At 36.6% G+C, this 144,179-nt stretch overlaps 3 protein-coding genes across 5 annotated transcripts; 2 read left to right on the top strand and 1 right to left on the bottom strand.

Annotated features, from left to right (window-relative positions):
* Window positions 1–46,335: 46,335 nt before the first annotated feature.
* Window positions 46,336–47,465, top strand: LOC126702245 (uncharacterized). Its single transcript, XM_050400917.1, has one exon. It carries the CDS (start codon window positions 46,711–46,713, stop codon window positions 47,182–47,184), a length of 474 nt encoding a protein of 157 aa, XP_050256874.1. The 5' UTR covers window positions 46,336–46,710; the 3' UTR covers window positions 47,185–47,465.
* A 13,173-nt stretch (window positions 47,466–60,638) lies between these two features.
* LOC126702678 (uncharacterized) lies at window positions 60,639–62,975 on the top strand. Its single transcript, XM_050401495.1, has 3 exons — window positions 60,639–60,948; window positions 61,296–61,439; window positions 62,640–62,975. The coding sequence occupies exons 1-3, from the start codon at window positions 60,763–60,765 to the stop codon at window positions 62,781–62,783; spliced, it is 474 nt and encodes a 157-aa protein (XP_050257452.1). The 5' UTR covers window positions 60,639–60,762; the 3' UTR covers window positions 62,784–62,975.
* A 16,958-nt stretch (window positions 62,976–79,933) lies between these two features.
* LOC126701454 (putative 3,4-dihydroxy-2-butanone kinase) lies at window positions 79,934–107,123 on the bottom strand. Of its 3 annotated transcripts, XM_050399566.1 has the most exons (20): window positions 106,947–107,123; window positions 104,804–104,877; window positions 104,637–104,700; window positions 102,472–102,584; window positions 102,314–102,361; window positions 101,913–101,984; window positions 101,689–101,778; window positions 100,909–101,082; window positions 100,216–100,299; window positions 98,600–98,655; window positions 97,024–97,154; window positions 96,856–96,948; window positions 96,192–96,256; window positions 89,416–89,559; window positions 89,289–89,329; window positions 82,278–82,361; window positions 82,097–82,170; window positions 81,916–82,028; window positions 81,739–81,834; window positions 79,934–80,407 (listed from the first exon to the last, which is right to left on the bottom strand). In XM_050399566.1, exons 1-20 carry the CDS (start codon window positions 106,984–106,986, stop codon window positions 80,279–80,281), a joined length of 1,785 nt encoding a protein of 594 aa, XP_050255523.1. In that variant the 5' UTR covers window positions 106,987–107,123; the 3' UTR covers window positions 79,934–80,278. The 3 variants fall into 3 exon arrangements, with proteins under 3 accessions (XP_050255523.1, XP_050255524.1, XP_050255525.1); XM_050399567.1 differs by lacking the exons at window positions 104,637–104,700; window positions 106,947–107,123 and having other exon boundaries at window positions 104,804–104,874; XM_050399568.1 differs by lacking the exons at window positions 102,314–102,361; window positions 102,472–102,584; window positions 104,637–104,700; window positions 104,804–104,877; window positions 106,947–107,123 and adding an exon at window positions 102,104–102,272.
* Between the last annotated feature and the right edge of the window lie 37,056 nt (window positions 107,124–144,179).

Below are 144,179 nucleotides of genomic sequence, written 5' to 3' on the forward strand. Positions count from 1 at the left end.
ATTCTGCCAAGTACATCCATTATCAGTACCTAAATGTTGTATGAGTACTAATATGTCACACACAATTGACTAGGATATGAGAAACAACCATTAATATAGCTAACGCTGACTTCGCCATGTTTAGGGTATAAAAATGCAATGTCTTAATCCCATGAGCTGAAATCTTCTTGCACATTTCAGTTCCAAGACGAATTCCATAGGCTTTGTGATGAGAATCAACATGCATTCAAGGATCCATTGCATGTTCCAGTTGGGCCTATTACTAAAGCAAGATCCAAGAAAATCAAAGAAGCACTTAATGGGTTGATTCAAGAGATTTGGGCTGATTCAAACGCAGGACATTCCAAGCTGGGCCCAAAGGAAGATGAATGCGTAATAAATTTAATTCAAGCTATTGAGGGCGGATTTGGCTTAATTGGGCTTGATTTATGGCGTGGATTAATGGCTGATTGATTTTCCAGCTCCATATCAGTTAATAGATATTTTTCCTATTTTGGAGCTTCTAATTTCGGACTAGGTCTACCTTAATTTTAGGCTTTTATTATTTAGAACGTTTTTTTAGCTATTTTTCTATTTTGGATTTGCTAATTTCAGACCAAATCAACTTTTATTTAGGGTTTTATTAATTAGTACGTTTTTAGATTTTCTATTTTTAGTCATGTCTTATAAATAGCATGCACTCATTGTAATAGAGGAATTTATTGAATAAAAATCAGAAAATGTGAGGTTTTGCTCTTCTTTTGGTTCTTCAAGAACTGTGAACTTATCAGGGATTCTTCCTTGTGGCGTTCAAACTTTATACCTTTGGTTCGTGATTCAATTATAATCATTGGGTCAAGGTGTTATACTTATACCTTTGGTTCGCGTTTCGATTATAAACGTTGGGTCAGGGTTTCTAACAAAAATCTGAATTTTAGCTTTCTTGGGTAAGTATTCCAATATTTTTGTTGGGTCTCAAAGCGTGTCGATTTAGGTTCGCATCACTTTGACAACTTCTTCATTGTCCTTGATAGGCTCCAAGGCAGCCATAAGTAGGTATATGCATTGCCATTTGCCAATATTTAATTGCTTCTAAACTTCTTTTTTCCTTTGAATAATACTACAAAATTTATTATAAACTAGTTATAGGCCTGTGCGTAGCACGGTTTTATGAAAAAACTTATAAAACATATGTATAAATAATTATTATAAAAAAATAAGTACTAATTTGTTAGTGACTTAAAGTATTGTTAAAAATAATATCAATGATTAAAAAATGTTAGAAATGTTTTTTTCATTTGGAACATCTTTGAATACTTATTTGTACAATATGTTTTTAGAGTATCCTTATTCTTTTTTGTCATTGTTCTTTATTAAAATCTTTAGATATAGTATTAAAAAAATTGGCAACTTTTAAGAGATAGAACTATTTTTTATGATGCCCGTGCGATGCATGGCTTAATAAAAAATATTTTGATAATATAATTAAATTTAATAACAAATAAAATGAAAAAAATAATTAATCCAAAATTTAAGATTAAAAAATAAATTGTACTTGTACACTTAAAAGAAATTTAATTTTTATTTCTTATTTTGATATTTAAATCATTTGTTTTAGTGTTAATTTCATTCAAATAGTTATAAGTTATATCAACCCTAAACCAGCATATGTATCCATATGTAACATTCTAAATTAATAATAAATAAAAATATAATACTCTAACTTAATGTAACACCCTAACTTAAAGTAATGCTTGTAATTGTATTGTGTTTTAACCTTTAAGAACACATTTTTTTTAATCATTAAAAAAAAAAAAAACACAGATATTAATATTACACATGAAAAAATAATGAATTCAATAATTGAAACGGTTAAAAAAAAAATTAAGCTAAAACCTCAATTCAGTAATGAAAAAATATCCAATTTTTTTAGCTTAAAAAAAAAAAAAAAAGAAAAAGAAAATGGAGTTAAGTAAAGATAGACTTACATAGAAATTCGGACAAATGGATTCTCTCGTATCCAATTTCATGTTTGACAGCAAATTTTGCTTTTAATTAAAGAATATAGATTACATGGAACAAAGCACCAAACAAAAGCCATAAAAAATTAAATCCATTATAAAATATTGATGTCAACAACAAATAATCATGTAATAAGAAATTAAAAAATACAAATATATTGCTTGCTATATTAACTTCTAAAAAAAACACTAAAAGGTGTGATCAAACATATAATTTCAACCTATCTATAAAACTTGTTGATAAAAATCATATCATATTATATATAATAAAAAGGCAACAAATACACAAAATCTATTCAATTTGAAAAAAAAAAAAAAAAAAAAAAAAAAAAAAAAAAAAAAAAAAAGAAAACCTAAAAGTTATATATACAAAAGTAAGACCTCAAAAGGAAGATCTACATCTATAATTTGAATACTTCATTACTTATGGTATCATAGTAAAATATTAACACTCACAAACGTAGTAGGAATCCCCTTGCAGATTTGATAGCCTCTGGATCTGTAAGATGCAACCGCTAAACCATGAACATGTCGATTGAGTTTTTTTGTACGACAGGCTTCAAAAATTTTATTAGTAAAATAATAACATTATCACAAAAAAAGGACAAGATAAAGGTGGTGCACATATGGGACTGCAACACCCAACCTGTTTGAAGAGTAGTGTGCACAAATAGAGGTCCTAAGAAGCTGCCACCAATACCAATGGGAACAACATCCTTCAGTACTTTTCCTATGGCTCCAACCTACCAAAATTTTCCAATTACCAAAACTTCACATATTTCATGCCCAAATTAGATACTAATATCAGTTTTATATTACCCAAGAACCACTACGGACTCTCTCAGAGAAGTCCTTGATCTTGTCCAGAACACTCCAGACCTCGGGGACCATATTCTTTCCATCACTCTATATAATTGCATCCCTTGAAGCACAAAGAGCTACATGAAGCACTGACCTATTCTCTGTGCTATTTATCTGAAGGCACCAACAAAATGATGAAAAACAAATCATATCAATTTTCTTGAGAAAGGAAGAATATAACAAATAATTGTAAAGTACATAGTAGAAATAATGAAACACCAAAAAATTATATGTATATATTGTGGGAATTTTAGGTTGTGAAGAAGATGATATGAACAAAAAGTAGTAGTTTAGGTGAAACTCAAATACTTTTTTTTTTTTTTAACTTTATTATTAGGAAAAAGATGACATAAAATGCAAATTTATCCACCAAAAAAAAAGAATGCAAGAAAAAAAAGAATGCAAGTTCTATCTTTCTTTCCTTTTACGTTTTTTAAAGAAATGTAGGGGAAAAAAAAAAAACAAATTTGATCTCTTTTTTCTTTTATGTTTTTCTATCTCTCTTTTTTATTTAAATTCTATCCTTAGGTAATTCTATTTTATTGATTTTAGGCTTTGTTGATAACATTTTAGATAGAGACAATTGTTATAGTTGTAAATGAAATACTACTTTCTTTCATATTTATCCAAAAAATATGTATATATCTATTCTTAAAATCTAAAAATTTATTAAAATTTCTGCAATTTGGTAAAGCCACATGGCGCAACCACGGCGTCTAAGCCCAACTTTTATTATATATAATATGATATAATATGATATGATATAAAGGTGAACAAATAGAATTGATTTATTTAAACAATATAATAGATAAATATTCAATTGTTTTATATATAAAATTTTAAATGACACATTAATTTGTAAGACTTATATATTTAATTTTGTAATATCTTTTATGTCACTTTTTTGTTTAATATTATAAAAAAAAAAAATTCCATTCTTCATATAAAAAGAGTTTATACGCAAAGAAATATATGTAATTTATTTATAAGAGATTGTTTTCACCCTTTACAGATTGTTTTTATAAGAGAAGATTTAGTGATCAGGAGAATATATATTTTTTTTAGAAAAAAAAAAAGAGTAGGAGAATATTTAGTGTAAGGTTGAATTTTATCAACCATCTTGTTGGCTTTATTCCGTGCCAAATTTGCTTGTATTTTAGCAATTAGTAACCCTGTATTTAGGTGGGAATCATGTAAGGGTAGTGTGTGAGAGAGTGTGAAGAAATGTTTAAGATTGTGCGAAGAAGCAGGGACTCGCTACTGGATCTCGTGGGTAGCTCATGACTTGCAAGCTGCCAGAAGTTGCACATGTGCCAAACATGCAGAGAAGCCGAACCGTCATGCCAGCTGTAGCACTACAGGACAAAAAGTCTAGTCTAGCCATTCAGTTACCTCGCGGCTGGAACTCATGGCTCATTCAAGTCGCGAGGCCAAGCCGCCAGCCAACTCTGTTTTGAAAAAACTGACTCTTCGCATTCCACTCTCACCCTAGTATATATATACCCCTTATTCCCATGAAATGAGTAGAGCTTCTAGAGAGAATTTTGAGAGAAAAAACCTAGAGAAAAACAAGATTGACTCGTCCCCAATCTTCACATAATGACTCTTCAAATTCCTCTACTTTCACCATCTCCATTGTTACATCCTTGAGAGGTACATTACCAAAATATTTTCTCACCATACCCACATCTGTGAGAAGGTCATTTGGTTTTTGGGAAGCAGTTAGGAAGGGACCAATTTCATATTGGTTGCTGCTATGGGCTATAGCAGAATCTGGTAAGCTAAAGAAAAAATAGGTTTGGCGTAACCTCATTGGAGTAGTAGCTTGGAGGGCTTAGGTACACTGGGTAGATTAGGCTTGGAGGGTCTTCTGCTATTCATGTATCCCAACTATATTCTTTAGTGGATTATTTACCGCTTGGAGGGCGGCGGAGAGGTTTTACGTCGAGGGCTTCGGTTTCCTCTTCGATAACACATCGTTGTGTTGTCCTTGTGTTTGCATCTATCTTCCCTTAATCTTTTCCATTTAATTTCTGTTGTGGATGTGATTTTATTTGGTTGAGATTGTTTATCAATTCTATTATATGCTTATGTTCATATTCCGCACATTAATTGTTTGATAATAAGCTTGAATTGATAATTTGGAAATTGGGGGGTCTAAACGTTCATAGTGTTTTATACACTTATTGAACATTCAATTGGTATCAGAGCAGGTTCACTTGCTGTGGTTTAATTACCTAAGTGCGATCCTAGACCTCTTAGCTATGGATGAAGCTATGGAAAACGCTATGCTGAATTGTGATTTAAATGTTTGTGATAATGACTCTATGAGTATGTTTGAAGGGTGCCCTAACAAAGAACTCCTAGAGTTATTAAAAAAAAAAATAATAATAATAATAATAAAAAATAAAAAAAACATGCTAGAATGTTTGTTCACATGCTGAAATTTTTTGAAAATGAGAATCACATCTTACACAATAGTCTATGTGAATCTAATTCGTTAGTTAAGAAGTATAAAAGAAGAAATGGAATATTGTGTGATAAGGTTGATAATTTGAAAAAGAAAATTCAATCTCGCAAGAGCATGGAAAATGAAGATAAGTTTTTGTTTGAAGGTCAAGAGTGCTTGTCCCATGCTTGCCTATTTGTGCACACCTCATTGAAGGTATTTAATTTATGTTTATGGTATCTTGATAGCGGCTGTTCTCTTCATATGACAGGTGATAAATCACTATTTAAGTCACTCAAAGAAAAGGTTGGTGACTATGTAACATTTAGTGATGGGAGTCATGCTCAAGTTCTTGGCAAAGGGACTGTTAAGTTACCTGGATTACCTCTATTGAAGGATGTCTTATACATCAAAGGGTTGAAGGCAAATCTTTTAAGCATTACTCAAATATGTGATGAGGATTTCCTTGTTCAATTCTCAAAGAATGGGTGCATAATCATTGATGAAGAAAGGATTCAAGTCTTGGAAGGAAAGAGGACTAGCAACAATTGCTATGAAGTGTAAGGTTGAATTTATTCAACCATCTAATTGGCTTTATTCCGTGCCAAATTTGCTTGTAATTCAGCATTTAGTAACCCTGTATTTAGGTGGGTTTGTTGTATGGGTAGTGAGTGAGATAGAGTGAAGTTTGCTCAAGAGTGTGCAAGAAAACAGAGACTCGCGGCTGGGACTCGCGGGTGGACTCGCGGCTGCAAGCCGCCAGAAGCTGCACACATGCCAAGCATGCTGGAAGATGAACAGTCATGCTAGCTGGAGCACTACAGGACAAAACAGGACAACTGGCCATACGGTTAACTCGCGACTGGATCTCGCGACTTGGTCAAGCCGCGAGGTCAAGCCGCGAGCCACCCCTGTTTTGTAAAACCTGACGTTTCACATTCCTCTCCCACTCCAGTATAAATACCCCTTTAACCCACGATTGAAAGAGAGCTTCCAGAGAGAATTTTGAGAGAGAAACCCTAAAGAAAAACCAGATTGCTTCACCCACAATCTATACCTTAGAGTCTCTTCAAATTCCCTTACTCTCTTCCTCTCCATTGTCAAATCCTTGAGAGGCATTATACCAAACCTGGTTCTCACCATTATCATCTCTGTGAGACAGTTGTTTGGAGTTTTGGGAAGCAGTTAGGAAGGAGCCAATCTTCATTGGTTGATGCTACGGTCTAGTAGCGGAATCCGGGAAGCTAGAAAAGAAAAAGGTTCGGCGCAACCTCGTTGGAGCAAGAAGCTTGAAGGGCTTAGGTGCACTGGGTAGATTAGGCTTGGAGGGTCTATTGCTGTCCTTGTATCCCAACTGTATTTTCTAGTGGATTGATTACCGCTTGGAGGGCGGCGGAGAGGTTTTTCGCCGAGGACTTCGGTTTCCTCTTCGATAACACATCGCGTGTTGTCTTTGTGTTTGCATCTTCCTTCCTCTCTATCTTTGCCTTTATTTTATCTGCTGTGGTTTTATTTTGTTATGGCTTAGATAGTTGTTTAACCAATTTCATATTATAGCATGTGTTAAGTTTCCGCACACTAGTTGTTTGACATATTGCTTGAGTTGGTTAAGTTGTATTTTGGGGGTCTAAACGTTCAAAGGTGTTTTGTACACATTTTTGAACTTTCAATTGGTATCAGAGCGGGTACACTTGTTGTGGTGTTATTACCTAAGTGTGATCCTAGACTCCTGAGTTGTGATTGTTGTTTTGGATTATACCATGCTGAATTGTAGCTTAAGTGTTTGTGAAAATGACTCTATGCATATGTTTGAAAGGTGTCTTACTGATGATCTTGTAAAGTTATTAAAAACTAAGAAACATGCTAGAGTTATTGTTCACATGCTGGAACTTCTTGAAAATCAGAATCTTGTCTTACACAGTAGCATATCTGAATCTAAATCATTGATTAAGAAATATAAAAGAAAGAATAGAATGTTGTGTGAGATGATTGAGAATCTGAAAATGAAAAATCAATCTAAAAGAAGCATGAAAATTGATGATGAGTTTGTGTTTGAAGGTCAAGAATGTCTGTCACATGTGAACCTATTTGTGCATACCTCATTGAAGGTGTTTAATGCATGTTTGTGGTATCTTGACAGTGGGTGTTCTCGCCATATGACAGGGGATAAGTCACTGTTTAAGTCACTCAAAGAAAAAGTTGGTGACTATGTGACCTTTGGTGATGGAAGCCATGCTCAAGTCCTAGGAAAAGGAACTATTGAGATACCTGGTTTGCCTCTGTTGAAAGATGTGCTGTTCATAAAAGGGCTGAAGGCGAATTTGCTGAGCATCACTCAAATTTGTGATGACGATTTCCTGGTACAATTCTCTAAGAAAGGATGTTTGATCATCAATGAAGAGGGGATTCAGGTTTTGGAAGGAAATCGGACTACAAATAATTGTTATGGAATAGTTCCCACGGCACCAATATCGTGTAGAAGTGCTCGGGTGGATATGTTGGAGCTGTGGCATCACAGATTTGGGCATGCCAACTTCAAACAAGTAGCAAAAGTCTCCAAACTTGAAGCAGTCGAGGGACTTCCTAAGTTTGAAAAAGTGAAGAAGACCGTTTGTGGTGCATGTCAAATGGGGAAGCAAACTAAGGCAAGTCATCACAAGGTAAATGTGATAGCCACCTTTTGGTGCTTGAAGTTACTTCATGTTGATCTAATGGGGCCCACCAGAACTGAAAGCCTAGGGGGGAAGAGATACATTATGGTCATTGTGGACGACTACTCAAGATACACTTGGGTTGAATTCCTTAGAGAAAAATCAGAAGCTTGTGAGAAGTTGGAGATTCTGTGCAAGAAACTACAAAATGAAAAGGGGATTCCGATAGCCAAAGTTAGAAGTGATCATGGGAGAGAATTTGAGAATGCAAGATTCGAGTCCTTCTGTGAGAAGAATGATATTAAAAGAGAGTTTTCAGCTCCCAAAACTCCACAACAAAATGGAGTGGTAGAGAGAAAAAATCGTGTGATTCAAGAGATGGCAAAAGTCATGTTGCTTAACAAGCAAATACCTCAAAAATTTTGGGGAGAAGCTGTCAACACTTCGTGTCACATTGGCAATAGGATTTTCTTTCGAGTTGGTACAAAGAAGACTGCATATGAGATATGGAATGGGAAGAAGCCTAAAGTGAAGTATTTCCGGGCATTTGGAAGTAAATGCTATATCTTAAATGATCGAGAGAATCTTGGGAAGTTTGATGCAAGAAGTGATGAGGGTATTTTTCTTGGATACTCTACTACAAGTCGAGCGTATAGAGTGTTTAACAAGAGAACAAAGGCTGTGATGGAATCCATAAATGTCAAGATTGATGATGCCTTACCTAAGGTGGAAATGATTGATGATGTAGAAGGACCGAGCACCGAAGAGCCTGATGTTGAGGTAGAAGCTCTGGATATAGAAGGTGAAGAACCTATACCAGAAGTAGAATCGACTCCCATCAACCCAAGAATGGAAACGAGATCGATGTCTAGAACTTCAAGTCCTCTTACTCCACCAGAAGTTCATCCTCCTATCTCTCGTAGTGATGAAGTTTCCACTTCAAAAAGGCCATCTTCAAGAGTTATCAAGAATCATCTGGAAAGTAATATCATAGGATCACTTGACGACGGTCTTCGCCTCAGGAAAGGAAATATTCTGCTAGCCAATCATGTAACATATCACTGTTATCTTGCACAGTTTGAACCAAAAAGGGTTGAAGAGGCTCTTCAAGATGAGAATTGGGTTGAGTCAATGCATGAAGAGCTGAATCAGTTTGTGAGGAATGATGTGTGGGAACTTGCTCCACGACCTGAGAACGTTCATGTTATAGGCACAAAGTGGATTTTTAAAAACAAAACTGATGAAGATGGAGAGATAATTCGAAACAAGTCTCGGTTAGTGGCTCAAGGATACACACAAGTAGAAGGAGTGGATTTTGATGAATCATTTGCTCCGGTGGCAAGACTCGAATCCATTCGAATCCTCATGTCCATTGCGTGCACTTTGAATTTCAAACTTTATCAAATGGATGTTAAGTGCGCTTTTCTGAATGGATATCTAAATGAAGAAGTTTTTGTTGAGCAACCAAAAGGATTTGAGGATCCTCATTTTCCAGATCATGTATTAAGATTGAAGAAAGCACTTTATGGTTTAAAACAAGCGCCTAGAGCCTGGTACGATCGTCTTACACATTATCTTCTAGATAGAGGTTTCAAGAGAGGGTACGCCGATCGAACTCTGTTTGTCAAAAATGATGAAGATTATCTCCTTGTGGCACAAGTCTATGTTGATGACATAGTGTTTGGGGCAACTATCGAAGATCGTGCTACTGAATTTTCTGAGGAGATGAAGAAGGAGTTTGAGATGAGCATGGTGGGGGAGCTCACATTCTTCTTGGGTCTTCAAGTCAAACAACAGAAGGAGGGTATATTTGTATCTCAAGAGAAGTATGCCAGAAACATTGTCAAGAAGTTTGGACTAGACTCCAAAAAACATGCCTCCACTCCTATGAGCTCTTCCACTAAACTGAATGTGGATTCATCGAGAGTTGAAGTAAGTCCTACATTGTATAGGAGCATCATAGGAAGTTTGCTCTACCTTACAGCCAGTAGACCGGACATTGCTTTCAGTGTGGGCTTTTGTGCCAGGTACCAAGCTAATCCGAAGGAATCTCATCTGACTGCTGCTAAGCGAATCATTCGATATGTGAATGGTACTGCAAACTATGGTCTGTGGTATTCAAAAGACTCAAACGCTTGTCTTGCTGGGTATTCAGATGCTGACTGGGCTGGCAGTGTAGACGATCGGAAAAGCACTTCAGGCGGCTGTTTTTATCTTGGTAACAATCTTGTTTCGTGGATGAGCAAGAAGCAGAATTCAGTGTCTCTATCTACTGCAGAAGCAGAATACATCGCTGCTGGAAGTTGCTGCACTCAGCTTCTTTGGATGAAGAAATTACTTCATGATTATGGAATTCCTCAAGAAACGATGTATGTCTTCTGTGACAACACCAGTGCCATCAATCTTTCCAAGAATCCTGTTCAGCATTCAAAATCCAAAAACATAGAGATACGTTACCATTTCATTCGGGATTTCGTAGAGGAAAGAGTTGTGTGTCTTGAGTTCATACACACCGACAATCAAAAGGCGGATATCTTCACCAAGCCTCTTGATGGTCCACGGTTTGAATCACTCCGTAAGACCATTGGTGTTGGTACAATTCCTTGACTCTCTTGTGTGTTGTGTGCTTCACATATTTATAATATGATAAATCTATATGTGGTGGGGCACACACCTTTTTTATTAGCTTTTTGTGCAACATGTTTCTTGTTTGTTTGTCCATTTGTGTATACTGTTGCTTCTTTTTATGTTTGTTCAAATCATTTTTGTTTCTTGTGTCAAAAATCCAAAAATCACATAAAAATTAGAAAATCAAAAAGCTTGATTGACTTTGTTGAGTTTTGTCTCAAAACTTGTTTTGCCTTGTACCTTTGTGCTAATGGCTTTGTGCATTTTCGAGCATTGCTTATTTTCATGCACTTTTATCACTGTGGGAAAAATCTTGAAATCTATGTGATTGTTGTAAATAGATCTTCGAACTTGTCATGAATGATTAGTGAATGGTTATGTTGATCTTGAGACATGCATAGACTTGTGTCTATATATCTTCCCACTTTTTATTTTTGTTTTGCTAAAAAGAGCTCACTAAATGTAAATCTCCAAATGAAAAGAGATATTGAGCTGCAAAAGCCTGTCGCACATTCTAGTATTTGACTAGGAAAAAGGGTAAGCGACCTTATATTAAAAGTGAATGTTCATTCAAAAAGGCCAAAGGCCTGTTCTTCAAAGAGAAATGTTATATATCTCTCTCACAATGAGAGATGATTGCCTCAAAAGATCAAAAAGATCAAATGTTATGATTGAAAGTGGAGTCAAATGAAAAGCTCCAAGTTATGTTATCAAGTTATGTGGGAGGTCATATATACATATTTCTATAATTGAGATTGGTCACATGATCTAGTGCTAATTGTGTATGCCTTGGTTGAATTGATCATTGAAGCTTCACATTAGACGAAGGACTATCTCATTGTTGATATCCACACACAACACACAAGTTTATGTTCAATAAATGCCATATTCATTTGTGTGATTGTACTTGATGAAATGTATTTTCACATGCTCAATCTTTGTTAATTCAAGCACAAAAAGATTTTTGAGTGTTTTAGGTGTTTTTGGAAAGTATTTTATTTGAAAAATCTGAAAATTTCAAAAAATCCAGTTTTGCCCTGTTTTGGCGGCTCAGTCGCGGGTATGTCAAGTCGCTAGCCTCAGTCGCATCTTCGCTGGTCATTTTTGGCGACTTGTTCGCGAGTAGAAGGTCCAGTCGCGAGGTTCACTCAGAGATTTTCGCGGCTCAGCTCGCGACTTACTCGCGGGTAGACCTTCCAGTCGCGAAAAACACTTAGAAAATTTTTTTCAACTTCTTGTCCTTGAGTGTTTTGGCGGCTTGATCTGGCGACTTTTTGGCGACTCGATTCAGTCGCGAAAATCGCGTGTTTTGGATAAACAGGGGCAGTTTTTAAATTTTTTATTTTTCCCTCGATCTTTTTGTGACTGTTCATTGTCTTTCTCATCTGCTCTTACACTTTGTCACCGTGCCTCCATTTTCGATCTCCAATACTTGTCTCTTTTCAGCTCAAAATCGTTGACTAACAGGTAAGGGTTTCTGTCCTGCACTCTATTTTACTTGTTGTTATGGTTTTTCCCTCTGGTTTATTCACATTTGATTGTGATTTTGTGATGGGTGTTTAGCTCATCTATTATTCTTTATTCATGCTTTGCTTGGATGCTTGTGTTTCTGTTTTTGAGCTAGTTTATGTTGGTGGTTGTGTTCTTCATTATGTGCTTAGCTAGGGTTAGCTATTTTTGTCTGATCTGCTGTTGAAATCGTGTTTCACTATGATCCTGTGTGGTATCATGTTGATGTGTTGTTGAATTTGGTCCTTTTCCAGCTGATTATGTGTTTCTATTTGGTCTCCCTATGCTGTGTAGTTCAAATTTGGGACATTGGTGTCCCTCATTGCTATTTTCTGACCATTCTCATCCAGCTATTAGGGTTTCTTCATTGTCCCTAAAATTTCACTAACCCACTGCTAATTTAGTTTGTTGGATTGTGTTCTGTCATTTCCTTTGTTCATAATGCAGACTAGTCATGTCGCCTTTCAAGAAAGCTACTGTGAAAGGAGGTAGTTCCAAAGGGAAGGAACCAGTAATTGATGTTGATGATTATCCACCTCAGCCAAAAGGGACTCGTTCTTCCTCAAGGAGATTCGATCCCTACAAGTTCAGATCTTATGCAGCCTATCAGTCATATGAGAATTTCTTTCTACATGCCACACCATTACTAGAAAGAGCTTTGGATCAGTCCTCACTTCATGACACTGACATTCCGAAATGGTTTGCTCACAAGGATTGGAATTACCTTCTATCTGATCCGGATGACGTGTATGAAGAGTTAGTAAAAGAATTTTATGCTAACGCAATTGTGGAAGGAGATGAACTTAAGTGCTGGGTTCGGAACAAGAGCTTTTCTGTCTCTCCTACATATCTGGCAGAAATTCTTCACATCAACAGACCCATTTTCCGACATTCCCCAGTCTATGATGATCTCTGTCCTGATGAGGAGCTTCTCAAAGAAAGTCTTGGTCAAGACTTGGAGTTCTCACCCAATGGCAAATCCATCAGTGTTTCCTCCCTTTCTCCAAAGCTAAGAGTGCTTACAATTGTGATGTTTCACAATTTGTACCCTCTATCAAGCACTGGGTATATGAACCTCGGACGTGCTTTGTTTCTTCATGATCTAATCTCTGACGTGGAAATAGACATCTGTGCTCATATCTTTCATGTTCTGCACAAAACGGTTCTTCAAAATGAATCTCGGATATGTGTTCCTTTCTGCAGTCTCATTTCACGGATCTTGAAGCTAAAGGGAATTTATCCAACGGCTGATGAAACTCCTCTCTCCAAACCAAGTCCAATCAACATGCGTACATTCAATGCAAGCGTTGGACATAGTCGGAAGAGAGCCAAACCAGAATCTTCTGCATCTCACAGTGACTCTCAGTTTAGCACTCTCTCCCTAGATGAGAAACTTGGTCGAATTGTTTCCTCTGTCCACGAGTTGAACACAAAGGTGTCTGGACTCACAGCTTCTCTACACCATCACAGCACTCGATGGGATATGAAGCTTACTTCTCTTCAAGCTCAATTGGATCAAATTCAGAGAAAGCTGGAAGAGGATGTCTAGCCTATTCCATGACAAAAAGGGGGAGTGAATGGGCATGATCAAAGGGGGAGAATATTACTTAAGGGGGAGTGTCTTTACATTCTTTTTCATTTAGTTGATATATTGTGTTGTGTAAACTGTTATTCAGGATGTTCTTGTTTTGTACCCATGTGCTTTTGTAAGCTTTTAGGGTTAATGTTTTATGCATAGTTTGTAGGCTTTATGGTATGTACCTTGCTTAGTGCAGCCTTTATGCTTTGTTGAAATCAGTACTTTAATCTAAATGTTCTGCATTTTGGTTTATGTACTGTCACTCTTGTGCCCTTGTAGGATTGTTCCTAGATGCATATGTCTTGTGTGTTATGCATTGGTTGAGTGTTGAGCATACAAGTGTCTTGCCTTGTACTTGTTAACTTGTATGTCCTTGTGTTCATTCCAAGTGTGAATGAGCACTGTGATCACTACCTTGTGGTGTTCACTTGGCTGATCAAGTCATGGTTTGTTTATTAACTCCATCTTTGCTTGATCACATATTGCCTGTTTCATATGCATTTATAATTTTCTGCTTACAATGATCATGGTGTATTGTTGTGTTTCAGGAATATTATGTTCATATGATTCAAGTGCTTCACAGCTTCTAGAGTTAGGTGTGAGTGAGTTTTGTTCAACTGTTCCCAACTCACATGTTAAGTCTAGAGTCTGTTTTAGGGTTTTGTCACGGAATAGTCAAAGGGGGAGATTGTAAGGTTGAATTTATTCAACCATCTAATTGGCTTTATTTCATGCCAAATTTGCTTGTAATTCAGCATTTAGTAAACCTGTATTTAGGTGGGTTTGTTGTAAGGGTAGTGAGTGAGATAAAGTGAAGTTTGCTCAAGAGTGTGCAAGAAAACAGAGACTCGTTGCTGGGACTCGTGGGTGGACTCGCGGCTGCAAGCCGCCAGAAGCTGCACACGTGCCAAGCATGCTGGAAGATGAACAGTCATGCTAGCTGGAGCACTACAGGACAAAACAGGACAACTGGCCATACGGTTAACTCGCGACTGGATCTCGCGACTTGGTCAAGCCGCGAGGTCAAGCCGCGAGCCACCCTTGTTTTGTAAAACCTGACGTTTCACATTCCTCTCCCACTCCAGTATAAATACCCCTTTAACCCACAATTGAAAGAGAGCTTCCAGAGAGAATTTTGAGAGAGAAACCCTAAAGAAAAACCAGATTGCTTCACCCACAATCTATACCTTAGAGTCTCTTCAAATTCCCTTACTCTCTTCCTCTCCATTGTCAAATCCTTGAGAGGCATTATACCAAACCTGGTTCTCACCATTATCATCTCTGTGAGACAGTTGTTTGGAGTTTTGGAAAGCAGTTAGGAAGGAGCCAATCTTCATTGGTTGATGCTACGGTCTAGTAGCGGAATCCGGGAAGCTAGAAAAGAAAAAGGTTCGACGCAACCTCGTTGGAGCAAGAAGCTTGGAGGGCTTAGGTGCACTGGGTAGATTAGGCTTGGAGGGTCTATTGCTGTCCTTGTATCCCAACTGTATTTTCTAGTGGATTGATTACCGCTTGGAGGGCGGCGGAGAGGTTTTTCGCCGAGGATTTCGGTTTCCTCTTCGATAACACATCGCGTGTTGTCTTTGTGTTTGCATCTTCCTTCCTCTCTATCTTTGCCTTTATTTTATCTGCTGTGGTTTTATTTTGTTATGGCTTAGATAGTTGTTTAACCAATTTCATATTATAGCATGTGTTAAGTTTCCGCACACTAGTTGTTTGACATATTGCTTGAGTTGGTTAAGTTGTATTTTGGGGGTCTAAACGTTCAAAGGTGTTTTGTACACGTTTTTGAACTTTCACGAAGTGGTTCCTATGGCATCAATTTCCTGCAGAATTGCTCGTGTTGACATGTTGGAACTTTGGCATCAAAGATTCGGACATGCAAACTTCAAAACGTGGCTAAAGTCTCCAAATTTGAAGCTGTGAGGGACTTCCAAAATATAAAAAGGTGGAGAAGACTTTGTGTGATGCATGCCAAATGGGGAAGCAAACAAAGGCAAGTCACCATAAGGTGAATGTGGTCGCCACTTCACGATGCTTAGAGCTTCTTCATGTTGATCTAATAGGGCCCACAAGAACTAAAAGTCTAGGAGGAAAAAGGTACATTATGGTCATTGTTGATGATTTCTCAAGATACACGGGTTGAATTTCTTAGAGAAAAATCGGAAGCATGTGAGAAATTGAAAATTCTTTGCAAGAGACTACAAAACGAGAAAGGAGTTCCTATTGTCGAGATAAGGAGTGATCATGGCAAGGAGTTTGAGAATGCAAGATTTGAGTCGTTTTGTGAGAAGAATGGAATCAAAAAGGAATTTTCAGCTTCCAAAACTCCTCAACAAAATGGGGTGGTTGAGAGGAAGAATCGGGTGATTCAAGAAATGGCGAGATTTATGCTACTTAACAAGCAAATTCCTCAAAAGTTTTGGTGAGAAGCTGTGAACACCTCATGTCACATTGGTAATAGAATATATTTCCGAGCGGGAACAAAGAAGACCGTATATGAAATTTGGAATGAAAAGAAGCCAAAAGTGAAGTACTTCTGAGTATTCAGAAGCAAGTGTTACATTCTCAATGATCGTGAGAACCTTGGGAAGTTTGATGCGAAAAGTGATAAAGGCATCTTCCTTGGGCATTCTACTAATAGCTGGGCATATAGAGTATTCAACAAGAGAACAAAGATGGTAATGGAGTCCATCAATGTGGAAGTTGATGATGCTATAACAAAGGTAGAGATGGTTGATGATGGAGAAAGGCCAGGCTCCAAAGAACTCGCAACTGAGGGCGAAGTCCAAGATATTGAAGTTAAAGAACCTACACCGGAAAAGGAATCAACTCCTGTGAACTCAAAAATGGAAACGAGATTAATGTCTAGGACATCAAGTCCTCTCACTCCTTCGGAAGTTCATCCTCCTATCTCCCGGAATGATGAAGTGTACACCTCAAAGAAGCCGTCATCAAGAGTGATAAAAAACCATCCAGGTAGCAACATCATTGGATCTTTAGGTGAAGATCTTCACCTTAGAAAGAGAAACTACTCTGCATACATGACCATTGCACCTGTACAATCTTCAGATGATTTGAATGTGTTGGTGGAAGAGCTTGGTGAGCACACTGAATTGGAATCAATGGGGATAGTAGAAGAATCTGAGATAAGGAAGATGAAGGTACAGTGGGACTGCAAGAGACCTACAATTCCCTCCTTGAGAAGACCGGTGAATATGCAAAAGTGGCTAAGGCAGCCATTGAAAAGATGAAGAGGGCAGAGGAAGACTATAGGAGTCTTCTAGTGCGATACAAGGAGACCAAATGTGAAATGGAGACGCTGAATGGAGAGTTGACCAAAGCCTACTCAAAGATAAAATTCCTTGAGCTTGAGGTGGTTCAAGCCAATGCTAAAGTAGAGCGAGTCTCCTCCAAGAAGCTTGATGAAGTGCTTGCTCATCAAAAACCATTCTCCGACAGAAGTGAATTGGGATACATCGGAGAAAGCAGTTCGGTAGTTAATATATCCAAGGAAATGAAGTTTGTGAAAGCTAAGGAACCAGTGGTAGAAAATTCAGTTGTTGAGAAAGTAAAGCTGGAAAAGAAGCGAAATGTGACTGACCAATGGTTTTTAACTAAGCCTCTCAACCAATCAGTGGTCAAACCTAAGGGTAAAGGGAAATCTCTCCCAAAGTCACGAAGAGGTTCTAGAACTCAACACTTCTGCCATCATTGTGGAATTCCAGGACACATCAGACCAAATTGTCATAAGCTTCAAGCATTGAAGAATTCAAATGCTTAAAGGTCGAGAGGACCAAGACATGGCAAAGGGAATTGGACTGTTGAGCAATCAAAAGGTCAAGAAGGCGATCCCAGAGTAAGGGATGTGCTGAAAATGATTTATGTCTTCACTACCTGTTTGGCAAGCTTCACCAGAAGGTTTGAAAGTCACAAAGATCGTACCCAATCCTCTAGGGATATCACCCCAAACGCAAGTGTTGTGTGGGTGAAGAACGGTACACATGCATATGCATTATAACATATCCATGCATTAATACTTCCTATGCTTTGTGACTTTGATTGGTTGTGTACCTTTCGTTATCATTCTAGCATGTGTTGATTATTATGTGTGTTTGCTATTTGCTTTGAATGCTTTTACTTTCTTTCTAGGTCAATTTGTTCTTACTTTTATGTCAAAAATCCAAAAACACATAAAAAGTAGAAAATCCAAAAAGTTTGACCGACATTATTGTGTATTGTCACAAGCATGTTTTGCCTTGTACCTTTGTACTAATGGCCTTGTGCATTTATGAGCGTAGCTTGTTCCCTGTGCACTTATATCATTATGGAAGAAATCTTGACATCGATGTAATTGTTGTAAATAGATCTTCAAACTTGTCATAACTGATTAGTAAATGGTTTTGTTGATCTTGAGACATGCATAGACTTGTGCCTATATATCTTCCCACATATTTATTTTATTGTTTTTGCTTAAAAGAGCTCACCAAATGAAAAGAGATATTGAGCTGCAAAAGCCTATCACACATACTACTATTTAACTAGGAAAAAGGGAAAGCGATGTTTATGAAAATTATATGATGCCCAAAGAGCTAAAGGCTAACTCATCAAATTGAAATATCAAAAATTTCAAGCATCAATCTCACAATGAGATGTATTGATTCAAAAAGATCAAATGATATGATGTATATGGAGCCAAATGAAAAGCTTCAAAGTTATGTTATCAAGTTGTGTGGGAGGTCATATATGCATATTTCTATAATTGAGATGGGTCACATTATCTAGTGTTATTTGTGTATGTCTTGGTTGAATTGATCATTGAAACTTCACATTAGACTAAAGACTATCTCATTGATGATATCCACACACATCACACAAGTCTATGTTCAATGAATGCTATATTCATTTGTGTGATTATACTTGATTAAATGTGTTTTCACATGCTCAATCTTTGTTGATCAAACACAAAAAGATTTTTGTGTGTTTTAGTTATTTTTGGAAAGTATTTTGTTTTTGCAAAAATTGTCAAAATATTCAAAAACAGTGTTGCCCTATTCTGGCGACTTATAGGTTGGTCCAATCGCATGCCCCAGTCGTGAGTCCACACAGAGATTTTTCGCAACTCACTGGCGGGTCAATGTCCCAGTCGCGAAAAATTCTTAAAATATTTTTCAAAAAAATTGGGTTTTTATGTTTCTCATGGCTTAGTATGGCGACTTGTTCACGGGTGGAAGGTCCAGTCGCGAGGGTACACAGAGATTTTTGCGACTCACCTCGCAACTCTCTCGCGAGTAGAATTTCCAATCACGAAAAACACTTAGAAAAATTTTCAAATTTTTGGTTTCTAGGTTTCTCGCAGCTTGTTTTGGCGACTTGCACGTGACTTAGTTCAGTCGCGAAAATCGCATGTTTTGCATATTGAGGGTTATTTTCAAGGTCGTTTTCAAAAACTTTTCATTTTTCCCTCATGCATCATTATCACTATTCATACCTTCCTCTCTTGCCCTCTTTTCTCATTGACCCATTTGTCTATTCGTGTTAAAAAGGGGGAGAGTATACTATTTCTTGTGCACATTTGTAGGGGGAGAAATTTATTATACTTGTCCTTTTATTACTTGCTATACCTTAAGGGTCTAATGTGTTTTGTGCAAGTGTTTTAGGTTATAGGTATAAATGTTCCAAGTTCATCACAGCTCTTATGATTCATGATAGGGGGAGTGATATAATAGGGGGAGAAAGAGCGAAAGAGCTTTGTGTTATATTAACTATGTTTTTGTTTTGTTCATAGTTCATGATTATGCTTAGCTATTTAAAATGTTTTTAGTTTGTACCCATGTTGCTTTTGTAAGCTTTTAGGGTTTGTTTCCATGTGGTTTGTAGACTTTTATGGTTTGTACCATGCTTATGCAGCTTTTATGCTTTGTAGCCTATTACTTCTAGCTAAATGTTATGCATTTTCTTTAAGTACTCTCACTCTTGTGCCCTAATAGGATCTTGTTCCTAGATGCATATACTTCATGTATTGTACATTGGTTGTGTGTTGGACATGCAAGTGATTTGCATTGAGCTTATTAGATTGTATGTCCGGATTTTCATTCCAAGTGTGAATGAACATTGTGGTCACTATTTTATAGTGATTGCTTGTATAGTCAAGCCATGATTTATTACTTTATTCCATTTTGCCTGATCGCATTGTGCTTGCCTCATATACAATACAAGTTTTTCTACATACAATGATCATATTGTGTTGTTATGTTTTAGGAGATACTTGGTATTATGATTCAAGAGCTACACAGATTCTAGAGTTAGGTGTGAGTGGGTTTTGTTCAACTGTTCCCAACTCACATGTTAAGTTTAGAGTTTGTTTTAGGGTTTTGTCACGGAATAGCCAAAGGAGGAGAATGTAAGGTTGAATGTTATCAACCATCTTGTTGGCTTTATTCCGTGCCAAATTTGCTTATATTTTAGCAATTAGTAATCCTATATTTAGATGAGAACCATGTAAGGGTAGAGTGTGAAGAAATGCTCAAGATTGTGCAAAGAAGCAGGGACTCACGACTGGATCTCGCGGGTAGCTCGCGGCTTGCAAGCCGCCAGAAGTTGCACACGTGCCAAGCATGCAGAGAAGCTGAACCATCATGCCAGCTGTAGCACTACAGGACAAAAAGTCCAGTCTGGCCATTCAGTTAACTCGCAGCTAGAACTCACAGCTCAATCAAGTCGCGAGGCCAAGCCGCTAGCTAGCTCTGTTTTTAAAAAACTGACTCTTTGCATTCCACTCTCACCCTAGTATATATACCCCTTATACCCACGAAATGAGTAGAGCTTCTAGAGAGAATTTTGAGAGAAAAACCCTAGAGAAAAATAAGATTGACTCATCCCCAATCTTCACATAGTGACTCTTCAAATTCCTCTTCTCTCACCTTTTCCATTGTTACATCCTTGAGAGATACATTACCAAAACATTTTCTCACCATACCCACACCTGTGAGAAGGCCATTTGGTGTTTGGGAACTAGTTAGGAAGGGACCAATTTCATATTGGTTGATGCTATGGGCTATAGTGGAATCTAGTAAGCTAAAGAAGAAATACGTTCAGTGTAACCTCGTTAGAGTAGTAGCTTGGAGGGCTTAGATACATTGGATCGCTTGGAGAGTCTTTTGTTGTTCATATATCCCAACTACATTCTTTAGTGGATTATTTACCGCTTGGAGGGCGGTGGAGAGGTTTTACGCCGAGGGTTTCGGTTTCCTCTTCGATAACACATCATTGTGTTGTCCTTGTGTTTGCATCTCTCTTCCCTTAATCTTTGTCATTTAATTTCTGTTGTAGATGTGATTTTATTTGGTTGAGATTATTTATCAATTCTGTTATATGCTTATGTTCATATTCTGCACATTAATTGTTTGATAATAAGCTTGAATCGATAATTTAAAAATTGGGGGTCTAAACGTTCATAGTGTTTTATACACTTATTAAACATTTATTTAGCAATCAAATAATATACTTATGCAACGAAATTAATATATGTAACATTCTTTTAAGATATACGTAGGAGTTGGGACTCACACAGTGAACCCCACATACACCTGAAAGTAACCTTCTTTTTATTTTTTTTATTTTTTTTCGATGCATAGAAATGATTTGCATATACCTAGTAGTATACAAAAAATTTAATCTCAACAACAACTAAATAAAAAATGAAAAAAGAATCTGCCTAGAAGAATTTGCCAGCAAGCTCTCCTCACTTAAAATAAACAAAAACTAATTTAATTTTGCGTTAAAGAAACAAGAAGTTGCCAGACTGAGGCATCACACAAGAGTGTCCATTGGGAACTGAGAAGGTTTGTTTGAATAAACAAACACTAACTAATATTTATGAATCTCCAAGGTTTGTTTTTGTTTTTTGTTTTTGATTTTTTTTTTTTTTTGGGATAAAGAATCTCCAAGATTAAAGAGGAAAATTGTAGGCTTGGAGGAGCGGAGGCCCACTATAACTATAAGCCGTGGGTTTGGGGTTCAATGTCAGAAAAATTAGCTCTCCCATCATCTATCTTTCATAATCAATCCTAATCTCATCCAAAAAGTCACCAAGAAGATCTAATTTTGTACTAAACCAAACAATCAACATTAGTCAAGAAATTTGTACATTTGTTGTCATGTGTTGGACTAAAGTAATCAGAAACAACAATTAGAGAGAGTTTATAGGGTGAGTGTGAAGCTGTGGAGAGAGAAAGGAAATCTCAGTCATGTGGGGCAACAATTATATACAACCACTTCATAAGAAAATGTATGTTTTGTGACCCTAGAATCATGGAATTGCAAAAAGCACTTCTAGTGGGATACTCCTATAGAAGAACCAGCTCAATCCCAAGAAAGAATACTTTTAGCAACCAAGACCAATCCACGAAAGTTGACAAAGAAGGTTTTGATAGTAAGTCTGTAGAAGATCTTATGTGTATAAGTGGTAGGGTAATAATAGTTAAAATATTGTATACCTTTAGTGTACCCAAAACTAAAGACGAATGAAATAAATTCAATTGTGTTAAATGTAATTGACAATTGGTGGAATGCAATAAATGTCGATTGGGGGGGATTTATTGACATGTGGTGAGCTTTTCTTTCAAGGAGGATCAAATTGACCAACAACTCAAGTGGAAGATGCCCTTGAAGGTGCAATTATGTTATACTAAGGCCTAAGCCAATTAACAATTAAGGTCCTTTTGGGTCAATGATTGAGAAAGATTTAATAGTCAAGCATTTGTTGTGAGAACTTGGGATCTTTTATGGAGCTTGGATTGAAGCTCACTTCAAGTTGAGATATTCTATCATACTGACTTAATGGGTGGTTTGATGTGCTCCTGTAGGTCTACCAGGCCCATGCTCCTTCAAGTAATTTTTCGAAATTGTTAGTTTTAAGATGATTGAAAACTAACTTAATTTAGATGGAGAAGTAATCTGTTTAAGAGAGATAGAGTTGGTAATATTTTTGCATCATTTACACGTTATCAATAAAAAAGGGTAAAAATTCTTATTAATAGACGTATAAAATAAATAACTGAGAGTAGGGGTGTGCAGAAAACCCACCGACCCGCAAACTCGACCCACCGGGTTGGGTCGGTTTTTAAGGCTTGGTGGGTTGGGTTGGGTTACCAAAAAAATTATTATAGTGGGTCGGGTTGGGTTTGGGTCATAAAATTACAAACCTGCCAAACCTGACCCGACCCACCCATATTTAATATATATTTAAAATATATTTTATATTTAATAATTTAAAAAAAAAATCAATTGTAGGGCACTTTTATATATATAAATATATATATATATACGTATATATTTAAATATATATTATATATTTAATAATCTGCATTTCCTCAATTCCTTCTACTAATACTAATTTAATATATATATATATATATAATATATTATATAATTAATAAATTTTTTTAAATAACCAATTTTTCCTATCCTATATAAAAGCCAATTAGTTCACACAAATTCTAATAAATTACTATTGTTGTTTAGTCATTAGTGTTGAGCTTTTAAGGAGTTACATTGATACTAATCTTTAGGTTTTTTTAATATATTAATATTTATATTTTTTTTCTACTCAATTTAATAATAAATAAAAAATCGTCAAACCCATAGATTCAACCTGACCCAACCCGACCCACGTGGGTTGGGTTGGGTTGGGTTGAATTTATATGATGGGTTGGGTTGGGTTGAATTTTTTTTGACCCACCATGGTGGGTTGGGTCAAAAAATTCCCTCAACCCGACCCATGCACACCCCTAACTGAGAGTGATGTCCATATGTAGCCCCCATAAATTTCAAAGCAGACCTCATTAAAATTCTATTATATTTATATATAATAATAAAAAAAGAATCTTGATTGTAATTAACATTAATCCGAAGATTCATGCATAAGCCTAGAGTAGACTATCTGTGATTCTAGATGTGATATTTTTAAACTAGATGGTTAGTAAGTTATTTAATTGAATAATAAAGGGAAGGTTTGAAATTAAAACTTAAAAAACTAAACATTAAGTGGAAGCAAGTTGGAAGGACAACCCAATCTTTGAAAGTGAAAGAACTATATTTAGCAGATTACACATGTGGAAGCAAGTTGGTACCTTCTATTGTCCTACACGGCTATACCTATATGTGGTTTAAACTTTCTTCCACTCTCAGAGTTTCTCTCTAATGCGTGGACAAAAAGACTAATCCAGTGAGAAACAAATGAATATTTCAAATAGTAATACCTATAGATAGCATAGGCAGGTCACCGCCAAACCTCACATCATTTGTATTTATGTTACCGCGCACGCAGAGTTTCTGATTTTCCTCTCCTGTGTCGTAACTGATACCCCCTTGGAAGGTGTATCTGCATGAATGGAAATCAAAACCAAAGATGATAGTTATCTGATGACAAAATCATTAAAATATTAGGAAACTATTTCACAAATTATTAAGCTGATTGACCAAAAGGTTTCTTTGGCTCCATTCAGATTTGAGGGACTAAGATGAACTAAAGAAAAATGCTAATATAATTTCCATGATCCATACCATGCTTCAAATCCAAGGTCACATAAAAAAGTAAAACAAATTCTAACCATGGTAGCCTTCAACTAAGAATAAACAATTAGAAATGTTCAACAAAGAAATAATAGCAAAATTATATAGAAACAAAACAAGGAAGATCACACAGATGAGACTTCCACAATTTTTAGAATTTAAACCAAAAGGAGCTTAACACCTTAACCACGCATGTTCTTAGAAAAAATAAGCACTGGTAAATGGTAAAACATTCCAGTAATAGTAAAGATGACAGCAAATATGCAAACTTTTAGTTAAACATTAAGAGATAATGAGAAAGCAGTTTCATCCTAATAAATTTGCAAAAACATTTCAATCACGTTCATAACAATGGTCTCAGCTCATTTTATTTCGTTCCTTACAATGTCACAGAAATGCATGTTTTATACATCTGTCTCTCTTTCTCTCTCTCACCCAGACACACACAATCCATTATACTCATTTTATTTTGTTCCTTACAATCTCCAGGAAGAAGAAATTAACCAAAAAATAAATAAAAATAATAAAACCATTTTAAGAGCATCTCCATCCGGAAATCCTATCCCATCCCATTTTACCATCTCAAAAAGCCATTTTATCAATTATACAATACCATTTTACATTATATCCACCATCCCAACTTTTATTTTCCTATTCTACTCATTAAAATAATATATCTCAAAAAGCCACTTTATCAATTATACAATACTATTTTACATTACATCCACCATCCTAACTTTTATTTTCCTATTCTACTCATTAAAATAATATATCTACACAATAAATTATATTTTTCCTTTTTTGTTTTTTCCCAATTTTCTCCTCCATCTTCCCTCAACCTCTATCACTGCACCTCCACTGCGCCTCCACCATGCCCACCACGCCACCACTGCCCACTACCCACCAAAATCCCACCATAACAAAAACCGATATTAAAAAAAAAAAAAAAAAAAAACCCATCGGAAAGGCAGAGCCCAAAAGAACCAAAGTCCAACCATGCGGTGACCCACTCCGATCTCCACCAAACCCATCACCGTGACCCACGCCGATCTTGCCATGACCTCGCCGGACCCAAACACTAGCGATCTCCGATGACCAACAACCCACTTCAGCCATGACCCAAACACCGGACCTAACCACGACCCACAACCCACTTCAGCCATGCCCACCTCTTCCTTTAAGCACCGATCACAGCAAAAAAAAAAAAAAAAAAAAAAACCGCTGGATCGCAACCCACCAGAAAAAATGAACCACCGTGATGTGTGATGTTGATGTTGGGAGGAGGATGGTGTTTGGGTCTGAAGAGAGCAGAGAGCAAATGAGAAAGAGAGAAGGAAGAGAGAGAAAAGAAGAGAAATAATGAGAGAAGAGAGAGAAATTTCTGGGTTAAAAAGTATTAAAAAATAATTTTTTTTTATATCATTCAACTACAGTACCATCTTACATTTAAGATGGTACTGTAGCTATATGTCAAAAAAAATTTAGCATTTTAGCATATGGCCTTCCCGTTGTTGGCGTTTTTTGGGCTTGTATGCCAAATGTGCCTTACATTTGGCATATAGCAAGCCCAATGCGGATGCTCTAAGGGTGGTAAACATGGTCTTTTATAGGTCCCAAAAAAAAAAAAAAAAATTCAAAAAGGTGTGAACCCCATATGGGTTTTTCATCAAACAACTGGTGGGCAAGATCAAACATTTCAAAACACATACCAATCAAGAAATTCCACAAAGCAACCATTTTTGGGGTGGTAAACATGGTCTTCTGTAGGTCCCAAAATATATATATATATATATATATCAATGAGGCGTGAACCCCATATAAGTTTTTCATCAAACAACTGGTGGGAAAAATAAAATATTTCAAAACATATACCAATCAAGCAATTCCACAAAGCAACCAAACAAGAATATGAACCCACATCATCAAAAAAAAAAAAAAAAAAAAAAAAAAAAAATCAAAGATAGACACAACAACTGTACTAACGCACAAACCCCAACATAGTCCTGTGATGTACAAAACACAAGAACTGATATAGGCATCGCTTCATATGTTATTGTTTAATATAAGGCATATAATAACAATCAATATATATATATATAGATCTACATAGAACATGAAAGCAAAAGAGGGAGAGGGAGAGAAAAGCTGACCATTGAAAAGCGCAACAACTTCTTGTATTATGTGTTAAGTTGGGTCTTAAAAGGAGGAGAAGAAGAAGAGCTGAAAGGGCTTTTATCTATGACTAATGTAGATCAACGCTTGGCAATGAAGGAGATAGCAGATTGACGCTTGGCGATGGAGAGAGTGAGGTAATGGAGGCTTGGGCTTCGTTGGCAGTGGCACGGTGAGGAGGATCGGTGGCAGGGAGGCATGGATTGGCAGTGAGGGTTTGGGAGTCAAAGGCAGATTTCGTTAGGGTGTTCAAATAGTGAGGCTAGAGTGGAACTGGGGGTTTTGCCTTGCTCTGTTTATACCAAAGCTATAGCTGCATTTTGTTTAATCAAATGCAGCTTTATAAATGTTTAAGTCGCGTTAATAAATGCAGCTATAGACATGTTTAAGCCGCGTTGAATAAAACGCAGCTCTATACATGTTGAAGCCGCATTTATTAAACACAGCTTTGGGATATATTGAAAAAAAAAAATCCCCAGATGGGTCTATTGCCATGTTTTCAAAAACACGGCTATAGCCCTACCTAGCTAAACGTAGCCTCAACATCACAAAACGTGGCTTCAGAGCTGGTCTATAGCCGCGTTTAGTAAACGCGACTATACGTCCAGTGGTGGAGCTGCGTTTTTGTAAAACGCAACTCAAACAGTACCATGAAGCTGCATTTTTGAAAAACGCAGCTCCAAAGCACGTTTTTTGTAGTAACGAGGCGGAATCAGCCAAGAGTTTTCCCCATAGAAATGAGAAATGAGGAGTGAAAGTCAAGTATTGGAGTGCCCCAACCATACTTCTATACTCAAATGGATCAAATAAGGAAGAACCGGTATAAGGAGTGAGGCGAGCGGAGGGGCAGCAATGTGTTTTGGTTAGCTTAGCATTCTCCATGTGAAATCTATGGAGAATGATAATTTTTAGACCCCTTAAAAACACAATTGGATTAACCTAGGTAATTAGCCAAGTTGTTACTTAGTCCAATTTAACAAATTTAGGTTATCATAATCACAACAACCATATCATGCATAACAGCGGAAAGATAAATAACACAAAGATATGATCACCCAAGAAACCAAACCGGTAAAAACCTGGGGAGAATTTAACCTAACTATCCTCAAGGTAAACCTAAATCCACTATCTTGAAAGAATCAAAGTTCATACATTAAGACTTACAAGCCCCCACGCTCGACTTCTTATTGCTACCCACCAGTAGAACTTACTGACACGACCACGTGCAAGCTCTGAATCCACGGACTCCTTCTTTCTTGGATTCACTACCGGATACAAGCACACCCGCTTGTGTTTCTTTAAGCTTCAATGGTAGCAACTGAATTGATCATCAAGGTGTAGATAATATCTCATCCTTGAAAACCCTAAGTTTGTGTAAAGGAAAGCTCCTCTAGATCTCACAAGAGATTTACACAAACAGCAATATGAGCAACACTAAAACGTGGCTAGGGTTTGCCTTTTATACTTATGACAAATTAGAAAACCCTAAACATTTTAAATAAACTAGGGCCGAGTTGGAATTCTGCAGAAAAAATGCTTCTGACCCGATTTTCGATTGATTGAGCCTAAGCCTCAATCGATCGAACCAGGCTGAGACGCATAAAAGCCTTTTGCATCAACTTATTCCAACTTTACATAAATGAGACAACTTTGAGCAAGTCTAAACACGACTAAACATATTGTTTTGATCATGGTTTGCCAACAATACACATTAGAGTTCTAAATACATAAAAACCTAAGTCTTTAGAACCTAACAGAGAATATCATAGGCATATTTAAGGGGGATCATCGCCCGTGATGATGATATCATCAACATAGAGCAGGTAGATGGTAGTGTGAAAATTATGGTAAATGAACAGTGAGGAGTCTACCAAGGAAGCAATGAACCCAAGGTGAAGAAGCTGAGATGTAAAACGATTAAACCAAGCTCTAGGGGCCTGTTTGAGGCCATATAGAGATTTATGTAATTTGCAGACATGATTAGGAAATTTAGAGTCAACATAGCTAGGAGGCTGCTGCATATATACTTCATCTAGAAAACCATGAAGGAAAGCATTAGACACATCTAGTTGTTTGAGAGGCCACATGAAGCCTACTACCAAAGCCAAAATCAGTCTAACTATTGCTAGATTAGCAACTGGACTAAAAGTCTTAGTGTAATCAATGCCAGCCTGCTAATGAAATCCCTTGGCAATCAACCTTGCTTTATATCTAGCAATGGTGCCATCATTGTTCAATTTCAGATTATAGACCCACTTGCAACCAACTAAATTGACATCTAGTGAAGGAGGAACCAAAGACCAAGTCTGTTGCTTCTGTAATGTAGAGAACTCATCATCCATAGCCTTAGTCCACTGAGGATACTGAGAAGCAATTTTGTAGGATGGAGGTTCAGTGTATATATAGTCAAGGACAGCCTTGAAACAAAGTTTAGGTTTGGTAATGCCATTCTTGGATCTTGTGGTCATGGGTTATGTATTAGTGACAAGAGGTAAGACAGGATCAGTATCAACAAGTGATATAGGACTGTGTGGGATTGATGTGGTAGATGGCAGTGGAGGATTAGGAGAAACAGATGGTGTAGAGGAAATATTATGAGAAATGGATGTGGATGGTTGACAAGAGGAGTGAGAGGTAGAAATAAGATTGGGATTAGTGGAATTGGGATTGGGTGTATAAGGAGGATTGAGTGTAGTGAGATTGGAACTGGAAGGCACATATGAATCTAAAATGGATGGTTGATTTGAAGAGTGCAAATAGAGTAGATTTGATAACCAAATATCGAGAGTTGGTTTAGGAGTAAAAGGAATAGTACTAAACTGTTGGAAATAAGAAAAGGAAATTTGGGTTCATTAAACAACACATGCCTAGAAGTGTACAAGTGCTTAGTTTACAAGTCAAGACACAAATACCTTTTAGAAATAGTGAAATAACCAAGGAAGATACATTCTTTAGTCCTATGCCCAAGTTTGTGCTTAGTGTAAGTTTTGATGTAAGGATAGCAGACAGAACCAAACACTTTGAGATGTGTTATATTTGGATGATGTCCATAGAGTTTAAACTAGGGTAATAGGAAGCTAAGAGTAGCAGTGGGAAGAAGATTAACGAGACTCATGGCAATTTGGACAACAAAGGACCAGTATTAAGATGGTAAAGAAGCTTGGGAAAGAAGTGTGATAGTGGTTTCAATTAAGTGTCTATGTTTTCATTCCACTAATCCATTTTGTTGAGGAGTATAGGGACAAGAAATTCAATGTACAATACCATGAGAGGCAAGATATGACTCAAAGGTTTTAGAAGTGTACTCACCTCCACCATCAAACCTTAGTGTTTTAATAGTTGTTGAGAATTGATTCTCAACCATAGCCTTGAATGTGACAAATTTTGAGTAAACTTCAGATTTATTGACAAGTTGATGAGAATCAACAAGCATTCAAGGATCCATTGCATGTTCTAGTTGGGCCTATTACTAAAGCAAGATCCAAGAAGATCAAAGAAGCACTTAATGGGCTGATTCAAGAGATTTGGGCTAATTCAAACACAGGACATTCCAAGCTGGGCCCAAAGAAAGTTGAAGGCGTAATAAATTTAATTCAAGCTATTGAGGGCTGATTTGGCTTAATTGGGCTTGATTTATGGCGTGGATTAATGGCTGATTGATTTTCCAGCTCCATATCAGTCAATAGATATTTTTCCTATTCTGGAGCTTCTAATTTCGGACCAGATCTACCTTAATTTTAGGCTTTTATTATTTAGAACGTTTTTTTAGCTATTTTCCTATTTTGGATTTGCTAATTTCAGACCAAATCAACTTTTATTTAGGGTTTTATTATTTAGTACGTTTTTAGATTTTCTATTTTCAGTCATGTCTTATGAATAGCATGCACTCATTGTAATAGATAAATCATTGAATAAAAAAAATCAGAAAAAAGGTGAGGCTTTGCTCTTCTTTTGGTTCTTCAAGAACTGTGAACTTATCAGGGATTCTTCCTTGTGGCGTTCAAACTTTATACCTTTGGTTCATGATTCAATTATAATCATTGGGTCAAGGTATTACACTTATACCTTTGGTTCGCGTTTTGATTATAAACGTTGGGTCAGGGTTTCTATCAAAAATCTGAATTTTAGCTTTCTTGGGCAAGTATTCCAATATTTTTGTTAGGTCTCAAAGCGTGTCGATTGAGGTTCGCATCACAAGTAGATACAACCAAGTGAAATAATACTTGAAGCCATTTATAGAATCAAGAGGTGCAGGACCCCACAGATCAGTGTGTACAAGTTCAAAGGGTGAATGTACAACAAAATTAGAACTAGGAAAGGGAAGTTTATGCATCTTTTCATGAAGACAATGTATGCAAGAAATAGCAAAGTTTGAACACTTATAAAAGACAATTTTTTATCTTGAAAAAGAAAATTAAGAAATTCGTAATTAGGATGCCTAAGTTTGCTATGCCACAAAAGCCAGCTAGGAGGTGAGGTGAAGACAAAATTGCAAATTTTGTGAGGTAGAAGAAGCTTAGGTTCCTTGTGAGGGTATATTGGATACACCCACCTTCACTCTTGCCCTTGTAGAGCATTGTCCCCATGGCCAAAGCCTGGATTGATATGGTGTGTTCATCAAAATAACACCAATAGTTATTGTCATGACAAATTTTGTGAACATATGCAAGATTAGATGCTATAGAAGGAAATCTTAACACATTTTTGAGTTGAATTAGATGAAAGAATGAGAGTACTACCTATGTGTGTAATAGGCAGGTTTTGTCCATTACCAACTGTGAGATGATCCTATCCAGTGTAAGGTTTAGGAAAGCTGAGAATTTAAGATGACTTAGGCTATAGGTGACATGGTCAGTAGCTACACTGTTAGATAGCCAAGGCTACTCTTGTGCAATCATTGAGTTCGATGAAGTGGCCATTGCTGCCAATTTTGTAGGTGAATGTTTACCTTGATAGGCATAATCCATACTATGGTAGTAGTCTATAGCTAGATGGCCAACTTTGCCACATATTTGACAGGTAGGTCTTTTTGATCTTGTTCCAGAACCTTGATTGAATACTGTGAAAATTGATTTGGTGTAGAGCCTCTTCCTCGACCTCTATTGTTATTGCCCCTACCTCTGCCTCGATTAGAAGACTGATTATAGGTGTTGCTGTAACCACCATTGTTGTTTGGCCTAGGTGTTGTGTTGACAACCATAGCAAAGGTAGGGTCTTTAATCTCCATACCTTCACTCAGTGATTATTCTTCTGCATTTAGCATGGTTGCTAATTTATCAAATCCCAATTTTGTGCTCCTAGTCCTAATGGCAGACCCGAAAGCATTGAATTCCTTTGGAAGTCCTTTGATTGCAACATGAACGAACTCTTCATCATCTAGTAAAACTCCAACTACCATTAACTTGTCCCTAATGACCTTGATTTTTTGCAAATAGAATCTGAGCCTTTTTAGATATTATGCAATTCTCCCTTGAGATTTATCACATGTGATCTTGAGATAGAGGAGAATCTATTTTCCAAAACTCTCCATACTTCAAAGGCTGAAGAACACCTAACAATATAGGCTAATTGATGAGATTGATTGGTACAACTGTGAAACAAGCAAACTATGAAGAACTCTAGAGAGAGAGAGAGAGGGAGAGAGAGTCCAAGAACTACAACATTTTATACTCTTCATTAATAGACACGTGCCTCATTTTATACTCGACGTGGTGGTTGACTCTAATATCAAATGTTAGAAATCCATATGTAGAACTCATCCTTGGCTTGCAAGGGAAGGGTGCCAAAGAGCTTATAAACACATGATTAAGTTTATACTTAATCCATGTGGGACACTAGGATTATAACATATGGATGAGCATCCGTAGCAGATGTTCCAAAAATTATGCCATTTTACCACATTAAATGCCTACTTTATTATTTTACCACATCATTTTACAACATCTCATTTATCAGATGTTTTATAATTCAATTCTACACATTAAAATAATATTTACTACACATTAAAATAATATTTACTACTCATCAACACAATAAACAAACAACAAATAATATACCACATATCTTCCGTACCGTGGCAAATTTGCCACGGTACTGTTCAATGTTGCAAAAAAAAAAAAAAAAACAATATCCCACATCTACTAAATGGGCTAAAATTGGGTTTGGTGTGGGATATGTGCCAAATATTTAGCATTTGGCACATATCCCACATCTAGTGTGGGTGCTCTAACCATACTACCATCCTTCACCATCATCAAAATTGTTCTGAGAACAATGAAGTTTCTTTTGATAAATTTCACTAACAATGTACAATTTTTTATTTCCCTTTTCTCCAAGAAAATGCTGTTACTGCTGCCTTGTCATGCAGAAACCTTGACACAAATATTTGTGATATTTTCTTATTTCAGTCAGATGATGGTTTTATCAATTGAACTAATTTTATCAATTGAACTAGTTTTATAATGCTCTAACCAAGATTCATGGAGACACAATGAGCGGGAGCCCAGACTCCAAGAAATTAAATTTAAAGATGAATCCATTAGACAAAACATACGACCTCTTCATCTACTATACTAAGATCAAATGCACCTCTGTAAAAATCCAACACAAATAACAAAGAGAAACAATAAAAGAAAAATCTACAAGTAGAAAATTTTATATATGCAATGCAAAATAAAAGGCTTAAAAAGAAGTTAAGCCAGATAAGAAAGACAGGTTGAAATGAAATGCCCTCTACTCCAATATTTGTGTTTAGAGTTTCCAATGCTCAAAACTCAAGCAAAGCCCACAACGATAGCTCCATCAAGATCCTAGTAGTACATGTAATAAATTATTACACTTACTATTCCATGGCGTAGGGTCAATAAGTCCACACCAAAAATCCCCTTTTTTCATTTGGAAATAACAAAAATAAATAAATTCAAACAAAACCTAGTTTTAAATTCCATTCCGGATTGGTTAAAAGAAAATATTTTGGTACCAGTATATATCGGTATACCATTTGAGATCATATATATATACATACATACATACATATATATATACACACACATACACACACTAGACTTATCACACGTGTCCAATAAGACTCTTTTTTATTTTTTATTTTGAGTCTAGTGAAATGTTTAAAAGTGAGACAGAGATAGTGTCCTCAGTTTTAGAATTTTGATAAAAATTTGAAAGCCTAAAACTTAAAAACTTTTTTACAAAGTAATAAATTACACTTTTAACCAGTTTGTATTTTTAAATTTAAAATTATTTAACTAAAAGATAGAGATATTTTAGTGAGTTTAAGAGGATATATTAGTTTGCAAAATGATGAAACTTAAACAAAGAATCCTGTTATTAATAGTGTATACACACACACACACACATATATATATTATAAGGTTGAATTTTATCAACCATCTTGTTGGCTTTATTCCGTGCCAAATTTGCTTGTATTTTAGCAATTAGTAACCCTGTATTTAGGTAGGAATCATGTAAGGGTAGTGAGTGAGAGGGTGTGAAGAAATGCTCAAGATTGTGCAAGGATGCACAAACTCGCGACTGGATTCGCGGGTGACTCGCGACTGGCAAACCGCCAAAGTTGGCACACGTGTGGAGTATGCAGGGGAGTTGAAGAGTCATGACAGCTGTTGCACTACAGGACAAAAGTCCCAGGCTGGCCAGGCCGTTAGCTTGCAGCTTGAACTCGCGACTTAACCTAGTCGCAAGGTCAAGTCACCAAACCACCCTATTTGGGAAAAACTAACTTTTCACATTCCTTCTCACCCTACTATATATATACCCTTATACCCACAATATTCTGAGAGCTTTCAGAGAGAATTTTGAGAGAGAAACCTTAGAGAAAAACAAGATTGATTCATCCACAATCTTCACATAAAGACTTTTCAAATTCCTTTACTCTCTCTTCCTCTCCATTGTCAAATCCTTGAGAGGTACATTACCAAAACCTTTTCTCACCATACCCATATCTGTGAGAAGGCCATTTGGTGTTTGGGAAGCAGTTAAGAAGGGACCAATTTTATATTGGGTGATGCTATGGTCAAGTGGTAGAATCTGGTAAGCTAAAGAAGAAATAGGTTCGGCATAACCTTGTTGGAGTAGGAGCTTGGAGGGATTAGGTACATTGGGTAGATTAGGCTTGGAGGGTCTTCTACTGTTCATGTATCCCAACTACATTCTTTAGTGGATTGTTTACTGCTTGGAGGGCGGCAGAAAGGTTTTACGCCGAGGGCTTCGGTTTCCTCTTCGATAACACATCGTGTGTTGTCCTTGTGTTTGCATCTCTCTTCCCTTAATCTTTTCCATTTAATTTCTACTATGGATGTGATTTTATTTGGTTTAGATTATTTATCAATTCTTTTTTAAGCTTATGTTCATATTCCGCACATTAATTATTTGATATTAAGCTTGAATTGGTAATTTGTTGATTGGGGGTCTAAACGTTCATAGTATTTTATACACTAATTGAACTTTCAATTGGTATCAAAGCGGGTACACTTTTATTGGTTTCATTACCATAGTGTGATCCTTGACCCCATATTGAGATGGATCGGTCTAAATCTTTAAATGCTCCACCATATTTTGATGGTAGCAACCATGCCTTTTGGAAGGTAAGGATGAGAGCATTTCTGTGTTCTATAGATGAGGCTATTTAGGATGCTGTTGAAATAGGTTGGACAAAGCTAGAGGCAGCCAAATCCACTTGGGATAAGGCAGCCCTCGCGGCGTCAAATGCTAATAGTAAAGAACTTAACACAATTTTTGGTGGTGTGTCCCCAAATGAATTCCATTGGATTTCTCATATCACCATTGGCCAGGAAGCATGGCAGATTTTGGAGACCACTTATGAGGGTACAAAGAAAGTTAAGGACACAAAGCTATAGATGCTGACTACCCAGTTTGAGGAGCTCAGGATGAGCGAGGATGAGTCCTTTGACTCTTTCTATAGTAAGCTAAATGAAGTGGTCATCGGCAAGTTTAACTTGGGAGAGAAAACGAAGTACTCAAAATTTGTAAGAAAAATTCTTCATTCGTTGCCAAAGAGCTTCCGTGCAAAGGTAACTGCAATTGAGGAGAGCAAAGACCTTGATGAAATCAAAGTCCAAAAGCTGATTGGTTCTCTCCAAACGTATGAACTTTCATTACCAAATCAAAGAAAGAGCAAATCACTAGCTCTTAAGACAATAAATCAAAGGGTAGAAGGTCATGGTTCATCGGATGAGGATGCAGTAGAAAAGGATGTTGCCTACCTTGCAAAGAATTTCTGAAAATTTCTAAAGTTCAAGAACAATGAGAAATTTGGTGATAAAGGGAAATTCATGAGTTCCGAAAAGGAGAAGAAAGACTTCAAAAAGAGAGAAGGGAAGGAGTCCCAATCCACACAAAGAGTCACTTATTTTGAGTGTAATGGACAGGGCCATTTCAAAAAGGAATGTCCTAATTATCTGAGATCAAAAGGCAAGGTGTATGCCACCACTTTCAGTGACTTAGATTCCTTGATGAGAATCAACAAGCATTCAAGGATCCATTGCATGTTCCAGTTAGGCCTATTACTAAAGCAAGATCCAAGAAGATCAAAGAAGCACTTAATGGGCTGATTCAAGAGATTTGGGCTAATTCAAATGCAAGACATTCCAAGCTGGGCCCAAAGAAAGATGAAGGCGTAATAAATTTAATTCAAGCTATTGAGGGCTGATTTGGCTTAATTAGGCTTGATTTATGGCGTGAATTAATGGCTGATTGATTTTCCAACTCCATATCAGTCAATAGATATTTTTCCTATTCTGGAGCTTCTAATTTCGGACCAAATCTACCTTAATTTTAGGCTTTTATTATTTAGAACGTTTTTTAGATTTTCTATTTTCAGTCATGTCTTATAAATAGCATGCACTCATTGTAATAAAAGAGAATTATTGAATAAAAATCAGAAAAAGGTGAGGCTTTGCTCTTTTTTTGGTTCTTCAAGAACTGTGAACTTATCAAGAATTCTTCCTTGTGGCGTTCAAACTTTATACCTTTGGTTCGTGATTTAATTATAATCATTGGGTCAAGGTGTTATACTTATACCTTCGGTTCGTGTTTCGATTATAAATGTTGGGTCAGGGTTTCTATCAAAAATTTGAATTTTAGCTTTCTTGGGCCAATATTCCAATATTTTTGTTGGGTCTCAAAGCATCCAATTGAGGTTCGCATCATTCCTCCACCTCTGATTCAGAGGATAGTTGTGATGAAGAAGGGAATTTCTTAGCATTCATGACTGTTGCCCATGTTGAGTCTTCAGAGGACTTGAATTTGCTTGTGGAAGAGCTTGGGGAGCAGAGTGATGAGGAATTCATGGGAATTGTAGAAGAATCAGATGCTGAAGAAGATGAAGATACAGCTGGTCTTAAAGAGAACTACAATTCTCTACTTGAGAAGTTAGGATAATATGCAACGGTGGCCAAAGCAGCTGTGAAAAAGATGAAGGCTGGGGAGGACTATAAAAGTCTTCTAGTGAGATATAAGGAGGCCAAGTGTGAGATAGAGACACTAAATGGCGAGCTAACTGAAGCTTACATCAAGGTAAATTTCCTTGAGCTTGAGGTGGTTCAAGCAAATGCCAAGGTAGAGCGAGTCTCTACAAAAAAGCTTGATGATATCCTTTCTTCTCAAAAGACCTTCTCCAACAAAACCGGATTAGGATACACCGGAGAAAGTAGTTCAGCTGTGAACATCTCCAAAGAAGTGAAGTTTGTGAAGGCCAAAGAGTCGGTTGTAGTTGCCCCTACTGTTGAAAAGGCAAATATTGAGAAGAAGAAGAATGTAACTGACTAGCGGGTGTTGAACAAGCCCCGTAATCAATCTGTGGTCAGGTTTGAAGGCAGAGCAAAATCTCTTCCACGATCGCAAAGAGGTCCTAGAACGAATCATGTGTGTCATCACTATGGACTTCAAGGGCAGACTCGACCCAATTGTCATAAGTTGAGAGCATTGAGGAATGCTAATGATCAAAGGTCAAAAAGGCCAAGAAATGACAAGAGGACTTGGGCTGTTGAGCCATCAAGAGATCGAAATGTTGATCCCGAAATGATGGACGTGATGAAGATGATTGGTGCATTCACCAACTGCTTAGAAAGCTTCACTAGAAGGTTTGAAAGTCCTAACTCTCGTACCCAATCCTATAAGAATATCACCACAAATGCAGGTGACGTGTGGGTGATGAAGGGTACTCATGCACAAGCATTACCACATGTCCATGCATTAATACTTCCTATGTTGTGTGACTGTTGGTTTGTTTATTGATTATGAGAATTGAAAATTGTTTGTTTGTTTCATTTTTTCTGTTTTTACATTGTTGCTTCTAATTAATCTTTTCCTTCTTGTGTGTCAAAAATCCAAAAACCACTTAAAAAGTAGAAAATCCAAAAAGATTTATCGACATTGTTGAGTTTTGTCTCAAAATATGTTTTACCTTGTACCTTTATGCAAATGGCTTTATGCATCTACGAGCATAGCTTGTTCCCTATGCACTCATATCATTGTGGGAGAAATATTGAAATCTATGTGACTGTTGTAAATAGATCTTCAACCTTGTCATGAATGATTAGTGAATGGTTTTGTTAATCTTGAGACATGCATAGACTTGTGTCTATATATCTTCCCACTCTTTATTTTATTGTTTTTGCTAATAGAGCTCTCCAAATGAAAAGAGATATTGAGCTGCAAAAGCTTGTCGTACATACTAGTATTTGACTAAAAAAAAGGAAAAGCGACCAAAAATTAAAAATTGTATGATGCCTAAAAAGCCAAAGGCTAACTCATCAAAGTGAAAATATCAAAAATTTCAGGCATCAATCTCACAATGAGATGTGTTGATTCAAAAAGATCAAATGTTATGTCAAACATGGAGCCAAATGAAAAGTTTCAAAGATATTGTACTCAAACCTTTGTGGGAGGTCATATATGCATATTTCTATAATTGAGATGGATCACATTATCTAGTGCTAGTTGTGTATGCCTTGATTGAATTGATCATTGAAGCTTCACATTAGACTAAGGACTATCTCATTTTTTATATTCACACACAACACACGTCTATTTTCAATGAATGCCATATTCATTCGTGTGATTATACTTGATTAAATGTGTTTTCACATGCTCAATCTTTGTTGATAAATCAAAAAAAGATTTTTAAGTGTTTTAGTTGTTTTTGGAAAGTACTTTGTCTTTGCAAAAATTGTCAAAAATTATATTGCCCTGTTCTGGCGACTCAGTCGCAAGTAGAACCAATCGCATGCCCTAATTGCGAGTCCATCACAAAGATTTTTCGTGACTCACTGGCGACTCATTGGCGGGTAAATGCTTCAGTCACGAAAAAGACAGAATATTTTTCAAAAATTTGGAATTTCATGCTTTTCGTGGCTCAGGTTGGTGACTTGTTTGCGGGTGGAAGGTCCAGTCGCAAGGGGTACACAGAGATTTTCGCGGCTCAGTTTGCGACTCTCTCGCGAGTGGAACTTCCAGTCACGAAAAACACTTAAAATTTTTTTTCAAAAGTCTTCTTTCAAGTGTTCTGGCAGCTAGCCCTGGCAACTTGCACGCGACTTGACTCAGTCGCGAAAATCGCATGTTTTGCACAAAATGAGTTAGTTTTTAAACTTTTTCAGTTTTCCCTCGAACATTTCTGACTATTCATCTCCTTCCTTACTTGAACACTCTCAAACTCACCATATCACTCTCAAACAAACTTCCATTTTGAATCATTTCATTCTCAAATCTTCAAGGAAAAAGGTATAGGTTTCTATTTTCTCACTCTATTTTACATATTTATCCGTGCATTTCCTCATTTTGTGAAATTTTGTTTGAGTTTGTGTGTTTTGCAATGTTCGTACATGGGTTTACTCTATTGGGTTGGCTAAAGGGGTTTTGTTGATTCTAGTGATTTGATGCTTGCTTCACTTGTATTCTTGACTGTTTCTTAGATGTGTATCTTGACTGTGTTGCTCTGTGCATATCATTCTCATGGTAGAATGTCACAATGACAGATATTTGTGACTTTGTGATTGACCATAGTTTATAGTGAACTGAAATGTGACTATTTATTCATCATTGTTGAACATCTGTTACATGTTTTAGTATACATTGCTTCAGTGTTGCTCATTCTCACATATTGCTGACTGGGTTCATGTACTATGTTTAAGTGATATCTCGGTCTGAATTTCAATGAGTCTCCAATTTTTGACTATCTTGAATCTAATCAAGTTGTTGTTCGTGTCATGTGTCTGTGCACTTGGATCTTTGCTGTGTGTTTGTTCTTTTGCAGATGTCTCGCCAATCATCCAAAGAAAAAGAAATTGTAACTGATGTTTCATCATCCCCTATTGCTAAACAAACTCGTCTCTCATCTCAGTCGTCTAAAGACTCAAACTGTGAGAGGTTCATAACTCCTCTCGATTCACAGACTCACTCAAGCATTTTTGAAGATGCTACTCCCATAGCGGAACGAGTGGTAAAGTTTGACACTTTGGGGACAACTTTTATCCCTAGAATCTTTGAAGCTAAAGATTGGGCCAATCTGTTCGGAAATTTCAAAGACCCGATGGAAGAGTTGGTTAGGGAATTCTTCTCAAATGTGAGATACATTGGAGTTGAGTTAAAATGCTGGGTAAGAGGAAAAGAGTTTTCCATCAATCCGAACTACATAGCCAAGGTCCTTCGCATCACTAGACCTGAGAATGTAGACCTCACCCCTTTTGATGATCGAACTCCTAAGGTTCAAGACATTCTGCAAGTTCTTGGGTCTGATCATGAAGTCTCTAGTAAAGGCACATCTATAAACACTGCAAAGTTTGCTCCTAAGTTGACCATACTGAAGCTGATCATGTTTTCCAATCTCTACCCGTTGTCCAACACTACTTTCATCAATCTTGGAAGAGCTCAATTCCTATGTGATCTTATTACAGGAGCCTGAATTGATATCTGTGCCCATATCTTCTAGACCATTGGGAAGACAGCGGCTCGATCAGCAACACGAGCATGTATTCCATTTTGTAGTCTCATCATGAAGATCATACTTCTTGAAGGTGTCAATCCCCCATCAGATGGAAAAATGATCAACCGTCCTCGACCAATATCCATGATAACTCTCCAAGCTAGCAAGAGTCACTCCTCTCAAAAACCAAAGAGTGAACACATGTCTCCTGCTACAACATCTGCTCATGGGTCAGATACACATGTGCATACCGCGACTATCTTTCCTGTCACCCTTGAGTTACAGCCGACTAGCAATTAGCCAGAACATTCTGGTCCTCAAGCTAATAGGTTGGTATTTTGTTTGAAAATCTTCATATGCACATTGTCAGAATTGAAAGACTTATCTACTCCACCAACAATCAAGTTCAATTGCGACTCACAACCATGGAGAATCAGTTAGATGCTATTCAGCAAAAGTTAGAGGACAACCTTTAGCTATTTGTGCCAAAAAGGGGGAGAGCTTATTGAAAGGGGGAGAGCAACACTAAAGGAAGTGTGCATAGTAAAAGGGGGAGATGATGTTCATAGGGGGAGAACAATGAAAGGGGGAGAAATAACTTGATCAAAGGGGGAGAAGACTATCAAAGGGGGAGATTTTAGCAAGCAGACCTATGTTCAATATTTCTGTTTAACATTTTGGTTCTTATTAGCTTATGCTATTTTAGTATTTTATGGAACTTGTTTATGGTAGTTTGTGCTCATGTTGCTTTTGTAAGCTTTTAGGGTTTGTTTCCATATGCTATTTTGTAGGCTTTTATGGTTTGTACCATGCTATGCAGCCTTTATGTTCTGTTGCCAATACTTCTAGCTAAATGTTATGCATTTTCTTCAAGTATTTTCACTCTTGTGCCCTTGTAGGATTTTGTTCCTAAATGCATATACTTTATGTATTATGCATTAGTTGAGTGTTGGGTATGCAAGCGATTTGCATTGAGCTTATTAGCTTGTATGTCCGGATGTTCATTCCAAGTATGAATGAGCATTGTGGTCACTATTTTATAGTAATTGCTTGTTTGGTCAAGCCATGGTTTATTTCTCATTCCATTTTGCTTGATTGCATTGTGCTTGTCTCATATGTAATTACTAGTTTTTCTGCATACAATGATGATACCGTGTTGTTATGTTTTAGGAGATTTTTTTTCATATGATTCAAGAGCTTATCAGATTCTAGAGTTAGGTGTGAGTGAGTTTTGTTCAACTATTCCCAACTCACATGTTAAGTCTAGAGTTTGTTTTAGGGTTTTGTCACGGAATAGCCAAAAGAGGAGATTGTCAGGTTGAATTTTATCAACCATCTTGTTAACATTATTCCATGCCAAATTTGCTTGTATTTTATCAATTAGTAACCTCGTATTTAGGTGGGAATCATGTAAGGGTAGTAAGTGAGAAAGTGTGAAGAAATGCTCAAGATTGTGCAAGGATGCAGAGACTCACGGCTGGACTTGTGGGTGACTCGCGACTGGCAAGTCGCCAAAGTTAGCACATGTGTGGAGCATGTAGGGGAGCTGAAGAGTCATGCTAGCTGTTGCACTACAGGACAAAAGTCCTAGACTGGCCAAGCCGTTAGCTCGCGGCTTGAACTCGCAACTCAACCCAGTCACGAGGTCAAGTCGCCAGACCACCCTGTTTAGGAGAAACTGACTTTTCACATTCCTTCTCACCCTACTATATATATATTCTTATACCCATGATATTCTGAGAACTTCCAGAGAGAATTTTGAGAGCGAAACCCTAGAGAAAAACAAGATTGATTCATCCATAATCTTCACATAGAGACTCTTCAAATTCCTCTACTCTCTCTTCCTCTCTATTGTCAAATCCTTGAGAGGTACATTACCAAAACTTTTTCTCACCATACCCATATCTGTTAGAAGGCCATTTGGTGTTTGGGAAGCAGTTAAGAAGGGACCAATTTCATATTGGTTGATGCTATGGTCAAGTAGCGGAATCCGGTAAGCTAAAGAAGAAATAGGTTCGGCGTAACCTCGTTGGAGTAGGAGCTTGGAGGGCTTAGGTACATTGGGTAGATTAGACTTGGAGGGTCTTCTGCTGTTCATGTATCCCAACTACTTTCTTTAGTGAATTGTTTACCGCTTGGAGGGCGGCGGAGAGGTTTTACGCCTAGGGCTTCAGTTTCCTCTTCAATAACACATCATTTGTTGTCCTTGTATTTGCATCTCTCTTCCCTTAATCTTTTCCATTTAATTTATGCTATGGATGTTCTTTTATTTGGTTTAGATTGTTTATCAATTCTGTTTTAAGTTTATGTTCATATTCCGCACATTAATTGTTTGATATTAAGTTTGAATTGGTAATTTGTTAATTGGGGGTCTAAACGTTCATAGTGTTTTATACACTAATTGAACTTTCATATATATATATATATATATATATATATATATATATATGCGTGTGTGTTTTTGTTAATTAATCCTAAATAATACTCCCGTCGTCTCAATTTGTTTGTCCTCTATTACATTTTGGGATGTCCCAAAATATTGTCTTATTTCTAAAAATAAAAGTCATTAATTTACCAATGTTCCAATTATACCACTACTTTATTTTCAAAACTATTTGAAAAGAAAACTAACAAATATTTTAAAAAATCAATCTAATTGGGGTATCTCTTTAGTTGCCTCATTAAAAATAACTCTTTAAAAAAAAACTGACAAATTTATTTAAAGGTAGTTTTATAAACTTATAGATTTTTATAAGGCAGACAAGACAATAAATGATGTTCCCTTAAAAAGTTTGACTTTTCAAACATGACAAATAAATTGGGATGGAGGAAGTAGTATGAATTGATAAATTTAATATGACAATTTTTCTATATTTAAAAAAAAAATCAAATAAAGTGATCAAATTGTTAGTTATAGGGTGTTGTTAACGGTCCTTAGTGGGTGTTGTTAACGGGTGCTGCACAGCATCCGTTAATGTGATAAAATTTAAAATAAATTATTCACGCTATTTTAGGGATGTGAAAAAAACTGAATATGTATTGAATGTGTGTCAGTTTAGATGGAGAAAGTCAAATCATTTTGTGATAAAACACAGCTGAAAAATAAAACTTTGCCGATTTCCTATGCATGTGGGATTTGTGATAGATCATAAATTAATCACAACTGGTTCATTAACAGGTGCTAGCCGGCACCTGTTAACAAAGTCCTTAGTTATATATTTATTAAAAAAGCAATTGGTTATGGTTTGGTAAATAAACAAACAAGTTTGGTTATTTGTGAGCAATGAACCTTCCAAGAAGGTTCCTATTAACCAACTTTTCCATTTCCCACTACTGCACGTGATTTACTTTCTTATCTCACTTCTATGTGTTGTTCCTTGTAGGACTTTTCAGTCACGGCATTTTTTCTTCTTATGTATTGTTGTTCTACTTCTAACTTTTCACTCTCTCTCTCTCTCTCTCTCTCTCTCAAAAAAAAAAAAAAACAAAAAAACAAAACAAAAATTTCACTCAATCTTTTTCTTCTTCATAATGGTGTCTTTTATTCTTATAATTAGATGGTTTTATAAGAAATCTCTCTTATAACATTTGTGAGTCTCATATGTTGTGAGAGAGATATCTCATAAGATCTGTGTTATTAAACTTGACTCGACTGATTGGATCGGTTTCTCAGCACATAGATTAGTCTGAGTCATTAATTGGATCGAACAAATCAAATGGCTGATGTGGATTTGGGTGAGTATTCTTCATCAAAGATGCAAAGTTCAAGAGAGAGAGAGAGAGAGAGAGAGAGAGAGAGAGAGAGAGAGAGAGAGAGAGAGAGAGAGAGAGAGAGAGAGAGAGAGAGAGAGAGGATGTGATGTGATAGGGACAATTTTTGTTAATTGGGATTTTTCAAAAAATATTTTATGACATTCTAATAAAAGTTTGCTTTGAATTTTTAAAGATCTAGTTTAACTATATTAATAGTTGAAGCAATGTCACATCAGTAATTTATAAAAAAAATCACAAAAATTATTTTGTAGCTATAGCATTACTTTAACAAAGCTATCATTTCCAAAACTATAGTCTCATTTAATAAAAAACCATGGCTAATCATGGACATGCTCTTCTCATTTAGAAGCATACCCGTGTTGGCTAGTGCACCCGCTTCAAATTCAAGGCTACGAAGGCAACAACGGTCATTTGATTGGGCACAAAGTGTTAGGATTAGTGTCTTTAAATCCTATTGTATGATGATATGTATGATATTAAGTATGACATTATATATGACTTAATATTATGATTAATAAATTTGTTTTATTATTATCTGAAATAATGGTAACATGAATATTCGGACATTATCGTATAGTCCATGAGATGCATAGTATGTGATTTATGTGATTTAGTCACAGAATATATAAGTCACAAGTTCTTTGTAAACTCAAAATTTTAGTTCGTAGTCAGTGATGAAATTGGGCATTTCATCTGCGAAGACTATAACATATCAACTACGATGATTTGTCTTGATCATGGAAGTGAAGACTTCTAGTTGATATGTTGATATGTTTTAAGAGTTAAGACATATCGAACTGAACCGCTGTGAGATTTATTATTCTCCTAACGACTATCAAATGAATAATAAATCTCATGACTTATATTTACATGAACTCTTAATCCTGAAAGAATAATGGACTTGATCATAAAGTGTAGGTTGCTTTGATATATCAGGAGTGAGATCTAAAGTAACAGTCAAAACCTCAGTATGTTGAGCAGCCACCTTTAGTGTTGATGGAACATGTATTCTCAAGATGGAATTCATAGTCTCTTAATGGAGATACAAAATATTCCCTTGAGATAAGTTTAATGGGTTTGTTATTCAGAGAGTTAGGCCTAACCACTTTGGTAAGAAATTACTAAAGTATATATTTATGAAATTAGATTTCATAAATATATGATGAATAACTTAAAAGGATTAAATCAGGTACTTAAGGATTAAGATGTAGTAATCTACAAAGTGGTAGTCTATATTTAAGACTTTGTATTACTACGAATATTTTATGAAGGAGTTGCATGTACAATAAAATCTTGAGATATAATTTATAGATAAGACCTAGAGTACAACTATATTTATATAGTGACATTAAATATAGTTAATGGTAACTTTGGACTTGTCAAGAATTGACAGAAAAGCTCAAGGCCCATTGGAGCTAGTGTCTTATTAGTCCCTTTTGGTCCCGCTCCAAGCCACATACTAGAGCCCAATTGGAAAGGCCCAAAAGACTAGCCCAATTAGATAATCAGTTATAAAGAGAGAAACATACAAAATTTTGGAATGAACAACTTACATGAATGGTGTATGTGAGTGTTGGACACTCTCTAATTCTCTCTTGAACAAATTCATATAACTGATTGAGAGATCACAAATCTTGGGCGTTAGTGGAATTGGAGTGAAGATTAAAAGTATTCCCAAGAGTTTACAATCTTTGTTTTGAAATTCACCACACCAAGGTACACTTTCTTGTTCTTGTATTCTGAAATTTACATAGTGCATATTATCAATTTCGAATGAAGTAGATCCATTAATTTTCCGCTGCATACATGCATTTTTCCATCACAAAGATCTTGATTTTTTTTCCTTTTTGTGGTGCAGAGGATTTGCTCTCACCAGAGAGATGAAAAATCTTTTTATTTTTTATTTAATGGTGTGATTGACCTTGTAACTTAGCATCTTACCTTTTTTTTTTTGTTGTTGTCTTTTTTTGATGTGTCAATATTTTATTGAGTGAGAGAATGACTAGACATTGTTGATGTGGTCCTTTTAGACATATTGAATAATTTCTCCACCACAAGGGAGCTACATATGCAGAGTGGAAACAATGAAAGAGTTAGTACTTGGTAGTTAGTAGAAGTAAAACACAAGCAACTATATGTCAAGCAAAATGAGGATGCTAACCTTGGTATGGATGAGGAGGTGTTAATGGGGGCTCTACACCAACCACTAAATTTTCTTTTATGCCAACCAGAGGCTCTGGGGGTTATCAATCTGTAACTTTCAACATTCAATTCCAATTGACCTAAAGACATCACTCATTATCGTATAGTCCTCCGAACAATCCGGCGCTGGCCAAGATGACCAAATTTTCATTATGATGCTTCGCTTGTGCCCCTTCTTCTACGTATATAAATACAAGGACAATCAAACACAATAAGGTACTCACAAGGTGTTCCTCAAAAAAAAAAAAAAAAAAGGTACTCACTAGGCCTTCATTTAGCAAAACACTTTTTCTCTCTACAAAAAGCTTATCCAACAACCAACAATTAAAACTATGCTTACAGTCACAGAAGATTTCAGTTTCCCAAAAGTCAGTGCCAACCCCATTCCTCACTTTATAATTTCCCCATCGTTGTGGCGTGTTACTTCTCTAGTTTATCCAGATTATAATCTTGATGTAGATTATGGTAGAGGGGAAGGTTTTTCTAGGAATAACTTTTCCCATGTAGAAAGCAAGACAAAGTCTGAGAATGATGCTCCAAACTTAGAGTCACCAGAGGAGAAAATGGACATGTTGTGGGAGGACTTCAATGAGGAGCTACAAAGGGAGTCTTCCATAGGCAAGAAGAAAGAAGCTGAGAGATTTTCAAGGGGGGGTGGATTGGATTACAAGTCTGAAGTTGGTGCAACCAAAGAGTTTGTAGAGTTTTTCTGTCTTCAGGCCTTGAAGATGTCTAAAACAAGTAAAAGAACCAACATGGTTGTAGTTTTGAAAGCTTTGAAAAAGTTGTTTTTCCTTCGCAACTGATCAGCTCAGATCAGTCAGAGTGACAGTAATTTCTAATGGATTTGCATTATATTATACAGATTGACACTTCTTTGTTGTATAGAAATACTGTAAGTTATTTCATATCTGCATACAAGAGCAAAATTTTCCAATCTTTACTTTCAAAGCATGGCAAATTTGGAATTTGTAACGCAGACGGTTCCTACAGTAAAACATTTTATTTTGTTTGGTAAGCACAAATAGAAAGGATAGATTGAACCTGATTAACCCCCACAAAAGGGGCACAAGTCATCGACCTTTTTCTTTTCTTTCTTTTCAAAGTCCAAGTCATGCTATTTTTTTTTTTTTTACAAGTTCGAGGGAAAATCGGATATAATACAATTGACTTACAACTTACAAGCTCTTTTAACCAATGCCAAGTCATTTAAAAAAAAAAATTGGAAGGCTATTTTGTGAGTTATAATTGTTTTTCATCGATCCTTTTTTTTTTTTTTTTTTTTTTTTGAGAAACCGGTAAGAACATTTATTAATGCAAATCAAACTGAAAAATATCCTCCAAATCACGTGGTAGCTCTTCTAACCACATATCAGAATAAGCAAATGCAACTGCTCTACGAGTAAGGGCATGAGCAAGTTTATTTCCCTCTCTTAATATGACAAAAACTACAATCAACGTTAGAAACTAAACTATGTATATTAGCAATAACATTACCAAACATAGTCCTCGAAGGCCTATCATCAATTAAAGCTTGAATAACTCGTAAGGAATCACCCTCCACCACCATAGACTGAAGACACAGCTCCTTGGCAAAAACAACGGCCCGACTAGCAGCAAGAGCCTCCACCATGTCCACAGAACCAGGGTATCTAATTTTCTGGCTTAAAGCACCAATGATCAATCCTGCTAAATCCCTTATTACCACACCGAGCCCTGCACAAGCTTGCTCCTCAAATAAAGCTCCATCAAAATTTATTTTATACAAACCAGAAGCCGGCGGTTTCCACCGAGAATCACTACTGTAGACAGCCAACCAGGGAACCTTTTTATGCACATCATGGAATTCTTTCAATAGATCAGAAGCATGCCGACACACCTCCCCAATCCCCCAAGCTTTCTGCCCCAACCTTACCTTGTTTCGACGCTCCCAAATGCACCATGCAACCATAACAAAATGCTCCACCAACCTAGGAGAAGCCTCCTTACGCAAAAGCAAGAGAGCATCGGTAAAACTAGAAAAATGCTTGGAATGCAGAAAAGAGAAACTCTGATTAGACATCCAAATGGCCTTCACCGTATCACATGGCCACAAAGCATGAAGAGTATCATCATTAGACTCACGGCAAAGCTCACACACACCATCAACCACTACATTCCACTTCAACAGATTAATCTTTGTAGGCAGTGCATCACAGACCACTCTCCAAAGAAAATGACGAACCTTCGGAGGAACCCGGAGTTTCCAAATACCGTTCCATAGCCCTTTGTCTCCCTCCCCAGTCGAAGAACTTGGCAAAGCTTGTCTACTAAGTTCACTGTACAGCCAATAAGCACTCCGAACCGAATACATACCATCAGGTGTCAAGGGCCAAACCAGCGTATCCGTATCCACTACCTGACTTACATAAATACCCTTAATTATCTCAACCTCCCACGGATAAAAATTACAATCTAATAATTCCTCATCCCACCTCCTAGTTCCGAGTAGAAACAAGTCACTGACCACCTAAAGGGATTGGTCCCGCTGGGGTGAAATCACACAGCCACTACTAGCAGACGAAAGCCAACAATGCTGCCAAATAGATATATCTTTCCCATTGCCCACCCACCAACGAGCACCCCTCAAAACCCCCTCTCGGGCTTGCAAAATACTCCTCCAAGCGAAGGAACATCTAGGAGATTCTTTAGCATCAAAGATATTACCAGACAGAAAATATTTAGCTCGAAATACCATAAAGACCAAAGAATTCCTATCATGAAACAGACGCCAAACTTGCTTTCCTATCATAGCATCATTGAACATTCGAAGGTCCCTAAAACCCATACCACCAACCGATTTTGAGGAACAAAGAGTCTCCCACCGAACCCAATGAATTTTCCTAGAGTTTTCCGAACAAACCCACCAAAACTTCTGAATCATGGCTTCAATGTCCTTGAGCAAACCAATAGGGAGACGAAAAACACTCATAGAATAAGTAGGGATAGACTGAACCACCCCTTAATAAATAAACTGAGCTAATTTACTGTATTTTATATGATATTTGCAATTGAAACTTACAAAGTTACAATGGATTTTAAAAATCCTGAAATTAAAATTCATTATATGCATAGGGTACTGATCTACTCCACGTCCAAGTTATTAATTTTGTTCGTTGATTATGCATAGTTCAAAATATCAAGTTCTTAATTCTTTTCTTTTAAGTTTGAATGTGATCCTTTTGTTGACTTCCTGTTTGGTTAGTGAATAATTGTGGAAAAAGAAAAGAATGTTATATATATATATATATATATATATATGTATGTATGTATGTATGTATGTATGTATGTATGTATCAAGATAGGACAAATCAAGAAATTTCAAGATGAGATAGTATATGTAATTGTAGGGGTCAGGCCCAAGTGACCTAGAATGGCCTATATGTAGGGGTTTAGGCCCAAGTGACCCAGAACGACCCAGGTGACCCAAGGTAGTTCGGGTAGCCGTGGCCAACTGTCGTTGGGCCAAGACTAGTTCACTAGTGGATGTGTTAATATCTAGTCACAACAATTGGGAAATGTACCACGTTGGGACCAGTGCAAACCGATGACCAAAAGAATTCAACGAGTGGACGGGGTTGATTTAAGTCGATAGCCGATCATAGTTAATGCCTTTGGGAAATCCGTTTCCAAACACTATTTGGCGTTTGGAACAAATTTCGAGAGAATCTTCATAGGATATGACTATTCTACGAATTAGAGGTGAAAGTGGGATTGCATGGAAACCAGTCAAAGGTAATCATTTCAACCCCACTAAGAGGAGGCTATATAAGGGACTGAAGCACACAAAGCTGGGGGTTGGAACAATTGGGAAAGGGAGAGACTGAGAGTGAAACACTAGGAAACACAAGGGAATAGGGAGAATCAATGAGAGGGTATTGGGAGTGAGAGTTGGTTAGGGTGATCTAGGCTATGTTAAAAGGCCTAACCTATAGGATCGAGATACTTCCCACGTATAAATTAATTGGGGGTCCAAACACGATTACAGGAAGGGTTTCTAGTGCTCACAATTGGCATCGTCTGTAAGGATTCTACTCATTTTTGGGGCTTTGAACTAGTCTGATATTGTCCGACTATGGAGGGATCACTTGTCAGAGAAGGTTCTAGCAGAGGAAATTACTCAAGGACCTCATCAAGGGGTCGTAGAAGGCTAGAAAGGGAGTATAGAAGGGAGCAGTAGTATATGCAAGATGGGCACTAGATAAGGGTAGACTCTGATGAGGGGTCTTCACAGGGTGAAAGAACTGTATCTTATGTTCCCAAGTGATCTCGTTGCCGCGATCGGGTTCAGGAATTGGAGAATTTACAAAAAGCATGTTAATGATCTAGAAATTGAGCTGAGAGGTCGACACCACCGAAGAGATCAGGAGGATTCGTTTAATGATCACAACTACATTACCGGGGAGTCATCTCGGGGTAGTCACTCACGTCGGTCAAGAGACAGATCCCGTGAAACTATGGAATGTTATCACGAGTCTCCCCATCGTGAAAGGCATAGACACTATAATGCCACTCTGGTTGCAATGAGCCGAGCATTGAGGAGAGCTGCTCGATCACTGTTCTTCAATGAGATTAAGCGTACGAAAATGCTGAGACGGTTCACGTGGCCTCTGTTCACCATCTATGATGGAAAAACCGACTTGATGGAGCATGTGAGTCACTATATACAAATGATGTCACTTTATTCTCATAATGATGGGTTGATGTTAAGGTGTTCCCGTCCAGCCTCAGGCCGACAACAATGAGGTGGTTTAATGGTCTGAGGAAGGGGTCTATCTGAAACTTTGGGGCCCGATGCAAGCATTTGGAGCCAGATTTATAACATGCAATAAAGTTCCTCAGCCAATAGGTTCTTTGTTATCCGAGGATGAGGAGTGGTGAAACCCTTCGGTCTTATACGAACAGGTACTGGGAGTTATATTATGAGATAGGAGGGGGAAATGAACAAGTAGCAGCAGCACCTTCCAAAGGGGTCTCCTTGAGAAGTTAGCGTTAAGAGATTCGCTGACCATGCGACCTCTCGAAGACATGCATCAACTGATGAGAAGGATTGAGGAGTATAAGAGACTGGAAGACGACTGATTGTAGGGCAAAGGCAAAGCCCCGACCCCATCATAATATCTCAAGGAGTATCACCCAGAGAAGTTCCAGCAGAGTACTAAGAGGGAGTCAAGAACCACCAGGAAAGGTTTAGCATAACATGCCAAGAGGGTTAATGTGACATTCAAAGAACTCGTCTATAAGATTCTCGAACTCATCAAGAATAAGCCTTATTTTTTATGGCCAGGCAAGATGGGCGAGGATCCCACGAGGAGAAATTAGAGTTTATATTGCACATATCATAGAGAAAAAGGTCACACTTGGAGTAGCTGGTGAAAGCGAGGCATCTTAAGGAATTTCTGGTTAGTCAAGAAGGGGTGAATACGGGCCAAAGCTTGGGGAGTTGGGCCACCAACATGCTTCCACCACCCCTTAGAATCATTGAGGTCGTTCACGCAGTCTCTAGGGGAGTTAGCATGAGTCATCGGAAGGGTGTGTTGAATGTTGTGACCCCACCAGAGGTAGACATTATGAGTCAACCAGAGAAGAGGCTTAGAAAAACCTCGGTCCCGATCATGTTCAGCGAAGAAGACTTAGAGGGAACATCTCAACCACATGACGTCGCTTTGGTGGTGACCTCGAGGATCGGGGGATTCCTAGTTAAGAGAGTGTTAGTGGACCAAGGTAGTGGAGTGAAGATCATGTGCCCCAACCTTTACAAGGGGTTGGGATTTAGATAGGATGATTTGAGTAAATATGACACCCCTTTGGTTGGGTTTGACAGGAAAGTGGTAATACCCGAGGGACAAATAAAACTCCCCGTAGTGACTGAAGGAAAAGAGGTTGAAGTGAACTTTATTGTAGTTATTGCTTTCTCACTGTATACTGCGATCTTGGGGCAACCCTGGATTCATGTTATGGGGGCAATACCTTCTATGTTGCATTAGAAGATCTAATTTCCGTTTGAGAATGGGATCGCAGTGGTGTGCGTCGACCAAAAGGTAGCAAGATAGTGCCTCATAGTTGCCATAAACCATGAGAACAAGCAAAAGGATCAGGTTGGAATCGAACAGTTATAGCAATTACAGGATGTTGAGAGTAACTCGAGGGTAAACATTACAGAGGAATTAATTTGGGTACAAATTTTACCTTACATTGATAGGTACTTTAGGGTAGGAAAAAAATGCAATTAGAAGATCAGGTAGAGATCCTCTTAGAGTTGGTGCAGAATTTGGACGTATTTACATGGAACCCATATGAAGTGCCGGGGGTGGAGCCGACCTTTATTACACATCGGTTGAATGTTAATCCTTCAGTCACACCGAAGAAGCAGAAACCCAGGAGATGGGCAAAACCTCATGTGGAAGCAGTAAAAGTGGAAGTGAAGAAGTTGAAGCAAGCGGGGGCTATTAAAGAGGTTTTCTTTCCCGAATGGTTGTCCAATACAGTTGTGGTTAAAAGTAAGAACGGTAAGTGGAGGGTTTGTGTTGATTTTACCGATCTTAACCAAGCGTGCCCAAAGGACTCCTTCCCTGTACCAAAAATAGATCAATTTGTGGATGCTACAATTGAACAGCAGAGGATGAGTTTCCTAGATGCTCTTCAGGGCTACCATCAGATCGCTCTAGCAACCGAGTATCAAGAAAAAACTTCCTTTATATCTCCCAAGGGTAACTATCATTATACGGTGATGCCTTTCGAATTAAAGAATGCAGGGGCAACGTACTAGCAAATGATGACCAAAATGTTCCAAGGCCAGATCGGCGAAACAGTGAAAGTCTATATTGATGACATGGTTGTGAAGAGCAAAAGAAAGGTGAAGCATGTCCTTAACTTGGTGGAAGTGTTCAAAATATTGAGACAACATAAGTTACGCCTCAATGCAGACAAATGCACTTTCGGCGTGGGGTTAGGAAAGTTTCTAGGTTATATGATAACTACGCGGGGAATAGAAGTCAACCCCGACCAAATTAAGACCATTCAACGACTCAAACCCCCCACTAAGTGTAGAAGCTCACAGGGATGGTTGTTGCTTTGAATAGATTCGTTTTAAAATCGATGGACAGATGCAAACCCTTCTTTCAGCTATTAAAGAAGTGGAAGGGCTTTTAGTGGACGGAGGAATGTGATGCAGCGTTCAAAAACTTGAAGTCTTATTTGACGATTCCTTTTGTCTTGTCTTGACCAAACCCCGTGGAAGATTGGTACATGTACCTAGCAATTTCCAACCACAGCGTGAGCTTGGTTTTGTTAAGACATCAGGAGGGGATTCAAAGGCCAATATATATTACCTTAGTAAAATGTTGGTGGACACTAAAACCAAATATTTGTTGCTAGAAAAAGTGGCGTTAGCTCTTATGCATGCTATAAGGAAGCTACCGCATTATTTCCAAGCACATATTGTATGGGTTCTTACTAAGCACTCCTTCCAGTCTCTTTTAAGGAGGTCAGATTTTACTAGAAGGATAGCTAAGTAGGGAACCAGGCTGGGAATGTTTGACATACGGTATAAACCTCGGAGCGCTATAAAGGGTCAGGTGTTGGCAAATTTCATTGCTGATTTCACCCCTAAGTCAAAAATCTCTGTTAAGGTAAGCTAGGTCATGTCCAGGAGGTGGTGCATATACGTGGATGGGGCATCTAATACAAAAGGATCGAGAGTCGAGATGGTAATGATATCCCCTGAAGGAGTTTGATTGGAAAAATCATTGAGGCTGGGTTTCCGTGCCTCCAATAACGAGGCCGAGTATGAAGCCTTCATTTTTGGCATCAAGGTTGCCCAACAGCTTGGGGCAGAAGAGGTGGAGATATTCTCGGACTCAAATTTGGTGGTAAGCCAAGTAGAGCTTTGAGGCAAGGGGAGTATACAGCAGTACTTAAAATCGTTTAAAGCTTTGCGGGCAGTTTTTTAGAAAGTGAGTGTGGTCAGAATACTGAGGATTCAAAATAGTCATACCTATTCTTTGGCAACCTTAGCCTCGTCATCAAACTAATGTGTGCCCTAAATGATCTTAGTGGAATTGCTGGAACAACCGAGCATAGAACAACCCATATTAATTGGGTCGACCTCGGTGCTGGGCCCGAGCTAGATGGATCCCTACATATCCTTTCTATCTAGTGGATCCTAACCCAACAATTCAAAGAGTCAGAGAAGATAAGGAGATCATCCCATTTTTGGCTGTCTGAAGGTAATAAGTTGTATTGGCGCTCGTTCAGAGGACCTTATCTACTTTGTCTTCGTCCAGAAAAAGTTACCGAGCTTTTAGCTAAGCTGCATGTAAGAATATGTGGAGGGTATTCATGAGGGAGGTCTTTAGCTCACTGAGCTATGACACAAGGTTTTTGATGGCTGAGCATGCAAAAAGATGTAGTGGATTATGTCAAAAGGTGTGACCGTTGTCAGAAACACGACCCGATCATTCACCAGCCAGAAGGAAATTTGAACCCAGTCACTAGTCCTTGGCCTTTTGCACAATGGGGTTTACATATAATAGGGTCATTCCCTCGAGCTACCGGGAATAGGTGGTTTGTATTGGTCACTACTGATTATTTCACGAAATGGGTGGAGGCAAAAGCTTTAGCGAATATCCAAGATGTAGACATGAAGAAATTTGTTTGGAAGAATATTGTCACAAGGTTTGGGGTACCTTGGGTACTTATTTCGAATAATGGATTACAATTTGATAGTAAAGCCTTCTGAGAGTATTGTAGCAATTTAGGGATAGTTAATCGATATTCTCCACCAGCTTACCCTCAAAGCAATGGACAAGCGGAAGCAACGAAAAAGTCAATAGTAAATGGCTTGAAAAAGAGGCTAGAAGGAGCAAAGGGAAACTGGGCCGAGGAGTTACCGAACGTTCTGTGGGCATACCGAACTACACTGAAGAGGTTGGTAGGTGAAACTCCGTTCTCTATAATGTACGGAGCAAAGGCTATGATACCGATTGAGATTAGCTTTTTGAGCATGAGAGTTGATAACTACGATCAAGGTGATAATGACACTCGATTGGTCGGGATCCTGGATTCATTGGAAGAAAAATGAGACATGGTGACCATTTGACTTGCTGATTATCAACAGAAGCTGGCTAAGGGATATAACATAGGAGTGAAGTCCAAAAAGTTTATGTTGGGTGACTTAATTCTGCGAAAGGTCATGGGGAGCATAAAGGACTGGAGTGCAGGAAAGCTCGCCCCAAATTGGGAGGGACCTTATCAGGTGATAGCCATAGCAGGGATGGGGGCTTATTACTTGGAAGACATGGAAGAACGATCTCTGCCCCAACCATGGAACGTTTTTAATCTCAACCAATGTGTAAATAAATCTTAAATGAAGAGTTCAGGACCGATGTTGTTTTACGTATTATTGCTTACCATTTACTAAAATTTTCTCTAAAGATAGAAGCATGGCCTCAACTTGACTCCGGTCACCGACCACGTGTAAACCTTATTAAAATTTCTTTAAGGATAGAAGCATGGCCTCAGCCTGACTCCGGTCACCGACCATGTGTAAACCTTATTAAAATTTATTTAAGGACAGAAACCGGGCCTCGAATTGACTCCGATCACCGACTAGGTGGAAACCTTAACAAGTTTTTACAGCGGTGGAAACTTCGATAAATTTTCAAAGTTCACAAAATTGGTCATGGTATAAACTTGGTCTTTGATCTCTAAACAATCAAAATGAACCTATCCCCGAGACGAAGGACTGGTTTTTAGCTTAAGTCTTCAATAAGAAAAATCTATGGCAAGTCCGCTACTTGGTCGGGGAATGTAAAATGCATTTTCTATATTACCGAATGGCGACACTTAAGAGAAACGAGCCATTGACATCAAATTATTTATTATGTTACCGAACGTTAACATTTAAGCAAATTCCAGCATTAACATCAAAATACCCGGTGATGTTACCGAACGATTAAACACTTCAGGAAAGTAAAGCGTAGGTGTTAACACATTTCATACCATCAGGATATGATAAAGAAAGATGAAAGATGAAGTAAAGAAAACTTAAAGCCATTAGTCTTAGATAAACTTAAAGAGATTCAATATACTGGTATTAATTTAGTTAGTCAAGTACATGGAGTTATTAACCAAAGTATAACAAAAAAAAAGGGAGAAGAAAAATAATACAAATACTAAAAGCAACATAATCTAAGTTCTCGGGTTCTCGGGAACTGTGGGGGTTATTGTGGGTGCTTCGTGGCTAGTTGGAGGATTAGTAGGTGGAGAATCAGAGCTGAGGACAAGTTGAGCAACATCCAGGGTTGATGTAGTAGTGGTTCTTAGGTTGTCATCATCGAGCACCACTACATGGGAGTCAATTTGCTGTGACAGCTCCCTAGTCTCCAGGCTCTTTGTACCTTCATCTTCATTATTGCTATCCTCACCCTGCTTTGAAGCTTGTTTCTCGATCTCGAGGTCCTTGGGCAGCGGGACTTGGTTAGCACTCCTGAAAGGGGAATTCTCAAGGAGTCCAACAGCATTAATCGCAACCATCCATCCCTCCATGAACTTGAACTTTCGAGCCTAAAAGACCATGGGACCAGCTTAGTTCTCAGCATCCCTAAAACCTTTGTTATAGGTCTGCTTTCGAGCCTTCTCCATGCCCTTCAAGTCCACGAGCTCCTTGTCCCAAGTAGAGAGGAGGCTTGCCGTCTCTGCAAGCTTAAGCTCGATCTCTTCGAGCTTCCCCTAAATATCACTAGCTTTCTGCTCAAACAACTCTAATGCCTTCTCCGCAGTAGTTACTCGACGCTTCATTACATTCAGCCCCAGCATTTTCTCCTACAGGCTTGCCTCGGTAACCTACTTAAAGGCCTTCTCTTTGTCAGCCTCCTTCATCATACCCCTTAGCTGACCCTTCACCACAGGGTCAATTGGGCAGCCTGAGACAACGACAAAACAAGACAGGCTCAGTTTAGCCCGATTGCTAACACTTATAAACAAAGATATATGTAAAGATAACAAAACGAGCCAAACTGACAAAATAGTAAAGGTTCAAACAAATAAAAGCTTACTGCTATATTATGTCGCTTCAGTTTAAGGATGAGGTCATCACCCTTGCAACTAGAGTAGTGCTTCAGGTTGGCAGGCAGTAGTAAGGCCTGCCTGAGGTTGTTAGACACTTTCCCCCCCTAAGCTGTTCCTCCACATTCGAACGTATAAATTGGAGGGCAAAACCTTGTCCCCCAGGTGAAAAAAGCACTCCCACCTAGCAGTAGAGCCCGAGGAGGCAGCGGCCACTTGAGAACCAATTATGACTAGTTGGTTCACGGGCCGTGTCTCTTGGGGCGTTTTGCCAGTCGGTTGAATGGTTGCCTGACCAGAGGCTGGGGTAAGGAGCTAGGTGGTAGTGGGAGTGCTGCTCTTGGTTGCAGTACCATTGGCACCTTTTTACCGCTTCCTTCATTGTTGGAAAGCAGGAGGTGTAGTTTGTTGGGGAGTGGGCCGAGCGACAGCTTGACCTCCTATGGATTGTGCAGCTGGAAACCAGCGATCCATAGCGATGGAGCGTTTCTGGACCATCTTTGCTATCAGGTTAGGTAGAACGGGCTTTTCAGGAATAGGCTCCTTAGTAATTGGATCCTCAACAGCTAGATCCTTGGTGGCAGGACCTTCCTCTGTAGGGTCTCCTAAAATGGGGGCTTCTACTGGAATGTGTACCGCTCAACCTTGAAAAACGGTATCTCCCGAACCGTCTTGTATGGGTTCAAGAGAATCATATCTGACCAATCAGGGACCTAAGTGTCTCGCTTCACCGGAAGTAAGCCCTTGCGGTAGGAATCCAAGCATCCGAATGTTGAGGTACGACAAAAGCAAGATGTTGACTGTTAAAGTGCTCAACGAGTGATGTTGACTGTTAAAGTGCTCAACGAGTCTTGGTAGCTTGAGTAGGAAGGTACAAAGCCCAAGATCAAGTGGGAAGCTCTTAACTACCCGTTGTAATGCATAAATATTTCTAAGTGGAGAATGAAGTTAAGCTCCTGAACTCGTACTAAGTTTATATCCAGTTGAAATTTCTTGAAACTACAATTGGAGATAGGGTACGAGTTAATGAGATACTAAAAATAATAATAATAATAATAATAATAATACATGTATACATGAAATAATAATGCAGCCAAAGGAGAGAAGGGGTGGGGAAGCACAACTCAGGTACGTCAAAGAGTCGGGAAAAGAAAATACCAACCTATTTGGTGAAGAGAGGTTGGGTAGGTTAGCTCGCCATTCAGCCAATTTCCACTAACTCTCACATACTCACCCGCCGAGTTCTTATTGGAGTTGGGGAGGTAGGATATCAACCTAACCATTGTGTTTCGAGTCTGAAGGTAAGACCCATGCTTTAGACTCCCTCAAATGGCGTATAGGAAATTAATATCATGGTGGGTAAGGTTAAGGCCATACAGTCGGTTAAGACGCCCCACACAGTTAACTACCCTATAAAAATTAGGCAAACACTGGTCAAGGCTAAGTTCGTAAAAGCTAAAGGTTCTAAGAACCAAGGGATCTACTGGGAACCTAACCCCACCCTCTAGTATGGACATTAAAGGGTAAAATACTACATGGGGGAGCCTCTAGTCTTCTATATCTCCCTCGTGACAATACGATATATCAACATCAAGAGGGATGTTGAACCTAACTCTAAAGGACTCTACGTCTACTCTAGTTTTCAAAAGGTAAGAAAAATCCATTTCTTTGAGCCTAACTAAGTTATGAGGAGATAGTTAGAGGGAAGAAGACTTAATTGAGTGACTTCTTGTAGAAGAGGATGGTCTTGGAGGGAGATTAAGGGCTTGGGAACAAGAGAAAGGCTATATTTTGAACTTAGAAGAAACTAAAGAAAACAAAAACGTGAATTGGGGGGGGGGGGGGGGAGGGAGGGGGGGTTATTTATAAGAATAAGGGTCATTAATTGTAACTGTCCAAAACCAATTAATGTGTACCATCATGTCTCTTCATGTATGCCTCGATAAGTGAAACGTCAGACCATCTGGACTGTCTGATGCCTTAGACTCTGCCACGTGCATAAAAGAAGCAAGTTGTCTTGTCCGTTACATTAATTAATCGATCGTTGGTCTTCCCGAGTAACCGTTATTTCTTTTGGAAAGGAAAGGAAAGACCCCTGACCACTGGGTAGGAAAACCCCAATCCCATCTCCACTTCGCGAAAATAGGATCATGGGGGGACACTATTGTAGAGGGTCGGGACCAAGTGACCTAGAACGGTCCATATGTAAGGGTTTAGGCCCAAGTGACCCAAAATAGCCCAGGTGACCCAGGGCGGTTTGGGTAGTTGAGGCCCACTGTCGTTGGGCCAAGACCTGTTCACTGGTGGATGTGCTAAGGTCTAGTCGCAATAATCGAGAAATGTACCACGTCAAGACCAGTGCAAACCGATGATCAAGAGAATTCAGTAAGTGGACAGGGCTGATTTAGGTCGGTAGCCGATCATAGTTAATGCCTTTGGGAAATCCTCCATCGAACACTATTTGGCGTCTAGATTACAAGAGTCAATCCACCACGAATAGCTGTTCCTTTATTGTTTATTAAAGGGTCCACAATACTTCTTGCATGCTTATTTTTATCCCTCCCGCCATTATGTTGGTCCAAATGCTAAAAGGATAAATAAGTCTACAATGATAATAATTTAAGTATATTAAAATAAAAGTAAAAAGATAGAAATTTTTCAACAAAAAAGAAGAAGATAGAAAATGGTGAATGGTAGGTGATAAAGTGATGTCAATAATGGACTTATATGAAAATTAATAAAAACATTGAAAAAAAAAATTGTTGTAAAAATCATCATGTATATAGTATGATTGGTGTTAAAAAAAGGAGGAAAATATGAAAAAGAAAAAAGAAATCAAAACAAAACAAACAGGTCTATGATGATAGAGACGCCAATGAAAAAAGTGTGAAAAACATCTAGAAGAGTTATTTATGATAAGTACTATATATATATATATATATATATATATATATATATATACAATATTTTTACAATATCTTAGGTGATAAATTGTTACTTGATCTAATTTAAATTCTTATTTAAATTACAAATATTCTAAGCATTAAATTTTTATTATTTATTGGTGAGAAAGTTTTTTGCTAAACTTATTGCGGAGAGAAAATTTTTTTTTTTTTTTTTTTTTGAGAAACTATTGCGGTGAGAAAATTGTAGACACATTTCTGGTGCATATAGACAAATACTAACGTGGAAGATTTTGGTTTGATCAGGGAAGTCAAAATAGCAAGTTTATTAGTCCAGCGAATTGGAATTGATTGAATCAAAAAAGTTGAAGGAAAATGGATTTGGAATCGGTGAGGAGATACTTGGAGAAAGGAGGAGGTGAGGATGAAGACAAGAACGCATCCACGATCAATGGATTGCCTCTCAGGTTCTTTGAGCGCTTCATCATGCAAGACCTTCGTGTCGATCTCATTGAACCTGGTCGTCTCATCTGTACCTTCAAACTCCCACAGCGTTTACTGGTTCTTACTCTTCTTCTTAAAACCCATTTCTCTATCTCTCTCTCTCTCTCTCTCTCTCTTTATAGCATTCACATTCTCTAGTTATTGAGTAATTCAACGCCGACCCATTTCATTGTATGACAAAACACGTACAACCTTAGTTTCTGTATGTGAAAAATTATTCAAAATTAGACCATTGATTGCTGAAAAAATTTGGGAACAATAACAGAAAATGGAGGGTCTATTCTAACCCAATTATATGTATTCTTTAATCTTTATGTGGGGGGCATAATATTTTTTTATTTATTTATGAGAAAACTGTTTCTGATAATGGGTTTTCTTGTTTTGGTGACTATGTTGTTGTGAAGAACGCTGGTAATTTTTTACATGGTGGAGCGACGGCAACGCTGGTGGACTTGGTTGGTTCAGCTGTGATATTCAGTGTTGGAGCTCCAGCTACCGGAGTTTCGGTGGAGATTAATGTTTCATACTTGGATGCTGCTTATGCTGATGTGAGATCTCCTACTCTAGTTCTTGTAAATCTCGTCTTTTATTATTCTACTTGTCTCAAAGAGCCTTGTATGGTTGACACTTGTTTTCAATGGAGATATCAACGATTCAAATTCCTTCTCTGCTATTCTACCCTTTTTTTTTTTTTTAACCTTTATAAGTTCAATTGGGTATTTATTAGAAAAACTGGTTGGTGATTAGGTTGAATGTTTGCCATTTTTTCCTCAGTATATCTAGGGCTATAAACGACCTGAACGGAGTAGTAAGAGTTCAGGACTGTTCATTTAATTTTATTTCAAACATGAGCTAAGCTTGACCTTTTCAACTAGCTAAATTACATGTTCAAATTTTTTTGTTTGTTTTTATTTTATTTTTTTGTTTTTGTTTTTGTTTTTGTTGAACAAGCTTGAGCTTGTTCATGAGCTACTTGATTAACTTATTCTTTTCCCATGTATAGTAAACACCATTACCAGTTTAGTCTTCATCACACTTGATTTACCAGGCATTTGCCCATTCTCTTTATTTATCTCTATTTTCTTCCTTGACATTTGAAGACTTTATTTGTAAAAGTGGAAACTGTTCTCTAATATTGATTAAAATTGGAAGTTGTCTGAATCACTTTTATTTCATATACTTGTTTAAGATATTGATTTTGAAATGAAAGCTTAGTTTCTTAAAAGCTATAGGGATCTCCTAGCGAGCTTAAGAATCTATGGCAAGAGATGTTCTTAAGCAAATTTGGGATGCAAAAGAACAATCAAGGTTTCATCCCTCCTTCGGAGTGACACAACATATCCCTGGAAATTCATTTCTTTAATTCTCTGATGTTTCTTCTCTTATAAATAAATTTCCCTCTTAAGTGATTCTGGACTAGTGATTGCCAAGTTGTCAAGTCTGTTTACTCTTACTTTTTCCAACTTAATGCTTTCAGTGTTGATAATGCTCCCCTCCAACGAAAGTCTCCAGTATTTACATGGTAGAAGGAAGAATTAAGCTTAAGTAAAATTGTGTGTATAGTAATACATATTTGCAAAGACTTATATATAATTTGCGCTGTCAAATCCAAAACAATACACTGGCATGATCTAGTCTTTACTACTGGAATGACCATGAGTACATTATTAACCTTGGTTTTCTTGCAGCAACTCATTTATGCATGGTATTTAATGTATTCGTGCTAACATCTTTTCTTGGTAATGCAGGAGGAAATTGAGATAGAAGCTAGGGTCTTACGTGTTGGGAAGGCTATTGGTGTTGTCAGTGTTGAGTTCAGGAAGAAGGAGACTGGCAAAATTATTGCTCAGGGCCGTCATACCAAGTACCTTCCTGTTGCTAGTAAGATGTGAACATGCTTCTAATTTGTCGCTCATTTGAATATTTTTTACTTGTCTTCCTTTGTAAACCAAATAATGTATATTTCATATTTATTGACAGAATATGCCTATAGCATGAGTAAAACAGTTGTCACATGCATGAGATGCTCAATTGGTTCTCCCGTTAGACTGATGTTAGATATGGAAACTTTATGTTCCCTTTCCTGTTTTTGGCAGTTCACTTGCATGGAATTATTGAATTGGAGTAAGATGCAATTACAACCCTCTAATTTTGACACACCCCTTGTGTTTCTGAAAGCTCTTGTAGATCCTTCCATTTAACTTCCCATACATAACTGGACACTTTTATCTGTTCAATGTTATATCTTGAATTTTTGAAACATAAAAATGAGAAAATTGGACTTTTCACACTTGGTCTTCGTAGTGGAGGGCTTATTGTGGCTTGTGATGTTGGCCACTTCCCTTCCTGCCACCTTTATTTATCTGCTCTTACCCTTCAATGCTGCCACCAGTTTCCACAAACTCAAAGCCTTAAAGATCATTGAATCACAGTGCAATGATTCAAACCTATAACCATTACTTTCTGTCATCTGCAACAACCTTTGAAGAAGCCACAGGGCTACTCATCCCAAAAACACCACAATCACCATGGTGATTCACAACTTCTGTTGCCATAAAATTCTGATGTTGTGAATTAAAAAATTTGATCAAATTATGTGAAATTATACATGATATCAGACAAATGTGGGACTTCATTTGATCAAAATGGGTGTTATTGGAGGCATCAACAATAGAGAATACAAACTTGGTTGATTGCCCGCGGATATATGGTGAATGTGGGTTAAATTTTCAAGGTATAGAGTTAGGTGGCTTTGAGGCCCACCAACAGGCAGATGTGTGATTATAGTGAATAAGCATTATGATGGGAATGGGATGGGGCTGTTGGGGTTTATATTTCTTGGGAGATGTTCAGAGAAGGAGAATCCTCAAAACCACAACTCAAACAAGGTTTGACTGCTAATGGAGGTTTTGATCTCCACTGTGGGAAGCATGACATAACAAAGTGAGTCTCATCACATTTGTAAAATTACTCATATAGTCGATGTTAGAGTGGCAGTGTTGCAGAGCATCGCCATGATTTTTTTTTTTTTTTTCTTTTTTTTAACTTATTTTTATCTAACTATAGTTGTGAGAATTTATTGGTTTATTTTAGCATTTTTCATTTTTAGTCATATCTTAGTTTCACAAAACATAGATTTGACTTGTAGAATTGGATAGAAAGTGTTCAATTATGTATTTTCCTCAAGGCATCCTGATGGAAATTAAATTGAAGAAACTATTAAAAAGAACTCAAAACTATAAGGGGCGTGATTAGGAAAATTGAAAGTCTAAGGGTTCTATTAAAATCTAGTCAAAGTAGAGGGGTTAATATTTCCAGAAAACGTTTGCATAATGTTATATATTGTACTGTGACTGCATACTTTTCTTGCAAACAAATCCAATAAGATTTTTATTCTAAATATTGTTGGAGCTTATTATCAAAATATGTGTAACACTACACCGAGGACATGTGAAGACATAGCAAGGTTAAATCATTAAGTGATGATTAATTACTTAATTAAGGTGAACAATCAATCAGTCCATTAGATCCATTGTCCATCATCATTCCCAAATCCTCTCCAAGTTTATTTTGCTTCTCTTGGTTCTCCTTCCTTTCCATTCCTCCATTGCCCTTCCTCGTCATTTTAGCAAATTCCCCATAATCTATTTGTCCATCCTGAAACACAACTATTTTAGTTAAAAGCAGTTTGCCGAATCAAACCACCTTATGAACTTGGCTATAGATAGAATCAAACAACCTTACTAACCTTATATTGAAACATTATTTAGGGTTGTTGTCTTGTTGGCATTGTGCAGCTGTGATGCTTTGAATTACTTAAAATTGTGCTCAATTAAATTTGATATAAAGCTATTTTTTTCTTTGAAAAATAACAAATAAATAAATAATTAGAAAATATAAGCACATGGGGGACGAATGTGATGGTCAAACATAAATGGACAACCGTGGGTTCCAATTAACTCAATAGATGAGGTTTCTTATTGTTGAATGAGGAAAGGAACATGTGTTTGAATCTACCTATACTAAAATAAAACTCATTGATTTTTTGGTCTAATAATAAATAAATAAACAATCATGTAGAGTGGATGCTATAAATTTCAAATGCTAGTTGTATCTTTAAAAAAAGAAATGATCAAGCTTATGTTATCTTGCTCAATTTCTTTGATCATTTCCTCATCCGTGGTTATGCACCGCTACCATCCTCGTCAGAAAGGGAGAATGCTGATAATACATTCTCCTCTGTCTCTAGTTTATTCAAATGAATAGTGCCAACTAGAAATTCTCAATAATCAGAGACTGTTTGGTTTGATGAGTTTTGAGTTATATAACTTAGTTTTTATCACTCAAAACTCAAAAAACGTGAGCTCCGCTTAAATGTAAGTTATTTGGTGGTTTTATTGTAAATATGCCTGTCAAACACGGAAAGGTGACTATTTGTCCGTGTCAATTTCAGATGACTAGGAGAAAATCATAGCATACAAACTATAGTAGATCATATTGATGAAGGAGACATTTTTCTTATGGCATCCATAAGATCCTTGATTTCATTCAGACTCAAAAAGTTCAGAAGTCACTTGCTTTAAAACCGTTTCTTTAGTTCATCCAATGTTATGGTTCCACTGTTGTTACTGTCTATTGTTTTAAACAGCTCTTTCAAATCACCTATTTTCTCTTCGGAAAGCCTCTCAGCTATGACCTACAAAATCGACGATGAAATTTAGAGCTCAATTTGCTTATAAAATTGTCACCACCACAATAAATATTAGGCCTAGGTACAATAGTTCAACGAGGACCTGTAAACATAAGAGGAACAGTAATTCAGCTTGAATACACTCATAAATTTTTTTACAGTATCTATTTTAACGATTTGGAAAAGAAATTGAAAGATGATATAGAATTCTGGTTTCCCTTCTCCTTCACACACCATTTTTAATGATTTAAATTATTCAGGGATTTTGTTTAAGCCGCCTGTAATAAGATTATCTAGCTCCCACAGAAAAGGAAATAAATAATTACAGAAAAAACATATAGGATTCAACATTTAAATAATGGTGAAATTATATGTAAAATTAACCATTAACAAATGGTTAAAGTTTTGACATAGAAATAATTACAGCAAAAACATATTGGATTCAAACATTTAAATAATCGTGAAATTATATGTAAAATTAACTATTAACAAATGGTTTTGACATAGATACGTGAAAGGATTAATATTATGTTACAAATAAGTGTTTATACTCATTTTTGCAAATTTGTATTCATGAGTCTATGAGGAGAAAGCCCAAGAAACCCTAAGCCCTCGTTTGGAAGGAGAGAATAGAATGAAATGAAAAGAAATAGAGAAAATAATTTTAGAATATTCTCTCATTATCTTATTTGAAAGTTTTAACAGATGGAATGAAAAATCTATTCCCTTGTTTGAGAGTTTAAGTGGGAGGAAATAGAATAAGTAGGAAGGAACACTCATTCCTCTCTATTTCCTTAAAATCTCAAATTTTCATTCCCCCCGAAATTAGGAAGAATTGGAGGGAATGAAATTAGAATTTAATGAATTTTTTTACTAAAACTCCCAAAAATACCCCTATATACTCAATCCCTTATTTTAAAATAATGGTCTAATAGTAATATTGTCATAAAATGATTCCATTCATTTCCCTCTATATTACTCCCAAATAAGGTTACTAGCTTTCGTTTGCGAGTTTATAAGGGAATGGAATTGAATGATTATGAGAGAATGGAAAAAAATGAAATGTATTAAAGTAAGGGGAAAAGAAAGGAAAAAAAATAGAATGGAATGGAATTAAGTAACCTTGATTGGATGTTTTTAGATAAAGAATGAAAATTAATGGAATGTATGTAAGCTTATTTGGGAATAATAAAGAGTGAATGAAATGAAATCATTTTATGACAATATTACTATTAGACCCATATTTTAAAATAAAGGGTTGAATATATAGAGGTATTTTGGGAGTTTTAGTAAAAAATTCATTAAATCTAATTTCATTCCCTCTCATTCATACCAATTTTAGGGGGAATGAAAATTTGAGGTTTTAAGGGAATAGAGAGGAATAAGTGTTTCCTTTTACCCATTCAATTCCCTCTTACTTAAACTCTCAAACAAGGGAATGAACTTTCCATTCCCTTCATTAAAACTCCCAAACAAGGGAATGGAAGAATATTCCAAAATTATTCTTTTCTTTCATTTTCATTACATTCCATTTCCTCTTTTCAAACGAGGGTTTGCATTCCATTCATTTACATTTCTTTCTATTCTTTTATTTTAAAACATCCAAACAAAGGTACTTAATTCCATTCTATTCCTTTCTTTTCCATTCCTTTTCTTTGCTTAAATACATTCCATTCCATTCCCTTATAAACTCCCAAAAAAATAGCAATCGGGTTGTATTCTCAAAGGCTCAAAGAGAAGAGAATGCACAAATAGGGCCAAAACAATGGCTTAAAAATGAAGAATATTTTTTAGAATGGAGAATAAAGTCCAAGATAGGTTCATGGACCCCTTTTGGGAGAGGATTAATAAAAGGCCTTCTTGAAATAATAACATTGAGAATAGAGAATAAAGCCCAAAGTATGCCCATGAGCACCTTTGGGAGATGAGTAATAGGAGGCCCTTCTTGAGGAGTAAAATGGGTATTAGAATAGCCCAAAGGTGGAGAAATAAAATAGAGCCCAATAAGTGAGGCCCAGCATAATTAAATAAATAAAGAGAAAATAAAGCAAAAATTGGTCAACGGGCCCAATCCAATATGAAAGAAAGCCCATGATGCCCTTGTATAAAGGGATAAGGATGAATTCTGATTCTGCATAGGTAAAACCATTATTGTCAAATCGTGAATCATACGTGAATCGATTTTTTATTTTTCTGTATCGTGTATCATATCGAATCATGTATCATAAGATACACAAACACCTAGTAAAATTATAAAATAATTATAGATATACATATATAAAAGGTATATTAATTATAAATTCGAAATATATTCAACTAATGACCAATTTAATCATTACTTTTGTAATAAAATTTAACAAAGTTAACTAAATAATCAAATTAACTTATGTTTATAACATGCACATTCGAATTGATTAAACTTAGAAGTAATACATGATATATGAATCAAAATATTAATATCTTTTCATCATCTTGGCTAATCAACTCCATCTAAGTCAATGTTATCATCATGTTCAGCATTTTGCAAAATTATTTTTTCATAGACATTTTCTTCATTATTATCAACATTTAGTTTTTTTTTTTTTTTTTTGGGTAGGCGAACCATGCATTCAATCTCATCACCTTTTGGAAAGCAAAGTATAATGCCTACCCCGCCAACCCGTCTATTAGATGAACCGTCCGTGTGTATGCTCCACTGAGGATACTCTCCTGCTTCTTGGCATTCCACGTTAGTGAATTCTGCAATGAAGTTAGTGACCACCTGGCCTTTGATGGCAGTACGCGGGCGGTACTGTATGTCAAATTCACTCAACTCTATCGCCAATAATGCCATTCGTCCAGTAGCTTCGGAATTGCTCATCGCTCACCGTAGAGGTTTGTCAATCAAGACGATCACCGTGTGGGCTTGGAAGTATGGCTTAAGCTTATAGGCTACTTTAACTAAAGCGAAGGCGAGCTTCTCCATTGGTGGGTATCTTTCTTCTGCACCTCGGAGTGCTCGACTTATGTAGTACACGGGCTTTTGCACCTTCTCTTCTTCCCTAACTAAGGCTACGCTGGCGACCGTCGAGGATACTTCTAAGTAGAGGAACAGCTCTTCCCCAGGCTGGGAAGGGCTTAGCAATGGGGGGGACGAGAGGTAGGTCTTAAGGTCCTTGAATACCCATTGACACTCAGTTGTCCATTCAAAATATTTCTTCAGCATGCGGAAGAAAGGTAGACACTTGTCTGTTGCCCTTGACACGAACCTGTTTAAGGCTGCTATTTTGCCATTGAGGCTTTGTACTTCTTTCACGTTCCTTGAGGGTGCCATCTCCATTATGGCCTGGATCTTGTCTGGGTTAGCCTCGATACCCCTCTGAGACACCATGAATCCTAAGAACTTTCTTGTTGTTACTCCGAAGGCACATTTTCCGGGATTGAGCTTCATGTTGTAAGAACGTAGGGTGTCAAATGTTTCCCTGAGGTCCTCCAAGTGACTTTCCTCCCTTCGGCTTTTTACCAGCATGTCGTCAACATAGACCTGGACATTTCTCCCAATCTACTGTGCAAACATTTTGTTCATAAGTCTCTGATATGTTACGCCTGCGTTTTTTAGGCCAAATGGCATCACTTTATAGTAGAAGAGGCCCTGGCTGGTTACGAACAAAGTCTTCTCCTAATCGGCTTCGTGCATTCTAATTTGGTTGAAACCCGAAAAAGCATCCATGAAACTTAATAACTGGTGTTAAGCCATAGAGTCCACTAGGACGTCAACCCGCGGGAGGGGATAACTATCTTTGGGGCACACTTTGTTTAGGTCGGTGAAGTCTACGCACATCCTCTATTTTCCGCTGGCTTTTTTGACCATCACCACGTTTGCAAGCCAATTGGGGTAGTAAACCTCCCTAATGAAGTTTGCTTCTTGTAACTTGTGGACTTCTTCTGCTATTGCTTGATCTCGTTCTGGGGTGAATACTCGCTTCTTCTAATAGACGAGTGGAAAGAAGGGTGACAAATTCAGTCTATGCACCATGACTGAAGGGTCTATTTCCGACATGTCTTCATGGCTCCAAGCAAATACATCTTGGTTATCTCTAAGAAAAGTCATAAGTGCTTGGCGGACCGTAGGGCTAGCGAGGGTACCAATCCTTGTCATTTGGTCAAGCTTGGAGTCGTCAAGAACTATCTCTTCAAGCCTTTCAACAGGCTATGTCACCGTTTTGTGTTCTTCTATGTTCATGGCCTGGAGGTGGTCGTCCATCTCCATCATAGTTATGTAGCATTCACGTGCAGCCACCTAATTTCCGCGTAGCTCTTCTACTCCATAATCTGTAGGGAGCTTGATCATTAGGTGGTAGGTCGAGGTTACCGCCTTCCATGACCATGGTCACAGTGGAAGTGGCAGTACTTGTCCCTAGATCTCTTATTGGGATCTCCCTTCAGCTTGCCGGGGAATGTTAGGGCTTCTTCGTCTTTGATCTGCATTAAGACTTGATCGATCGGGGCGGTTAGCGGGGTGAAACTCGTGAACTTCCTCGTGGAGGGTTTGGAGCGTCTGTCCTCCCGCTGTTCTCCGGTCCTAGCCATCTTATGCCCCTTGTCCGTCCGTACGTCTTCCTGTCTTTCCCTCTTCTTAGGCCTCTCTTCTCGAACCAACAATGCATCTTCCGCATTCATGTACTTTGTTGCCCTGTACAGCACATCTGACATAGTTTTCGAGTCGTTCTTGTATAAGGAAAATAGGAACTTACCCTTCCATAGTCCATTTGTGAAGGCAGCCAGAGTATCTTGTCGTCGGCTTCATCGATCGAGAAAGCCTCTTTGTTAAAGCAGGTGATGTAGGATCTCAGCGTCTCTTCCTCTCGTTGCTTAATGTTCATCAGGCATGCAGTAAACTTCTTATACATGTGTCCCCCGATGAAGTATGAGGCGAACTAGGCACTTAACTCTTTGAAGGTACTAATAGAGTTAGGCGTCAGCCTGCTGAACCAAATCCTCGCGGATCCCTTCAGCATGGTGGGGAAGGCTCTACACATGATCTCATCTGGTATTCCCTGTAGGTGCATCAGGGTCCCGAAAGACTCCAGGTGATCTAAGGGGTCCTTGGATCCGTTGTAATTTTCCACCTGCGGCATACGAAACTTCGGCAAAAGGGGGAATGAAGTGACGGAGGCAGTGAATGGCGAATCAGTTTGGTGGACTAAGTCATCGAGGTCGCTAAACACCCACCCTTTGAGGGCGTTCATCATAAAGTCCATCCGTTCCTTCATCATCCGCATCTCGGCAACTATGTGAGGTGGAACCTTATCGATGACGGATGGCCGACTCGTGTCCTATCGTTCTAGCCTGCTTGGGGCGTTGCTCCCTTCTAGACCTTCTTAGTTCCTTCTCTCAGTGCTGGTGCCTTCTTGGTCTTCCTCTTAGGTATTCATCACTGCGTTCTTTTGGCAGAGCTATTCCTCTAGGTCATGATTTTATTTAGTGAGACGTTCCACTGCTGCTCCGAGGGTTTGGACTTGCCTCTCTGGGGCAGTGGGCCGTGGTTCGTCGCCTTGATTGTTGGGGATGGTTGCCATCAAGCGAGTAAGTACCATGCAACTTTTCGTCCGAGAGGCGATAATATGGCTTACAAATCGCTATTTCCCACAGACAGTGCCAGCTGATGATACCAAAAAATCAACAGTAAGTCACACGATCCTCACATGCTCGAAACAATACCTACACAACACAAAAAAAAAAAAAAAAAAAAAAAAAAAAAAAAAAAAGACACAACAAAGAGCACTAGTGTGGTGCCGGCCAAATACCCTCTGAAGGTCAAGTTAGAACTTCTTACAACTCTAGAGTGCCAAAGCTGGGGTGAATTATGCGTGCCTTGATTTGTGAGGGTCTCAGAGCTTTTATAGTAGTGTAGGGCTGACATCCATGCCTTGATTAAGAAGATGTTTCCTTGTAGGAGAGAAACTCTTTATTCCGCGTATCTTACGGAATCCTTTCCTTGTAGGAGTCTTCTTGATTAGGGCTAAGTGTGGGGTGCAAAATATTTCCTTATATACCTAAGCGTGCAAACCACGCAAAAGACATGTTGGACTCGTCAGCTTCATCCTGTCAACTTATCCTTCTACAAAACGTCATTCTGGTCATCTCTAACCCATGCATTGATGACCTTTAGTTGCTCCCATCATCCCCAACATGGGTCGTCAACCTTTTGGGGTTAGTCACGAGAACATAAGCAAAGTCGTCTACTTCCTTAGGGTCGTCAGCTACTACAGGGTAGTTAGTCAGTACTTATGCTTCAGGACTTATACTTATCAAAAATGACCAAGGGAGTATGAATCAGTTCAATTGAGATGGAGAGAGAAAGCTTTTGAGAGAGAGAGAGAGAGAGAGAGAGGTTGTAGAACCAAAAGTCCAGAACCACGTTTCTCTCTCATTCTTTTCCAATGTTCTGTTCACTTCTATTTTGTTTGTTTCATTATACTGTTTCTGTCTGGCTATCAGCAAATACCTTTTTTTCACCATTTTTCTTTTCTTGGGAAAGTTTTTCTTAGACAATGGTTGTTGAATATATATATATATATACACACACACCAACAGAGAGGTTTCTGAGAGAAGCAATGGAAGGGAATAAGAAAACGGTGTCATCTTCTTCCTTGACTTCTGAACTTTTTAGGTTCAATTAAAGAATCTTCTTCGTCATCTGGGATTTTTGGGTCTATCTTTGTGCCTTCAACCAAAGTATTGGTTTTAATCTCAGTTCAATTCTATTGTTTTGAGCTAATGTTTAGAATCTATAAATATGTGATGTATTTTCTTTTATTGTTTCGATTTGATTTTCACTGCTTTTATTTTGTTATGTTCGTCTGTTTTCTGCATTTTATGGTATTGGTACCAAATTTTTTTTTTTTTTTTTTTTACAATGGGCGCCTTCTACAGTTTGTCTATGTATCTCTCTAAAGCTTTCTCTCTCCATCTCAATTGAACTGATTCATGCTCCCTTGTCATTTTTATGTTCACATGAGTTTCTGTTAGTTTTTTAACACCAAACTAAGAGGTATTGATTTGGCAAGTGTATAAAGTTTGTGGAGTAAATTGGCCAATTTAAAAGTTCAGGGGATGTCTTGGCCACTACCTCAAAGTTCAGGGAGTGTGTGAGCTTTTTTTCCCATTTTATATATGTTACTTGGTTAATTAGTTACTAAAATCTCATAAAATTATATTAAAATAAAATAAATGCCTAAATTGGAATATAATGAAAATCTTAGGTACAATACTTAAATACTATTCTTTAAGTTCAGCCAAGTAGCCTTTTTCTCATGGAATGGAAGTGTATTTTTAGTTAAGTACAGCCACTTGATTAAATTTTAAGAGAGGAACTTAAGTACTGTACCTAAGTTTTGCCCTTAAAAAAAAATAACTTAACATATATAACCGTTATTGTAATGCCAAACATTTTGAATACCAAAATCTAGAATTATGGTCTTGCAGATCCGAAATATCTGACTGCAAGTATCATCTTATCTTGATCCTAAACCCAGCAGGAAAAGATTAATAAAGAAACTTTTTCCATTACAATAACCCCAACAAAGCTTTTATCAACATCAACAATATATTGAATTACCATCAGAAAATTTTCTCAAAGTTTACATTAGCAAGTTTGTTTTATTTCCTGAATAATCGTAAAATGATATACTAATAGTTGTAAAAGAAACTAAGCATGAAAACATTAATAAAGAAAAAAGAAGTCACATATTAGACTGAAAAGTTTCTAAGTTTCGAGCTTTCATAACCAACTATTTGACAATTAGGAAAGAATTTTATAATAGCAGTAACAAAAGTGCAAAAGAAAACTAGAAAAGAGCAGATTAATTGCTCGCAACTCGATTGAGAAAGCTAAAATTGATTAGATAATCCTTAATAAAAACAATAGGGTTAAAATTGTAATTCAAAAATTAAAAATCACTTAAGAAACCTTTTTCCTATATGTCTCACATACCTTTGATACACTTTACCTAAAAAATTAGCACCTACTAAATCCAGCAGTTTACTCCTTTTCAAAATCATAAATTTTAGCATCATAAAAATAATTAACAATAGACAAATTCAAATTGAAAAATTATGCCATTAAACTCAAAAAAAAAAAAAAAAAAAATAGAAAAGCCTCACATGTGGAGAGCGTGTGATGAGGCAATATATATATATATATATATAGAGAGAGAGAGAGAGAGAGAGAGAGAGAGAGAGAGATAAAATTGACAAGGAAATAATATTTTAATAAAATGTAGTGTAAAATAAATAATCTGATTTATGTGTTTTTTTAAAATTAATTATGTAAAATAAAAAGTAGTAAGCTCTTGAGTTAAAATAGGCAAAAAAAAAAAAAATTATATGTCAGGTCTTAAATTGTTTCTATGAGTCAAAAACTCAAAATTCTAAAGGTCTCGTCCTATGGGCTCAAAGGAAAAGACTAACCCACCCTGGGCTCAAAAGACTAACCCACTCGTGGGAGGTGGAACCATGACTACCATTCACATGTCATTAATTTACTTAGGGGTGTAATCGGTCAATTTGAAGTGCGATTTTTCCATCAAAACAAAATTTTCGGTTTTACCAAATTTGGTACTGACGCCAAACCATTGAGGAGGAACACCAACACCAAACTAACTAGATTTCAATCAGTTTGGTTCAGTCGGCTTTCGGTTTCTTCAATTCCTTAAAAACCAAATAAAAAAAATAAAAAAACCTATTTCCCTTTGCTTTCCCACATTTTCTCAACACCCAAGCACCAAGCAAACACAAAAACAATATATTCAAAATCATGTATATATTCAGAGAACATACCAAAATGAGAAAAAACCTATTTCCCTTTACTTTCCAATGTTTTCTCAACACCCAAACACCAAGCACCAAAAAATCAAAATCATGTATATATTTAGAGAACATACTAAAATAAGAGAGAAAGGTCATGAGGAACGATGGAAAAGCAGAGAGAGAGAGAGAGAGAGAGAGAGACAGCGGCATAGAAACGAAGGCATGATAGAAAGTGGAAGATGGGGAGAAGGAGAATGGATGGAGAAAGAGGGGAGAACGACTACTGCTGAAGTGATAAAAAAAATAAAAAATAAAAAAAGAAGGGTTAGTATGGTTATAAAACAAACCCAAAATGACATAGTTTTGTTATAATAAGGAGAGAAAATAAAAGCTATTTTACTATGGGCTCAAAAGACTAACCCACTCATGGGAGGTGGAACCATGACTACCATTCACATGTCATTAATTTACTTAGGGGTGTAATCAGGCAGTTTGAAGTGTGATTTTTCCACCAAAACAAAATTTTCAGTTTTACCAAATTTGGTACCGACGCCAAACCATAGAGGAGGAACACCAACACCAAACTAACTAGATTTCAATCAGTTTGGTTTAGTCGGCTTTCGGTTTCTTCAATTCCTTAAAAACCAAATAAAAAAAACCTATTTCCCTTTGCTTTCCCACATTTTCTCAACACCCAAGCACCAAGCAAACACAAAAACAATATACTCAAAATCATGTATATATTCAGAGAACATACCAAAATGAGAAAAAACTTATTTCCCTTTGATTTCCCATGTTTTCTCAGCACCCAAACACCAAGCACCAAAAAATCAAAATCATGTATATATTTAGAGAACATACTAAAATAAGAGAGAAAGGTCATGAGGAACGATGGAAAAGCAGAGAGAGAGAGAGAGAGAGAAACATCGGCATAGAAACGAAGGCATGATAGAAAGTGGAAGATGGGGAGAAGGAGAATGGATGGAGAAAGAGGGGAGAACGACTACTGCTGAAGTGATAAAATAAAAAAAATTAAAAAAAAAAAAAAAGAAGGGTTAGTATGGTTATAAAACAAACCCAAAATGACATAGTTTTGTTATAATAAGGAGAGAAAATAAAAGTTGTTTTACTATGGATCGAACTTGTGTTATAGGTGTGAACATGCATGTCCTTTCCACTATGCTACCAAGAACTATCTTGATAGAACTTGTATATATTAATATTAAATATAATTCAGTTTGGTTTCGGTTAGGTCAGTGCATTTATGTGGAACATCGAAACTAAAACCGAAATATTTCGGTTTCAAGAAACTCAAACCAAAACTGAACCATACCGAAACAAAACCAAAATTTTGGACTCGGTTCAAGCAATTTATCGGTTTTTTTACACCACTAAATTTACTTTGGTGAAGTAGAAAGATCATAATGGATGTTGGTAGGCTTCAACACAATCTTCACTTCATCTCCATGATAAAGATATAGATCACTCACACTAAAAATTGGACTAATTGAAAAATCTTTTAGCAGCTCTATATAGTATTTATTCTGTCCCAACCTTCTCAATTCTTGGCATGGACCAAACTTCCTTTGCTTGAGCTTTCCATAAGTACCAACTAGAAATCTTTCTTTTTGCAAATAAACTTTAACCTAGTCACCCTCTTTGAACTCCAAACATATTCTATGAGCATCAAATTTGGACTTGTAAGCTTGAGATGATAACTTCAATTTCTCTCGAACTTGTTCATGAACTACCTTTATGTGACCAGCAAATTCTTCAGCTCCCATTCTCACTCTTACTACATTTGATAAAGGCAAGAGATCTAGAACTTGATTTGGATTTTTTTTTTTTTTTTTCTCCATGGACAACATCAAATGGAGGCTTATATTTTGAATGGTTGATTGAGTTGTTATAAGCAAACTCAGCTTGAGAAATGACAAACTCCCATTTCTTTGGATGCTTTCTTGCTAAACTTTTTAGCAACTTTGATATTTATAGGGATTGGTATGAGAGATACATGCATACAAAGAAGTGCTAGACAACTTCCAACCTAATTGACAACTTCCTAGATTGACTTCACATCACCCTATAATCAGATTATTAAGTTGTAGCTATTGCCAAAGAGACTCCATATATAACTTTGACCGAATAATAGAGATATATAAAAGACAATTGCACTCAAATAAATGACATATGTCACCAACGTGACTGCCAAGTGAGTCGTAACTATGCTTTTGCATCAAATTCTATTTTTATGCTTTATAGGTTTGCTTTATATTGTAATAAATCTAAGAAGTTTATAATCCCATGAAAATATTTAAAATCTTTATCATGAAATTAACAACCTTTTATGCATTTTTTTGTTTAAAAAATATAACCATATTTTACTATTTAAATTGTCAATAAATGTCAATTAAAATGAAAAATCAATTAAATTTAATCAATTTTTTGCCAATATAAAAACAAAAGTGTCCGAGTGCTAGGAGCTTTAGTTGGTTATGATGATGGCATGAGGAATGGTAGTGCTTGGGCAGCATGGGGCTAGTTATATGGTTTTATGTCTCCTCATGCTAGATTCTAAATGCTCCAAAGCGCTCTTTAAGGGGTACATGGCCGGTTCCTCAACTCGAGTTGGATCATTGAGCAGCTGATAAGGGTAGCATGTGGTGGTACCTTACTCCACATGATGCCCCAAGGTCATGGCATAGGAGGGCCATGGTGGGTAGAGATGGTTTCATGATGGGCAGCAACCGATGTTGTCAACCCTTCTGTGGTGGTGCATGACATTGGTGGCTTGGTAGCTGATTGCTTGTGTGTGGGCAATGTGACTTGTGTGCAAGGCAAGGCTAGTTTGCCATGATGATGAGCAATCTGATGATGTGTGCAAGGCATGGGCTGATGGGTGCTGGCCTAGTGTATGGACTAATGCTAGTCGGCTGATGGACAATTACTGTGTGTGTGCTACATGTGGACAGGCTTGTGGGTTATGTGGCTTGATGGGGGATGGCCTAGGCATGGACCAAGCCTCCCCAAGCATGGATTGACACATTATGTGGGCTGTTAAGTGATGGGCAGAAGCCTTATGATGTGCTAATACATGGGCTGCAACATGTGCTGATGTGTAGTGGCAATTACCAGAAATTACTACGTAGTTCATGATGTTCTTGATGATGCTGGCTTGCTATGTAGGGGTTCGAAACGTGGGGAATGAACCTAGACAACAACAGTTGATGATGTCCTAAGTCAGACCCAAGTGGTAGATTATCCAAAGTGCAGGCAGTAACTGTCATTGACAGTTCTTTCTATGTATTTGACCCATATGCTATTGAGGGAGTCAATAGCAAACTCGGTAATTGTTTTTTGAAGATTTGTGTGTATTTCTCTAAGTTTTGCAAAGATTTCCTTTGTACTTGAGAATGAGTAATAAATGTTGGAGGTTTTTCCTGTAAACATAGTGTGTGCTATGCGCTTGTATTCCTAATAATATGTTCTAAGTGTTCCTGTAGTGTGTGTATTGTACTATTGTTGGCTGAGATTAAGTTAGGGACTTAGGACCATCACAGGCAGAAAATTTAAAAGAAAAATTTACACTGTGACACCGTCCATAGCACACATTTTAAGGTTAGTGACACGTAAAAGTTGAGTTCCCTTTGTTTTTCTCTTCCCTCTCATTTTAGCCAGGAGTAAAAATATGTAAGATAGCCCCCCACGCATAAGAGAAATGGTTACTCTTATACCTTATTTAAATGTTTTTAAAATTAAGTATAATAAAGGGGAATAGATATCTCTCTTTGATTGGATGTTTTAACAATTCAGTAAAGATATGACGGGAGAAAAATTTCATATAATTTGACAATTATAACCTAATTTTATTAATTTTAAAGAGATGAATATAAATTGATATCTTAAGGACAAAATTGACATTTCATTTTTTTTAATTCCCTCCAAATTCCCCCCAATTTGGGTTTGGGGGAAATAAAAAAGAGGGTTAGATACCCCTCCAAACCCCCTTCAAACTTCTCTCCCTCCCCTCTTAAAAAACATCCAAAACCATACTCCTTCCATTCCCTCCCTCCCCTCTCCTCTCCTCCCTTTTCCTCCAAACAAATCAATATATATATATATAAGTAGAGATCTCATACAAGAGAGCATGAGGTTCTGCCATATGGCGCACTGTATGAAGAAAATTGAAATACTCTTAAACCACATCAGAGATAAGAACAAATTTAAAAATATAGACTCTTTATTTCTTTTGGTTTAATGTTTCAAGACTACTTTTTGACTTTGTTACATTTTTATTCAATATTTTAAAACTACTTATTTGTTTCATTTTGTTCAATGTTTCAAGACTTTTCCTCTCTCATACACGAAAAAACTTTTTGCATTTCCAATCGCACTTTTCACTTCTACTCCTTTATATTCACATGCTTACAGTCTTTCATGCCATTCCATCTTAAAAAAAACCAAACAAAAAACGATGTCATTTGCCTTCAACCTTCCAACAAAACTTACATAACTCCAACATTGCAATACTATTTGTATCTAACCCATATGAGTAGACTATGACCTAGGAAAGGGGCTTGCGTTTTTTATTCAATGATGGTAGCTTACGGTTTTGATTTTGAAGTCAGATGTTGTGAATTTTGTAAATGTTGTGATTTGCTTTGAGTCTTTGGATGTTTGAGATTTTAGTTTGCGAAAGTTATAAATGTATTTTGTTTTAGAATTAAAGAAAAAAAAAATATTCTAATTGATTATTTATAAAGTTAGCTATTTTTTATATATTTGTGTTAGAACTCATACTTTGTAAGTTTCTTTGTCCGCTTTTTTACTATTATTTTGCGCAGTATGAGCCATAGTGATAAAATAAAAATCGATGATGATTTCAAAATATTTTCAATTTTTTTTTAAAATTATACAGAAGTCCAACTAAGGACAATTAAATTTTGATATATTGATATGATTTTAGCCAATTTCTCTTTGTTTAATTATGTTCTCTTTATGTTGATACTTATAGATGATTTCCTTAATTTCATTGAGATAATGAATTAGGTATTTGTGATTGAGGTCTCCATATTTGGTTGTGAAAATAGAGTAGTTTAGGAAGTGTTCAAGAAGTCACTTAAATTTATGTAATTTTAGGATATAAAAGTATTTTAAGCTTTAAATTCTTATTTGTATATTTCAAAATCATTTAATCAGTTTAAAAAAATAAAATCTACTTTTAACAGTATATATTATAATATGTTATAGTCTTATAGTGTTATATAATTTTTTTTTCCTTTAAATATGAATTAAGAAAATCAAGTTTCAACTTTCAAAGCAATCAACAATGTTGTGGGCAAACATGAATATTATACAATAAAATAAGTATTATATGTACAGGTCTTAATATATATATAAATAATTTCAAATCAAATTGTAAAGTAAAGAGGCTCACTCTAGAAAGTTTGATACTCTTTTAAGTTGATTACATATGACAGACAAATTCATTGTGTAATATTGTGATTAGCTTGAAAAAGAAAGAAAAATTGCAAGAGTAGAATGTACTCCAAGACTCTAGCATAACTGAAACCCCATAGCAGACAAGCTAAATACATAATTCAGGGTTTAATGTATATAAATCTGACATGGACCGTTAAAGGTCACATTTTCGAACCATGGAAATTACAAAATATGCTCAGATTTCAATGGGTATTATTTAGAATAGATGTCACCAATATTTGAAATTTACAAATTTCAAAAGAAAGTTTTAAGAGATGTATGGGTGAAATTCACTCTCTCGGCTTTATGCACAAAAAGAATAAGCGGAGAGCCTAACCAGTTAGACCTTCTTAAAATCATGAACAAAACTTTGGTTAAATCTGCAGCAAAATAGGAGCAGGAATTGCATGAGTAAGATTCACTGGCTCATGAAGAAGCCCCGGATTTATCCTCAACAGCCAAAGCTGCTGCTCTGTACCATGAAGCTGCAGCCATTGCACCAGGATCTGATACTGATGCAAGGATCTCCCCAGCAACATATGTCGAACGACCAGCCTACAAAAGCTTTCTCATCAGATCCCCATGCTCATAAAACCAATGCATAAGAATGTGGAATTCACACGAAAGATTTTTTTTTTTTTTTTTTTTTGGTAGCATGATTAACATATACTATACATACATACATCCAACCTGACTGCCGTCACTGACCTGAACATAAGATGTTTAGGTGTAAAATAAGTTATCATGAGTTTACAACCATCCAAACTGCATCCATCTACAATTCAAAATGTAACAACTAATCTCTGCATTGAACAGCAGAGGACAAAAGATAACCAACCGATTGGCCAGCCCTATGCAACAAAAAGACCAACAGACACAATTCAAAATGTTTAACTCTGATGCCAACTAGCAAAAACACACTTCCATTTTTTTTTTCTCTTCAAAATTTGAACATTGCAGATCCTATTCCAAACTGCAACAGTTATGGAAGAAATTAGTAGTACTGGCACTGGATCCTATGGCAAGTATGTGTGCGATACTCATGGACAACAATGATGGTTATATATCTCAAGGGCTTTATAAAGCTCACCTTAGTTGCCCATCCAGACTAACCTCAAGAAAAGCACAATGTATAACCATCAGACTCAATAGCTTAAACCCTCTGACTCTAACACACCTCTAGGAACAATCATAGTATGCAAGTAAGCTGAAGATCACACACAAAGGTCAAAGGTTAAGATGTGTTTTAACCTAGGATGCACAGACACGGACACAGACAGGTAAAGGTACAGGTACAGGTACAAGTATAGGTACGGGTACGGGTACGGGTACAATACGGCAACACAAGCAATTTTTGAAAAATTATAACATGATACGGCAGATTGGACACCGTTACGACAACGGGTACAGCACCCCAAATGAAGTTTCCATGCATCCTAGGTCTTAACCTTTGACCTTAAGAGCCATCTTATGCCAGAAAATGTGCATACAATGACAATCATTTAGAAGTCCATGTGGTTGACATCCTTAATAACTTAAATGGTTCCAATAAATAAATAAAGAAAAATAAGAGAAGAGAATCTATCAGTTCGAACCTTAAAAAGAAAGTATAACAGATTGGACAAGGTATGATCACATATAATTTCACTGCACATTTTTCAATCATTTTCTTAGAACCCTAGAGCTGTCCAAGATTCAAACTGAGGCTTACTGGATTCATGGAAATTACTTCCAACTTAATAAGTATCATGAAAAGAAAACACATGGTTTTATATGACTTTTTTTGGTCAAGGGCTATTTACATTCATATCCATCAATTAGTTACAATGCTCACAGAAAGAAGCAAATCCCCTACAATATAGGAAAAGGAATAATATGAATGTCACCTGTGCCTGCATGTGCTTGGTTGACTCAGCTCCAGCCAATGCTGCCTCAGATGAGAGGACAAAAGCAACACAGGGATCATCCCCAGCATTTAACCTCTGTAAGTGAAGATAGATATGTTAGTCACATAAGACCACATTAACAATGAAGACAGAGAGATAGTGATCATTATTGATGACCTCCTGAAGCATTGCTGATGCTGGAATAAGGGCATCTAACAATGTGCGATAACCAGCACTAGCTCCACCATATTTACTGATTGCAGTAATGGAAGCTTCAAGTGCTTCAGCCCCTGAAAGAAGAAACTTGATGAGTGAAGGTGCAAGTCTGATTATTATAATATTAGGAGAATCATCTCACATTGTTTTGCCGTGACAACTGGCTGAGAGCTTGCTTTCAACTGTGCATATGCTGCCTTGCAAAATATATTATATCTGTTTCCAGAAGAGAGAAAAAGTCAACTTTCAGACTAATGTTACAGAACTAATTGTCAAAAAACATTATTGTTAAAGCTTAATCGAGTAAAGATTAAGTAAAATACATGATCCCACTAGTTCCTCCCATAATTCTTCTAATAGATGATCCAATTTCATTCACTGTTTCTGCAGCATCATTCAGAGGATAACTGGGAACAGAAGATGGATACTAAAGTAAGAGAGCAAAAATCTGGAACGATATTCATCTGGGAATGTGACAAATATAACAAACTTAAAGATACTTGAGCTAAAAACCGTCATGTATGTTAGTTTAAAATAACTGTAAATATACCTGCTACCTCTGAATTTGTATACGCATAAGCTTCCAAAAAAAATATATCACACAGATCAACCAAAACAAGAAAAGGTATATTGCTTAAGTTCAAAGCTTTAAACATTATGGATCACAAATTCTGAACATTAAAAGTAGCTCAACCACCATATTCAATAAGCACAAAATCCAAATCACAATGCAAGAATTCAAGAAAGCATGTAATTAAAATTCTAAATTGCTTTTATCTTCTTGAGAAACCATAGCTAGGCTGGATATCTACAAATAAACTGAATTCTCTTTCCAGAGATTGTGAAAGAAGTTCCACAAGAAATGTTGTTACTGCAGTTTAGATCATTACAACTCATATTCAAAACAAAGGGATGGGAAACGGGTAGTTTAGGGAAGATCATAAATGAGATGGGTACATAACTACCTGGTAACTCATTTAATTACTTAGCTAATACCCATGCCCAACCCAACCCATTCCATTTAATAAGAGTTAGGACTTTACCCATTAACCCAATGATATCTCCACATAATATATATATATTTTATCCAACCAAAAAAAAAAAAAATCTCCACATAACATATATAAATTTTTTATAAGTAATAATCATAACTGGTTTGGGTATATAACTATCCATATATTACTCATTTAACTTAGTAGATAGTACTCATACTCGTCCAACCCATTTAATAAGGTCAGGACTTTAATCATTATATAAACCACTCATACAAATTATGTACGCCAGAGTTACTTGATAGTTGATACTTTTATATTAACATGTTATTTTACATTGGCATAAGGGTATTTTGGAAATTATGCCATAAAGCATAAACCCTAGAGAGTAATCAAATTAACAAAGCCCTTCACCTTTTCTCAAATCTCTCTCTCCATATTTTCCCCCATATTTTCTCTCTGTTAATCCTAATATCTCATATTCTACAACTTCACTTAGCATCAAAGACTACTGATCCAGCCCCAAAACACATTGGAACAATCTGGAGGTGTAATTAGATAATCATGGTGTGTGCTAAGGTCAGCACCAACACGATCACTAAATTTTGGCAACCATATGATCATGATGGGCCCAATTCTTTTTTAATGGATCAGGTTCATGAAGCACCACAGGCTTGGGCTAACCCGCTATATCAAAACTTTCTTTTGCCCTTTCCTAATTAAAGTTTTTGTTTTTTTTTTTTCACCTCACCCAATTTTCAACTTAACCCACACTTAAACAAAAATCAGCTCCCACCTCCTCTCAATAAGGTGGAACTCTTCACAATCGATCTCAAATAGAACAATGATGCGGTATTGTAGCTTTATGGAGACAAACTAGGCGTTTCCTTGCGGGGGTGTGACGGCAGCACTCAGCACTCAGCAGAGTGGAGATGTTGCTAGACAACTCACAATCTGCAATATGAGTTGCCAATGGGTGTTGTTGAGATGTGCCCATGTCACAATGAAACAATGGTTAAAAGGATCTCTTGATGCATGGCAACACTTCCATGGTTTTTAGCACAGACTCAACAATGGTGAAGCATGGGGATAAAAGTTTAAGAAAGCTAGGGTTTGGTTAGGTTGTGAGGAAGGGGTTTTGACGTCAGTAAAGGTGGGATCATGATGGTATGTGTATTTTTTTTTTTTTTTTTTTGATTTTTAGTGATGATGATAGGGTGTATGGGGTTGTAACTTGTCATGGCTGGACTAGGTTTGATTTACGTTGAAGGGCAGTGTTGCTGATTGGGGCTATAGGTTTCAGTCAGGTGTTCGACTTTAGGTGGTTTGGGTTATGTCAATGGTGGCAGGATAAGTAATTGATGGAGGTGAGCAGCAGTGATGGGTTGCTGCAAGGTGGCAACTATGGCTTTTGTGGGCAGTAAGGATCAGGTCGTGGCTGTGATTTTGTTGGAGGTTTGTTTGACACTGCTTTTCGACTTGAAAACTGCAATCAAATTTCCATAACTGATGCAGCACAAATTCTCCAAAGGGATTAAGAATCAACAAGAACAGAATATTAGAGATAAATCTAGGAATCAACACCTAAATTTGCTTGGAATTAGCACCGAGCAAGAAAAAAAAAAAAAACACCTAAGGTTGCCTAGAATCAACACCAAGCCATTGGAAAAGTTTCAATAGGAAATCTTATTACCCAAGCAAACTGTCTCCATTGGAATAAAATAGTGCACTTATATAGACTACTGATAGCAAACCCTAATCCCAATTAACTTGGGTCAAAGCCCAATTTATTGAATTATGAAAATAACTTCAACTCTTAGAAATTAAATAAAATACTAATAACCTAATTAGCTAATAAACCCGTCACAGCTTGAAAACAAAGTAATAACAAACGAACATGTAAGAGCTGCTCCATATTTGCATCACAAATTAGAATAGTATCATCCGCAAACAACAAGTGCGATACACATTCCCCACCACCCCTCCTACCATCAGCCCTAAAGCCACAAAGTAAACCTGCCCCCTCCATTCTCTTCAACATCCTACTAAATACCTCTATCATAACCAAAAATAACATAGGAAACAGTGGATCCCCTTGTCTCAAACCTCTTGAACTGCCAAAAAAATCTAGAGACCCATTGACCAACACAGAAAACTGAACTGTGGAGATACAAGTACAAATCAACCTACACCATATCTCCCCAAAGCTCATTCTCTTTAGCAAATATAAAAGAGCCTCCCAATTCACATGGTCATAAGCCTTCTCAATATCTAGCTTACAAATCACCCCCGAAATCTTACTCTTCACCAGACTATCAACACACTTATTAGCAATAAGAACTGAATCAAGGATTTGTCTGCCTCCCACAAAGCTATTCTAAGATTCTGATATCAACTGACCTAACACCACTCTCCAATGATTTGCCAGAACCTTAGCCAAGATTTTATAAATAATCTCCGCCAAGCTGATAGGTCTAAAATCTCGAATATTAGAAGCATCATTTCTTAGGGATCAAGGCAATAAAAGTAACATTGAGAGATTCTTCAAACTTACAATGCTGATAGAACTCTTCAAAGACCGCTAAGACGTCTCTTTCCACAACTCTCCAACAATGATGGAAAAATGCCATAGAGAAGTCATCCGGACCTGAAGCTTTATCCCCTTCCAATTCTTGGACAACTAACAGAATCTCCTTCTCAAACCTCCTTTCCAGCCAGCCCCTTTCCAACCCCCCAATTTCATCAAACTCCAAGCCTTTCACAAAAGGCCTCCACTCTTCTGTCTCCTCATACAAAGTCTTGTAAAATTGAACTACTTGAGTAGCCATTTCTACTCCCTCCTCATAAATCACCCCATCTACTTCCAAAAAACTTAGATGGTTATACCTTCTGTGGGAATTAGTCATCTTATGGAAAAACTTAGTATTATTATCACCCCCCTTGATACACGACATCCTCGACTTCTATCTCCATGAAATCTCCTCCAAAGAAAGAAGATGCTCTACTTGAGACTTCACTCACTTCTCTCGTGGATTTCTGCCTCAGAGAGTCCAAGTTCCCCTTCCTTAACATCTAATAAATCTAAAGCCCCCAATGATTCTTTCTTCTGACAACTAACATTGCCAAACTCTCTACAGTTCCATTGAATCATGTCTTCTTTCAAAGCTTTCAATTTTTCAACAAACACATAACTAGGTGTACCAGAGAAAGAATGTCGATTCCACCAAGAATAAACCCTATCAACAAACCCTTCCGTTTTCAACCACATATTCTTAAACCTAAAGGGACTCTTCCCCCTCGCCATTCCCCCTGCCTCCAAAAGAATTGGGAAATGGTCTGAAATAGGTTGCGGATTTTACCGCTAGATCACATCCAAAAAATGTTCCTCCCAATCATGTGAAACTAAAGCTCTATCTATCCTAGACATGGAGGGCTGGTCAGTGCCACTTGACCAAGTATATCTCCCTCCCTCCAAAGGCAAATCAATCAAGTTTAGATTCTCAATAAACTCTGAAAATTTTTCCATAGCTGAAGTAAGACAAGAACCACCCCTCTGTTCACTTGCAAAACGAACAATGTTAAAATCCCCAATGCAACACCAAGGAACATTCCAATATTGCTGAATACCAACCAACTCATCCAACATATGTCCCCTCATACTGTTATCATTTAGGCCATATACCCCTGAGCATGCCCAAACAAAACCATCCTCCACACCTTGCCATTGAACCAACACCGAGTAAGAACCCACCAGAAACTCCAATTTATCTAAAACCCTCCTATCCCACATAATCAATACTCCACCAGCCGTCTAGTCAGCATCTAAAGAATCCCAATCCACATACGGACAACTCCACAAACTGCTAACTAATTGTCTATTCATGCCAGCAAGTTTAGTTTCTTGAAGGCACACTACATCACACTTCCACTCATGTAACAAGTTTCTCACTACCAGACGTTTCTGAGAGTCATTTAACCCCCTGACATTCGAAGAAATCATTTTCAGCTTCATAAAGACCTTTTTTTCCCTACTATCTCTACTACACAACCAACACTCTGCCATCCATCATAGTTAACAGAGGAAATTAAATTCCTTAGCTCTCTTTTCCCTCTACCTGTAGGAGCAACTACTTTTCGATTAACAGTAGCTTTTCACTGTAACAGGTTGTTCTCCTCCATCTCCCTTTCCAGCCTTTGAAGGTGAGCAATACACAACCACTCATGAGGACTAATAGGAAGCCCAACCAATTTACCAAAACCTGGGATTCTGTGCCTCACCCAATTTGAGACATCCAGCTTACCACCAAGACCCATTACCTTAGTACCATCGTGCACTTCCTCTGACAAAGCCAACTCTGGAGGAGCAATGATAATCAGGGGGTTACAATCTGAGAAACACTCCTCACCCAAACCCAGTTTTGAGCCAGTCATTTCCTCCCCCATCAAACCACACATCCCTGGCAGGCCACAATTTGTTGTCAATGGTATCAACGCTAAAGTGGGCTGATCGAATCTCAAGGGCTGCAATCGGGCTGATGAACCAGTCCTCCTTCCCCTAAATAATACTCACACAACTCCCACTTCCAACTTCTTCACCACTATAGTCCGAGACACCAAAATCCATAAACCCAACTTTCGATAAACTCCAAAGAATATCTGCCAAGAAAAGGCCAATTGATGCTTGCAAAATAACCTTGCTGGTTGTACCTGGGACCATCACGAGCCCATCAGAGCTACACCCGTCAGAAATGTTACGGTGAGCCTCCATCAGAGTCTCCACCAAACAACCCATTACCACTGCCTAAGAAGAAAGCTCGTGGGAGACCTGACAATCATCCTTTGTTACCGATAATTGGACCAGATGGCTCGGGCTTGGCTCCCCATCGGAGATGCCACAGATGAGCACCATTGGGGTCTCCACTAGTTGACCCAACACCACTGAAGGCTCATAGGTGACTTGAGACTCATCCTTTGATGCCAAACGAATGACTAGAGGGCTTGGGCTTGCCTTAGATGAGTTCTCGCCCACTTCAAAAGTGCTTAGGCCTGAGAAACTTAATGTGAGGGGATTAGAAAAGCCCACACAAGGCTGAGTCAATGTCAGGCCGTGAACCAGACTGGGCTTACTATTAGGTTTTTAAATCCCCCGTGAAGCCCATTTTAAAAAACTTTGGTCCACCTGTTTTATAATCCCACATAACCCTCCTCTTTCCTTTCTCATCCACCTCCACAATCAATCCCTTCCCTGTCAAGCATGCATTCCTAAAATCACGCCCTCCGTCACAATTAGAAACTTTTGAATTTGAATTGAATGTCAATGGAAATCTCTTTTTATTTCCTCCCATAATTGTTTCTCCTAAATTAAAATCCACATTAATGCTCCGAGCTCTCTCAACACCGCCACCTATAGCAGTCAGACAAGGATTGGCCACTGGTTTTTCACTCAACAACAGTTTTGCAGGTTCTGGATTCGGAACCACCATCCTCTTCTCCCCTAACTGAGCCTTTCCTTTTTCTTTGGTAGCCAACTGCTCTGGGTTTTTCCTGTCCCTTGCTAGCACATGATGGCCTTTTAGTGTATCAGCAAAGGTTCTAGAAATTTGAAGCTTAGAGTTTTTAAGAGGCTGAGCAATGAACTTTGAATGGCCTGAAACACCCATAGCATATTGGTTAGGTTCCAACATCTTTCTAAATCCAAGCCCAAAAACCCTCCTACCATTTTTTGCATTGCCTTCAGGGATAATGACAGACCTCCTAAAACCACCGACTTTGAGTTCAGTCAATAATAAGAATTGGCCAAAAGAGTTGGAGCCCCGTTGGAGAGTATAAGCAATATCCCCATCCCTAATTATAAAAAAAATGCTTGGAACTAACCCCAACGACAGTGTGTTTGATACTCTTAATCAGCCATTGTGCCACACTCTTACCCATAAAAACTGATTTCATAAAATATTTGCCCCATTCAAAAATCCGTAGAGAAAAATAACGTCCCCCTTCCTCAATCACCAACTGAAATAATTTAGATTCAATAAAAAAACTGCGAGAACCTCCCATACTTGCTCGGAGAAAAAGAAGAACAAAATATTTGGCTAATCTGACGTAGTCGGGCCTCCTCCTGTGTTCTCTCTAAATTTAGAATTAATCTCTCATGTTTTTAGATTAATTCTGAAGAGGGATGAGCTGAATACTGGAGGCTGCAAAGCAACTCAGGGATATAATAGTTCCATATTCAAATAGAAGAAATTTCAAGACACTTTGCAATCTTTTATATACACACACATATATATATATAAAAGATAAGATGGGAAACAAAAAGGTCCAAACAACTGAACAGAAACTTACTTTCTGATGTCCTCCAGAATTGCTGTTGCACCTCTGTACATCTGCAGAAGCAAATAAATTAGTCATTGAATGAGACACACTATAACAATAAAAAGGAAATGATGAGAGTTTTGAGGATAGAACTCACTGTTGACCCACAGTCACCATCTCCTACTTTGCTATCCCATTCATTAAGACTGTCCCTAAGATTAATAATTGCATTTGCAGCTGCTTCAATAGCCACCTCAAGAATATGTCCTTGTTGATTCAGTTGTGGCGGTCGGCTTAATGACTAATCCAAAGTAGACACCAGCAGTCAGGTCAAATAAGGTAGTATAGTAAAGAGGAAAAAAATGAATAACTGAAAATAGAAAACAAATATATTGTACATCACAATCAAATTGTGCTCCAAATTGATAGAAAAAAATGAAACTAGGCTGCTACAATACCACATGAACAGACAACTTTCCATGGTACCATGAACTCTAAAACCATAGAACCCGTGAACATTTTTTTTTTTTTTGTTTGGGGAGGAGGAGGGGGGGAGGGTGGCCTTAGGGGAACCAAAAGAGGAAAAAGAAATGAAGACTAGTATATACCATTATGCTACCACTGTAACATACCAACACTTTCCTGACTACATCATATAATGTCTAAACATGCTGACAGATAATACTTCCATGCATTAGGTAGTGAAAGTTGTTACGAGTATGAGCAAAACAGTAATATCATGTACTTCTTTATATACATATAAATAATTTTTTTGTGTTAGGATATTGGTGATGGGCATAATAGAGTGAAGTTTTGGCAAGACCAGTGGTGTGGAGAGACATCTCTTGCTGTTAGATATCCGGACTTGTTCAGATTTTGCAGGAATAAGGATGCCAGTGTGGCTAAGCTTATGATATCCACCAATGGTGTCCTCTTTTGGGTTGTGAGATTCTTTAGGGGTGTGCATGCTCGGGATCTAGAGGCTATGTCAGACTTCATGGAAACCTTATATGGTTCTCCTATAAGGGGGCTAGGTGAGGATAAAATGTGTTGGATTCCTAGCAAAGATAAGGGTTTCTTGGTTAGTGATTATTATAGAATTTTAGTTGGCACCACTTTCTATGGTTTTCCTGGGAAAAGTATTTGGAAGCAGAAGATTCTCTCTAGAGTAGCTTTCTTTGTATGGACCGCTGCCTTAGGGAAATGCTTGACGATTGATAATTTACGAAAAAGGAAGGTGTGGATTTTGGATTGGTGCTACATGTGTAAAAGAAATGGTGAATCGGTTGACCATCTATTCCTTCATTGTCCTTTTGCTATGGATCTATGGTCTATGGTTTTGGGTCTATTTGGAGTAACTTGGGTTATGCCGCACATTGTTTTGGGGCTGCTTCGGTGTTGGCAAGGCAGCTTTGGTCGTCATCGAAATGGTTTTATTTGGTCCATCATTTCTCATTGCTTATTGTGGTGTCTTTGGAGGGAGAGAAATAGTAGATATTTTGAAGATATTGAGAGATCTATTCCGGACCTCAAGCTACTCTTTTTTAGAACTTTTAAGGGATTGGTTGTTTGTCTTGCAAAAACAATCATTCCCTTCTTTTATTGATTTCCTAGACTCTTGCAATTTTTGTATTTGATTTCTTATCCCTTGTTCACTCCTTATGTACTAGGGTGTTCCCCTTTTTTTATCAATATAATTTATTACTTATCAAAAAAAATATTTTTTGTATTTGATTTCTTATCCCTTGTTCACTCCTTATGTACTAGGGTGTTCCCCTTTTTTTATCAATATAACTTATTACTTATCAAAAAAAATATTTTTTGTGTTAAGGTTGACTTATCAAACCCTAAACACCTTCACCTTTAACAACATGGTATTAGAGCCCCCAACACACCACTGCCTTTAACCCTCTGACAGCCACCCATTACCGCTGCCACCGCCAGATACCATTACAATAGCCTCCGACGACCTTGCTAGTTCTCAGACACTCTCGCTAGCTCTCCAACAAGACTGATGATCTCCGACGACCTCGATCTAGTGGCTAGAGGAGCTGCCTAGCGCAGGTGATCTTCTCTCGGGTTCACGACACCAGGTAGACGTTGCCTAACCGTGAGAAAGGCACGGTTTTGCTTGCCTTCCTCTGGCAACCCATCCTAGCCCCCTCACCACCTCCTACGCCGCCACTCCTGTGCCCTAGCACTGCCACCTAAGTTTTCCAAAAGAGTTTTTCGGCTATGATTTAAAATGGTCTGAATTTTTATTTTCTTATTTTCTTCACTACAGTATGACTTTAAGTTTAAGCAACCTTGGGTTGATTTGTTGGGCTAGACTTTGTTGGTTGATGTTTAGTGGTGGACTGGGTCTACTGGTGTTGGTATGGATTGATTGTTGCCTTGATTGGAGTTTGGTGTTGCTATTGGTTTGCCAACTGGTTGAAGGACATTGGTTTTAAATTTGTTTCACTGTAGTCAGTGTGGTTCTTTCGTTTGTTTACGGGTTCACTAGCATATTTATTTAGTGTTAGTTTGTTCTTAAGATTGCTATTATGGAGTCCAAAGACAGTGTTCATCCCCCTAATTATTTCTTATCATCTGATATGTTATCAATTACTTCCATTCGTCTTAATGGAAGTAATTATGCTCAGTGAGCCCAGGTTGTTGAAGTTTTTCTTCTTGATAGAAAGAAGTTTGATTACGTGATTAGAGAATCCCCTGTAACTACAGACCCTAAATTTGCCGATTGGAGAGCCAAAGATGCACAAATTAGGAGTTGCTTGTGAAATAGCATGGAGTCCAAGAGATTAGCTGTAGTTTGGTTTTCTTACCAACTGCTAAACTTGTTTGGAAACAAGCCAAGGAACTTTACTGTGTTAAAAATTTAAAGTGGATTTATGATCTTCACCAAAATTATTTCTCCTTGAGTTTGAGTGATTTGTCTTTGGAGGACTATTATAGCAAAGTTTAAGGGCATTTGAGAAGAACTCAATATTTATCAGCCCATCTCCTCTGATGTTAAAACTATGAAGAAACAACGAGATTCTATGCATATTGCTCGCTTCCTCTCTGGATTGCCTAAAAGTTTGAAACCAGTAAAATCACAAATTTTTGTGAGTCCAATCCTCCCTTCATTGAGTGAAGTTTTGGTAGACTTCGACAAGCCACATTATCTGACTCTAGTACTACCTCTTCCTCCAATACTGATACATTACCTTCTGGTGATAAATCTGCCTTTGCCACTTATACGAGGAGTAATAGAGGTGGTCGTGGAGGCCAACGTCATGAGGGCCGAGGCCGTGAAGGTCGCGACCAAAGGGGTCGTGGTAGTGAACAAGGGGGTTGTGGTCGAGGACTTGGTCTTCATAAGTGCACTTATTGTGAGAATCATACACTAGAATTTTGTTAGGAGTTGTATGGTAAACCCTCGACTCACCAAGCTAGTTTTCAAGTTGAAGAACTGCCTTCACAGTCACTTCTACCAACATCCAAAGTAGTCTCCATCCCTGAGAAAGAATACAATCGCCTCTTGTCTCTGCATTCCAACTCTATTGGGTCTGATTCTACTGCTACTTTGGCTCAACAAGGTACTTCCACGGCTTGTCTTGCCACTCAGGACCCTTGGGTCATTGACTTAAGTGCTACTAATCATGATAGGTACCTCAGGCTTAGTCTCTGACCTTGAGCAATCTAGTAGTCTTCCCAATGTTACATTGGCAAATGGCTCAGCCACTACAGTTTCTAGTTTGGGCACTACCAATCTTAGTCCTAATCTCTCTCTCTTTTGTCTTATATATTCCTAATTTTCCTTTTAATCTTTTGCCAATTAGTAAGCTTACTAAGCTTTTGAATTGCATTGCCATTTTTTTATCCACTCATTGTATCTTTCAGGATCTCAAGACAGGGAAGATTATTGGTGGAGGGCATGAAGCCAGGGGACTTTATTACCTAGATCGGCGTGGTTCTTCCCATTTTGTGGCTTCTCATTTGTCTATCTTGCCTCTTCAACATCATTGTCGCCTTGGTCATCCATCTCTCTAGAATTTGAAGTCATTAGTTTCGTTGTGTCGTCAAATTGAGTCCTTACAATGTGAAGCATGTCAGTTGGGTAAACAACATAGTTTGCCTTTTGCCTCTAGGCGTGAGAGTCGTGTTAGTAGTTCTTTTCATTTAGTTCATTATAATATTACGGGTCCAATAAACACTCCCTCATTGTTAAGATTTAGATATTTTGTCATTTTTGTTGATGATTATTCTAGAGTCACCTATCTTTATCTTATAAAAGAAAGGTCTGAATTATACTCAATTTTCAAATCGTTTTATATGGAAATAAAGACTCAGTTTAATGCTTCCCTTCATATTTTTTGGTCTGATAGTGCTTGTGAATATTTTCTTACATTTTTGTCTCAATTTTTTGATGATCATGGTATAATTCACCAATCTTCATGCCCCCATACTCCACAACAAAATAGTATTGCTGAACGCAAAATGCATCATTTGTTAAAGGTCACTCGTGCCTTAAAATTTCATATACACGTTCCCAAATCATATTGGAGTGATGCTATTCTCACTACCTATCACTTGATTAATCGTATGCCTTCCACTATTCTAGGTAGTCAAATCCCTTATACTGTGCTCTCTCCTGATGCACCTTTGTTTCATCTACCTCCTAAGATCTTTGGTTGTGTGTGCTATGTTCATATCTTAGATCCAGGAAGTGACAAACTTAATCCTAGATCCATTAAGGTATTCTCGTACTCAAAAGGGATACTAATGTTACTGACCTACTCTTCGTCATCGTTTCATTAGTACTGATGTCACATTTGATGAATCTCAGTCCTATTTCTCTCCTTCAGTTGCTAGAGACAGTTCTCCTCCTTGTCTTCCTCTTCTACCACCTATGTCTCCTACTGAATCTCCTCAGAAACCACTCCAGGTATATCGTTGTCGGCAAAAACCTCCAACGGAGACTTCTTCCCCGCCTAGTGATCCACCTCCTGATCCTGCCTCTCTTCCAATTGCTTTGTGCAAAGGTAAGCGTTCTTGTACCTCTCATCCTATCTCTCAGCTTGTCTCTTATGATCACTTGTCTTCATCTCTCCATTCTTTTACCACATCCTTAAATTCTACTATTGTTCCTAAGTCTATCCAAAAGGCTATGTCTATCTTTGGTTGGAAGTTTGCTATGGAGGCCGAAATGTCCACCCTGTCTGAAAATGCTACTTGGTCTTTAGTTACTCGTCCTCCAGGGAAAACTATTGTTGGTTGTCGTTGGGTGTATATTATGAAGTATTTGCTTGATGGTTCTATTGAGCGCTTGAAGGCTTGCTTGGTTGCCAAGGGATATACCCAAACATACAATGTCGACTATGCCAAGACATTCTCACCTATTGCTAAAATTTCTTCTATCCGGATTTTGATCTCCTTGGCTACTAATTTGGGGTGGTCATTATTTCAGTTAGATGTTAAAAATGCCTTCTTGAATGGCGATTTGAAGGAAGAGGTGTATTTGGAGCAACCACCTAGGTTTGTTGCTCAGGGGGAGTCTAGAAAAGTGTGTAGATTGCATAAGGCCATCTATGGTCTTAAACAATCTCCCAAAACTTGGTTTGGTAAATTCAGTGAAGTAGTGTTAAAAGTTTGGATTGCGACGTTGCCATTTTGATCATTCTGTGTTTGCTCATTTCTTTACAAGAGGAAAGATTTTGTTGATTGTATATGTTGATGATATTATAATTACTAGTGATGACAAGAAGGGTATTGATGATTTGAAAAGATATCTTCAAAATTCCTTTCGAACTAAGGATATGGGTAAACTTCGTTATTTCTTAGGTATTGAGATAGCACAATCTAAAGAAGACATCAGTTTATCAGAAAGGAAGTATATGTGTTGGATATTTTGAAAGAAACTGGCTTGTTAGGATCTAAACCAGTGGAGACGCTTATGGATCCTAATGTCAAACTATATGAAGATCAGGAGGAGCTGTTATCTAATCCTAAGAGATATCATCATTTGGTTGGCAAACTGAATTATCTCACAATTACTCGCCCAGATATATCATTTGTAGTTAGTGTTTTGAGCCAGCATATGAAAGATCCTCTCCTTCCACATTGGGAGGCAGTTATTCAGATTGTGATGTATCTTAAAGCACATCCAGACCGTGGTCTTTTGTATAAAGCTAATGGTCACCTATGGGTAGAAGCCTACACTGATGCTGATTGGGCTGGATCACCGTCAGATAGAAAATCCACTACTAGGTATTGCAATTTTTTGGGAGGAAACCTGATTACATGGAGAAGTAAGAAACAAACTGTTGTTGCTAGATCTAGTGCAAAGGCCGAGTATAAAGCCATGACACACACATCATGTGAGCTTATGTGGATTAAGTATTTACTTGAGAAATTAAGATTTGTTGTGAAGCTGCCTATGACTATGCATTGTGATAATCAAGCAGCAATTTACATTGCCTCCAATCCTGTGTTCCATGAGCAAACCAAACATATTGAAGTAGATTGTCATATTACTCGGGAGAAAGTAGAAGATGGTGTGATTACTACTCCATATGTTTCTACAAGAGTCCAAATTGTTGATATGTTTACCAAAAATTTATGTAAGACTCGTTTGGGTTTATTGTGTAACAAGCTAGGATTGTATGATATATACTCTCCACTTGAGGGGGAGTGTTAAGAGTATTAGGGGCAAAACAATAATATCATGTACTTTATATACATATAAATAATATTTTATGTGTTAGGGTTGACTTATCAAACCCTAAACACTTTTCACCTTTCACAACAAAAGTATATCACATTTTTCTACAGCACCTCAAGGAAACCAACCAAATATTCATATAGAAAAGATGTTATGCAAATAAGTTGCCTCAGAATGGAGTCATCTAAACCCGAATTTCAGGGTTACCAATAAAATCATGCACATACCTCATCACTCTTTGTAGAATGAGATGGTGGCATTGGAACAGGAATCTTGGCAGGTGGATGATTACCTGCCAATAAAGACAACTTCTAAGCTCAAAGAAAATCAAATCAATGTAGGACTTGTCATTCTCATTCACATATGGGACTGGATTCAAGTTGCACTTATGTAACTTTTGTTATGTTACACTATTCAATTACTCTTCATTCAAATAACATTTTACCAAGAGGTCCAAGACGCCGTTGGATTAAATATTTTCCTCAGTTATCATCCATGCTAAATGTCACATCAATAGATTTCATTTACTATCCAATCCAAAACTCAATATTTTTAGTTTTTATAATATAAGAAAAATATACTTTTAGCATGCATGATGACATAAAGAGATCATATAATCCAAAAGGGACTGGAGAAATATTAATCCAAGGAAAATTATTAAGCAGTTTAACATTATTAAAGAGTTACACTAAATGGAACTTGAACCTTACACACACACAGATAATGTTTTTTACTAAAAAGTGGACCTCCTTTTGGTACTAGACCACTATCAATAACAACTCCATGATGCTAATGCCACTGTAGAAGCTTCATGAAAGACAATCCTATACATAGAAGAAATGAATTTAGGGAAATTAAGGAAATAAGTAATGTTCAAACACATTCACAGACCATCAACACCAACAGGCCAGTATGGAGCCTTGGTTGCAGCATCCAGACGTTGCAAAATTGTTTCATCTGCCTTCATGATGGAAATTGAAAAGCCTAAAAAAAATAAAAAAACTCAGAAAAAATACAATATCAGTTTTAGATAGAATGCTATTGCCAGTGATAACAAACCTGCCATATCAAGAGATGTCATAAATGACCCTGTATACACTCTATCAACTGCCAGTCCATGTTCTAGCTGCAGTTTTGGCACTGCTTTTCCCGATGCAATCATTAATTCCATTATAGGGGTGGCTCCTAACCTGGAATTGAAAGAAAAACATTCTCAAAAATGGAGGCATACCATGAGGATAGTCAAACATCAGGTAAATTTTGACAATCGGATGGAAGCAAACCAAGTTGAAATTTTCTAAGTTTTAAAAAATATGATAATAGGAAACAATAACACTACAAAACAACACACTTACCTGTATTAACTAACCAGCCATACCAAATTCACCCATTAGAAACAAATGCAAATGATTGATAAGATTTACATTCCTCGATCACTATTCTATGCTGAATGGGGTGGTTGATTTAGAAAGCAAGGCAAATTTTTACACATTTTCCAAGATCAGGAAGGTCAGATAGGAGTATTACAAGTCAGGTTAACTATCAAAACTCATTTCCTCTGATATATGGCATATTATATGTATTCTACATGGTTGTTGAAAACAAGACAAACTGTAGCAGAATAGATTTTTTTTAAATTATTATTATCAGTAAATCATTATCATATTAAGAAGAGGAGATTCCTCCAAACTCCAGTACAGAGGAAAACTGCAGCATAGTATACTAAAGAATTCATATTGCCAATTCTAAGTGTTTGGATATCGATTGTTAGAGTTAGAGTTCAGCATCACAACATTGACAAAAACTTCAGATATAGAAATTTTTAATATTGAAGAATGGAGAGTAAAAACAGAGAATTTATGATCATAGAAAAGTCTAAAAGAGATGTATTGTCGAATTTTACCTTCCCTTTTTTATCTTCTCAATCTTCTGACAAACGTATAGCAAAAAAATAGTATAGCTTTCATTGACAGGAAATATATTACCATCTAATCTGAGAAAAAGATATTTCCAAATCTGAATCCTCCTTTTTCTCCTCTAAATAAAGAGAATTATTAAATTAGATCAGGTAGCCAATAGGTAAAAATTGATTATTGATTTTTTTTTTTTTTTTTAAACAGACCATACAATTTTCTGAAATTTCTGTCTGAGATGCGTTGCAATACATTGTCATGGGAAAGCTAGAAACTCTTTTTTTTAATAGGTAATAAGACTTTATATTGAAAAAATTGAACATCATGCTCACGATAGTGAACACTCTGAACAAGAAACAGATACAAAAAAATCAAGAACTAGAGGAACTAGAGGCTAAAAACTCAGATAAAAAATACAATTCGTACACCCCCAAATGCGAGCCCAGAGAAACAAAGTACCAAAAAGAAGAGATTTTAGATGATCTAATGTTCTCTCCTTGTCTTCAAAAGTGTGGGTATTGCGTTCCTGCCAAACTAACCACATTAAACATACCAGGACCATATTCCAAATGGTCGAAAGCTAGAAACTCATTCCACTCAACTGTGTATAGATAAAATATCTTTGATATATTGTGTCAATTATCATGATGTGAACAATAATTCATGTTCCATTACTTTATAAGGTGAATTCTGATCTAAAGCACTAAAAAAATCCAACATACCCATTGATCATCAGCACCACTCTATTGCCTCGTGTAATAGGAACATAGTTTGTTTCCTGCAGGGATTAAAAATTCAAAGTAAAGGATATAAAATTGAGCTGTAACATTTTGGGGGAGAGAGTAAAGAACCTTAACCTGTGAGGTTAACAATATATACAATGTGATTCAAAATTTAAATACATGCATGGTGTAAAGATACATAAACTACCACAAAACCCTTCATCTACTAATACGTTCAGAATATAAAATAAAATAAAATAATCTAATAATCTGAAGTTGCATAAACAGCTAGGTGCCTCGCTTTGTGAGAAGTGATAGATGGATTCTGCCAATATGCTAGCAACAGCTATATTTTGTTTTTGATAGAGAATATAGGGTTTCCAAAGGGGAAGGGGAATAGTAGGGTTTGGGGATGAAACAAAGTGAAAATCAAGATTTGGGTTGCTGTGAACTGTGATGTGAACAGTAACCATGAATAGTAAAATTAAAGAAAAGTTAAATTCTAGGCTTCACACCTAGACTTCCTAAGCATCACACCTAGGGTTCCTTGGTGTCACACCTCAGAGAAGGTTGCATCACACAAACCATAAAGAAAGCTTCATAGCTATTAAATTCTGAAAATATTCATCATCTCAATAGAAAGCATTACAACTCTTTAAATAAGAGCCTAATACCTATTCCTAGTTGAACTAGGATTTCTTAAAAAACACTAATAAGATTGGACTACATATTCCCAGTTGAACTAGGGTTTCTTAAAACCCTAACAAGACTGGACTTGGACTTCTTACGCTTTTACTACTAAGCCCAACTAAATAAACAAACTTAAATAAAACCCAAAAAAGATCTAATGGACTGTTAGCACAGCTAATTCCAGAATATTATAAAATTGCAAAATTGCCCTTGATACATAAAATCAAATAAATCTGTTTTCCCACTGCCTCTTGCATCAACTTGCCAGTAATAGCTACAAGTTTCAAACAACTAGAACATGTTGTCAAGACTTAAAAATAAAAATGCTTGTGTTAGCAAGACACCAAAGCTATACAATACAAAATGTAACTAGGAACATTATTTGTCCCAAAAAAATTTTAAAAATAAATAAATAAAAGAACTCTTCAAAAGACTATCTAGTATCTACAGAATTAACTTCAATGATTTCCCATGTAAGCAACAAAAAATAAGAGCATAAATTCTGCACATAGACAAGGATGATAGAAAAACAGAAAGAAATAACCATAAAAGAAAGGTACACAAATTTTAAATTTATGATGGATATTGACCTTCATAATTATGGGGTATAAGAACCCCCCCCCCCCCCCCCCCTTCCCCCCTTCTCCTCTCTCTTTCAACAGGAAGAAACCAGTCACACAACCATACAAATTTTAAACAATGACCCAAGTTACCTAACCCAGCCAGCCTTGAGGCAGCCAAAGGACTAGACGTCCTCCCATTCCACCTCTTATTCATAGGTAAGGGATTACCAATTGATTCAAAGATCATTAGCATAATTTTGTGGAATAAGCTATATTAAACACAAATTTAGTTTCTGTTTAAAACAGTAAGAGGAGCATGTTATATAGTAATAGAAGAATTGAACCTTAAATACTTGGACATACCGGTGAGAGTATCTGATTAAGAACATGAGAAACCACCACATCCACAGGCTGAATGTCAGCCATTGCAGCACCAGGTTCACCATGCTGTAAATAAATGCATGTTTAGTGTTAGAATTATGGTTAAATGATTAAATTCATCATTTCTTAACAGCTTAAGCTTTTGGGACAATGTAATTCATCCTGGTATCAAAATAGGAGATCCTGAGTTCAATCCTTGTCTCCAATCTACCTCCCATTTAAAAAGTTAAAATACTTTTTAAGGCGGAGTTTGGGCCCACACATTAGGGGAAATGTTAGAATTACGGTTAAAAGATTAAATTCATCATCTTCACATAGCTTAAGATTTTGAGACAATTAGTGATTTATCATTAAGTACAACTAATATGCTTCTTTTTTTTTTTATATGTAAGAAAGATTTTATTGAAAAGACTATGCATGCCTAATATGTAAATATGAAACAAGAAATATAATTATTTTGGAAGCCGAAAAAGAACCAAGCAATTGATGGAGAATACCAGCAAATGTTAGCCAGGTTAAAAGGTGCATACATCAAAAGAATCAACTAAGCATATGTTCAGCAGAGAATGAACTCCAGCTTATTTTAAATTAAACTAGAAATTTATAATTTTGAAACCTAAATGAAGACTGCAATTCTTATCTCAAAGATAAGTTTATGCACCCAAACTGGCTTACAATTCCAAGGCCGAGTTCCATTTTTCCTGGACCTAAACGATCTGATGTAACCTGTCCAGGCAGTGTGCAAACAGATAGCGCAACACCCATTGTTCCAACCATTTCTGATGCACATTTTGCTTCTGCAGCAACATCAGCAAGTGAAAGGCCAGCAGCAGCAGCAGCTCCAGCAACCTGTCTTTCCCAAAGGGTAAGAATTTGTAGGACTAATTAAGTGGGGAAAAACTTTTAAAAATTACCTAACAATTTTACTTACCGATAAAATAAAATAAAATAAAAAAATCTGGTGATTCTATTGTTAATTAAATATAACAAGCCATGACTCCGAAAGGGGGGAAAAGGCATAATAGAAGAATCTCATTGAAAACTATGACATAATAATTTATTTTATTTTTCTTTTCTTTTCTTTTCATTTTCCTGTTTGATAAAATGAACTTATAAACCAGGATCTGAATGTATGATCTATGATCAAGAAAGATTCATACTCTTCATGAATAGCCTTATTCATAATTTTTCACCCAGTGAACACATACATAAAATAACTATTGAAAAATATTCAAAAAGAATCTTACTGTGGAAAAAATTAATAAGACAAGGAAAGAGCGCACTAAAGAATAGAAAATTTTCTATATGAAGTACCAGAAAAAGGATATATATATATATATATATAGAGAGAGAGAGAGAGAGGGAAAAAGAGCAAGGAGTCTATTCTCTTCGTCCACACAAATGGACATGCCACCAAGCTCCTTTGTGTTATGTGTTTTGGGAGAGAGAGTGAACCTTATGAACAAGAATAGTCCCAGCCAATCCTCTTCGTCCAGCTATGCCTCGAGGTGGAGGTAAAGCACAATCATCCCCAACAATCACGGTCTACAAGGTGCAAAAAAAGAAATTTTATTACACTTTTTTTTTTTTTTTGGGGGGGGGGGGGGGGGGGGGGTGTTGTTCAGGAATCTAAACATATATAAGATGATTTGAATTGAAAAATTAAATGAAAACAATACCTCCACTTTATAACCTTCAGATTTTGCTTGCTCAGCAGCCAAACCAAAATTTAAACGATCACCAGTATAATTCTGTCAATAACAGATCACTACACCATGAATCAAGACACAGAAATAAAACGACTCCTATTAATCAAACCATCCTATTCAAGTTAACCACATTCACGCCATAAACCATTCACCAAGCTTACTGCAGTTTCCAACATGGTTTGAAGAGCCTTGCAAAAAATCTCCCTCACTCCTTTTTATATATTTTCTTTTTAACTGGTCTGGGGGGTATCCAGAATCAGCATCACTTTTCCGAAAGAAATTCCATTAGATGCCTAGAACAAGGACGCCTCCACAAACCCTGATGTAGAAATCTAAAAGTAATTAAGATATTACATAACAAATAAAAATACCTTGACAATCAGAAGACATCCCATAGAACCAGTTACAGCACGGATGCCCTAAAGTAAAAACAGGTTATATTAGAGTTTTCTAAGAAGAGTGATATAATTATTGACAGAGTGATGAATATGCTCTTCCAAATATAAGAATAAATACAAACAAACCGTACGGCAAGAATTGAATCTACTGGTGGAGAGGCAAAAACATCCCCGCAAATAGCTGCTGTCAGCATCCCCTCCCCAACATATCCAGCATGTGCAGGCTCATGCCCACTTCCACCTCCTGTTTGGAATAGAACAGTATAAAGAAAGGCTCCCTAGGATACGCAATTTATTTGCAGGGCAGTAATTGAATGTAAGCAGACTATCTTGAAACATGTGAAAGGCCAAATACTGACAAGATGCACAAGAATGACTTGTTCCATGCATTATATTAAAAAAGGGATAGTGATAGTAATTAGATATGGACTGGAAACATAGCTCCAAGGCCCATAAGCCCTATCGTTGCCTCAAAAGTATAAAGTTTTCATGAAACAAGAGTGTAATTTTCATATTCTTGTTATCATACAAAACTGCATATTAGACAGACTCCTGTTTTAGTTAAACTTCTTTATCTCCTTGGATGACCCATGACCCAGTAAAAGCTCCGCTAATTACCTAGTGTTACTCTCTCTCTCTCTCTCTCCAAAAAGACACCATCATGGATACAGAAGGGAAAATAATGAATAAAAGAGCACGGAACAAGTAGCAAAAAGGTTGTCAAAGCTATCAGGCACAGCAGAAATGGCATCGAATTGTGTGAAATAAGTTGGTTCATACTGTTAACCAGATAACAATCCATAGCATACCTTTTTTTTTTTTTTTTTTTTGATAAGTAAGAGATGCAATTTTATTAAACATAAAAAAGAGGCATTAGGTTCATGATAATGAATACAAAGGAACAAAAAAAAAAAAAAAAAAAAAAAAATACAGAGAAATCAAAAGGGAGGTCCAAGGGAAATAGGAAAATCAAAAGAGGAAGAACAATCAGCGAAACCCTAACACCTAGAGCAATCAAAAGAGTGCAGTGAAACCCAGATTTTAATTGATCCAAGGAGCTCTCAGAGTTATCAAACGAGTGGCGATTCTTATCCTTCCAAACAATCCACATCAAGCATCCCAGAATTAATTTCCAAGTATCCAAACCATGCTTCCCAAGCCAATTTCTCCAGAAAAATAAAAAATTCTTAATCGACTCTGGCATGACCCAATGAATCCCAAACAATTGAAGCACATCCCCCCCAGCGCATGGGCAACATCACAATGCAGAAAGAGATGGAACTACTGATTCTCCCTCCCTTTGGCAAATACAGCACCGATTCACTAATAGCAAACCCCTCCACATAAAATTATCCAACGTAAGAATCCGATTCCAAGCTGCTGTCCACAAAAAGAATGCGACCTTCATAGGAAGTTGATATTTACCGATGACTAATCTCATGCTAATTGTGAGGATCATTTCTACTGAGCACAATAATCCATAACATCAAGTCCCTCACATGTCTTTTTGGGTAATTAAAAACCACAATTGCAAATCTTCACCAACAATTTTGTTATTAAGATTTTAAAAAGGGGAAAACTCACAGCAAAGGAGTCAGAAAAGGGAGATACCAAAAACCTTATATTACAGGCCTATAAATAAATAGAATTAGTACTGGTTTCTGCTTACCAATTTGGCATCACCTAATATTGGTAGCTTAATTGTGACAGGTGAGACAAAAAGCAAGCTTTGCTACTAATTTGGTAAAAGGAGAGATAAAAAGCAAAAAGCTAACCACTGTTTGCCAAACAGACAAGGGTGATTTTCAAGAGCCATTTACTTGGGGAAAAAAAATAAAAATCTTTCCACAAAGTTTGCATTTTGATGCCCTTGCCAAAACCAATTCTATGAATGTAGGTGCTGTTTTAAAAGTTAGATACTATTAACTTACAAGTTGTTAGCTTCATGCCCTACCATGGGCTAAAATAGTTGCAAAACAAAAAATGCAATGAAAGGCAAGCACAAATAAAATAATATCATTTTATAGAAAAGGAATTAGTGTTCAATAAAATAATATCTCCATGCTAGCAATAGGCTATTATCCTTAAAAAAGGATAACTTTTTCCCGATTGCCATTTCTTCTTTAAACCGTACAAGTGACAAGGGAAACTATGGAAAACAATCAAACATGCATATACAACTGTTCTAGGCCAGAAAATTACTATAAACAGATGATATTAAAAGTTTAAGAGAGGGTGATCAAAGTTATGACACTAAAATCAAAAAAATTATTTAATATTCTTCATGGTCTAAAACCTGATATGATTGCAACTTTATCATATGCTGCACTTGAAACATCAGCACGTAATACAACCTTCACCTGTATCCCCACAAAGCGGGAAAGTATCATTATAAATTCTACATTTATATATATAAGCTGCTTCTTATTGATTATAGAAGAAAACTCAAGAGAAAAAGATCACCTCTGGAAAACCATCTAAGTACTGCAGCCCAGGATAAGTTTCCACAAGTCCCTCGATGAACTCAGTTACCACATCTGCAACAATGAAACCACAATGACAAGCAATTAAAACCCAATTTTTCCAACAAGCAAAGACTACATTGCATTTCTCTTTTATTGTAACTTGCCACGTTACTTGCCAAGCCCTAAAAAACAAAAGAGTGATGTACTTACACAAGGGCATAGACCAACTCCATAACTACCCATATATAACTCCAAAAGAAAGACAAAAAAGACATAATATTTCTCAAGAAAGGAAGATAGCTTTAAGCTCCTTTTTTTCCCCTTACCTTGTCCTAGTAGAATTAAGCAAAGCCAAAGAGAACCAAGACTATTTTTTTATTAGTAAGTTACACATGCACCTTGTGGGTATTGAACCCCCTACCTTACCCTCCATTCCTTCTTATGGGAGGACCCAAAGGAGGATATGTGATTTGAGCTAGGGCTCAATGGCAACAACACTTTTTTTTTATGATATGGAACCTCACCAAGGCAGGGCCCTTTGGACCCAACCCTAGGGAGTAATTTACAGATATATGACCTGCCCACCATTACCAAGTATCAGGTAATCCAGGGGAACTCCTAGTGGGGATCAAACCTAGGATGTCTAGTTCAACAACTCATTGGCACCAACACTAACAATAGTATAAGACTAAAACCCTAAAATTTTACTTCAATAAAGAACCAAACAAACCAGTTTTTGAAAGTCGCAAGTAACACATGTAATGAAAAAGAAAAACTGAAATGAAAACTCTTTGTGATTCAGACTCTTTTTCTTATTTAATTTCCTACCACTGACCAGTCTAGGCCATGAACCACACACATTTATTGATAGGTAATTGGAAATTTTATTAAGTATATCTTGCTCACGATGATGAACAATTTGTACTTGAAACAATTACAAACAAATTTTATCAACTAGCTTTTATCACTTTTTCAACCCCGTTGTGGCTTTCCGTACAACACTATTTGCCTTTTTATATTTGGATAAGTAAACAAAGCTAATTGCCTCTTCAATTTACCTCCAATATGTCAATGTGAAATATGATAGCAATTGACAAAGCTCATTGCCTATTCAATCACTATAAACTTTCACATTGACATATTAGAGACAAGGACTATAAGAGGGAACAACAACGCAAATTCCCTCCCCTCCCCCGGCAGCAGAAAACTCAAAATGCCATAAAGCATTTCCCTAATTCTCCATTGTTTCTAAGCTTGATATGCCATGTAGTTATATTAGATTTAGCTGAGTAAAGGTTTTAGTTTCTAAGGTTTTGAATTAATTTAAAACTAAAAGAGAAAACCCCCCGGCAGCCCAAAAAATAAAAAGATAACGACAATACAAGATTTAGCCTTCAGGGCCACTTTCTTAATCAGTACCAAAACCAGTCCTTCCATCTTCTAAAACCAAAAAAAAAAAAAAAAAAAAATGCAGATAAAGATAAGGAAGAGTGCTTCTTAAAATTGCTTTTGAAAAAGGCAAAGCAAACATATATTTTTTCTGAACTGTGTTGGAGTTCAATTTCATCCCTCAATTTTAACATGTTATCATCCTTGCCATCACTCTCCTTTTAGAAAATGACCTATTGCCATGAATTGTTTTGAGTGACTCAACTTGTAATTAACTTCGATCCTCATGGGATACAAGACGAAAGAGATTTGTCCAATTTTTATGGGCAAGAGGGTAACAACAAAGCTTTATGGATGAACTAAATTAATTGACACAATCAGTGCCAAAAACAACGAAACATGAGCGCAGTTTCCATCTATTTAGAATATGGTTGAAGATCAAGATCCTAGCAAAATTTCTGAGTATCGTTATATCAATGTAGGTATCTAGACAGACCCTACACTTACCACAGTGGGCCATCTATCTTAGAAGGAAGGAATCAGATTCAAATATATTAAGTTCCATCTCATCTGTAGGCTATTAAAGTCGAAAACACAAAAATCTGGCTAATTGAATTTTTGAAAATTTCCCGGTAACCAAACAGAGAGTAAAAAAAAAAAAAAATGTAAAATTAATAAAGAGGTTGTTATCTCAAAACGGAAATGTGCAAAAACAAATTAATGCATTTTGATGAGATAGGAAGAATGCGAACCGTTGGGATCGTTGATGAGCTTCTTGCCTTGAAAAGCCATGGCGATTGACAGTAAACCCTAGCAGTAGCAGAGGTGGTGGTTTTGCATGAAATGTAGGCCTGAGATTGGAGGTTACTTGCTCGTGGGTTTGGTTTGGGGGTGACTGAAGGTGGTTGGCTTATTATTATAACATGTGGAGATATATATATATATATATATATATATATTTATATATATAGTTATAGTTATAGTTATATATAAACACTACTACCAGTCTCATCATACTCACAAGTTTTTATCTAATGAGGATAAAAATGTAAATTAAAACTCTTATACTTTAGACCCATAAACTCATGTACACTTTGCCAATTTCTCTTATTCTTCTTCAAATTGAAAACATTCTGTGTAACTCTACATCCCCTCCTTTCTTCTTCTTCTTTTTCTTCTTTCAAATTTGAGGAGCACTTTCTTTTGGGTGAATGTGAAGGATTCAATAATATTTGACGGTTGCTTATTACCCATGGCTGACTTAGAAATTTCCAAATGGAGGGTTTGTGCTTGAACTGGCTACTTCAAAAGGATATTGGTAAAGAGTCTTTCTTTTTGTTTTGGTCTGCAATCAAACACAAACTTTTTTTTTTTTTTTTTTTGGGAATATACAATACTTTTTTTCTTTTCCTGAGGGGATTACTTTGGTTTTTTTTTTTTTTTTAAGAATTTATGTAACTATTTTTTAGGGGATTACGTTGCTACTTTTTTTTGAGAAACAAGAAAGTCACAATAGAATGGAACATCCTCCATCCAAACAAAAAAACTTGTGACATGACGTGTATGTCTAGCAAGGTTATGAGTTACATTATTACCATCTCTACCAACATGTTGAAACTTAACCCAACTAAGCCGATCTGCAAAAACTTGGGCATCCCTAATCAGCAAGCCAAAAGGAGCAAAGGGAGGTGACTGATTTGTTAGAGCTCTCATAACAATGTCAGAATTGCCTTCGAAAATAATCCTGTCTAAACCCAATTCTAGAGCAAGTTCAATGGCCCGAGTGGCTGCCAAAGCTTCATCTCCACAACTGAACTAGAGAGCTGAACATTCTGTTTTAAAGAGACCATAACTGAGCCCCGGCTGTCACAAATTATCACACCTATACTTGCTCTACCATCATTTTAAAAAAACTGCAACGTCGTAATTAGTTTTGTACCAGTCCACCGGTGGTGTTAACCACCTTACACGTGGTTTGATCGAAGGGGCTGCTATGGTTTTCTTTAGCTGTGCAAATTGATACTCCATCAAAGCTTCAAAAGCTCACTATGATATAAGGTTTAAGGGAAATCCAGGTGGGGCTATTCAAGCTTTGTTTCTTCTATACCAAATCGTCCAAATTTGCAAAGCAAACAGCTCAACGCTGCAACCCAACTCAAAGACATGGAGGAGCAATTAAGGGAAGTCTTGGAAGGTCGTTTGTCCTCTAAAACTCCATTGAGCATCTTCATTCCATACCTTTGCAAGGTTCGGACGTGACCATGGTGAATGAAGTACATCTTCATTATGTTGTGCACGGAGAGAGCAATTAGGGTCATTCACCACATAGTGGCACAGCAGGTTGGTCATTGTTGGAATGGCATTTTTGCAAGCTCTCGAAAGGAAATTCCTGATTTTGCACAGCAATGAGAGCTTCCAGATTTTCTTCCATAGCAGTTTCAGCAATTCGACTTAGGTATGGTTTAGTGGAATTGTCGTTCTAACTTCAGTTTTGAGGAAGAAATACCTTGACTTTGTGGCGTATTGACAGGATTGGACATATGGCCAGAAAAGAGCATCCTCTGTATTGGTTCGGCTTAGTGCGATTTGTTTAATCAATTCAGCTTTTGCATGACTAAACACATTAGGTAGCAAGGTTAGATCCCATTGTCAAGTTGTAGGATTAATGAGAGAACTTACAGTGGCATTTTGAAGCTCAGCTATGAGGGGGCTTTGGAGTCTTAGATTTTGTAACAAAGGCAGCCAATTATCGCCCCAAAGCTTAATTGATTCTCCATTTCCCACTCTCCATTTTGCTCCTTGTTGTATGACCTCCCTACCCTTCAAAATACTCTTCTAAGCATAAAAACCTCCTTGTCCTTCCTTGGCTTCCATAATAGAACAATTAGGAAAGAATTTTGATTTAAACACTTCGTAAAACAAAGAGTTTTTATTGTGCAGCAACCTCCACGTTTGCTTAGGCTAAGAGAGCATCATTAAACAATGATAACTCCTTGAAACCCATGCCACCTTCGGATTTTGGTTCACACATATCCTCCCACTTGATCCAATGAATTTTTCTATGATCTCCTCTTTCTCCCCACCAAAAACTACAAATAAACTTTTCAATTTCATGACAAAGGCCAAGTGGGAGCTTGAAGCAACACATTGTATATGTTGGAATAGCTTGGACCACTGCCTTAATCAACACTTCTCTCCCTACTTATGATAGTAGGGTTTCTCCCCAACCTTGAAGCTTCCTCCAAACCCTTTCTTTGATGTAATCAAAACTTGCCTTTTTGTGTTTTCCTACAAGTGATAGCAAACCCAAATATTTATTGTAGTGCAAAATTTCAAGAACCCCTAAAGCTTCCTTGATTTCTATCCTCATGGCAATAGTGGTGGATTTACTAAAAAAGATAAATGTTTTGCCTTGATTTATTTGCTGCCCCGACATACTTTCATAGGAGGCTAGGATATCCAACACCTTTTGGCATTCATTTCTGTTGGACCTGCAAAACAATAAGCTATCATCTACAAAGAGAAGATGGGTTAGTTTTGGGCTTCTTCTACTCAAAGCAAAGCCGTGTATAGAGCCCTCACTTGCTACCTACAAAATAAGATTGTTAAGGCCTTCTGTGCATAACAGAAATAGAAAGGGAGATATGGGATTGCCTTGGCGAATTCCCCTTGTAGGATTAATCAAACCCTTTTGTTCACCATTCACCAACACCAAGTATGAAACTGTTTTGACACAAACCATCATGAGGGTAATCCATCTTTCATTAAATCCTAATTTTCTCATTACTTCCTCCAAAAAACACCACTCCACTCTATCATATGCCTTACTCATATCTAATTTTATCGCCATATAACTTGATTTCTTAGATTTGTGAATATTCATACTATGTAGTGTTTCAAAAGCAACAAGAATATTATCTGAAATCAAACAGTTTTTTGTGAAGGCACTTCGGTGTTCAGTTATGATTGAGGGTAGGATTTTTTTAACCTATTTACAAGGACCTTTGAAAAAATTTTATAAAGGACATTACAAAGGCTAATAGGATGGTAATCAGAGACAGCAACAAGATTTTTAATTTTTGGGATTAAAGTTATGAATGTATGGTTTAGGGGATGAGGTAAGGTGGCAAAATTTAAATATGACAAGATAGTTGTTGTGACATCATCACCTACAAGACCCCAATAATTTTGATAGAAGAGAGGGGGCATACCATCGGGGCCAAAAGCTTTTTACAGAGCCATTTTTTTCAGTGCTACTTGGTTTCCCAATCAAACACAAACTTTAATAAAGTATCTCAGAATCATTGATGGTGTATTTATAGTAAACTCTTTAATTAATAACACACATGCTAGCTACTTGGTTTGTTGATTAAAGTTTTTTTTTTTTTTTAATACTTGGTTTAACCCTAATTCTTTTATCTTTCTCAAGTTGACATACACACAAGTTTATTGATTGCATTGAGGAGGCATTGGAATGGAATATTGGATAAGTTCAGGTGAAAGATTTTACAAGAATTATTTTAAAAAAATTTCTTTTGTAACAGAAACTATATTTATCATTTGTATAATTCTATGTGAAAATTCAATTTTCACTTTTTTTTAATCTATACTACTATTTAATGGGCTTCCCCTATTTGGATCTCTCAATTTTTATGTCTAAAATACCCTCATCATACCCACATACAAGTTTTCAACAAACGGGGATAAATATGTAAATTAAAACTCCTATATTTTAAGACCCACAAACTCACGTACACTTTGCCAGTTTCTTTCATTCTTCATCAGATTGAAGACATTTAATTTAGCTTTACATCCTCTTCTTTTTTCTTCTTCTTCTACTTTCAGATTTAGTTTCTAAACAATTTAAACAGAGTTAGAGACTCACGGCTTTTCAGGTTTTATCTTTTGCAAGTTCCTCTTTTTTTTTTTTTTTTTTTTTTTTTTTTTTTTCATTGACTTTCTTTGAGTTCTTACCTGCCATGGCTGCCAAGTATTCATAATTTGAGAAATACTTACCCGTGGGTGAATGTGATTAGGGATTCAAGGGTGTTTGATGGTGGCTTATTACCCATGATTGACTTTGAAATTTCAAATAGGAGGGTTTGTGCTTGAACTGGCTGCTTGGAAAAGGATATTGGTAAAGGCCTTTTCTTTTTGTTTTGGCCTAGAATTAAACACAAACTCTTTTTTGGGTTTTTTTTTTTTTTTTTAGTCTTAGGACCCAAAATTTAATATTAGGTCGAGACAGAACAAAAATTGTTTTTTTCAAGATATCCAACCATAACTTTGGACCCCTTTTTTTTTTTTAAGGCCCTCACGTATGCCAAGATGCGTTTTTTTTTTTTCTACCAAGACATTAAAGAATTCTTATACAACTCCACGCAAACAAGATAGTTGTTATTAGATCAGATTTTCTTTAACACCAAATTCAATGAAGGAAGGACTTCTTTTGTTTTAGCCCATGAAGTTTCATGTAGTGATACCTTCTTGATCTTGGCCAACGATTTTAGCAATGACACCTTCTTGATCTTGGTTGGATGACTTTTGAATCAAATACTTTGATTAGTGGCCATTGCCGAAAGTAATTTGTTTGCTAGTGAAAACAAGTTCCTTCGAGCATCAGAACTCTCTTTTATTTTGACTTCTTTCTCTAGCCAAATTGGCCTTTGACTAGATAAATACTTTCAATTACCATCTAACTTTTCTGATTCCATGTGAATATGGAAGTTGGATAGTATTCTTTTGGATATCCTCAATCCAAGGAAGACTTCTGTTGGGAAATTTAGACCCTAGTTGATAAAATTAACAAGTTTTAAACCCAAGTTGTTAATTAGATTTATTATGAATAAACCTTGTTAAAACAAACAAACATCAATACCATGCATCTCGGAATAGTAAATAAGATAAGATATGATGACCCAAGAAAACCAATAAAACAAACTAGTTTCACAGTAAAAAATTTAGGAGGAAACCTTCCCGAAAAGCAAATCACTATAATAAAGAGAAGTTTCAGATCCAGTACAAAACCTATGTCCCTAGACTCTACAATCCCCGTAGATGAACTTACAGAAGAAACCTTCTACCGCTTCAGAACCTCTAAACTCTTCAATATATAAACGCCACCCTTTTGCACGGATCTCAATACGTGACTAATTCCAACAACTTGAAGATGTTGTTGGCTGCAAAGTTCTTCACTTCATCAACAATGAAGATCAAGAAGTACTTGGTTACAAAACCCTAAGGTGCAAAAGACGCAGTAACTTTTTGCAGAGAGAATAAGGCATTAGGTCACTCTCTGCATGTGTTCTCCATGTATAACAACCTTTAAAATAAGCCTTATATATGTCTAGAGTTGTGAGAAAAGAAACCCTACACATACATGTCAGATAGGGCCAAAAATGAGATCTGGAAATTTTGGTTTCGTAAATCTCAATAGATTCAGCTTCTGTTGAGCTTCGTTCTTAAATCTCGATAGATACTGTTTCTGTCGAGGTATTTGTCAAGTTTTAATGAACAGCTTTTCTTCACTTGTTTCTTGATCCAATCTTCATGGCTTTAATACTTGACTTGAATTCTTATTTCTTAAAGTACTAAACTCATCATAAATCTACTCAATTACAAGTAAAGTGCATTTTGTCAAAGGATTAGCCAATTACGAAAAATACGTCTTTAACAACTTCTTTTGGACTTCTCTTTGTTACTATTATTATTATTATTTTTTAATTATTATATAGTAATTTACACTACTATTATCACAAACTCTTATCTATAATTTACGCTACTATTATACAGTAATTGTTATTATTATCACAAACTCTTTTTTTGGTTTTTTTTTAAATTTTTTTTCTAGTAATATACACTACTTTTTTTAGAGGGTATTACATGCTACTTTGTTTCCCAATATTCAAAAAAAAAATTAATTTCTCATTCAAAATGTATCGGTAATTGGTTTCCCTATTTAATCCAATAACGTCATTTCTCATCTACTTTCCCATCGTTGTTGGTTAATTGAAATTTAATTTAAAATACTTGGTTTATTCAAAATAATGATAATCTTATATTTATCCCTAACTCTTTTATGTCTCTTAGGTTGACGTATGCACAAATTTATTGGATTGCATTGAGGAGGCATCGGAATGAAATATTAGATAAGTTCGGGTGAGAGACTTTACAAGAATTATTGTTCAATTCAAACCTCACATGAAATGGTTATTATCTAAGAAATTGTTGCAAAAAAAATTTCTTTTGTAACAGAAACTATATTTATTATTTGTATAATTCTATATGAAATTCAATTTATATTTTTTTTTAATTATTAATTTACTACTCCATAAAAAATGTTATGTACCTTTTCTCGGTTTTAAAGGTAGTTAATAAATTTTAAATTAGGATTAAACAAAAAAGGATAACTGTCATAAATAAAATTTGTGAAAAAAGAACAACAATAACACCACCAAAAAGGAAAAAAATGTGGATGTGCGCAGCAGCATTTGGAGCCTTTCCTTAAGACCAAAAAAAAAAAAAAAAAAAAACACTTTGAGCCTTTTAGTTAAAAGAAAAAAAAATTGTAGTTGCTAAATTTTAAATATAAGCTCTTTTTAACTTTTTGTTATGGATATGTAGTACATGGCTATATTTTAGGATTAAAACACTACATTTTAGGATTAAATGCAACTTGATAATTGTCATAAATAAAAGAACAACAACAACACCACCAAAAAGAAAAAACGTGGATGCACATCTAGAGCCTTTCCTTAACAACAACAACCAAAAAAAAAAAAAACTAAAACAACAAAAATTTGAGTCTTTTATCGTAAAAGAAAAAAAAAATGGTAGTTGCTAAATTTTAAATATAAGCTCTTTTTAACTTTTTGTTATGGATGTGTAGTACATGGCTAATTTTAGGATTAAAACACACTACATTTTAGGATTAAATACAACTTGATAACTATTATAAATAAAAGAACAACAACCCCACCAAAAAAAAAAAAAAATGTGGATGCAAATCTGGAGCCTTTCCTTAACCCCCCCCCCCCCCCCCCGGTCGCCCCCCCCAAAAAAAAAACTAAAACAACAAAAATTTGAGTCTTGTACCATAAAAGAAATAAAATATGGTAGTTGCAAAATTTTAAATATAAGCTCTTTTTAACTTTTTGTTATGAATGTGTAATACAGTACATAGCTAATGTGGGGCCCAATAGTTTATGGGCCTGGCCCGCTCGCTTATGGGGAGTCTACAGGTCCACACTGAAGGGGGCCAGGGCCCAAGCTCAAAAATAGGAAGTCCAAAGTGGCCCGAAGATACAGCCGAGGACAGCTTAGTCCTCGGCAGGCCCGAAGTCTCATGGATGAGAGTGGCCTACAAGCTAACTTAAAAGATCAGAAAATATCTTGGGGGAAGTTGTCCTTAATACCCTTCACTGATATGACACTGCACCTAACAAAGCCGGATTCTTAGGCTTTATTGATCATCTCCCACAATTTCGGGATTAGATGGATGGGACAGATATCTGTCCTGGAAAGGTCGACCCTACACATGGACGAGGGACAACGAACGTAGGCTAGTATAAAAGAAAACGTTGGGTAATGAAGTAAAGATCCCATCTAACTTCCTGAGAAAAACTTCAGGAAGGAAAATGACCGGCTAGTATATGCGCATCACCCCGGAAAACCCACCGCCGGGTAACCGGAGAAAACATTAGTGCTCCTCGGACATGATCCGAGGAGCCAAATCTCTCAAGTTACAAAGGTGTAAGGCCTGAATATCCAAACTAAAGCCTTTTCTTGTTTTGGTTCATCTAAAGCCCGGCCTGAACTAACGCCCCGTGACCCAACCCTAGCCTTTCAAGCCCACTCTCTACAAATGTTATTGTAAGGGATTTTCAGTAGGCGAGCCCAGCATCGTTGTTGGGCCGCCAGAGATTCGTGTCCTTACAGCTAAATTTTAGGATTAAAACACTACATTTTGGGATTAAATATAACTTGATAACTGTCATAAATAAAACTAGCCTCTGAGCATGTGCATGCTCAGAGGCTCTTCTATTTTTTTGGAAAAAGTTTAATAATTTAATCTATTATAATTTGGGATTACTACATTTCCCAATCATAACAAAATAACCTAGGGTGTGATAAGTATTATGTGTTTGTAGGTTAAATAATTTTTCATCACACCCCTAGGTTTTTTTTTTTTTTTTTTTTTTTTTTTTTTTTTTTTTTGTGATTGGAAAATGTAGTAATCTCAAATTAGAATAGATGCAAATTATTAACGTTTTCTCCCAAAAAAATAGAAGAACCTTTGAGTACACACGTGAGGGATATATATTAAGAAGATTCAAAAAGTTAGTTATGATTTCATAAAATGTCAAAAATACCCCTAATCTAATTAGATAATCCTTATTCTTAAAATATAAAAAAGAGGTTAAAATTGTTATTCAACCAAATTAAAAAAAAAAACTACCAGATAAACTTTTTTTTTTCTAAAAATTAGCACACTAAACCAGCAGTTTACTCCATTTCAAATCTTAAATTTTAGTTACTTAATTTTTTTTTCCTTATGTAACCTCACTAACAATAAATAAATTTAAATTGAAAAATTACATTAAACTAAAAAAAAAGCCTCATTGCACATGCGAAGTGCGTGTGATTAGGGGTGTATGCGGTTTGGTTAGTGTGGTTTTTTCCCAAATTTATTACCAAACCGATAGAGATCAGTTTTTTCATAATTGGAACCGATGCACACCGCCTAGAGTCAGTTTTCTGACCTATAGTAGTGTGGTTTTTTGCGCTCAGTTTAGTCGGTTTGAAATATTAAAAAAAAAAAACTGTTTTTTTTAATAATAAAAAAAATTGTTCTTTCAAGCCCAATATCAACATATCAACCTGTTCAACATTTCAAGTAAATACAAACTGTTTTTTTTATTTATTTAGCAAGCCATCAAAAATCTAGTCACGCATAAAATAGAAGCAAAAGAAAAGTCAAATTAAAAAAAAAAAAAAAAAGTAAAAATGCCAAATAATATTTTTCTACATCCAGCCAACACACAAAAGCATATTCCAACTCATACTTATACCATAATTACTCATTACTCAATCAGACACTAACAATATACATTACTTAATCTCAATATATATACACTTATTGAGAGGCATAACCTAAACAACTAAAATCAGAATGTAATGCAAATAAAATTAATGTCGACTTTCATGTAAAAATAAATAAAATTTTTGACCAAAGAAATGCTTTACAATGAACATATACTAAAACAAATAAACAAAAGCCAATGCCTAATAGGAGTACCACAGTAGTTCCACTAAGTAGCTCAAAATCCCCAAGTCAAAAAATATGCCAAACAGAAACTTGCTCACCAAGTTTAGGACTCTTTCTCAAATTACCAAAAAAAAAAGTAAAAAAATAATCACGAATTTTTAGAAAACTCTTATCCAATAAAAAAGAAAAAAAAAAAAGAAAGAAAGAAAGAAAAAGACCCAAATGTACTAGAAACTCCCATATTAGTACAAGCCACAGACGTAAGGTTCATAGGCCTCCACATATCACTTCGACCTTATCAAAAGGTGACAACCTCCAATAGCAAAAACTCTCAAAATTCCAGAAAGCAAAAAAGCTCAAAACTCTCTCTGTGAATGATTGAAGAGTGATAGCTCTCTCAATCTCCCTCAAAATCAAATTGCTGGAAAAAAAAAAGATGTCAGTACTCGTGGACTGAGTATAGAGAGAGAGAGAGAGAAGAAACAGATTAATTGTTTGTGATTATGAAACCCATCGGCAGTGTTGCGGCGAACTGGCAAGGGGTGAGCACTGAGCAGCAGCAGAGAGGTGAGAGAGAAAAAGAGAGTTCTGAGGTAGGTTATGTGAAAAGAACAATTTATATGCTTGTTAAAATTTGTAACCCTAAACTAAAACGATGTCGTTTTATTGTTTTATTTTATTTTAAAAAAAAAATAACCCAGTTAAACCGAAACGTTCTATTTCATTAAGTCATATATTAGGAAATAGGAATCATAGATTCATAGCATCATCGTCTTATGGAACTGGATTAGAGCATTAACATATCGGTTCGGTACAAATATCAGTAATTGGAATTGATTTCCGATTGCATCATCGCACCAACATCGAAAAGACCACTAGTCTTCAATTGTTGGCCTCAGCTCCTGCAGTCGGCTTTAGGTGCAATGTGGTTTCTCGGCTCTGGTCGGTTGTAGAAGTTTCTCAGCTCCCTTACACACCCCTACGTGTGATAAGGCTAGTGTGTGTGTGTGTGTGTGTGTGTGTGTGTATAATATCAATAATTGGAATTGATTTCTGATTGCATCACCGCACCGGCGTTGGAAAGACCACTAGTCTTCGCTTGCCGGCCTCGGCTCTTGCGGTCGGCTTCTGGTGCGGTATGGTTTCTCGGCTCCGGTTGGTTGTAGCAGTTTCTCGGCTCCCTTGCACACCCTTATGTGTGATGATGCTAATGTGTGTGTGTGTGTGTGTGTATGTATATATATAATATTGGTAATCGGAATTGATTTCCGATTGCATCACTACACTGGTGTCGGAAAGACCACTAGTCTCTGCTTGCTAGCCTCGGCTCCTGCGGTCGGCTTTAGGTGTAGTGTGGTTTCTCGACTCCCTTGCACACCCCTACGGGTGATGAGGCTAGTGTGTGTATGCACACACACACACACACACACACACACACTAGCCTCTAAGCACGCATTCACGCGAGTGCTCAGAAGCTCTTCTATTTTTTGGGGGGAAAATGTTAATAATTTGCATCAATTATAATTTGGGATTACTACATTTTCCAATCACAAAAAAAACCTAGGGGGTGTGATGAAAAATTATTTCACCTGTAAACACATAATACTCACCACACCCCTAGGTTTGTTTGTTTGTTTTGTTTTTTTTTTTTTTTTTTTTTTTTTTTTTTTTTTTTTTGTGATTAGGAAATGTAGTAATCCCAAATTATAATAGATGCAAATTATTAACTTTTTTCCAAAAAAAATAGAAGAGCCTCTGAGCACATGCGTGAAAGGCTAGTTTTAGTTATGACAGTTATCAAGTTGTATTTAATCCTAAAATGTAGTGTTTTAATCCTAAAATTTAGTCATGTACTGTATTGCACATCCATAACAAAAAGTTAAAAAGAGCTTATATTTAAAATTTAGCAACTACCATTTTTTTTTCTTTTATGGTAAAAGACTATTTTGTTGTTTTATTTTATTTATTTATTTATTTGTTAAGGAAAGACTCCAAATGTGCATCCACGTTTTTTTTTTTTTGGTGGTGTTGTTGTTCTTTTATTTATGATAGTTATCAAGTTGTATTTAATTATAAAATGTAGTGTTTTAATCCTAAAATTTAGCCATGTACTACATATCCATAACAAAAAGTTAAAAAGAGGTTATATTTAAAATTTAGCAACTACCATTTTTTTTCTTTTACAATAAAAGACAAAATTTTTGTTGTTTTAGATTTTTCTGGGTTAAGGAAAGGCTCCAGATGTACATCCACGTTTTTTCTTTTTGGTGGTGGTGTTGTTGTTGTTCTTTTATTTATGACAGTTATCAAGTTACATTTAATCCTAAAATTTAGCAATGTACTACATATCCATAAAAAAAAGTTAAAAAGAGCTTATATTTAAAATTTAGCAACTACCATTTTTTTTTCCTTTTACACTAAAAGGCTTACATTTTTTTGTGTGTGTGTGTGTGTGTGTTAAAGGAAAGGCTCCTTTTTGGTGGTGTCGTTGTTGTTCTTTTTCACAAATTTTATTTATGGCAATTATCCTTTTTTGTTTAATCCTAATTTAAAATATATTAACTAACTTTAAAACCGAGAAAAGGTACATAACATTTTTTATGGAGCAGTAAATTAATAATTATAAAAAAATGTAAATTGAATTTCACAAAGAATTATACAAATGATAAATATAGTTTTTGTTATGAAAGAAATTTTTTTTGACAATTTCTTAGATAACAACTATTTCATGTGAGGTTTGAATCATACAATAATTCTTGTAAAGCCTCTCACCTGAATTTATCTAATATTTCATTCCAATGCCTCTTCAATGCAATCCAATAAATTTGTGCATACGTCAACCTAAGAGACATAAAAGAGTTAGGGCTAAATATAAGTTTGAGAGACGTGGAAAATTCCATGGTGCTCTTAAAAAAGAGATTTAGGTACTTTTTTAGGGCATCTCTCTTTTTTGGGTAAGTGGTGTGGAGTCGCCACTTATTTTTCATACAAAAAAGAAAAAAGAAAAAAAATTAAATACAACTTTACATGACTGAATTGTTCCATTCTCATTGATTGAGTAAAAAAGTACAAAATCGAATATTACATGGCTTTGGGTCCTAGTTACAATCTACCAAAGATACATGACTTTTTGTCCTAGTTACAATCTACCCAAAATAAAAAAAATAAAGATAAAGCCTAGGTCTACCTATCCAAAGGCACTAAATTCGGAGGCTAGGTTACAGAATGGGAAGGTGTTAGACACCCATTTCGCCCAGACAGAGTTTGGTCTTTTAGACTCTCATGACCGATGTACCCCTTTTATGCATGACATGAATGATATGTTGCACACATGAAAAACTAAATCACATAAGTCTATTTATGAATGCATCCTCTTCTTTGTTAAAAGATTCAGATATGTGTTGTGATAAAAAAAAAAAATTTATTTGGTTTAGAAAAATCAGATTTGTTTTTGTACATGTAATAAAAAAATTGGAAAAAAAAAATTCAAATCTGTGTTTATTAAATAAAAAAAAAGTCTTTTGGTTTAAAAAAAATATCAGATCTATTTTTGAAAATTCGAAAATTTGGTTTTTGGTTTGTATTAAAAAGAATCAGATCCGTTTTATAACAAAAAAATTAGATTTGTATATAGGAAAAATCAGATATGTTTTTATATGCGTATATAAACAAGAAAAAGATTTTTTGAGAAGAGGACTTTGTTCATGAAATAAACCTATGCTACATGCACTAAACAAACAAACGAAACTACTCATGACTTTTTTTTTTTTTTTTTTAAATCTGCTTTGTTAAAAAAAAAAAAAAGATCCATATCTAAAGACAATGTAGATAAGTTTTTTGGATTTAAAAAAAATTCAGATTTGTATCTAAAGAAGATACAAACCAGTTTTTTGTTTAAAAAAAAAAAATTTAGATCCGCATCTAATAATGATGCAAATCAGTTTTTTAATTGACAAAAAATTCAGATCTGCATCTAATGAAGATGCAAATTAGTTTTTGATTTGAGAAAAGATATGATAACAAGTAGATTTTTGAAATAAAAAATAGATCTTAACAATAAAAACATCATAAACACATTCTAATAAAGAAAATATCGACAACATATGAGATGAGCATTGCAAAATCAAAACTAAACACATATTTATTCATGTATCATAAAATTGAAAGAGATAGAAGAAGAAGAAGTAAAGAAAAGCTACCTCTTGCATGGATGTACTCTTTTTCTTGAGAGAATATTTTAGGGTTCAAAGAAATTTATGTAATTTTCTTTGAAGCCTAAAAATCCTTGCTTACAAAAAAGAAATTCTTAAGACTAAAGCCTCCAGAACCTCTTTAACGTAAGAGAGAGAATATCAGAAAGGGGAGTCAGAAAGAGAGGAAATCTGAGAGCGTAAAAAGTGTTCTAAATTTTGAGATCCAGTCTCTATTTATAGAGGCTGGGAGACTCGAAAAAATAGCTTAGATGATCAGAATACGAACCAGGACGCGCCCTTATCGCTAAAAAATTGAAAATGATGTGTTTTAATTCACCCAAATGCTGTCAGGCCAAAGCCCTAATGTGTGCCATTCGGCATTCCAAAGTGCAGAAGGGTGCCAATCTTGCTTTCGAGTTCGGGTGCGTTTTGGACTCATTTTTTAGGTTCTCTTGAGCCGGGACTTGCATTTAGATGCGCTTTTAATCCGTATTCTAAAATTTAAACTCTTTTATGGATAACTTAGGTCTTTTCAACAACAATTATTTTGTAGATAGTTGCTCTAAAATAGATCTTGATAAAGTCTAGATTATCCATAATTTTATCGTTATACAATTACCCCTTTATTCCCATGCAAGCAATCCTATTTTTGGCATTAACTATCAACCAATCACAAAATTATTTAATTAATTTTAATTGTTTAGCTAATTAGAATTAATTTAAATTAATCATGCGTGATCGACCCTACCTAGACACGATGCATGCTGACCGTGTAAACTTGATCATGCGATATCTTTCGATCTTGTTAGGACATATGTGATTCACTTGTTAGGAACATTTGTCACTATTTTATGTAATTGGCTAATCCTTTGACAAAACGTACTTTATTTGTATTTGGGTAGGACTAGGATATGTTTAATACTTCAAGAAACTTTGTTTCAAGATCAAGTGTTGAAGTCATGCAAGTCTGTCCAAGATTCAAGTCTGAAAAGTGCCTGTCATTAAAGCTCGACAGCTAGCCATCTATCGAGCTTAAAGAGCTGTTCCAGCCTCGTGGCTTAACAGCAGCTCGATAGATAGGGTATCTGTCGAGGCTTATGAAAAACAGAATTTCAGATTTGTTTTAACTCTAATCCGTGATTATGTGTTTGAGCTTTCCTTTCTCACAACCCTAGACATATAAAAGGATTATTTTAAGGGCCGTCAAAGTGGACATAAGTTGCACAAGTGTTGAGCAAAGTTTTGCTCAAGCAAATTGTGACTGGAGACAGAGTTTGCTCTAGTTTATCGTTCTTGTGTAGAAGTTGCTGTGTTTGTGCACCATAGGGTTTTTTAACCAAGCATCTTCTTGATCTTCATCGTCTGGATGAACTGAAGAACTTTGCAGACAATAACTTTCTCTAGTTGGTGATTTGCAGAGAATCCACATAATGGGATTCGTGCAATTGGTTAGTCACGTACTGGGAGCCATGCATTACAAGGAGAGATTGTCACTACAGAACAAGTCCAATTGGATTTTGAAATAAAGGTTCAACTGTAGGTTGGTATAAGGTATTGAGATTCCTTTACTTGTAACGCTTGTTGTGATAATAGTGGATTCTCGGGAGTGGTGACCTTAAAATCACCTAGTGGGGTTTTTGTTGTGTTGGTTTTCCCTATTCGTAAACAAATCACCGTGTCAATTTATTTTCCACTGCACTTAGTTTAATTGGTGATTTGTTTGTGCTACCACGCGTTTGCATGTTAATTTGATTAATTAATAATCTTGACTAATTAATCAATTAATTCATCACAAGGGGTAAATTCATTTTTGGCCTATCAGATCTAATGGTCCAATTTGGAAATTGGGCATATCGTTGTGACCGTTAGAACCTCAATATTATTTTAATGATATGCAATGAATGAATTAATGCATGTAATGCAATCATGAATTAATGCATATAATGCAATCATGAATTTTGGGTATATGATTGGTCACTCTAGTCATCTTCCTTTATTAAATAATAGGTGCAAAATTGAGTGTCTATAGAATGTCCTTCATTGACAGAGCTTGGAAAGCGAATGTCAATGTAAAACAAAGACATAATTTTAGCGGTTATGATTTAATTGAGGTTGAATTTTCAAAAATTACCTAGCCCTTGAACCTAAAACTTTGGAACATAGAACTAATGCTTTACCTTTTAAAAAAAATGAAAATGTAAATACTTGACCTATTTGATAGCTGATGATCTTTGAAATGATTCTTGATAATTGAGGTGACCGAGAGGCTTTTCAATCTCAATCTTGAACGTGGATGGTAACCAAGGGGCTTTTCAACCTTGGAACTGGAGTTGTGATGACCAAGGGGCTTTTTAACCTCGATCTGAATTGTGGCGACCAAGGGACATTTCGACCTCTATCTTGAAGAAAAGGCAACCAAGGAGCTTTTCAACTTTGGAATCGGAGCTGTGACTACCAAGGGACTTTTCTACCTCAATCTTGAAGAAAAGGCAACCAAGGGGCATTTCAACCTTGGAACTGGAATTGTGGCAACCAAGGGGCTTTTCAACCTCGATCTTGAACTGTAGTGACCAAGGAGCTTTTCAACCTCGATCTTGAAGAAAGGGAACTGTCACGCCCCGAACCCAACTATAAAGATAGGCACATGACAATCGCTGCACGCTTATAAAGTAAGCACCCTACAAGTGTGCAAGACTTTCTTAGCAACTAAAATTTATCCTCAAAAATTAAAATCAAATAAATCCAAAATACCTCAACAATTTCTTTATGAATAGATCTCCAATAATTTAATAGGAACAAAATCCAAACCTCATGTCCATAATGCCAATTGGCCAATAAATATAAAACTATTAGAAGACCATCCAATCCCAAAATCACTAAGCTTCTTTTCCTGCTCACAACACAACGTCAAAACTCCCAAAACTTGGTATTCTTCACAATCTAAAATTGGAGGGGAAAAAGGGGTGAGTTGTCACTCAATAAGTAACCAAAATCCTAATAAGTTCTATCAAGCAATAGATCTGTAAAGTAATAAGACGTAAAATGAGTTTTCAAAAGTTATAATATACTATAAGTATTCAAGAATAACTAAAGAAGTTTCATAGTCTTAAAATAATAAGTTGCAAATAGATCACGTACTTTAACCTTACAAATATATATCATAGATGGTTTAGAAAATAGTCAGTTTTCTATATATCAAAAGCTATAATTTACAATAGGTTCCAAAAATACATAAGCAGTTTAAGTGACTTAAATTAGTTAAATACTCAAAAATTTCCAAAATCACATATGTAGTTTTAAGGACTCAAAATGGTTCAAATACTCAAACATAATTCAGATTCATAACAATCTTATGACTATGGTCACGCTATATCCCCGTGACTGGGCATCAGAGTTCCAATGAATAACTCCCATTGGTTTAGGTATCAAAATACCAATGAATAACCCCCATTGGCTGGGTATCAGAGTACTAATGAATAACCCCCATTGGTTTGGATATCAGAATCAATTCATAGTCAGATTGTCCATAATCATATATATGAAATCATAGTTTTTGACAAAATATATCTTATTCAAATACAAATATACATATATATATATATATAATCATATATTTAATACTCAAATCTATTTGTGATATTTCTATATTCTTTTCTTTAATTCAATATAGCTAAAAAATATTAATTAAATAAAATAAATCTTATATTCAATGCTCATATGTATTTGTGAAAATTCTTTATTCTTTACTTTGAATCAGTATAGCTAAAAAAAATTAAATAAAATACATCATATATTCAGTAATCAAATATATTTGTGATAATTATTTACTTGAAATCAGTAATACAATAGAAATAATATTGTAACAACTGTAAACAAATTTCAGTAGTTAAAATACGCAAAATAAAACCAATTAGGATAAGATTACTTACCTCAGCTAGCATACGACAAAAGTATTTCTTCTTAATCCTTCCTCTAAAATCCTTAGATATCATCTAAAACAATTTTTAGATACAATTTACTCTAAAATAAAATTTTAAAATTAACTTGCAAGGTACTCGACTAGAAGAAAATTTTCTAAAATCTCCAATAGTTCTCTACTTTTATCTCACACCAAAAATCCACATATTCATATCATATATGTATTCTTTACTTTTTGCCACAAATAGTTTCCTAGGGTTATAGACTATAGAATACCTATAGGGTCAAAAGTCAATTTATAAAAAAAAACACCACCTGAACACAATTACGTTAACACCTTTCTATTTTTATTTTTATTTTTTATTTTTTTAAACATGCAATAACTGATAACTTGTCACGCCTCAAAGCCTAGACTAGTTACTATTCTTTTTTGTAAGGTTGAATTTATTCAACCATCTAATTGGCTTTATTCCGTGCCAAATTTGCTTGTAATTCAGCATTTAGTAACCCTGTATTTAGGTGGGTTTGTTGTAAGGGTAGTGAGTGAGATAGAGTGAAGATTGCTCAAGAGTGTGCAAGAAAACAGAGACTCGCGGCTGGGACTCGCGGGTGGACTCGCGGCTGCAAGCCGCCAGAAGCAGCACACGTGCCAAGCATGCTGGAAGATGAACAGTCATGCTAGCTGGAGCACTACAGGACAAAACAGGACAACTGGCCATACGGTTAACTCGCGACTGGATCTCGCGACTTAGTCAAGCCGCGAGGTCAAGCCGCGAGCCACCCCTGTTTTGTAAAACCTGACGTTTCACATTCCTCTCCCACTCCAGTATAAATACCCCTTTTACCCACGATTGTAAGAGAGCTTCCAAAGAGAATTTTGAGAGAGAAACCCTAAAGAAAAACAAGATTGTTTCACCCACAATCTATACCTTAGAGTCTCTTCAAATTCCCCTACTCTCTTCTTCTCCATTGTCAAATCGTTGAGAGGCATTATACCAAACCTGGTTCTCACCATCATCATCACTGTGAGACAGTCGTTTGGGTTTCTGGGAAGCAGTTAGGAAGGAACCAATCTTCATTGGTTGATGCTATGGTCTAGTAGCGGAATCCGGGAAGCTAGAAAAGAAAAAGGTTCGGCGCAACCTCGTTGGAGCAAGAAGCTTGGAGGGCTTAGGTGCACTGGGTAGATTAGGCTTGGAGGGTCTATTGCTGTCCTTGTATCCCAACTGTATTTTCTAGTGGATTGATTACCGCTTGGAGGGCGGCGGAGAGGTTTTTCGCCGAGAACTTCGGTTTCCTCTTCGATAACACATCGCGTGTTGTCTTTGTGTTTGCATCTTCCTTCCTCTCTATCTTTGCCTTTATATTATCTGTTGTGGTTTTATTATGTTATGGCTTAGATAGATTTTAACCAATTTCATATTATAGCATGTGTTAAGTTTCCGCACATTAGTTGTTTGACATATTGCTTGAATTGGTTAAGTTGTATTTTGGGAGTCTAAACGTTCAAAGGTGTTTTGTACACGTTTTTGAACTTTCATTTTTGATTTCTCATGCTTCCTAACTCCATCACTTCGGTATAAAGGCTTGTGCAGAAACCTGACCCATGAAGCCTAAAAAATTTCTATCTTCACTTAACGCAACAAAAGGCATAGATAAGATTAAGTTACTGAACATAAAAAAAAAAAATGCAGTAACACTGTCTAGTTTACTGAAAATAAATCCAAACGTTTCTTCGTTTGCATCACTAAAACTCTTGAATGATTAAATAGCTTCACTATTGGCCAAAATACCCACATAAAAAATACTCTAATCCCAAATAAAGCTTATATTTGACAAGAAAGAGATTTTTAAGCTCTTACCTCAATTGTGCAGTCAAACCTTCTCTACTCAAGTATTTTTGGGTAGTCTCCTCTCTCAAAACATCTCCCATATAAATTCACATAATAAGCTTTTATATAGTTAGGGTTTCAACCTTATTTTCTAAAACTCCCTTATAATTATAAATTATCAAATTGACCCCACAAGAGATTTACTTAAATACCCTTCCTTTTATTTTATTTTTTTATTATTTATTTATTTTTTCTGGGTATTATAGGAACCAATGAGCTTTTCAACCTTGGAACCAGAGCTATAGCAACTAAGGAGCTTTTCAACGTCAATCTTGAATTGTGGTGACCAAGGGGATTTTCAACCTCGATCTTGAACTGTGGCGACCAAGGGGCTTTTCAACCTTGGAATTGGATATTGTAGCAACCAAGGGGCTTTTCAACCTCGATCTTGAAGAAAGGGAACCAATCGGCTTTTCAACCTTGGAATCGGAGTTGTGGCGACCAAGGGGCTTTTCAACCTTAATCTAGCTGTTGGAATGTCGATCAAAGGGCTTTTCAACTTTGATCCGATTGCTGGAATGTCGATCAAAGGGCTTTTCAACTTTGATCTGGCTGCTGGAATGTCGATTAAAGGGCTTTTTAACTTTGATCTAGCTGTTGGAATGTCGAACAAAGGGCTTTTGAACTTTGACCTGACTGTCACCTACAAAAAGTCAAAATTTGGGATTAGTCTTTAAATGATGAGGACTTTATGGTCCCACTGTTTTTGAGATGTGTGATTTCCATTGGTTCCTTTTTAATTTGAATTATTTTACATTAGCATGAAAACCTTGATAGATTTTTGTGGCTCCTTGAAAATGATTTTTAATTTTTGAAACTCGAAATTTGAAACTTGGAATTTGGAACTTGAAATTTGGAATTTGAAACTTGGAATTTTGAAAATTGAAAGTTTGTAACTTTGAGACTTGAAATTTTAAAGCTTGAAACTTGAGATCTTGAATTTTGAAACATAGAATTTGAGATTTGAAAATTTGCAACTTGACATTGTTGTTAGGACATACATGATTCACTTGTTAGGAACATATGTCATTATTTTATGTAATTGACTAATCCTTTGACAAAACGCACTTTACTTGTATTTGGGTAGATTTAGGATGTGTTTAATACTTCAAGAAATCGTGTTTCAAGATCAAGTGTTAAAGCCGTGCAAGTCTGTCCAAGAAACAAGCTGCAGAAATGATGTTCATTAAGACTCAACAGCTAGCCATCTATCGAGCTTAAAGGGCTGTTCAGCCCCGTGGCTCGATAGCAGCTTGACAGATAGGGTATCTGTTGAGGTTTAAGAAAAACAGATTTTCAATTCTGTTTTGACTCTAACCTGTGATTATGTGTTTGGGCTTTCTTTTCTCACAACCCTAGACATATAAAATGATTATTTTAGAGGCCATCAAAGTGTTCACAAGTTGCACAAGTGTTGAGTAAAGTTTGTTCAAGCAAATTGTAACCGGAGACAGAATTTGCCCTAGTTCATCATTCTTGTGAAGAAGTTGCTGTGTTTGTGCACCATAGGGTTTGGTGACCAAGCATCTTCTTGATTTTCATCATTGGGATGAACTAAAGAACTTTGCAGCCAACAACCTTCTCTAGTTGGTGATTGAAGTGCGTACTGGGATCCGCGCAATTGGTTAGTTACGTACTGGGAGCTGTGCATCGAAAGAAGAAATTGTCACTACAGAACAAGTCCAATTGGGTATTGGGGTAAGGGTTCAACTGTAGGTTGGTATAAGGTACTGGGATTCCTTTACTTGTAACCACTTGTTGTGATAATAGTGGAATTTCGGGAGTGGTGACCTTAAAATTACCCGGTGGAGTTTTTGCCATGTAAGTTTTTCCCATTAAAAAACAAATCACTGTCTCAATTTATTTTCCGTTGTATTCTTAGTATAATTGGTGATTTGTTTGTGCTACCATGCATTTGCATGTTAATTAACTTAATTAATTCACTTGGCTAAATTAATTGGTTAATTTATCATAAGGGGTCAATTCGTTTTTGGCCTATCAAGTGGTATCAGAGTAGGCATACTCTGATTAGGGTTAATCTTTGTTATGTTTGATCCATTGACCCCTGTTTGTCATGGATAGAGGACAATCATTAATTATACCTCATTTATTTGATGACATTAACTATGTATACTGGAAAGTACGCATGAGAGCTTTCTTGCAGTCTCTAGATGAGAAGATGTGGTAAGTTGTAGAGATTGGCTGGACCAAGCCAAAGGAAGCGCTGGCTGATTCGGATGATACCAAGATCAAGGTGGCAAACTTCAATAGTAGGGCATTGAATGCTCTATTCAGTGTAGTCACTAATGAGGAGTTCAAGAAGATATCCTCTACTAAAACTGCTAAGGAGGTATGGACTGTTCTCCAGACAACCTATGAGGGAACCAAGGCTGTCAAAGATTCAAAGCTTCAGAGGCTCACTACAAGCTTCGAAGAAATCAAGATGGAAGAGGATGAGTCGTTCGATGAGTTCTATGCTAAGCTCAAGGACATAGTGAACTCAGCCTTCAATCTTGGGGAAACCATTCTTTAACCCAAAATTTGTGGGGAAAGTGCTTAGATCTCTTCTTGAGAGATTCCATGCAAAGACCACGGCGATCGAGGAATCAGAGGATATTGACAAGATTCCTTTGACAGAGCTGGTTGGCAATCTACAGACCTACGAGCTAAGGTTAACTAGAATTGGCAAATCGGGTAAAGGCAAGAGCATAGCACTAAAGGCCAAGAGCAGTGACACAGATGAGTCTTCAAAAGATGAAGATTCTAAGATAAAGTCCTACATCACCAAGCAATTCAAGAAGTTCATGAAGAATGCCAATGGGAAGGGCTTCGATAAGGACCGTAGGCAATCCAGTTCTTCTCAGTTCAAGAGCCAATGGCGGTCAGTACACTGTTCTCACAGGACCTAAGTGCTTTGGGTGTCAAGGCTTCGGTCACATGAAACATGAGTGTCCTACATATCTCAAGAGCATTAGGAAGAGCAAGGCACTTGCTACTACTTTGAGCGACACCGAGCCTAAGGATGATTCCGACAATGAGGATGACGGAATCCTGAATGCCTTCACTGCCACTGTTAATTCTACTGAGAGGATTGTTGAAGATGTGGATGAAGAAGAGGTATTGGTGGAGTCCAAGTTTGAGAAGATGGATGATTATGATGATATCCATATAGCTTATGAGAAACTTTATAGGCTGGCCACCAAAAAGCTCAGTGATGTGGAACTTGATTGTGAAAAGCTTTCCACAAAGTTTGATGAAGCTAATCAGACTATTGGAGCATTGAGGTTTGAAAATAATTTCTTGGCTGAGAAGACCAAGAAGCTTAAAGTGGAGCTGTTTCAAGTCAGAGCTCAATTAGAGAGGACTTCAAGTGCGAAGCTTGTTGCTACTTTGAGTGACACCGAGCATGAGGATGATTCCGACAATAAGGATGACGGAATCCTGAATGCCTTCACTGCCACTGTCAATTCCATTGAAGGGATTGTTGAAGATGTGGATGAAGAAGAGGAATTGGTGGAGTCTAAGTTTGAAAAGATGGATGATAATGATGATATCCATACAACCTATGAGAAATTATACAAGCTTTCTAAGAAACATGAGAAACTTTATAGGCTGGCCACCAAAAAGCTCAGTGATGTGGAACTTGATCGTGAAGAGCTTTCCACAAAGTTTGATGAAGCTAATCAAACTATAGGAGCATTGAGGTTTGAAAATAATTTCTTGGCTGAGAAGACCAAGAAGCTTGAAGCAGAGCTGTTTCAAGTCAGAGCTCAATTGAAGAGGACTTCAAGTGTAAAGCTTGATGAGATGCTAAGCATTTAGAAATCTGCTTCTGATTGAACAGGTTTAGGGTATGGTTTCTCTTCTTCTAATACTACTTCTACTAGTACTACTGTTTTTGTTCCTCCTAGTAATAATGTTGAAATTGAGAATAATGATGTTAAAACTGATTTAGCTAGTGAGAATATAGACAAGGGTAAATCTATCTTAGGAGTACCCCCTAAGCAAGATAAGAAGGAAGCTAAAAACCCTAAGGCTAAGAAAGCTAACTCTTAAAAGTCTAAATAAAAGAAGCAGCATCTCTGTCATCATTGCGGAGTTGCCGATCATACTCGACTAAATTGCTATAAGTGGTTAGCCACTCAACAGAGCAATGACATGATAGCATCTGGAAGCCAGAATCAACTTTAATCCTCTCTTACTCCCCTTGAAGATCTTATCAAAGCCCTCATGTTCCTTTCAAACTTAAACGGTTTCAATTCTCCCCTCTCACCATCGATTCAAGGTTCACTCAAAGGAAAGGTTCTTCCAAGGCATGGAAGGAAAAGGGATCCAAGTGATTCTATTACTTTTCTCTTTCTCTCTTCTTGTTTTTGTGTGTGAATTACTTGTGTGTTTTGCTTTCAAGTTTTGAGTCAGTCTAGTTTTATGCTTTTTGTTTGTTTTCAGTTTTGCTTATTTTGTTTCTCAAATAAAAAGAATTTGAAAAATCAGAAAAATACAAAAACAGTGTGTGTTTGTGTACATCGATACTTGTGTACCTTGAATGGCCATTGAAACAAAGTTTTCTAAATTTTGTATCTCTTGTAGCTTAGATGAGCATCTTTATGCACAATTAAGCAAGTGAGTTTTGTGGCTCGTGTTTGTGATGAGTAAGATTAAGTAATCTCTTATACTTAACACTCATATCACTCTTTTTGACGAGAAGAACTAGACAATCCTAAGAGAAAGGCATAAATAACCATCTCACCACTGTTGCCCGCCAATCATGAAATGACATCTGTATGCTTTGGCATAGCAAAAGTGCAATGTCAATGACATTTGTGTGCTTAGGCATAGCAAAATTGGAATATCAGAAGCTTAACATAATTGGGTATTTCTTTTCTATCTCTTATATGCCTATGCATGATTTGCTTAAAAAGAAAAATATGCAAAGAAAAATAAAAAGCAATAGGATCAAAATGCTTTATATATGATTGCAAGCATGTATTCTAAGAGATGTAGGAGTTATTGGATGTACCTCAAAGGTGATAGTCCCCATCAAACAGTTATGATTGTGTGTGAGTTAAAGTGTTTACTCATATCTCAAATCGTCATAACATGTATACACTTATGTAATCTTGCGATATTTTTCACACACAACACATAATATTCTTTGCTACTCTTGATACATGTGCAGGTACAATATGATTTGGCCATCACAAGGTTTACATGTGTTAATGTATGCTCACTAAACTGTTTTGACTTGTTTTTGAAATATAAAATTGGTTAGACTTGTTTAGTGTGTGTGTGTGTGTGTGTGTTTTTGGAATTTATGTGCTTAAAATTGTTGTTAAGAGATGATTTTGAGAGCTTAAAATGTTGATTGGATCCTTGGTTGAGTTGCATGCTTGATTGCATTCATATATGTGTTTTTCCCTTCTTGAAAAGCTATTTTTTAAGCAATCTCGACACCTCCTTGACACCTGGCTATCTGTTGAACTCTTAAACTGTTTCTTATCGCAATCTCGACACTTCCTCGAAACTAGGTGGATCGATCGAGAAAATTCCTGGATCCTTGATAGCTTCTCGACAGCTTGTGGATTGATCGAGCTTCTTTTCTTGTATCTTAGCTTTGTTCCTTGACACCTTCTCGACAGCTGCATCTATCGACGTTATTTTTCTCGATACCTTCCTCGATAGATGTCTCGACATCTCTCAACACCTCTTTGTCGAGAATTATTGAGGATCTATATATAGGCTTCAGCGCGATTTGATCCTCATTTTCTCGATCTCTCTCAATCTATCTGTGCCTATTCATCTCCCAAACACTTTCTTCTCTCTCAAAACCTTTAACCTACGTGATTTTCGGCCTTTCCTTGCTTCAAATCACTTGGTATGATTTCTTTTTTTCTCATTTTTCGTGCATTTCATGCATTTAGACCTAGGTTTTGGGGTTTTTGAAAACATTTGGGGGTTTTCAAAATTGTTGATTTATGGTTGAAATTTTGGGATGGGTTTTTGATTAAATGAGTTTAAAACCTCATGCATTACATCACACATGCATTTAGATGTGTGTTATATATGTTAAACTAATTGTGTGCTGGTTGGTTTGGATTGGGTTGAGCCCATGATGCAATTTCTTTTGCATGTCACATGTTTATGCATTCCTTATGCATATGTACTCTCTTTTCAATATACTTGTTATATTTGAATTGCTTTAGGACTTTTCTGATTGTCTCTTTCTCTCTCTTTCTTTTCTGTTTACATTAGTCGTGTCTATGACACCTAAGCGTAAGTCAGCTTTATCCCAGAACCCTTTGCATTCTAGGGCATCGTCTTCGTTTTCTGATCCTACTCCTTCTCATATTCGGTTCCATGATGAGGATGCTCGAAAGGACTTCTCGGAGAACTTTTCTCGATGAGGTGTTCATTCGGAAGGCCGAATCATTTTGGCGGACTTTGCCGACACTAACCTACCCAATGTCATTCACAGTCGGGGTTGGAAGTCATTGTGTGACGTTTCGGTCACATGGCCATCCGTGCTAATTCAGGAGTTTTACTCCAACATGCATGGATTCGATTATTTAGTACCTCTCTTTTCTACTCGCGTTCAAGGTACGTGCATTATTGTCACACCACAGCTTGTTACAGATGTGCTCTATGTCCCGAGGGTAGAGCATCCTGACTACCTAAGATGTGAACGTCTGAGGACTGTGTCCAAAGACGAGATGATTTTTGCATTTTGCGAGCACCCTTCTGATTGGGGTGATCATTAGTTTACACCATGTAAGGCATTTGCTAAAGGTCCTAGATTCATAAATATGATGATGACTTTTGTTTTGCACCCATTCTTGTTGTCTCTTCTTGAGTATCTCACTATAGATTTTCTTTCACATTTTATTCTTTCTCTTATAGATGTGTATAGGGATACGGCTACTCGTGATAAGCTCATTTTCCCTTCGGCTATCACGCGGATTTTATGCCATTTTTATGGTGCAGCTGCAGCGCATGGATGCTCGCCTTGATACACTCTCTATAGAGTTGTATCAGGTGAATGTTCATGTCAGTCGTATTGCATGGCGGCAGGCAATCATGGGTGGCTTTGCTCCTGAGGCTTCTCCTCCACCTCCTCTAGTGGCTTATGATTCTGAGAATGAGGATGATGATGATGGTGATGACGATCATGCTTTTGATGATGGAGATGCTGGCTTTACTAATAAAATGTCTACTTAACACTCTTACCCTTTGTCACTCGTGACAAAAAGGGGAAGTAGTTTTGGATATGAGTGTAGTCATTCTTAGGGGGAGAGTTAGTATAGGACATTTTTGTTAGGGGGAGTGTTAATATTTTTGAGGGATGTAGTGAGGATTACATGTATTTTTTTATTTTCTCTATTTTAGATACATTTATTCTTGTACATGGGTCTTGTGATCATTTTTGACATACATTGTACTTGTTTTCTTTATATATGATGATGTTTGTCTCTTTCACTTATCCTTGCATGTGTTTTTTTTTTCTTTATACACATGGTTCTTATTACTTGTGTGCAATCTATTATTTCTGTTTCACACAAAGATGCCTTGATGAGTTTTGTTTAAAATGTTTCAGAAATACATGTTGTCAAAGTCTACTTGCCATAAACTTTCTTCTTGCAAAGTTTTTCAAGAGTTCGTGTTAGGATAGATTTTATTGTATTCAACAAGTGAATATGAGTTGAGTGATTTATGACTTCTCTCATATGTTCATTTGTTTATTGTGGTTTTGTCATGGATTGCCAAAGAGGGAGATTGTGAGGACATATGTGATTCACTTGTTAGGAACATATGTCACTATTTTATGTAATTGGCTAATCTTTTGACAAAACGCACTTTACTTGTATTTGGGTAGATCTAGGACGTGTTTAATACTTCAAGAAATGATGTTTCAAGATCAAGTGTTAAAACCATGTCAGTTTGTCCAAGAAACAAGCTGAAGAAGTGCTGTTCATTAAAGCTCGACAGCTAGCCATCTATCGAGCTTAAAGAGCTGTTCAGCCTCTTGGCTCGACAGCAGCTCGATAGATAGGGTATCTGTTAAGGTTTAAGAAAAATAGATTTTCAGTTCTGTTTTGACTCTAATCCATGATTATGTGTTTGGGCTTTCTTTTCTCACAACCCTATACATATAAAAGGATTATTTTAAGGGCCGTCAAAGTGTGCACAAGTTGCACAAGTGTTGAGCAAAGTTTGTTCAAGCAAATTGTGACTGGAGACAGAATTTTCCCTAGTTCATCATTCTTGTGAAAAAGTTGCTGTGTTTGTGCACCATAGGGTTTTGTGACCAAGTATCTTCTTGATCTTCATTGTTGGGATGGACTGAAGAACTTTGCAGCCAACAACCTTCTCTAGTTGGTGATTAAAGTCACGTACTGGGATCTGCGCAATTGGTTAGTCATGTATTGGGAGCCGTGCATCGAAAGGAGAAATTGTCACTACAGAACAAGTCTAATTGGGTATTGGGATAAGGGTTCAACTGTAGGTTGGTATAAGGTACTGGGATTTCTTTACTTGTAACCACTTGTTGTGATAATAGTGGAATTTCGGGAATGGTGACCTTAAAATCACCTGGTGGGTTTTTTGCCGTGTAGGTTTTCCCCATTCATAAACAAATCACCGTGTCAATTTATTTTCTGCTGCATACTTAGTTTAATTGATGATTTTTTTGTGCTACCACACGTTTGCATGTTAATTAACTTAATTATTTCACTTGGCTAAATTAATTGGTTAATTTATTATAAGGGGTCAATTCGTTTTTGGCCTATCAATTATGAAACCTGAGATTTTGAAAACTTGCAACTTGAAACATTGAGATTTTGAACTTAGGAATGAAAATTTTGAATTGAAACTTGGAATTTTGGAATTTGAAAATTTGGAATTCGAAAGTGAATCTTTTATTCTTAATCTGCTCCAAGAATTTTCTTCTTCTTCTTTTTTTTTTTTGGAAATTGATATAACCCTTCTTTTTTCATGATTTTTTTTAGAAGAAGAGAAGAAAAAGAAAAAGATTTTGTTTTTAGGAGTTGACTGAGTCAAATTTTGGTCAAATTTTGGTCCCCCACTTTAAGTACTTTTCTTGTCTCCTTTTTTTCATTTTTGCTCTCTCCTTCCTCCACCTTTCTTCCACTATTAACACTATTCATCTTCTTCTTCCACTTGACTTTTCTTCTTCACCTCACCATTTCTTTACCAAAAAAAAAAAAAAAAAAAACACTTTTCTAAGCTTCTCAACCTTCTTTCACTCATCTCCTTCAATATTTTTTTAGATCCTTGTATTCTTGAGCACTTTTGCTACACACCCATTTTTGGCGAAACCCATTTTCAAACCCATATTTTCTTTGCATCAAAATGTCATCTTCTTCCAATGGACCCTCTTTTCTTACTTCTCATGGCAAGAAATATCACCATCATTTGAATGGAATGATAAGGAGGGGCTCCTTCAAGGCCCCAAGACCCATGCTCCATATTCTCACATGGACATCAAGGTAAGTTTTTTTCTTTGGTTTCTTTGTTTGGCAAAATATTGTTTCATGTTTCATTGAAAGTTTAATGGTGAGACATTGTCATTTTATTGTGTGATCTTGTTGGAATTTGGGGCATTGTATGATTGATCTTGTTGTAATCTTGGCTTTGGAACATTTTGGAAGTGTTATATTTTTGGTCACAGTGTAATTTGGACAATGTTGGTGGCTTATGGAATTTTGGTAATGTTGGTAATTTGTGATGTTGTTGGATGAATTTTGGCTTGGATTTTGTGGGCATTGACATTGTGAAAAATTTGTGTTGTAGGCTTGTATGAATATATTTATGATGCATGTGGGAAATTTTGTTGGTATGTGTAAATTTTATTTGATGAATCATGGCAAAATTTTGTGGGTATGAGTATGGATAAATTTGTGGGTCTGGAAAATTTTTGTGGGTATGAAATAAATTTATGAGCATGAAATTTTGGCTATGGAAAAATTTTTGTTTGGTATGTGATGTTAGATCATGGAAAAATTTTGTAGTTATGATTTTGGACATGTTGGGATTTTTTGGTTGTGCATGGACATGTAGGAATTTTTTATGGTCATGGACATGTAGGAAAAAATATTTTTGTTGTGATTTTGGACACGAAAATTTTGTTGTTGTTGGTCATGGTAAAATTTTGATGGGACATTGATTTTTTGGTGGGACAAAATTTTTTAGGCATATGATTTTTTGGTCATAGGAAATTTTTGTTGGTATGGAATGAGATTTTTTGTTGGCATGAGAATTTTGGCATGGAATGATTAGCTAAATTTTTGTATTGTAGAGCCTCAAGAGTCGAGGTAGTCTCCAAATGTTGAAGGGCATTTAGGAAGCATTGTCTCCTGACATCAAGAATATCATCAATGATGCGGGCTTTGGTACTTTCTTTGAAACTTTATTAAATCAGGAGACTCATGAAGACAAGGACCTCCAATTACTCCTTGCCTTGTTGGAGCGCTTTTGGGACACCACGTGTACCTTCCATTTTCCAAGCATTGGTGAGGTGATGTTAATACCTTACGACTTTTCTGTCATCACCGACTAGAGGTAGGTTGGTGAAAGAATCCATGTCAATGACTCCCTTACTCCAAAGGAAATCAAGAAAATTTTAGGTGTAGTGCCTTCAAAAATCAGGAGTAAAAATGTCCCTTTGATGTGGCTGTATGAGAACATTGCAAAATGTGATAGTGTGACACTGAGTACTTGCATGTTCATGCTTCTCTTCATTGGGACTTTCTTGTGCCTAGATCTAGGCCGTATTGTGAACCTGCGCTATTTGTGGAGCTTGAGAAATATTGAACAAATCAAGAATTATGACTAAGGTAGTATGGCTTATGCTACCCTTTTGCACTTCATGACTCAACTTTCTAGACATAGTCTCTTAAGCTTGGATGGTGCTCCATTTGTCTGGCAGGTGAGGTTTGAAATTTTTGGTTATGTGTGGGTTTTGGAAAGTTATTTTGGCTAAATTGTAATGGTGTTGTGAATTTTTCAAGTCTAGATGTATGAGTACTATGGAGTTGGTCTTGAAATTCGGGAGGAGGTTAATGACATTTATCCTAGATTTCTCCATTGGTTGCCCAAATACTGTTTGTCAATGCCCTCCAGGTGTTCTTTGGAGATTTGATGTATGGTGATTAACAATTTGACTGTTGATGATGTGAGTCCTCTTTTTATGTGTGAGATCTTTCGTGTTTGATTATGGCTTGGTCTTTTTCTCATTCTGGGTTCTTTGGTGATTTTTTAGATGTGTTTAAATCCTTGGGTTAGATGTGAGTGTTGGAAAAATACATGTTTGTATCGCATACAAAACATACGTAGTGGAAAATTAACAGATCTACTTCATTCGCAATTGATAACATGTACTATGTAAGTTTCAGAGTTTAAGAACAAGAAAGCGTACCTTGGTACGGTGAAATTCAAAACAAAAGATTAGAAGTACTTGGGAACACTTATAATCTTCACTCTAATTCCACTTTATGCCAAAGAAGTGTGGTCTTTCAATCAGTTTCCAAGGGGAGAATAAGAGAGCGGCTTACCCTCACATATACACCATTTCATTCCTTATATGATCTTATTGAAGACCCCTTATGAAATTCTGTATGTTTCTCTTCTTATATATAACTAATTATCTAATTGGGCTAGCCTTTTAGGTCATTCCAATTGGGCTTTAGTATGTGGCTTGGAGTGGGACCAAAAGGGAACAAATAAGACTTTAACTCCAATGGGTCTTGGGCTTTTCTGTCAACTCTTGACAAGTCCAAAATTACCATTAATTATATTTAATACTGCTATATGAATATAATTGCACTCTATGTCTTATTAATAAATTATATCACAAGACTTTATTATACATGCAACCCCTTTATCAAAATATTCGTAGTAATACAAAGTCATGAAAGTTGACTGCCACTTTGAAGATTACTACATCTTAATCCTTGAGTACCCAGTTTAATCCTTTAAATTATTCATAATATATTTATGAAATCAAATTTCATAAATATATTCTTTAGTAACTCCTTACTAAAGTGGTTGGGCTCAACACTCTAAATAACCAAACCCATTAAATTTATCTCAAGGGAATATTTTAAATCTCCGTTAAGAGATTATGAATTTCATCTTAAGAATATATGTTCCATCAACATTAAATGCAGTTGCCCAACATACCGAGGGTTTGATCGTTACTTTAGATCTCACTCCTAATATATTGAAGCAACTTACACCTCATGATTAGGTTTATTATTCTCTCAATATTTAGAGTTGATGTAAATAGAAGTTATGAGATTTATTATTCATTTGACAGCCGTTAGGAGAATAATAAATCTCACAGCGGTCCAATTCAATATGTCTTAACTCTTAAAACATATCAACATACCAACTAGAAGTCTCCACTTCTATGATCAAGACAAATCATCTTAGTTGATATGTTATAGTCTTCGCAGATGAAATGCTCAATTTCATCACCGACCCGAACTAAAATTCTGAGTTTACAAAGAACTTGTGATTTATATCTTTTGTGACTAAATTACATAAATCACATACTATGCATCTCATGGACTAAAATAATGTCCCATTAGTTCATCTATAAATAGTCTCATATAATTAAATAATTTAATTATTTATGACATGCTAATAAATTGGATTTTAGGACATAAACCCCAATAGTGAGGAGTATGATGAGTGTGAGTGGGCTTTGGAGCTGAATAGCCGTCAAGTATTGTTTGAATGTGGGCATGAGAGGTATTGGTATCTTGGTGATCGGGTGTTGCCTCAAGTTCAACATGTGTACGCTCTTAGAACAATTCCGATTCCTCCTTGTCCCTCCTTCTGGTTTGCTGACCTTCTGACTAATGAAGAGATTGCTCGAGCTTGTGTTGGCCATGTTGTTTTAGGAGTACTAGGGACTTATTTTGAATTTATTCAAACTTAATTGCAAAGTTGTTTGACTGGCATTTCTGTGACATTGGTATTTCCCTTCCTTTCTAAAGTCAAATTTTTATCTTGTATGTTAATTTTCCATATTTTTGCTGGGTGACAATATTTGTATGTTGGACTTTTTAGGCTCCATCTTCTGAAGGAGAGGAAGAGGGAGAGGGAGAGGAAGAGATTCCCTCTCCTCACCATGCTGGTAGCTCTTCTGGTTCTTTCATGGAGATTTATCCCCATTTTTTGGCATGACAATATGAAGTGATGAATCCTAATGGAACATATAGTTCCAAGCCTTTGGATAGGCTAGAGTACACACCAAACGTCCCTTGGCCTGATTTGGTGTATTCTTGAATTTTTTAGTTCCTTGTCCTTATTTCTTCTTGGCTGGTTGGATGGCTCATGATCTAGTAGATTTGTGCTTCAGGCTGATGTTGATCTTGTGGAGGAAAGTATGCAGATGATCGGAGGCTTGCAACTATTGGCTTGTACTCAGTCTTCTCGATATGTGATCAATGAAGTGAGCTGGGTATGCAATGATGGTTTCTAAGTGTCTTTTGCTTGGACTTTTCTTGCTAATGGACCTAATACTTGACTTTATTGACTTTTTAGGTGGGTTGAATGGCAGTGGCTAATTCCACTAGAAGAACTTTGGAGGAAAGGATTAGAAACCTTGAACTTGAGAACCATTAGTATGATCCTCAATTCTATGCAAGTCAAGAGGGAAATACTGAAGGTGGTTCCTCTAGAGGTAGGTCAAGGAGGTCTTCATGCAGGCGAACTCAGAGTCCCAATGATGTTTGATTTGTATTTTTAATTTTTCCTGCAAAACAAGAAGAAGTGTTTCTTAGACAAATTTGTATTAATTTTAGCCTTTAGCTCTTTGTCCTTTGAATTGCTTTTGATCTTGTTGGAACTTTAAATGAGACAATTTTAGAATTCACCTGATGAAGTCTTGTAGTACCAATTTAAACTTATCTTGACCAATTCTAATGGAATTTGCACTTACTTGAATGAGGCGAAGCCGAATGCCCCTAGTTTAGGAATGAATGCATGATTTTTTGAAATCTTGATTTTTTATGAAAAGATGATGATGAGGCGAAGCCAAATGCCCCTAGTTTGAGATATGTATTTTTGAGCTTGGAAAAATCTTGATTTGGTCAATTTTGGAAAATAATAATGTAGGTGATGATATTTTGAAAACAAATAAGTTAGGCATGTCTGAATGCCCCAATTTAACCCCAAAAAAAAAAAAAAAAATTTCTAAGTGTTTAACGGTCCTAAAAAAAATGCCTGAAAATGCAAAATTGAATAAAATTGCATGAATGAACATTGGTGGGGCTGAGTGCCATTTAGCGTTTGAGGAGTGCTATTCGGCACTTTTAGTGCATTGAATGGCACTTGGTCACACCACCATGCTTACACCGTGGTGGGCCAACTCTTCACACTTTTTGGACATGTGTTTTGCATTTTCGGGTTTTTTGAAAAATATTTTCTTCGTGTGTGATCGTGAAACACTCCCTACTCAGCTACAAACTCTTCAAAACCTATTTAAAACCTGATTAGGAACTGATGTAGCTTACATTAGTGGTCTTTCCTGCAACAAATCTCTGCATCAAGGTTAGCAAAACACAGTAATCACAAGAAAAAGTCATCTATGGCAAACAAACAAAATTTTTCACATTCAACAATTCATGATATCAACAGATGGGTTCGTAGCTTTGATTTCAGTACCATGACCAATTTTACAGCCTATAAACTAGAGGGAATTAAGGTTTTGAGGAATTTCAAAATCAAGTGGGACTTCCTTCGTGCTGCTGTGAAATTCTGAGATTCTATTGATCACGTGGTCCGGTTTAAATTACTGAACTCTATCCCACAATAGAAGAATTTTCCTCTATTCTGGGCTATGATCCAAGCAAGAAAAATTTTTGCTTCATGGGAGAATTTTTGCTTTGCTCTAGAAGGCATGGTTTTGTAGATGCACGAGCCATAAGTGTTATGAGTCAAATTAAGGACGGTGATAATCCTGTTTCTCTGATATTGGCAGAAACTCTTCTAGGACTGGACGTTGTATTTCATGGTGAAGAGTCTCAAAACTTTCTTGGGAGTCCCTTGGCTTTACAAATATGGCTGATGGAACGACTAGATATGATTGCTAGGCCTACAAATGGTAATTATGGTCCTAGCAGTTTTCTTAGCAGGGCTGTCATTAAAATTGAGTGCCAAACTGAGAGTGATTGGGTGAAGTTTTTGAACAAGAAATCTAGTGCCTCAATTTGATGGAACTGTTATTAGTGGAAGTGCCTACCCCCTCTATTGCGGTCTCTAGGATCGGATCACATTTTCATTGTTGGATTGCGGAGGGCCACCTTCTATAAGGTTGATAGACTCTTGAGGCAATTCCAATATGAGCAAGGAATGCCTGGTGGAAAAAGAAGAAGACCTTTCACTCCTGTGGACACAAATCCTGCTTCTATAAGGAACATGTTTTTGGGCTTAGAGATGGTTGACCGAGTGGATTAGTCTTTTGTCAAGGTTCACTTTCATAGGATGACTACAGAATACTCTAACTGGTTGGTGGACAAGATTGCTAACAAGGAAGCTGAAGACAAAATGACCTTCTTATTTTTGGCTTTGAACACATTTATTTTCTTATGTTTAGGAATTATTTAGGACTTGCAAGTTAAGGATTTCATTTAAGGTTCATCTTCTTGGGGTTTGGTTTTTTATGGTTTGGCTTAGGGTTTGGGTTCTTGAGGTTTTATTTTATTATTATTATTATTTTAATGGTTTGATTTAGGGTTTAGGTTCTTGAGGCTTTTTTTTAATGATTTGATTTATGGTTTGGGTTCTTGGATTTTGTGTAATGACATGGTTTAATGGAATGGTTGATTTTTGGAAAATTTTGTTTAATGGGAAAATGGTGGTTTTGGGAAATTGTGACCGGACCAATGCATGGTTGCTTATGTACCCCCTTTGTAGAAGAATCAGGTCATCACGTAGTTCATTGATTTTCTTTTATTTGCCTTAACTTTTGCCTAGGCCGCCCTTTCAGGTTTTCAACCTAGCAGGCTCTCTCACTTTTTTTTTTTTTTTTTTTTTACTCTCCTTTTGTATAGGTTACCCTTTCGGGTTTTCAAACTACCTCTTTTTATTTTTTATTTTTTATTTTTTATTTTTTAAAATTTTTTTTTCTGAAACCTTGGAAGGGAAATGACATAATTTACAACCATTTTAGACATGGTGCTTTGAGATTGTCACCTTAGACGTGGTATTTCTTCAATTGATCCATGTTGGTTGGCTCAGTGAAAGGGTTTGCATCTAAATCCGTCGACTTTACTGCTCCCTCGGAGTATATCTGCTTGATAATGTATGGACCTACCCAATTTTGCTTGAACTTCCCGTTTGCATCTTGAACTAGGGCTCAGATCTCTTTCAACACTAAATCCCCCAACCTCAAATCTCTGGTTCTTACTTTCTTGTCAAGAGCTTTCCTAAGCCTCCTTTGGTAACCTTGAATATGATACAAGGCTTTGAGTCTCTTTTCATCCAGCATGCATAACTGGTCATACCTGCTTTGCAACCAATCTACTTCAGGGATTTCACTTTCCAATATTGTCCTTAGCAAACAGACACCCATTTCAATAGGAAGGACTGCTTTCATCCCATAAACCAATGAATAAGGAGTGGCTTTTGTGGAAGATCGAATTGATGTTCTACACCCCCAGAGTGTATAGGGCAATTGCAGGTGCTAGTCCTTGTAATTTTTTATACTCTTCTTCAAGATTCGTCCTATATTTTTATCAGCAACCTCAACTGCTCCATTAGTCTAAGGATTGTAAGGTGAAGATTTATGGTGCTGAATGTGGAACTATCGCAGTAGCTTTTCTGTTTCTCCTTTGAAATGCAGCCCATTGTCAGAGATAATTTCATGTGGTACCCCATATCTACAAATGATATTTGTCTAAATGAATTGAGCAACTTTCTTTGAATTCAGAACCTTGTATGAGGTGGCTTCTACCTATTTAGTGAAGCATTCAATGGCTACGAGTATAAATTCTTGGCCATTAGATGCTGTTGGGTAAATCTTCCCAATAATGTCTATCCCCCATGTAGAGAATGGTCAGGGTGATGTCATGGTATGTAATGGCATGGGTGGCATGTGTTTTAGATCCCCATGGACTTGGCATTGATGGAATTTTTAAACATGAGCCACATAGTCGGCTTCCATAGTAGTTTAGTAATAACCTTGTCTCATTATTTTCCTTGACAACATGTGTGTATTCATATGTGGCCCATAGCTTGACTCATGAACCGTTTCAATTATTTGTTGTGCTTCTTTGGTAGTCACACAAAGGAGATGAATTCCATCATATGATCTTCTGTAAAGCCTTTCACCACTAATAATGTAATTAGTAGACAACCTCATGATGGTTAGTTGGTCATTCTTGTTTGCAAATGGTGGGTATGTCCCATCCTTGAGATATTGTAAGATGTCTAAATACCATTCACCTTCCCCATTCTTTTCCTCACCCTCTTCTATTGTCATGCAATAAGTTGGTTCTTCTTTTTGTTCCACCACTATTGGCCTAACTTCATCTTCCTTAGGTCTGTCCATCATGGATGCCATGGTTGCTAAAGCATCTGTAATCTGATTCTGTATCCTTGGCACATATTGATATTGAATCTTACTGAATTTCGAGGCCCACCTATGAAGACATTCATGATAAGGCATCAGCCTTTCTTCTTTGATCTTCT

The sequence above is a fragment of the Quercus robur genome, chromosome 10, assembly GCF_932294415.1.
Source record: "Quercus robur chromosome 10, dhQueRobu3.1, whole genome shotgun sequence".
Lineage (NCBI taxonomy): Eukaryota > Viridiplantae > Streptophyta > Magnoliopsida > Fagales > Fagaceae > Quercus > Quercus robur.

Coding starts and splice junctions, on each gene's coding strand:
- LOC126702245 (XM_050400917.1), top strand. CDS start 46,711: ATGCTTACAGTCACAGAAGATTTCAGTTTCCCAAAAGTCAGTGCCAAC.
- LOC126702678 (XM_050401495.1), top strand. CDS start 60,763: ATGGATTTGGAATCGGTGAGGAGATACTTGGAGAAAGGAGGAGGTGAG. Junction 60,949..61,295: donor AACTCCCACAGCGTTTACTG/GTTCTTACTCTT, acceptor GTTGTTGTGAAG/AACGCTGGTAATTTTTTACA. Junction 61,440..62,639: donor TGGATGCTGCTTATGCTGAT/GTGAGATCTCCT, acceptor TTGGTAATGCAG/GAGGAAATTGAGATAGAAGC.
- LOC126701454 (XM_050399566.1), bottom strand. CDS start 106,986: ATGGCTTTTCAAGGCAAGAAGCTCATCAACGATCCCAACG. Junction 82,029..82,096: donor AGTTGTCACGGCAAAACAAT/GTGAGATGATTC, acceptor TTCTTCTTTCAG/GGGCTGAAGCACTTGAAGCT. Junction 80,408..81,738: donor CCAAGCACATGCAGGCACAG/GTGACATTCATA, acceptor AAGCTTTTGTAG/GCTGGTCGTTCGACATATGT.